The 107,355-nt window shown below is 56.4% G+C and overlaps 7 protein-coding genes and 2 long non-coding RNA genes across 11 annotated transcripts; 4 read left to right on the top strand and 5 right to left on the bottom strand.

The window, feature by feature from the left end:
• The first annotated feature begins 6,884 nt into the window (after positions 1-6,884).
• Positions 6,885-23,613, top strand: CDHR5 (cadherin related family member 5). Its single transcript, XM_054275002.1, has 16 exons — positions 6,885-6,963; positions 7,146-7,321; positions 8,279-8,329; positions 8,654-8,746; positions 8,874-8,972; positions 10,098-10,208; positions 10,559-10,741; positions 11,112-11,202; positions 12,376-12,473; positions 12,809-13,015; positions 13,529-13,645; positions 14,157-14,229; positions 16,152-16,312; positions 17,164-17,697; positions 23,035-23,127; positions 23,608-23,613. The coding sequence occupies exons 1-16, from the start codon at positions 6,885-6,887 to the stop codon at positions 23,611-23,613; spliced, it is 2,172 nt and encodes a 723-aa protein (XP_054130977.1).
• A 1,373-nt stretch (positions 23,614-24,986) lies between these two features.
• LOC128936855 (uncharacterized) lies at positions 24,987-28,981 on the top strand. The gene is made up of 3 exons (XR_008483010.1): positions 24,987-25,119; positions 26,347-26,413; positions 28,828-28,981. It is a non-coding gene; the product is annotated as an uncharacterized LOC128936855 (long non-coding RNA).
• Positions 28,982-34,307: 5,326 nt separating this feature from the next.
• LOC128936782 (uncharacterized) lies at positions 34,308-36,881 on the bottom strand. The gene is made up of 5 exons (XR_008483002.1): positions 36,792-36,881; positions 36,359-36,519; positions 35,818-36,032; positions 35,597-35,684; positions 34,308-35,190 (listed from the first exon to the last, which is right to left on the bottom strand). It is a non-coding gene; the product is annotated as an uncharacterized LOC128936782 (long non-coding RNA).
• A 4,085-nt stretch (positions 36,882-40,966) lies between these two features.
• On the top strand, positions 40,967-43,445 carry MPEG1 (macrophage expressed 1). Its single transcript, XM_054276139.1, has one exon. The coding sequence runs from the start codon at positions 41,286-41,288 to the stop codon at positions 43,443-43,445; it is 2,160 nt and encodes a 719-aa protein (XP_054132114.1). The 5' UTR covers positions 40,967-41,285.
• A 59-nt stretch (positions 43,446-43,504) lies between these two features.
• DTX4 (deltex E3 ubiquitin ligase 4) lies at positions 43,505-52,057 on the bottom strand. The gene is made up of 9 exons (XM_054276140.1): positions 51,847-52,057; positions 48,817-49,543; positions 47,933-47,994; positions 47,639-47,800; positions 47,478-47,539; positions 47,126-47,278; positions 46,293-46,454; positions 45,929-46,018; positions 43,505-45,680 (listed from the first exon to the last, which is right to left on the bottom strand). The coding sequence occupies exons 1-9, from the start codon at positions 52,055-52,057 to the stop codon at positions 45,447-45,449; spliced, it is 1,863 nt and encodes a 620-aa protein (XP_054132115.1). The 3' UTR covers positions 43,505-45,446.
• Positions 52,058-56,084: 4,027 nt separating this feature from the next.
• On the bottom strand, positions 56,085-57,442 carry CNTF (ciliary neurotrophic factor). The gene is made up of 2 exons (XM_054276206.1): positions 57,304-57,442; positions 56,085-57,064 (listed from the first exon to the last, which is right to left on the bottom strand). The coding sequence occupies exons 1-2, from the start codon at positions 57,415-57,417 to the stop codon at positions 56,576-56,578; spliced, it is 603 nt and encodes a 200-aa protein (XP_054132181.1). The 5' UTR covers positions 57,418-57,442; the 3' UTR covers positions 56,085-56,575.
• A 988-nt stretch (positions 57,443-58,430) lies between these two features.
• Positions 58,431-73,599, bottom strand: ZFP91 (ZFP91 zinc finger protein, atypical E3 ubiquitin ligase). Its single transcript, XM_054274991.1, has 12 exons — positions 73,253-73,599; positions 72,863-73,062; positions 72,557-72,582; positions 66,443-66,701; positions 66,204-66,240; positions 65,676-65,765; positions 65,223-65,345; positions 63,649-63,699; positions 63,062-63,140; positions 62,674-62,788; positions 62,071-62,170; positions 58,431-61,750 (listed from the first exon to the last, which is right to left on the bottom strand). Exons 1-12 carry the CDS (start codon positions 73,597-73,599, stop codon positions 61,240-61,242), a joined length of 1,938 nt encoding a protein of 645 aa, XP_054130966.1. The 3' UTR covers positions 58,431-61,239.
• Positions 73,600-76,587: 2,988 nt separating this feature from the next.
• On the top strand, positions 76,588-79,925 carry LPXN (leupaxin). The gene is made up of 9 exons (XM_054276110.1): positions 76,588-76,600; positions 77,345-77,448; positions 77,561-77,616; positions 77,823-77,928; positions 78,003-78,152; positions 78,232-78,405; positions 79,155-79,236; positions 79,431-79,579; positions 79,659-79,925. Exons 1-9 carry the CDS (start codon positions 76,588-76,590, stop codon positions 79,923-79,925), a joined length of 1,101 nt encoding a protein of 366 aa, XP_054132085.1.
• A 424-nt stretch (positions 79,926-80,349) lies between these two features.
• Positions 80,350-107,145, bottom strand: CTNND1 (catenin delta 1). 3 transcript variants are annotated; one of them, XM_054275656.1, is made up of 20 exons: positions 107,064-107,145; positions 93,666-93,784; positions 92,605-92,918; positions 91,552-91,623; positions 91,144-91,302; positions 90,416-90,948; positions 87,035-87,498; positions 86,758-86,941; positions 86,382-86,499; positions 85,927-86,080; positions 85,525-85,542; positions 85,210-85,278; positions 84,478-84,605; positions 84,236-84,386; positions 83,830-84,022; positions 83,625-83,739; positions 83,022-83,109; positions 82,649-82,696; positions 82,430-82,527; positions 80,350-82,016 (listed from the first exon to the last, which is right to left on the bottom strand). In XM_054275656.1, the coding sequence occupies exons 3-20, from the start codon at positions 92,797-92,799 to the stop codon at positions 82,005-82,007; spliced, it is 2,799 nt and encodes a 932-aa protein (XP_054131631.1). In that variant the 5' UTR covers positions 92,800-92,918; positions 93,666-93,784; positions 107,064-107,145; the 3' UTR covers positions 80,350-82,004. The 3 variants fall into 3 exon arrangements, with proteins under 3 accessions (XP_054131631.1, XP_054131630.1, XP_054131632.1); XM_054275655.1 differs by having other exon boundaries at positions 80,350-82,527; XM_054275657.1 differs by lacking the exon at positions 85,525-85,542 and having other exon boundaries at positions 80,350-82,527.
• Positions 107,146-107,355: the final 210 nt, after the last annotated feature.

The following is a 107,355-nucleotide window of genomic DNA, read 5'->3' as shown; positions in this document are numbered from 1 at the left end:
CCTGTCCTAGTGCTGACCATGGCATGTCTTGATGCTCCAGGCCTGGAATGGGACCTGGAGTGACCCTGCTGTTTCCCCTGTCCCTGCTGCAGGGCTCTGGCTGCAGCCTGCACTCACAAGCCAGAGGTTCTGCTCATCAGGTCCTGGGGCATTCTTCCAAGGGAAAAAAAATGAGGAAAATCCTGTCCCTCCCAGTCCTCTAGTCATGAGGACACCCTTTGCTTTTCCAAGGAAAAAGATAAGTAGATAAGAAGTGTAATACAGCTCCCATTTCTCCAGTTGGAAGATTAAATTTTTATTATTATTATTCCTTATTCCTTCCAAGCTACTTTATACCATACAAAGAAGAGAGAAAGGGTAATCTTATTTTCTTCCTCTATTTCTGAGTCACTTTTAGCTGCAGTATTTGAGACCAGCCAAACCCCAGCAATGGCAGGGAATATATTCAGGATGTTTTCCATACATGTATAAGTATGCTGGCTTTTCAGATGCTGTGACAGAATTTGTACTGACAGACCTTTCCCAGTTGAAACCACAGTTCAAAAGATGTTGTCCTCTCATGGAAAAGTGAGCCCTGATCCTACTGATCAGGCAATGCTTGCCCTAAAAAAGTGACACCTTGTTCAACCAAATCACTGCTGCACACAGGGACTCCCTGACAGATCCTGGCAATTGCAAACAGCCCAAGCCAGGACGAAATTACAAGAAGAGAAGATTAGGCTCCTATCAAGAGGTAATTAAAGCCAGGAAATAATGATGACAATCATAGCGAATCAATTGGTACAAGGATGTTTGCCCAACAAATGTCATTATAGGCAGAAGCAGGAATTATTATCCATCAGCAGAAATATTCCATCAAATTGCTGTGAATGACCTGATCAGGTAATTAAAGGGACATTCCAACCCCGCTGCATTATTTGCTGTTAATCATGATTGCTCATATCCATATCTTTACTCAAATAATTGTTTCTGATAAGGCTGCAGATTTATAGAGGTGCCCAAGAGGAGCAGGTAGTGGAGCATCAGCTGTGAGCCCAGAGCAACCCAGGTCGGTGAGTCCTGCTGGGGTGAGTGTGCTGCATGGGCTGCCTTCCCTTCTCTCTCTCTTTTGGGTGCATTTCAGACCTCTGTGATGCCTCACTGAGCCATTGCCATGAGGCCATCCATGTCCTGAGCAGCAGTGCTGAAATATGGGGTAGTCCCTCCTCAGGGCTCCCAGGCTGGCTTGGGGTGTTGTTCTTTCAGCTAAAGGTCCCAGCTGGCCAAAGAGTTTGCAGTCATTTAAAACCAGCATCAGCGGGGAGGAAATTAAAAGCTTGGAAGAGTCCTGCTAAGGTTAAACAGCCCTTCAGTGATGACTCTGGAGATCTACCTGCTTCTTGGGGTGTGGGTAATTTTAAAAATCATTATTGATAGGAAGGAAAAGTTCCCCAACAGCTATCACTGCTCTTGGGAACTTCAGCAAGCAAATATGGTCTACCCAGGGGACACAAAATTACATCCAGAAAGAGAAAAGAGAAGTTGATCACCAGATTAGCAGCTAAAAAGGTTACGAAGAGAGGGGAAACTCTGGAGTCAGGGATGAGGTTTAAAATGGTCTCTTAAGTATGGTGTCCCAGAGAAATGCCAGCCCATGAGAGGCCAAATGCTGAGGTGAGATCTTGGGGTCAAGGGATTGTGTGACAGCTGTTGGGCAGATAGAAGGACAGGCTCAGGATTCAGGTGCCCCTTGCCCAAGAATGCTGTGGTTTTGGTGGCTGTTTTCACCTCCTCCTGCATCCCAGGACTGTGGAGTCTGCCTTGTTTGGATTCCAGTAAGATGCTGATCTTTGAAATGTCCTTCTTGCTTTACTATTCCACCCCCTCAAAGCTGGATCAGGCAGGAAAACACAACACTAAAGCTCAAAGTGTGTGTGAGATTAAGCTTATGGTTCCTTCATCCTCTCATATGTTTGCTTTGCAGCCCCCATGAAATATTTGCCCTGTGGTTTACAGTGAATAAATTTCTATACAAATCCCTCACTCTTGCCCTTTCTCCTTGTGCCTCTTCTCATCTTGCAGCACCTCCAGAGCAGCAAACAGTCCCAGAAGGGAGGGCTAGAAAATATTCTGAATTCTTGGACATTCTCTTGCATGTTCTTTGTACTGTTTAGCTTCAGAATAAAGTAAAAACCAAGTGGGAGGATTTGATTTGGGGTTAGCAAGCGCTATCTTGAGAGACTGCAGGGCAGTGATGAAGGTTTGTTTCTTTGCAGGAAGAAGATAAAAAATAAAGGAGCGTATTAGAAATTACAGGTAGAGCTGCTGTGTGATCCTTGAGGAAGGGTGAGCATCTGGGAATAAAAGGGGAAACAATGTGGGCATAAAGGGGAGAAACATGCCATGGCTTGTGATGAACAAAATGTACTTTTCTTTTTATTTCAGTGAGAAAACAAAATAGGAGGGCCTGCTGTGACTGCAAATCTGTGTTATTTCATTTTACCTTCTTGAAAGGTTAGAGGATAGGTGGATATGGGCACACACATGAGCCCTTCCTCTATATGTGAATGAATTTTACTTATCATATGTGATTTTTTTGTCTGAAAGCCCCTTGCAGGTGTTTATCTCTGCTGGCAGGAATTCCTGCTTTATTTAGTTACAGTGTTGGTGCTTCCACAGCCCTGTCTCTGTGGGGCATGTGAACTGCACCAGACACACACCAAGGCCACTTGTCCTGCTGCTCACAAAACTTCATGCTTTATTTCAGGAGAGAACATGGTTTCCATGATGACAACTCTGTGGCAAGTAATTATTCCCATGATTGTCCTGTCCCACTTCTCAGCATCTCTGCCATCCTGGGAGAGGTAAGCCTTTCTTGGGACTCTGCTTTCTTTTTCTCATGGTTTTTGTTCAAAGAGCCTGCTAGCTGAAAACCCAGCCTTTTAGCTGCCTTCTTGAACTTGCTTCTGCTTGCTTGTGGATCTTCTTCTTCCTCCCTAAACAGATTTAGTTAAATGAGTGCAAATACTGTAAATGTTTTTCTTGCATAAGGATGGGAAAGTTAATTTTATTTAATTAAAAAATTTGTGAAAGAAAAGAAGAAGAAGAAAATTTGTGACCCCAAAACAAAACACAGTTACAAGGACACTTTTGAGTCTGTTTTTCTCCTGTGCACTTACATAGCCTGATAAAGGTGAGATTTTCTGTTTCCAACAGCCTGGTCCCATGAAAACATAACCAGAAATAGCCAACCCTGTAAATTCACCAAGCTCACCAAGGGAGTCACCTGCAAGGGCTGGTCTTTGTTGCTCTTTCCTAAGTGCTCTTGAGCTTTGTGTCTCTGGGTATTTGTTTATTACTTCTTCAGCCTCTTGTCCCACTCTTTTGTGCTGAATCATCAATAACACCACATTCCCACATCCTTGTGGCAAGGTGATTACATCAGTAAAAGCAAGAACAGGTTGTTTTCCTGTGTGATGTTTAACAAAGTTATTTTTAAAACTCCCTTTTTTCCCCCTTTTTTTGTGAAACTTTGCGAAAGTGGTACGAATTCTTGCCCATGTGTGTTTGGGAGTCTCTTGCCTTGAGGCTGCAGTGTTTAATGCCTGTTCTTGCCTGTTCTTGTGTGTTTTTAAACCATTTTAAACCTTTTGACCCCCCTTTTCCCTGTTCCAACCCACAGGGTGGAACGCCACGCAGACGGGCTCTTCCACAGCGAGCTCAGCAAGATGAACGGCAATGCCTACGTGCAGCAGCTGGTCAAGCACCTGGTGGGCCTCAAGGACAGGTGAGCACCAGCCACAGCCACCCTCCTGGGGCAGGGAAGTCTCCAGCAGGATATGGGATCCCTGCCCTGAGGGGCTGCTCATGGAGCTGAGCTGTCCAGCGGCAGAGCCAGCCAGCCCTGGCTGCCCAGGATGAAGAGGGGAAGGGGAGGAGTACAGGGCCCTGTAGTGGTGGGAGGAGGGCTGTGCCTCATGGAGAGTCCCACGTGGCTGGGAGGTGCAGCTGCTGTCCCATGTTGTCCCCACACAGGTCCCTGAGGCACTCGGATGGGCTGTTCACCAGTGAGTACAGCAAGATGAGAGGCAACGCCCAGGTTCAGAAATTCATCCAAAACCTCATGGGCCGCAAGCGCAGGTGAGAGGGAACCTCGGGTGTCCCAGGCCCCACCCAGGCTCTCACTGCCACACTGGGCCAGCAGCCCCCACTGAGGCCATGTCTGTGAGCACAGCAGCAGACACAACACAAGCTGCAAGTGCTGCTCTGCAGTGGTGGTGTTACATAATTGGTGGTTTGGGGTTTTTAATTATTACTAATTTTCTTTATCTAAACCAGCTCTCCTGGCCCAGTCAACACAGACATGCAGGGGAGAGAGGGCGTAAACAAACCTGAGGAACTTTGCTTTCTCTGGTTGTACCAGAGCTTTCTGAACACCAGGTAGGTGGGAGGGATTGGTCACCTCTGTGACTCTGAGCCCCACAATACTGAAGCCAAAAGAAGGCTTTTATGAACAGCCATAGAAAAAGTCAGTTGTCAAAATAGTAAAACCCAGGGAAGCAAAATAATATCTTTTCCTAAGAGTTGTCATTCTGGTTTGAAGCAATTATTAATCTCATTAGGAAATGTGACCTAATGGTTAAAATTGAAATAAAGCCTTTGCTTTGCTACCCTGTCTGGATTCAGCTGCTGGCTGGAGCACACACCTCAGGATGGGTTGTCCCAGCACCTGGACATTGTCTTTTCCTAATGCCCAACATCTTTCCTTTAGACATCTCACTCTTAAACCACTGTAATTAGGAGGAATAAACTGGCCCTTAGTACCTCTTGTGCCACAATGGGGGAGAAACACCACTGTGCATTTGTAGAGTGCCTGGCAGCAGGCAGGCATGATCCCTCTATGGAGATCATGACCTGCTCTTTGGAGTCATCCTGGAATGTCACAAGGTGGCCTTGTCACACTTCCTGCCGTTCATGCTCCCAGAAATAATTTTTTTCTTTTTTTTCTTTTTCTTTTTTTTCTTTTTTTTGTCCCTGATTTTTCCCTTCCCACAGCCGCTCGGACAGAGATGCCAGGGAGGCTGCTGCCATTGCCAGCCAGTACATTTGTCCCTTCTCTAAGAAGCTGGTTGCAGACATGAAGGAAGATACAGATGGTTCTGAATGAAGGTTAAAAGAAAGAAACAGCTAAGGAGACAGCTTTGTACATGTATGGCCTTGAAAATAAACAGGGAAGCTCTTGCTTAGGAACGATTCTTGAGATAGGCAAATAAATAAAAATAATCCTGTAAAGCAGTCAAAAACCAATGAAACCTTTGAGATTATCCAAAGTGAAATGCATGTGGGTGTGTACTGCTGTCAGTAGATGGAGCCTGGGTGAAGCGCATCCCTTCCACTCTGTGTTGGCATCTGGCTGCCTGCTGCTGTTCCCAAATAAAAATGGTTAGCTGTGCCTGTGCCTTGGCTGCTCTTTGGGAAACTGGAATAAGGATGGTTCCATTACAAGGTCTTGGATTATTAGGAATGCAGGGGAGGAGCATTTTGCCAGGATTCCCCACATGAAGCATGATGGGACACATGGCTGGGACTGGGGAGTGCCTACAGTGCAGCTGTGCGCAGAGGTCAGAATCAGGGCTCCATGTAGCAGGAACAAAGCCAGATGTTAGGCCTTATGGCAAAGAAATGTTCTGAGAGCTACACAACAGAGATACTCACTGTAAAGGTTATTTCCTCTCCATTCTGCCCCTGGAGTTGATGGCCCAGTTTTGTCATGACCACTGAAGACAAAGCTCCACGAGGAATAATTTGTTCCCACCACTTAATGAAGTTCATGTACTGTCCCTCTGCCATACAGGCAGATTGCTCCCCTTTGATGGAACAGCCACACCAGCTTTCCTGTAAAACCAATGGATTTTGGAGAGCAGCTTTAAAATCGGGATCTTCAGCTGCAATCCTGTGCTGTGCAGCCCTGCCCAGTCCATCCTGCTCCAGCAGTTTTCAGCATCTGTGATGGACCTGACCCCTGCAAAAGGAGCTGTTCTGACTCAAATGCACACCTAAGCACCATTCCCTTACTGAGGATCTGAACAAGCCTTGGCAGTTGTTCATTTTAGTCCATAGGAAGTCTCTGCTAGGAAATATTCCCTTTGGAATACTTTTAGAAGGTGTTGACAGCCTGGATTTCAGTAAGCTGCTAATAACCACCTGGCTGAGGCACAGCATCTGAGAACTTCCTGAAATCAGAATGAATTTTAAAAGATCAGTGAGAGCAGAGGTCCCCTGAAAACTTCAGGAAGCTGCTGAGATTCAAATAGTTGAAGATCTCCTGGTGTGGAATGTCCTGGAAGGAGATTCTGGGAAGCATCTCTACAAGGAGCAGCCACCAGTAAAAGGAGATCTGTTTTCCCTACAAAGTTGCTGGGCATTCCCTGGACTGCAGGTGAGCCTTTGTTACTGCTGGGATCCACTTGCTCACCTTGTGGGATACAGATCCCACCTCTGGCACATCAGAAACCAAATTTTCCCCCTTTTCTGTGGGAGAGACTGGAGTAAAGAGGCAGTTTCCTAAGTACCAGCCCTTGTCCTGCATGCTCAGCTGGGCAAGGGCTTGGCTCTGTGTTCTGAACTGCTTCAAATATATCCTTGTTGCCACACAGAGTTTAGGATAGGAAAGATCCAGAGAAAAAAGAAGCAGCAAGGATTTATGTGTCATCGTGTTCCATGACTGGTAAATCCTTCAATAAGTCATCCAATGGGGCAAAGAGGCAAAGGTTGAGCCACAGCAATCCACAGCCAGCTGGTGTTTCTTGGTGCCATAAAGTGGCGAACGCAAACAAGGGCACAGGGCAGAACAGGGAGATCAGCTTAGCTGGAAAAAGGGATTTTTCACCAACTAGCAGCTCACCATGGCTATTCCTCACTGGCTTCTCATGTCTGCACTCTTCCTGCTGCCCCTCTTGGCACGGATTTTGGCACAGGAGCCAGGTAAGCTCTTTCACATTTCTTTGAGGAATGTCTCCCAAGGGAGGGGGTGGCCCTGTTACAGGTGGGAGGTTGCTATGCTCCAAGACCCCTTTGCTCTACAGCTTGTGACCACAGCTCTCACCCAGCTCCTTCACAATGTGAATCCTTGGGCAGTTTTGCATCTTATTTGTGTGTTTTTCCAGGATGTTCTGTCAGTAACAGCAACCCCAGTGTTCCTGAAAATAAGTGTCCTCTTGTGGTGGCTACCATCCACGTGCAGCCAGGTTTCACCCTAACAATTGATCCCAGTTACCCTGATGGCCAATTCTTCACCATTGAGGGTTCTGAGCTGCAGCTGACAAAGTGTGTGGACTATGAGGTAAGCCTTCACCTGGCAGGCTGTAAGAGTGGGATAGATAATGCTGGGATGCAATGAGTTTCAGTCTGGAGTCTTGGGCTTCCAGGGATTCTTAACCTGCTTCTAGAGGAAATAAGTTATTTCAGTTGTGTGAATTTGGGAGCCTGCAAACAAGATGGAGAGACACCATTTGAAAGGGCCTAGAATGACAGGATAAAGGGGACTGACTTTAAACTGCTAGAGGGCAGGGTTAGATGGAATACTGGGAAGAAATTCTTCCCTGTAAGGGGGCTGAGGACCTGGCACAGGTTTCCCAGAGAAGCTGTGGCTGTTCCATCCCTGGAAGTGTCCGAGACCAGGCTGGATGGGGCTAGGAGCAGCCTGGGGTAATGAAAGGTGTCCCTGCCCATGGAAGGGGTTGGAATGAGATGAGCTTTAAGTTCCTTTCCAACCCAAATCATTCTGGGATTCTATCATCTTGTGTGAAGCAGAAAGGCAGTATAAACGGTCATTGTGTTCACTTAGGTGGCTGCTACATTATTTTAGCTCCCTGGAGTGCTCTGTATACAGCCACAGGCATCCTTAAGTTCCCTTTCAATATAAGAACCCACTTTTACTTGAGTGAAGAGCAACAACCTGAGTTAACACCCTGCAGGTGCCACTGTACTTGCCGCATCGAATGTTTCTGATTTATTCAATTTTAAAAGAAATCTGTTTGAATTCACCTGAGGTGAGAGAGAATGGTAGATTAGCTCTGCCAACATCTTACAGAAATTGAAGGGAGTGTGCCTGGCAGATGGGGCTGCTTTGATATCATCATAAACAAGATCCCAGCATTAAGGAAAGAAAGGAGAAGTTAGATAAGACCTGAAAATAAGATAAAGCCCAGCAGCGTTTCTGATTCAGCAAAGCATGAATTTAGCCAGAGGTTGTACTCTTGGGCTGTTTCTACAGTGAGGGGATTTGTTTTTCATGCAGGAAGACCCCCTGCTGCTGCTGTCTCTGACCTGCCAGGACCCTGCTGGTCAGGTGAGTGCTCTCCCATGGCTGAGCCCTGGGACAAGGCACTGCAGGAAGCACCTGCTTCCCTCTGGTCTTCCTAATCCTCACACTGGGATGGGCAGATGTCCTTCTCTTTGTGGGCAGACACACTGTTCTCAGAGCCACAGAGAGCGCCAAGTGGGGAGAAGGGTGCAGCAAGCCCACAGTCCTGCCCAAGGATGTGGGCTGGCTGCAAACCCCAGCCCCATCTGGCCCCATCCTTACACCATCCCCTCTGGTCACTCTGCAAAGCAGGATCAGCCCCAACAGTCTATTTTTTGTCTTTGATTCTTTGATTTGCCCATTCTGCAGAGCGATTCCTTGCAAATCCTAGTCACCATTCTGAACGAGAACGACAACTCCCCCGTGTTTCCACAGCCAAACGTCACCAGGCAAATCCCAGAGGTAAGGGGTTTTGGGAAGGGAAGAGAGCACTGCTCGCTGAGTGCTGTGGGACTGAGGAAGGGCCAGCAGGGAGAGGACTTCAATCCATTTCACACAGACAATAACTACAACAATGTGGTTTTTTCAGGATGCAGAAGTGGACACAGTCATTGTAGCCCGTGAAGAAGTAACTGCTGCTGATGCTGACCTGGACACCATCTACTATGAACTCACCACTACAGTGCAGGTGAGCAGCTCTGGGGGCAAACAGTAGCTCTGAAGAGCCTCAGCTTTGAGGAGAAGGTCACTACATTTAACTCACTCAACCTTTACAAAACTCAGACATTGATTTGGTTAGCAGAACAGAGCCATCAATGTTGCAGGTATTGAATTCTCTTATGGCTCACACTTTTAATGCACTGTACAGATTAAACTTTCATCTAGGATGTTCAGAGCTGTAATGATTCAGGGAAGTCTTGTTGGCATGATCTGTAAACATATCAGGAGACCTTTGTACCTCAGGGAGCTCACAGTTGCACTGAGTCTGACGGGGAAAGCAGTCCTTGCCCTAGCTGCTAACAGCAGCACAGGAAATGCATTGTGCACACAGTTAAACCAATGCCGGCCTGGAGAGCAAGGGCTGGCTGTAAACTAAAATCAAGAGAAAATTCAAGAGAAAAACCAAATGTATGTTTGCATTTTTGAAAAGTGTTGTGGAGAGAGCAGACCATGCCTCTGTTACCTCTATATCCCCAGGGAATTTAAGTTTCTGTGAACAGAAACCACCAGTTTTTCAGCTCTGGGATCAGACTTTGCATTCACATTGGTGTAAATTCAGAGGGACTTAGAAATTCAGAGGCGTAAGATTAAAGGAGAACCAAAGCAAGTGCAGAAGGTTATAGAGTAAAATGCAACACATGATACTTCAACTCAGCTTTACAGTTTCTTTCAGTCCAGCTCTATTAGGCTAAGGCAGGTGATCCTGCCAGCTCTCAAAGAGCCATCTTTGACCTTTTTTGTGCATGGAAGTGAGATTGTTGGCTATTAGGGACCTAAAACCAAGGATTGTTGGCAACTTGCTAAATATAGGAAATAAATGAGGTGATAGATTTAATCCAGAAGCTGCTGAGCAGGTGGGCAATCAAAGCAGGTGTTCTGTGAGAGGAAATTCACAAGAACAAACCTTTCTGACAATCCAGGCAACTCCAGAGTGCAGTGCCAAAAATTAAGTAGATCAGACATTCCTACAGTGCCCCTCATCTAGGTCCCCAGGATTAAAGGTCCAGTTGGGATGACAAAGATAGCAATGAGCAGGATTTGGAATGTGTCTGTAATTGAGTCTGCTATAGGATTTTTCCTTTTCCCTTGCCAGAACACAGACGGTTATTTTGCCATAAGAGGAGTTAATAACCCGGAAATTTATTTACAAACAGCATTGGACTATGACAAATTTAATTCGACAACATTGCTCTTGTATGCGAGGGTAAGTGGCTTGGGAAGAGCAGAATGCCTTGTTTGCATGGTCCCTCTTACCTGAAGGAGGAGTCTGGATGGGACATCTCTGGGATAACAGCAGGGAGGGTGGAGACTGGAGGGGGGGTGCATTTGGAGCAGCCTTTCCCTTTCCATAGTTCCAGTGACAGACCTGCAGTCAACCCACTTTTGTCAGCAGAACAAGATAACCTACTCCTTTAGTTACTCTCACATAAATTTCTATTTAAACAGAATGGAGTGACAAAGGCTAAAGGGCCCCAGTCCACTGCTTTTGGCAGATGGGCCCTTGTTGTGGCAGTGAAACTTGTGTCTCACGAGTGTGCTTTGCCTTGGGGGCAGGACAGGCCCGTGACCAGCCCTGAGCCCAACGGAACCAACACGGCCACTGCAACAATAACCATCACCATCAAGCAGAGTGACACCCGGGCACCCTGGTTCCTGCCCTGCACCCAGCTCCACAACGACAGCAGCGTCTGCATCAGCAGCCCCTACTCTGGCAGGGTCAACATCTCCGAGATGTCGGTGAGCAGGAGGGCTCAGACAGTGCCCCTGGGCTCTTCCCAGAGGGAAGCACTGAACCATCTCCATGAACCTGTGGAGGTTCTGGAGATGGTTCAGTGGTCTCCAGTATAATGCAGATGATTCAGCAGGACAGGGAGCCTTCATCATCCCCCACCCCAAGCAGCACTGCTTGTCTCTGCTCCTACAGCAGAGGAGAGGCAAGAGCTGGAACACCAGCTCAAGGCTGTCTCACCTCCACCCTGTCACAGACACCTCCCAGCAATAAATCCCATTCTGTCCAGGCAGAGCCATGGGATCTGCTCTGGGCTGGGAGAGCTCCAGTTGCTGATCTGGTCCTTGTGGTGTGTGATTGTTTGCCTTGCTGTTGCAGACAGACCCGCTCGTCCTGGAGCCAGGACCCATCTATGCTGTCGACCCTGACTACACCATCAGTGACAGGATCATGTACAGGATTGTTGGGGGTGAGTAGACCTTGTCACCTTCCACAAGGAACATTGCTCATGTCTCCTGTGGTACCTGCCAAGAGAGAGGGCCTGGGATTTGCCCCTCTGTTTCTGCCACAAAAATATAACTGGAGCCACAGAATGCTGTTGATTAAGTAGAAGAAACAGACTGCACAGAGAGGAAGGAAAAAAAGAATTACAGTCCCACAAATCAATCCCAATGAAATCTGTTTCAAAAAGATTTTGGTTTTTTGTGAGATGAGACATGTTTTATGTTTAAGCTTTTAGCTGTGATTTTGTCAATCTGGTCATGCTACTTTCATTACGGTCTTTGAGCTGTACCTATAATTCCCACATTATCAGCCTAATTTCTATTAATTGCCCAGAATTATGTTTTTATTTCCCAGCACATTGTCACATTCTCATCTGCCCTGTTTTAGTCTTGATTCCAAAAGAATCAAGGCAAAGGTCATATTGGTCAAATGAAGTTCCTCTCCCTTTTACCTATTATGCCTTATGGCAGCACAGTTGTGAATGTCCTCCTGGTGCCAAATGTATTAAAGAACATTAAATTCCACTGGCACTTGGCTGGAGTGTGGCCTCCCTCCCCACAGTCAGTGACTCAGATCCCTGTCAACAAAGAGCCCACAGTGTCTCAGGGTGAGGAAGAGAACTAAAAATTCTGCTTATCTTACAACATGTATCCAGCATAGGTACTTTTATGATTCCCACACAGATGTAGGAATCTGCTTTCTACCTGTACATAAATCCAAGGTTTGTGTCTAGACTCCCTTTGTAACCAGTAGAGAGAAATAAGCATTCCCAGAGCAGACTGGGAACTGGATGGAGATTTTCAGTCCTCAAATTGCACCAGAGGCTCTGGGCATTTATCATACTTTAGACAGACAGTCTGTGGGCCTAGCTACTGGAAATGCAAAGTTTTGTTGTTCTGCCTCATTTAATTGGGTTCACACATATCTAATGTGTCCCTCTGCATGCCTGGCCATCAATCCCAGTCTTTGGAGCAGCCAGGCAGGCAAGGAAAACAGCATTTTAACTTGGGTAAATGGTATTTACCCAAGGAAAATTCCTTGAGGGTATTTTTACTAAGATGTGGAAGAATGAGTCTGTGAGCTCCAGGTCACTTTATGAAGGAATCTGATGGTTGAATTGTCTTTGCATTTTCTCTAGGGAATACAAATGAAGTGTTCTCAGTGGATGCAGACACAGGGAATCTAACCATGAACAAAATAGTGACTTCCCCAGATTCCTTTCTGTTGCAAGTTATGGTAAGTGATGACATTACAGCCACCCACCCAACACAGCTAGATTTCCAGGAAGCAGCAGCCTGGCTGTGTCAGGAGTCAGTGACCTCAAAAATAACTCAGTTACTCCCTTTCTTTTGAAGTGCCCAGTGTTTGACCTGTTGGTTGGTCCTACACCAACCCACAAGCAATTCTCCTGCAGCAGTTGAGAGTTTCCCCTCAGATGTGGGTGGTGACAGCAAGGGAAATTCACTCCGGGCACATTCTGCTGAGTTGATGAAGTCTTCAGACTGAGCCTGTCCTTTCGTGTCTCATCAGGGGCAGAAGTCTGGCATATCTCTCTCTCTCTCTCTCTCCAGGCCACCCAGGTCAGCAATGTAAGGAAATACTCTGTAGCCACTGTGGAGATCAAGGTCATCACTAAAAGCAACTTTCCACCCTACTTTGAGAAGGGGGTCTACAACGGGACAGTGTTTGTTGGGCTGCCCCAAAGAAGCTTCGTCTACCAAGCTGGAGATCCTTCCACCCCCCTGGTGATAACAGCAATGGATCAGGATTTCCCTGATGTAAGAAACTGCTCTGTGTTCTGTCTCACTGCTTCAGGCTTAAAGCAGGATCAGGAAACACGAGGGAGGGGAGGAGTGGAGAGGCAAACACATGTTGTCCTCTAGTGTTCCATGTTATATTCCCTTGGAAATTGCACAGATACCAGAACCACTTATGGTGTGATGTCATGGGAAGAAGCTGCTGGACTCCCCTCTTCCAAAGCCAGTCCCACACACATCACTTGCATAGGTGTGTTCTGCTCGGGCAAGTACTAAAATTGCCAACACAAATGGGATTAAGATTTGGGATATTTACTTTTTTTAATGTTTTTGTGATATGTTCTTGGCCTCTGAGCAACAGGGTGAATGCAGTTGAGTTCAGCCTTTCTCACCTGCTCAGCCCAGGTTTATTTGTTACTCTCCAGACCTGCTCATACCTCAGGTGTTTTGGACAGATCCTGCCTAGGGGTTGTTGGGAAGATGCATGTGAAGCACAGCTTGGTTTGATCACCCACTCTCTCTCTGGCCTTTCAGAAAGTCAACCCCAACATCGAGTACTATCTCAAAAACAGCACCGATTTCATCGCTACCAGGGATGGGCTCATCCTGACCAACAAGGTGCTGGAGTCCCCAGGAACTGTGACCATCCAGGTAGGGCACCTTTCTTGGGTATTTTGTCAGGAGTGTGGAAAGGAGGAATCCAAATCCTCTTTTTGCTTGGGTCAAAGAAGCAGTCAATAACTTTAGACTTGTAAGAAGCTGGATGTTCCCTTTGTCCACGTGGCTGCCTAAGGCTTGCCTGGCACTGTGCCATGTCCTGTGGGGCTGTCTGAACCAGCCTGGCCCCAGCATTGCTAGGTTTCACAGGCAGGCACAGAGAGGTGCCAGCGCCTGCTGCTCCTGCCCCACACTGCCTCAGAACCTGTGCTCTGCACTGTGCTGGAGCTGAACATAGAGCAGGGACATGCTTCAGCTCATCCACTCCCAGGGCAGGGAATCCTCAGAGCTCTTGTTCCCCTGTGACCAGGCTGTCCAGCCACAGTGAACAGCTGTGGTGACAACAGGGACAATGTACTTTTCCCTTAAAGGGCCCCCCACAGACCTTCAGAGTGAGCTGGAGATCTGGAAGTCCCTAAGCCATCTCTTTCCCATGTTCCCATAGGCTGTTGGAAAAGATGTGTTGAGCCTGCAGGAGGCAAGCACCATAATTGTGGTGGAGGTCATCCTTGCCACAGGTAGGCTGGGGGGTGTCTCTGTTTTTCACTCTAGGGGGTCTTTTCTATTTCTGTGGCAAATTGGCCACGGTGGGTCACCTGCTGAGGTCTGTGGGCCAGGGCTAGGCCAACCCCAACCCTACAGGAGGTTCTGCGGTGGCTTTAAGAGGGAAAACACCCCAACAACATTCTCACAGCATAGTCACCACATGCCTTGGAAAGCCTCCTGAGACTTTAGTGGTGCTGTGTATTGGAGTGTCTTTTCTTGTTGTTCTAAAGCTAAAACTGGGATTGGTTCATGCTGGGAAATAACCCAGGATGTCTTTTCATGGTACATCATTGCTCCTTTTTAACCACACAGAGAAAACTGCAATGTTCTTGCCTGTCTGAGGCAGAACAGAAGGCAGCTGGCACACCCCAAAGCCAGGCTTGCCCATGAGCCAAGGCTTTTCTACTCAGGTCAGGGTCTTTTATACCAGAATTTTATGGTCATGAGTAATAAGAGAGACATGAGGCTTCATAGATAACCCTCTGGCTACTGTTTAACCTTGTCAATGTGAAAACAGCTCACACTTCCATACTGCTGAGAAATGACTCTTACATTGGTCTTCTAAATAAATTAGGATTGAAGTTCATGAAACTTCTTATGGTCTGAGTTAAGCTGAACCAATTGCAATGAATTTTTTATCTCAGGATAGGCAGACAATGCCCAGACTCCACTGAATTCTTCACATTGATGTGTGAGTGAAGTTCTATCACTTCACCCTCTGATCACCACCATTGTGGGGTGGGAAAAACAAGTGGGTTCCTGGGTGTAAATTTGGATTCCCTAAAGGCAGTGCTGCGTCACAGCTAAAAACCACAGAGTCCCATTTAAGGGCACAGCCCAGCATAAAACTAGTCCATATGTGAGTTCACAGAGTTACAAATGCTCCAAGCATATACCAACACTTCAGAGCAACTTTGAAATTTTGCCCTTGCTGCTTAAGCCACACCAAGCAATGGTGCAGTTGAATATGCAGAATTGCACAGCTCTGAGACTCTCTGTGGGCTGCAGTTCCCCAGGAGACAGGACTAAGCAGCAAAAATTCCCTGAAGTCCTAAATCCTTGCTAAGGTGTTAATGATAAACTGAGGGCGGAATCACATGCAGAAGGAATACTCCAATTCCATTATAATAAACAGGTCAGCAGGAGAACAAAACCTTGTTTCATTAATCATTAATGAGAGTCCTTTACACTACAAAATGAAACTGGAAAATTTAAAGAATCCCACCACCAGCAAGCAAAGCTGAGAATGGTACTGTCTTTCCACTCTGGTGTCAGTCTCTGTACAAACACCTGACACTGACCAGTGGCTGGAAGCAGAAGCTGCTCCTGAGCAGACTGGGCAATATTGCCACAGCTACAAAAGGGCAAGAAAGGTTTTATTGTCCTGGGGACTTTCTAATGCTTTTGCTGTTTTTTGTTTCTTATTTTGATGTGCTCATCTGTATTGGAGAGGATGTTCCAGATGAAAGGAGGCTTTGCATTTTCACACACAGACATACATTTTTGCATTCTGGTGTAAAAGGGTGAATGGGAAAGTCAAAGAACTAAATAACTGCTCCATGTAGCATCAGCTTGCCTGATGCAGTCAGGTATTTATTAACTTAGTTAAATCACAGGGTAAAAGTCACTGTCTTGTAAATGGCTGCTATTTCCACTTCATGGAATTTATTGGAAATGACAATATTCTGTGTAATTAAGAAAGAAGCCCCCTGCTGTTAGGACAGCAAAAAAAGATTTTCTGTGGTATCAGATATATGATTGTCACATTCTGAAGCACAGGATGCTTCCTTGCCTTTCAAAAATTGACTGGAGCTTCTCCCACAGTGAAGGGTTTTGTTGGAAAATGCTGCCTGCCAGTTTTAGGCTTTGTAACACTGCTTTGTTTTCCTCACAGCTGTAACCCCCTCTGACAAGATGTACTCTGCTCAGGACATGGCCATCTTAGGGGGCACATTAGCAGCCCTGCTGTTAATTGCCTTGGTCTTCCTTGGAGTGCTGATATGGAAATCCAGTAGATGGCACAGAAAACCTTTCAAATACCTGGTGAAGGAAAAGGTAAGTGCCTTGTTTGTACCTGAACTTCTAAGAGTTAGGAAGTGGGATCTGAGGAAGCTTTGAAGTATGGATGGGCTGCCCAAGTACCACACATTTGTGTGAAGGTGGTGAATCACTCCCAAGACAGTCTGCAGAGGTAGCACCACTTTGGTGGTGTTTGCTGCTGTTCCTTCTGCCCCTGAGGCAGGAGCTGTGTGGTGGATGATGAGCAGACATGGTAAGGAGAGCACCACAGCTCCATGGAGCACAAAATCTAGGGTAAAAGTGGCACACATCAGGGGTCTCTGAAAAACCTCTGTCTGAGGTATAAACCACAGTTCATCCTCCACAGTCAAAGGAGAGGAGAGTCCCTTCATATCTGATCTCAAAGCCTGAGCTCAGACACTTGTCCGCCCCTGAGCTATTTAATTTTGGACCTCTCAGGTCTCTGGCACGTTAGTCACTGCAAGTTTAGAGTGTAGTTTGTCTGACCAGCTGTTGGTCTGTGCCAGAGGCTGGGCCTGCCAGGAGCCTAGGCCTGAGTGCAGAACACATAGCTCAGGTGGGTAACAAAAGTCCTTCACCCTGAGTGAGGGAAATCCCACTGCAGAATGGGCTGGGTACAAACCACCACGTGTGCAGTGCTGGTGCTCAGCCCTCCTGGAGAGCTTATCTGAGAAAACTCCAGAAATGGAGCCAATAAAAAATGTCTCTTCCAGGGATCTGCAGCTTTTCCTGGCTTCAAATAGGTCTAACTACAAACCAAGATGAACTCTCTTGAGCAGGAGCTCAGTCACTGCAATCACCCCTTCCCTCCTGCCTCCCATTTCTTTTCCTGTTCCTACAGTCACAATTTGTCTCTCCTCCTGTAGCCTTCCAAGGACATCCCTGAGGGTCACCAGAACAACTATTACCAGGAAGATGAACAGCCATATGTGAGCACTAAGCAGCGTGAGACATCAGAAAGCAGCAGTGTCCAGACAGAGAGTCCTGTGCCAGAGCTGCCAGCACTTGCCTCACACTTCTCCAGTGCAGAGGAAACAGAGAGTCTCCCAAAGGGCTCCATAGCTTCCACTGTCATCTTTGAAGAGGAAGAGGAAGAGGAAGAAAAAGAAGAAGAGGCTGGACAGGAGAAAGAAGTGAAGTCAATCCTCAAAACAGACAGGCATGTGGCAGATGATGGCTACAAAGCTGTGTGGTTTAAGACTGATGTGGACCCCGAGGCTGGAGAGAGGGTTGAAGTGATTGAGGACAATGCAGCAGATGATGATAATGATGATGATGACAGTGACCAAGGTGTGCAGAACAATGAGGAGGAAGAAGGTTCTGGCATAGATGGTCACCACCAAGGGCTGGGAGTGTCCTTTTCCTCAGAGAACTCGTCACTCCCAGCAGCAGAGGTGACAGTCAGCATGTCTCACACAGGTGCAGGGACAGATGACACTGAGATGTAAAGGAAATAGGGTACACACTCCCCAAAAATGGGACAATTTCAGCTCCTTCGCTGATGTGAAGCCCATCTTTCTGCTCAGGGGGAAAACTGGAATGCAGAGGGGTGAGGTTATCTGTCCTGCTTGTCTGAATGCAGCAATTAAGGCCAGAAGAGATTACAGCTAATTTAACCCTTTAGTGAGAGCTTGGAATATCACTTAGGATTTTCAGGGGAAGCAATTCATCTTTCCACCTTCCTGCCTGTTCCCCCTGGGTCCCTTGGCACAGCCTCCCCTAAACTGGCTGCGGGTTCAGCAGAGCTGAGCTGACCTGGCTTGGCAGCAGGCAGCCCAGCTCACAGGAGCAGTCAAGTTGCACAGTCCAGTGTTGTTTGGCTCTTCTCTTTAGGGTGGTGCAGCAGGGTGTCAGCAAGTCCCTCCAAGCCTGCAGGTGCTCCTGTGACTATGCAGGAGCTGACTTCAGGGCTTGGCTCTGCTCTGTTCTCCCAGCACAAACATCTGGAATGTGCCATCAGGCCCTTGTCCTGCCAGCAGGAGGTTCCACACCCAGGACCTGCTGTTTCCTTTGTCACTGGTAAACATGGACTGATCACATGAAGGACTTTGTCATCAATTTTCTATGTCATAAACCCACTAATTGTGCAGTACTTTAGCTATCTGTTATCTGTCAGCCAAAGAGCTCCTGAGATATTGTCTTCAAGTGCCAAGTCAGCACTCTGCTTCCAGTTATCAGAGGGAAGGAAATATTTGATGCTCTTGTCTAGGTTTGCATCTCCCATCAAACAATCTCTTCCCCAGCTGGCAGCCAAAAGCTGGGCTGGTTTCCACCAGCTGAGAGCATGGCTGTGTGCATTTGCATCTTCTGATCATCAGCACAAGATTTATGCTGCTCCTGGAGAAAGAAACCAAAGTGATTGCTGGGATCTGCAGGAACATCAGAGCACATGTGATTCCCAGGGAGGCTTTTATCCTCTTGGGCCATACATGTCCCTGTCCCAGTGTTTCCATGCTCACTCCTGCTCTCCTCTCTCTGAGGAATGCTGCCCTGGCCTCCTGGACACTGTGTTTGTGCTGCAGATCAAGCCCAGGACCTGGGAAGCCTCCCTACTTCCTGCAGCAAAGCTGTTTGCCCAGGAATTGCTGTGTGGTAATTGAGGGTGGGGAGTGCAGCCAGTGTTTGCCATATGAAGAATCCCTCCAGCAGTTTTGGGATATCTCTAGGAAGCATTTTCCACAGGATTATGAGAATTCTCTGGCAGCTGCTCACTGCTAACCCAACACCTCTGGCCACCAGCAAGGCTGAGGAGAATCCTGCCCCCTGTGGGAGGGTTGCTGATGTGGGGAGAAGCTGGAGTGCTTCCCCCCTGCTCCGTTTCCTTGGTGGCTGTGCTGTGTGTGGTCCATTCCTGTCAGTGCTCTGCTTCTGTCTGCATTCCCTCTGCTGCTGGGTACTCTGGATTTCTGCTGCCACACTGATGTATGAGCTCCCTACAGCTGCAATCTGTGTTCAGTTCTTGGTGCTTTCCTTCCCCTCACCAGAGTGCTTCCCATGCTCTTGGAATGGGACTGGTCCCATCAAAACAGTCTTTGTTTTCTCCCAGGGCTCATCCGTGCATACAGCCACAGGTTTTAGTGTTTTTCAGGGTTATGGGTGCTTAATTTCAAAGGAGATGATGTTTGGTAAATATTGTGTCTGTGGAAGTGGTGGTTGTTGTGAGGAGAAGAACACAATAATAAAACTTGGCAGCAGGCAGAGCTCAGCTGCTTCCAGCCATTGCCTGTCAAAGCCTCCAGATCCTGTGTTCTTGACTCCTGTCTTTTTGGAAAGAAATTAAGAAAACTGTGTAAGGAACAAGAACAAAATTTAACCTTTTAAGTTCAAGTCCATGAGAGCTTGAACTCCATCTGTATGGGTTGGTTTGTCTGCTGAGGCTGGGAAGGGTGACAGAGTTTTTGCATCCTTGTACAGCAATCATGTTCATTTATTAACATCTGCATAAGAAAGAAAAATGTACAGATAGAAATGTTTTTAGAAAATTGGATCAGCTTAAGTGGTTTTTGATGGCAAATAAATATCTACATACCTTGAAGATCTCATCCTTGCACTCCAAAGATATTAAAGTGCTTTTGCAAGTTTAACTCTACAGGTAGATATAAGAAATCTCTTTCACCCCATCCCCAGTCAAGCTCTGTTTTTATTTCTGTACCAGCTTAGAATTATACTTTTTTAATACTTGTGATGAAGAGCTATAAAAAACTGGTCAGCAAATCTGCGTGGGGAGAAAGAGCAGTTTCAGTGTGGCTGTTGTAAAAGTGGATTTGAGGTTTTACTGCTGGGAGTGGCACAGATGCCAAGGGAGAGGATGCTCACAATTGCCAGCTTTGAGCACCCTCTCCTGATGTAACACAGACCTGGCATGTGCCTGTTTCACCTTCATTTTAGCCTCTGGAAGGAAAATAAGCCTCTCAGCTGCCAGGGGAAACTCTAAAACCAAATTGAAATCAGCAGGTGCAAGCAGGGAATTGGAAAAATCGAGTAGATACGGGCATTTTACCTGCAGGAAGTAACAGAAACAGACTGAAAAATTCCTAGGTGTCTGAAAATTAATTTCTGCTCAAATCCTTATGGATTTCATCGAGTGTCATTGCATAACTGACAGCAAACGTATAATTTTGCTTTTTTTTGCTTCTGAGAGAAAAATACTTCTGGCACATGGCTTGCCAGTGTAGGGAGGACACTTGGTTTAATTTTGATGGGAAGGAAGAGAACTGGAGACCCTTCTCTTTGTATGTAGGATAGCAGAATGATCTAGCATCTATAAACTTCCAAATGACAAACAGTCAGAGATAAAAGACCTGTTTTAACTTGATTCCCCTTAAATATTAAGCAGCCTTAGCTCCAAAAGGGGTTCCTTTTCCTTCAAAAAAGAAAGTAAATTAGATTTTATTCCAGTTTGTGTGATATATTTTTTCATGAGTTGGTTGCTGAGTCCTCATGGAAATAAAGCTGACATAAGCAGTAAATGGAATTTTAAAGAAACAGGATCAACTCCATCAAACAAGTTTTAAGCAAATTATGGCCTTTCCTTTTTATAAATACATATTTTATCCAATTAACAATATCAGCAGTTCGCCATCAAATTCCAAGGAACAAATTTTGAGCTATAACAACAACTGAGGCTGCAGAAAGGACCCAGTAGCAGTACTGGGGCAGAAATTGTATTCCTTTTTGCACAGAGAGGTTGCTGTAATGAAGGACAGAGATGGGAGTGCCGGGTTTCCCCTTGGTTTGTGTACGTTGAGATAAACACTTGTATGATAAGCCTTAATGGAATAGCTGAAAGATGTAAGACACCACATTATACTTGTGTTCTGCTTGGATTTATACATCTTTATGAAGGAATTATGGGGTTTATAGTACAATAAGTGTCTTAACTGTTCAGGTGCAAAAGTAACAGATTTCATAGGGAGATACAAGGCCATGTATCCATCCCTTCTAGATCCCGCATGAGTTTCTTGCCCATGTGATGGAGAAACAACCACCCATCAACACCACGGTCCGGGGGCTCAGGGGCGGTCCCGGGCGGACCCGGCTCAGGTGCGGGGTCCCAGCGGCGCTGCGCGGGGCGGGGCCGAGGTGATTTAATCCCTGGAAATCGCCTCCAGCGCCAATTGCCCACCCGGAGGGCAGGGGGCTGCGGCCGGGCTGGGCTCTCCCGGCGGGGAGAGGGTGAGCCCCCCCCTACCCCCACCCCACCCTCCCCGTACCCCGCTGCTTTTCGCTCCTCTTTCTCCTTCCCTTATCCTCCTCCTTCGTTTCCCCCTTATCTCTGCTTTCCTACCCCTCCAGTTCCTTTCTCCCTCCCACCCTGCCCTGCCTCTCCCCCTTCGCCAGCCCTCTGCACATCCCCGACCCCCTGCCACCCCTCTCCCTACCCCACTCTCCAACCCGACTCCCCTCTCTTGCCCCTCTACCCCTCTTCTGTCCATCAGCCCGCTCCCTCACCCATCCCTATCCCCTCGTCCCCCCATCCTCCGTCCCTCTCCCTCCTTCCCCGTAGCCGGGGCTCGGTGCACCGGAGAATAAAGCCCAGAGAGCCGGAGCCGGCGCCCCCCGCTGTCCCTGGAGCCCCGCACGGGGCCGGACCCACTCATACCATGGGCTCGTGGGGGACTTGGAATAGACAACGAAAACTCTCTGGACTCTGTTGTCCCATCTCACGGCAAAGAACACGGCCAAAACTGCCTCCTCAGCCTCATGGAATGGCAGTGGCTGTGTGGAGCTCTGGCAGGAGTGCCTGGAGACCAGGTAAGAATAGAAATGAGATTGTTTCGGCTGCTGCTGGATGTGGTTTTCTCTTTTCAAGGTATTTCTCTGATTGATGTTTTCACAGTTGTTTTCTAGGTGTCATGTGAGGGTAATTCCAAAAGTTTGGAAGTGGTTGGGAAACAGTGGGGCAAAAATATGAACTTGATTTATTTCTAGTAATTCCAAACTTCTCCCACACCACCATCCTGGGGGAAAGCTGGTTAAAGGGTAAAGATACAGAGGAACAAGTGTTGTGAACCCCCCTCGCTCTCTGACAGAGCAAACCTTCCAGTAATCCAGTACCTCTCTCTCAGAGACTCTGGGATCATAAGGTCTTCCAGGAAAGCAAAACAAGCACAGAGACGAGGGAATAGGCTGCTGGTTGTTAATGATTTGATGGGTGTAGGAATGATTCTTGCATGTTTCACACTCCTTTTTTAACTCCTGGAATATTTTTAAAGTAATTTCTTTAACAAACTAAATTTGAAAGGAAATGGTGCAAAGTAAATGCATAGAGAGATCATGGAGTCCTCAAATGGTTTGACTGGGAAGGGACCTTAAGGATCATTTCCTTCCATCCACAGCCCAGGGTGCTCCAAGCCCCATCCAGCCCAGCCTTGGACGCTTCCAGGGATGGAGCAGCCAGGATGTCTCTGGGTTTATGGGCACAGGAGGGAATGTCCAGCAGGAGCTGAGGCGTTTCCTTTGCTGTGCCAGCCCCAGCAGGGCTGTGAGAGGCAGAGGCTGTGGGAGCAGGAGCTTTGCCCCTGCCCCGGGGGAGTCTCTGCTGTGCCAGCCCCAGCAGAGCAAACGTTTGTGGTTTCACATCCCGATCCAAGGAGCTGCCGGGGCAGGAACGGGGATGGGCACGGAGCAGGGACGGTGCCGGGCACAGGGTGACATCCAGAGGGTGCCACCAGCCCGTCCCTGCTGCCCAGGCTGGGCTGAGCAGGCTGGTGACTGTCCCTGTGGTTGCTCTGCAGGGTGAGGAAGCCAAGGCTGGCGAGGAGGAGGATGAGGAGGTGTGGGAGGATGGAGACAGCGGCCACCAAAGGCTGGGGAAGGCCCAGCTCCAGGTAGGAGATGCTGCCTTCCAAGGAGAGGGACTTGTCTGTCCCACTGGAATTTGGGGTGTGAGGCCAATGGAACAAAGGGTTTGATTCCATTTTCTTACGTGGGCCAGGCTGTGTTTGAAACAGCCCAAGGCAGCAGAGAGCTGGAGTCATTTCCTAGCAGGGAACTTGACTTGGAAGCTGCATTCCAAACATTGTCCACATTTATTTTATCTCCCACATGGAGATGCCTAAGGAAGGTGGGGTGTTCCTAACAAAAGAACATCCCAATTCATCTGTGGTGGAGGGCTAAAAATTAAAGTGTGAGTGGAGGTGCCATTAGGACACTTCAATTCCTTAGTATATGAATGGAATTGAAATGAAATATCGAGATCCTGACAAGCTTGTGTGAACTGCAAAGCCTCTGCAAGTGTTTTACAGCCAGGGAGGGAGACAAGAGTCTGGAGTCTCTCCCCAAAAACTGGCTGCTGTTTGTTTGAGCAGGCATAGGAATTGATTGTGGATTCCCTGGGGCTGTCCTTATGGAGAAAGGTTTATTTATGTGCCCTGGGTTTATTCAGGGTCTCTTCACAATGATGGAAACTGATTTCATTGAAATGCCAGAGGTGCCCAATGCTTTCCCCAGGCAGAGCTCAGAGCCAGCCCTGTGGGAAGGGGTTTAATGCCCATTTTCCCCATCCCTCCAGGCAGCAGCACTGGAGCACTTGAGCCAGACATGGCCAAGGTGCCCAGTGCTGGCAGGAGGCAAATCCAGGGATTGGCCAGTGGGAGTTTGCACTGCTCCTGGAATGCCAGACCTGGAGCTGTGCTTCAGAGAGCCCAGGAGATGCTGCCTCACTCAAACCTTGGTTAAAGCTCAGCAGCCTCCCTGCTCCCTTGGCATTATTGCTGCTCCCTTTGCTGCTCTTCCTCATTATTATTATTAATTATTGATGTCATTGTTACTGTTGTTACTATTGTTACTGTTATTACTATTATTGCAAACTCCCACTCCATCTCTTCCACAGCCCTTTGCTGCTCTAGGAAAGCCCCTCCAGCCTGGGAAGGAGCTCCTGGCTCCAGACACGTTCCCAGTGCCCAGGAGCAGCGGGACCTGTGCTGTTCCCAGCAGGTGAGGCAGAGGTGCCTTTCCTTCCTTCCCTGCTGCACTTTGGCTTTTTGAGGGGTCTCTGGGGGTCTGAGGGAGAAGTTCTTTGTCACTCCAGGGCAGAATTAGCCCTGGTCCCACTGAAGGCAGGAGGAATTATTTTATCCCTGGTTTTGGATACACATCTTGTGTTTTCTCTCTGCTGCTGACACCGTGTGGTGAAGCAGCAGCTCCCAAATTTTCAGTGCTGCTCCCTGGAAGTTTTCATTTGTAGAACCATGAATTCCCTGCTGGAATCCAGTCACAGCCCCCAGATCAATGTGCAGTTTAAGGTCTTACACCCTGACCAGGACAACTTCCTGTTTCTAGACATGGAAAATGGGGGAAAACTCAGACTGGAGTGGGGCCAGGATGCAGAATGGGGCAGTGAGGCAGCGTGCTCAGCCCAGGCTGGGGCTGGCACAGGGGCTGTTCCCTGCTGGATGACACCTGTGTGGAACAGATCCTTCTCTTCCTTTGTGCAAAGTCCAATGGCAAAGGATTCAGGAACTCACAAGTGGGGCCTGGAATGAAAATGGTTCTGTTAAAATTAGGCAAAGAATGTGATAAGAAAAAATGGGCATCCTTTTTATGTATTAAAATAGTAGGGAATAAAATGTTGACAAGGGGCACTTTTATTTGGTGTCACCTTTCATGTTTTATGGAGTGAGCAATCAGAAATTTTCAGAGTAGGAAAGCCAGGAGCCTTTGATTTCCAGAGTGGACCTAATTTCCATTTTCTCCTCTCTTTCAGGACAGGAAAAACCACTTAACTCATTCCATCTTTGCCCAGAGCTTTGGAGTTTGAGCAGCCAAACCCAACGGGCTCCAGCTGCACTGGAGGGTCCCTGGTCCTGCCGTGGTGTGGGGTGAGTCCCCAGCTGTCCCCAGAGTGTCACAAACCCAGAGGGATCTGCCCTGGTTTCAGGCTGTCCCTGCAGTTCCCGACCCTGAGACCCAGAGAGAGCCCTGTCCAGAGGGGCTCTGTCACCTTTGTCCCCGTGCCAGGAATGGTGGCAGCCCCGGGAGCAGCTGGGAGCTGGGGCAGTGTCTGGGGCTGATCCAGGGCAGGGCAGGGCTGACCCTGGGGGGGTTGGCCCCCCACGCTGAGCTCAGGCAGGGTCAGGGGCACAGATGCTGCATTTTGTGCACCCTGAGAGTTTCTGTCCCCCCGGGCATTTCCTGCCGGGCTGGGGCAGGCAGGGAGCAGAATTAACCCTGCAGCTGCCGTGGCCATTGCTGGCCTTGGTCTCTCTGCTGTGCCATCCCACCGTGGCCATTTGCTGCTGTCACTGCCACTGCCGCCCCCCGGGGCTGTGTCCTCCTGGCAGCCCTTCCCAGCCCCAGCAGGAGCTCCAGTGGTGCCTCTGGGCCTGTTGGGAGGGTTTGCTGGGAATGGGCCTCACCCCTGGGAGGATCCTTTTGTTCCAGAGCAGACTCCAGAGCTTTCGGGCTTCTCAGCTTCAGGGTTGGATTGGAAAAGTCCTGAAAGGAAGAATAACAATGAGGTTTGTGCAAGTGGTGCTCTCAGACCCCACCTGGCAGTCTGTGCTTTGTGTGGGAGGTTGTTGTGCACTGGCACTGCAGGGAATGAATGTCCCCTTCCCAGTTCAGCCCAGCAGATCCCAAAGGCTCTTACAGGAATATTTATCCTTTCCTTCCGTGGTGATAATTTAATCTGCACCTGCTGTGAGCCATCCCTTGAGTTCTCCTGGAGAAAACCTCACAGCAGAGGAGTTTGCAAAGAGCCCAGAGCTGTGTTTGGAGCAGAGAGAGCTGAGAGCTGCATCTGCCTGTGCTGCCCCAGCCTGGCAACATCCCCATGGAACAGCCTGGGCAGAGGGGATTGGATGGAGCCAAATCCCTTCATGCCAGAGCTTTTCTCCTGTGCAGATCAGGCATGGGCAGGCAGCGAACTTTGGAAATCAGCTGATTTCCCCAGAAAGCATCACTCCCTTAGCATGAGTGACAGGACCTGTGCCCACTGCTCAGGAGTCACCCAGCCAAAATCAAGGGCAAAGGTTGGCTTGGGTCTGAGAACTTGAAATATCTTTGAAAGAGAAGAGATCACCTTTTTCTTCTTTTCTTTCTTTCAGATGCTGGAATTGCCTCTGTGGATGTGCACTGAGCTCTCATGCAGGGAACTGCCAGGCCTTAATGGTGGTGAGTTCATGTTCTTCTCACTGGGAATTGGGAATAATTATTAATTAGTAATTGCAGAAATGTTTTCTGAAACCTTTCCCCTTTGCTGGTAGATCTTCTCTCTCTGGCTTTGAATTTACAGAATTCCCTGCTGTCCTTTGCCCTGCCCGAATTCCTTGCAGCTCCTAACAGGGAAAACCTGGGGTAACTCAGAGGGGACAGAGGTGACATTTTTAGCTGAAAACCTGGGACAGTTGAGAGGGGACACAAGAACTGTTTGTGTAGGAAAATGTGAGGATGTCAAGGGGAGCAAGGTGACATTTCTGAGGGAAAAGCTGAGGTGAAGTTTAGGGGAGAGAATGCAAATTTCAGAGTAGAAAAGAGCTAATCAATATTGTACAGAAAGGAAAATTTTGGGGGTAAAACTCGATGCAATCTGTAGGGGACAGAATGAATATATTGGAGTAAAAATGAGGTACTCAGTAGTAGACAAGGAAAATTTTGGAGGCAAAACTTGACAAAATATCAGGGGTAGAGAATGAACACACTGAGGGAAAAATGAGGTGATGAGTACTGAGCATGTAGGGACAATTTGGGGGCTAAATCTGAGATAATTTCTAGGGGAGAGCATGAACATACTGAGGTAACATGAGGGAATCAGTTGCAGGCAGATAGGGAAATTTTGAGGGGCAAAAATATTATTAAATAATCTCTAGGGCAGAGAAAGAACATTTTGAGGTAAAATGAGATCATCAATAATAGATGGAGAATTTGGGGGGGTAAATCTTGAGAGAAGCTACATAGTAGAAAATAAATATATTGAAGGAAAAATGAGGGAATCAGTAGTGGATGGGAATTTTAGGGGGTAAAACTTAAAATAATCTTAAGGTTGAGAATTACTATTTTCAGGTAAAAAAGACGTAGTAAGTTATGGACAGGTAAGGAAAATTTTGGAAGTAAAACTGGAGTAATCTCAAGGGAGAGAGTGAACACTGACATAAACTGAGGCAGTCACTGGGGGCAGGCAAGGAAATTTTGGGGGTAAAACTTGGGAAGATCTGTAGGGCAGAGAATGAACATCTTGAGGGAGAAATGATCAGTGGTCAACATTAGGTAGAATTTGGGGGGCAAACCCTGAGGTAATTATGTAGGAACAATAAGTGGTTTGGGGAAAAAATCTGACATAATTTGTAGGGGACAGAATAAACATTTTGGGGATAAGAGACATAACCCATGTGGTTTTGGTTTTAACATCTAGTTGGTTTATAGGGGGCAAAATGGATATTTTGTAATAAAATCTGAGTTAATCTGTAGAGGAATCAATGGATATTTTGAGGTGAAAAGGAGGTAATCAGTACTGGGCAGGGAGGGAAAACTGGGGGCTAAAATGTGAAATTATCTCTAGGAGAGAGCAGGAACATCCTGAGGTAAATTGAGGGAATTGTTGTGGACAGGTGGGTACATCTGGGGATAAAACTTGAGGGAATCTGCATGGTAGAAAATGAGCATTTTGAGGTAAAAATGAGGTACTCAGTGGTGGAGAGGTAGGGGAAATTTCAGGGGTAAAATCTGAGGTGATCTGTAGCAGAGAGGATGCACTGGATGGGGTAAACTGAGGTAATAATTTATGGACAGGTAGGGAAATTACTGGGGGGTAAAAACTGTAGGGTAAAGAATGAAAATGTTGAGGTGGAAATGAGGAAATAGGGAGTGCACAGGTAGAGAAGATTTTTAGGGTAAGTCTTGTGGTAATCTCCAGAGTAGAAAGAGAATGCTTTCTTGTAAAAATAAAAATTGGCTGCTGAAATTTCCCAGCCCAGGGCTTTGGCTGGCAGGGCACAGAGATTGTTCCCTATGTGGTGCCTAATTTGGGGTTCAGTATCAGCTTTGCTAGTTTAGAGGAATTATACCTATAGCCCCCCATTCCCTGCTGAATTTCTACTGGAATAACCTCCCAGTGCCTCCTGCAGCATGGATATCCATGGATATCCTCATGCAGCATGGATATTCCCACACAGAGCTGCCTATTGAACACCAGCTGTGCCAGGAGCCAGCAGAGGCTCCAGGGAAGCTCAGTGGGATCAGGACAAGGACAGGCTGATATTCCATAGCATTTGCTATTTATCACCCTTTGCTGTTTATTCATCCCCCAGCCCCACCCCTGTCCCCGGGGGCATTGACAGAGTTCCCTGGAATTCCATGGACTCCACCCCTGGGCTCGGGCTCCCGCTGATGTTTTACAGCAGCCCAGGGCAGGAGTGGCCTCTGGGAGTTCTTTTCCTTGAGGAGAGGGATGCACATCCCTGCCTTCAGGGCACCTGCAGCGTGACCCACCTGTGCAAGCTTCTCAGCAGTTCTGCAGTTCCAGCTGGCTCCCTGAAAACTCCCAACTTCATCCAAACAAAACTTCATCTAACTCTAACCTTTTGTTTTAGGGCACCTCCGAGGGCCTTGCTTGGGATGGAATTTCTGTGAGGGGAATTCCCTTGGCTTTCAGGCTGCTGCTGGAGGATGTCCCCAGGCTGGAAGGGAAGGGACTGGAGTGGCCGGGACACCCCTGGTGGCTGTGTGGGAGCTCCAGGAGGTGGCACCGGGAATTGCTGTCTGAGCTCTCTGCAAACCCGGCGTGCAGCACTCCCGGGCAATGGCAGCTGTTCCCTGGGCTGTTTTTGGGGTGTCAGGGGGCTCTGCCCGGGCTGCAGCAGCTCCGGGGCCCGTTCAGAGCAGCCCCTGGCCCAGGAGCCGCGGGCAGCCCTTGGTCCGTGCCCATCCCAGCGCTGCCCGGGCATCCCAGTGCCCGCCCCGGGCGTGCCTGGCACGCTGCCCGCACGGGCGGGACGCTGAGGCGCAGCTCCCGCCCTGCCCGCACCCAGGACAGGAGGGGCCGGTTCCCTCCCGGGGCTCGGCCTCCTCCCGCCCCGCGTTCCCGGCCGGCCGGGACACACGGAGGGAGCGCCGAGGGACGTTCCTGGCAGGCAGCGGGAGTGCCCGAGGGCTCCGGGCCTGAGAAGCAGCGCCGGGCTCAGCCCCGCCGTGATCTGGGGCTGTGAGCGCTCACCTGCAGGAAACGCCCCTCGGCAGGCGGGAGCAGCCCTGACACTGCAGGAGAGCTTCGGCCTGGGACCAAGGGAGCCCTCAGGAGTGGCCTTGCCCGTTTCTCCCTGGAAAGGAACACGGCATCAGCACCTTTACAGCCATCAGGGAAATGCTGGGAAGGGCAGGAAATCAGGATTACTTGGGAGAGTTTTGTGCTGTCACACAACAGTTCACCTGTGTTGTTCCATGATCAGGTGCTGGCTATGGAGCTGTGCCCTATGGACGCTCCAAGGGCTGGTGTGTAAAGCAGCACTGGCAAAGCAATTCCCCTGCTGGCATTTGGCATTCCTGTCTCAGGCAGGACATTGCCATTACCTGAGATTCGCTTGGTTGGAGCAGGGTGCTGAAAATGCCCAGATTGTGGATTCAATCTGCAGCTGAGCCCTTCACAGCCTGGTGCTCCTGGTGTGTCCCTTCCCACTCAGGATATCTGATGACCTGGAAATAAAGAATAAACAGTTTTCACTGGCTTTTTAAACCCAGAGGGTTTTTTGCTTTGGAGAGTGCGACCAATAGTGAAAGTGGGGGAAAGGAGGGAGAGCATCACCTCTCACCTGGCAAGTGTCAGGTGAGCAGCCCGAGCAGAACCGAGCCCGGGCAGGGCCCTGTCCCTCACCCGGCACAGTCAGAGCAAGATCGGCAGCGCCCTGCCTGGAGGGGCTCCTCCGGCCCGCGGCGATGCAGCCCCTCTCGTTCCGCGGGGACGCGGCGGGCAAGAGCCCCGGGGGTGCGGGCACCGGGTCCGGGTCCCGCTCTACGCACGGTGGCCTTGGGGGTACCGGGGCTGAGGGGGCTCCGCATCCCCGCGGGGGCCGGGCCGGGAGAGCCCCGGGGGCGCCGCGCTCGCAGCGCCGCTCCGGGCCCGCCAGGGGGCGCCCCGCGGGGCGGCGGCGCGGAGGGAGCGGCGGGGCCTGAGGGGTCCCGGAGCCGGCTCGGGCGGTCCCCGCGCCCCGCCCGATTCCAGCCGCGATCCAGCGCCTGCTCCGGGAATGCGCCGCCCTCCTGCCGGGCCCGGCACCGGCACAGCCCGGGCTCCCCACGGCAGCAGCGGGACCTGCCCGGAGCCGCAGCGAGAGCAGCCCCGCAGCTGCCGCGGTGCAAGCGGGAGCGACGGCACCGGGCTCGGTCCGTGCCTGTCCCGGAGCGGCTCTTCCCACCCACGGCGATCCCGGTCCCGCTCCCAGCCCCAATCCCGCCTCGGTTCTGCGGCCCCGCGACGGAGAAGCGGCTCAGCCCGGGACCCCCAGCAGACACCGGCAGGACCCGGACCCGAATCCCCAGGCCTGGGTCCCGTTCCCGGCCCCACCTCAGCGCCTCGAGCCCCACGGAGCACCGGGAGCAGCCTCCGGTCCGGGGCTCCGCACAGCGCTCCAGCGACGGCCCCGCCGCATCCCGGGATGAGCATCCCCCGCACAAAGCGGAGCGGGCGCGGATCCGCCGGGATTTACGGGCGCGGGCGGGGCGGGGCGGGGCCGGCTCAGGTGTGAGGGGCGGGGCCGGCTCAGGTGCGCGGGGCCCCAGCGCGGCTGCGCGGGGCGGGGCCGAGAGGATTTAAACCCCGGGAATCGCCGCTGGCGTCATTCGCCCCCTCGCCGCTCGGAGGAGAAGGTTGCGTCCGCGCGGGCTCCATATCTTTTTATTTGTTTCTTTTCTTTTACGCTTCTTTTTACTTCTTATTCTCAATACCTCCCCTCTCTCCCTCCCCTCCCCCACCCCCTACACCCTCCCCCCCCCACTCCCCCCCCCTCTCCCCCCTAGCCCTCCCCTCCCTCCCCCCCAAACCGCTCCCTCCCGGGCCGGTCCCCCCTACCCTTCCTATCCCCTGCACACCCCAACCCTGCCCTACCCCTCCTTCCTCCGCGCTTCCTTCCCTGCCCAGCCCGGCTCCCACCTGCCCCCTCATCCTCCTTCCCTTCCCCCCATTTCCTCCTTCCCCTCCTTCCTTCACCCATCCTCCTCCTCCACCTCCCCGGTTTCCTTCTTCACCTTGATCCCCCCCGCCTGTGCTCCATCCTCATCCTCCATCCTGCGCCCGTCCTGTCCCTGCCACCCCACTGCCCCCCTCCCTGCTCCCCTGCACACCCCGAGCCCCCACCTGCCCTCCATCCTTGACCCACCCCGACCACCCCCTCTGTCCCCCTGTTCCCGTCCTCTGTCCCCCTGTTCTCGTCCTCTGTCCCCTCTCCCTCTTTCCCCCGCAGCCGCGGGGCTCGGGGCGCCGCACAATAAAGCCCAGAGGGCCGGAGCGGCGCCCCCGCTGTCCCTGGAGCCCCCACACGGGGCCGGACCCGCTCGGCGGGACCCCCCATTGCAGTGCAGTGCACGGCCCGACAGCGCCGGGGTTCCGGCTGTCCCTACAGCACACTGGGGGGCACCAGGGGGGGGCTGTTGGGGGGGGGGGGCTGTTGGGGGGTGGGGGGGTGTTAGGCAGGGCACCCTCCTCAGGAGGGGGTCCCGGGGGGGAGGGGGTTTGGGGGGTAGGGTCCCCTCCGGAGGAGGGGCCCCGGGGGAGGGGGCGGGGCGGTGGGGGCACTCCCCCTTCAGGCCCCGCCCCCTCTCCTGGGACCCCTCCTCCAGACGGGGCTCGGCCCGGCCCCCTCCCCGGGACCCCCTCCTGCGGACCGGGGCCCGGGGGGAGAGAGGGGGGCGGGTGGGGTGGGGCTGAACGGGAGGGGCCGTTTGTCTGTCCGGTGATCTCTATGTGTGTTCACGCTGCAGAGTGGCGTGACCCCCTCTGCTTCCCCCCCACCCCACCCGCCCCCACTCCCTCCCCCCGGGCCCCGGTCCGCAGGAGGGGGTCCAGGGGAGGGGGCCGGGCCGAGCCCCGTCCGGAGGAGGGGGTCCCAGGGGAGGGGGCGGGGCCTGGAGGGGGGAGTGCCCCCTCCCAGGGACCCCCTCCTCCGGAGGGGGCCCTACCCCAATCCCCACCCCCCACCCCAACCTCCCTCCCCCCTCCCCCGCTGGACCCCCCCATCCCGTGGACCCCCAGTGTGCTGTAGGGACAGCCGGAACCCCGGCGCTGTCGGGCCGTGCACTGCACTGCAATGGGGGGTCCCGCCGAGCGGGTCCGGCCCCGTGTGGGGGCTCCAGGGACAGCGGGGGCGCCGCTCCGGCCCTCTGGGCTTTATTGTGCGGCGTCCCGAGCCCCGCGGCTGCGGGGGAAAGAGGGAGAGGGGACAGAGGACGGGAACAGGGGGACAGAGGACGGGAACAGGGAGACAGAGGAGGGGAATAGAGGGACAGAGGAGGGGAATAGGAGAAAAGAGGACGGGAATAGGGAGGGATGAGGTGGGGAACGGAGAGGGGCTGGGGAGAAGTGGGGGGAAGGGAAAGGCCGGGTCCGGGGACAGATGATGGACAGAGGAGCGGTACAGGGGGAAGGGAGGGGGGTCGGGCTGGGCAGAGAGTAGGGAGAGGTGTGAAAGGAACGGGGGGTCGGGGATGGGCAGGGGAACAGCGAGAGAGGGCAGGGGAGGCTGGGGAGCGGGGAGAGGGCAGGGGGGGCTGGGTGGGAGAGGGGGGATGGCGGGGGAAGGAGAAAGAAGCTGGAGAGGTAGAAAAGAGGAGATAAGGGGGAGGAAGAAGGAGGAGGATAAGGGGCAGGAAAAAGAGGGAGAAGAAAGAGAGGAATCGCCGCCGGGAGAGCCCAGCGCGGCCGCAGCCTCACCGAGCTCCGAGTGAGCAAATGGCGGCGACGGCGATTTCCGGGCATTAAATCACCTCGGCCCCGCCCCGCGCAGCCGCACTGGGGCCCCGCACACCTGAGCTGGGCTCGTCCCGCACACCTGAGCCGGGCCCGGCCCCGCCCGGGACCGCCCCTCAGCCCCGGGACCGCCCCTCAGCCCCGGGACCGCCCCTGAGCCCGGCACCGCCCCTGAGCCCCGGGGCTCCGCCCTGCCCGCGATGGCGGCGGTACCGTCGCTGCCGGCCCCTCCCCTCTCACCTGGGCCGGGCCGGGGCTGCGAGCGGCACCGGGACTGGGGCCTCGGCTCCGGGTCCCGCCGGTGTCTCTGGGGCTCCGGGCGGTGCCGCCTCTGCCCCGCCGGGCGGGCTGCGGGTCCCGGCCCCGCAGCACTGAGGGCGCTTGGGGCCGCCGCCGGCACCGGCAGGAGCCGCTCCGGGACGGGCGCTGGGGCCGGGCCCCGTTGGTCCCGGGATGCCGCGCTCAGCCCGACGCGCCGGGCCGGCCCCGCTCGCAGCCCCGAACCCCTCCCGGCCGCCCGCGCCGAGCCCCGAACGCGGCCCCGGGGCTCCGCCGCCAGCCCCGCCCGCGGCGCTCGGCCCCTGCCCCGGAGCTCCGCCGCGGCCGCGGCAGCCCGGCTTTGGGCCGTGCCCGGGGCTCGGAGCCCGGAGACACGGACTGGCCCTGGCCGAAAGAGCCGCCCGGAGCACCAAAACGCGGCCTTTGGCCTTTCGCTCGAGCCCCCGAAATGCAGCACTTCAATCTCTCTTGGTGAAGCCCAAACACTGAGTGACCCCGGTTTCAGGACCTCCCACACACAGGCCATGGTCTCTGCTCCACGCCTCTAAAATGCAGAACTTGGTATCGCTGAGATCCCAAATGCTGTCTGAGGCACCTTGGTTTCAAGCCCCTCAAACCAGTCCTCAGTGTCTCTTTCTGTACCTGGCCAAATGAGCCCAGTTTTGAGCCCCCAAATCACAGCAGTGGGTGTCTCTCTGTGAGCCCCAAAACTGCCCCAGTCCCTCTGTTTGCACCCCCAGAAGTGCCCCGGGCCAGGGGCAGACCCAGCTGGGCCCCAGCAGCAGCTCCCTCACCCCCAGTGCGATGGGGAAGAGACCAGAGACAAAAATCCAGCTCAGAACAGTTTATTAATGGAAACCAAGACAAATGTAATAATTTAATAGTCATGACAGCACATAACAGTGATAGCAACAAGAGCAGTGATAACAATAGCAATAAAAAGGAGAGAAGCCATTCCACAGCCCCCCTTTAACATTATAAATCCAAAATGTAATCCAGAGCACCACAAACTCCCAGTGTGGGAGATTTCCATACTCCTGTTATTTTCTCTGTGGTCTATCCTGGGGATTTGAGGCACTGGCTGCTCTTCTAGGCAAGGGAACAGCTCCTGTGCTATTCCCAAAAACAGAACCCCTGGAATTAGTGCCCTGGGAGCCCAGTCTGGTCCTTCCAGTCACTGGGGGTCACCCAGAGCGTCTTTACCAGAATCAAATGAAATGACATCCTGGTCCAGTGCATTCCCAGCAGGATTGGACACTCCTGGCCATGGTGACCAGTCCATGAAAATTGGACCAGTGACAATCCAAAGAGGACTTAAGGTTGGAGACTTAAAATCAGAAACTCCAATTCTTTTCAGCACCTCTTGCTTAAATGTTTCCCTGCTGGAAGAGCTCAATTAGTATTTTTGCTGACCAGATTGCCAAAGGGAGGGAAAAACAATCAGCATTCCCTGAATGCCTCCATCACTTCCACAGCCATCTGCAGCCAGTGGCCGATGGGCAGGAGCTCAAGGGGTGTTATTAATTCCATTATTCCCAAGGTTTGAATGATTCTGGCATTATCCCATGTCCCTGAGTGTGCCAGAAACCCCAGAGCTCCATGAGCTGCAGCCAGCTGCAGGCAGGCGTTCTTCCTTCTCAGCTTTTTGGGAGTGTGGGTGAAGGTCCCCTTCCAAGTGATCTTGGGCCCTCTGGAGCCAATTCATGTCACAGCCCATATCCTACAGGAAAACAGGCAAGTGCCCTGCTGGCCCCAGTTCCAGTCAGGAATGTCTCAAACAACATTGTGGGGTGTCCCTCCAGCTCTGGAAGGGAAGCTGGGGTGAGCCCAATTCCAGGCTCCCGTGGACCAGCACTTCAGTTTTTTAGGTCAGGGGCTTTTCCTGGTGCCCTGAGGCACAGGATGATCCATAGATTTGTCCCTCCCTTATTTCTCACACACTCACAGACTGAGGTCCTGCTCCTTTTGCCCTCCCTCAAGAGCTGCAATTGCCAGTGGGGTTTTCCCACTTTTCAGCAGACCAGGGATCATTCTCCAGTGTCTCCAGGAAATTTCCAGAGCTGATCCATTCCCAGGTACAGAGGTCACGTACAGAGGTGAGGAAGAACAAAGGTTTTAGCACTTACCATCTTTAATCTTCCTTTCCCACAACAACTTGCTCTGGCTCTTTCCATCTCAGAAGGTTCCCTGTCTTTGTTTCAGCCTCAAAGGATTCTGTGAGGAGATTTCACAGGCACAAATCAAGATCCCAGACCCTCAGGGTTGCCCATGAAGGCAGAGCAGTGTTGGCTCCAGTGAATTTCCTCCATGTGCAAACTTAAAAACCATTACACCACTTCATGATTACCTGGAGCTGGTGCTGTAACAATGAAAAACTGATTTTCCACGTCCAGAGGCAGGAGATTGTCCTGGTCAGGCTGTGAGACCTTAAAGTGCACATTGATCTGGGGGCTGTGACTGGATTCCAGCAGGGATGGAGCCTCCTGTGTGTGCAAACCCAGCGTGGGACTGGAAAGGTTTTCACTGAGGAAGGCTCTTCCTTTCTTCCTTGGCAGCTTTTCTCTGGAATATTAAACAAAGAGCGAGGCCTTGTCCTTAATCCAATTACCACAGGGCAGCAAATTACTGTTTCTTGTTTACCAGCTATGAACAAATCTGGGAGCAGCACTGAAAATTTGGGAGCTGCTGCTTCACCACATGGTGCCAGCAACAGAGAGAAAACACAAAATGTGTATCCAAAACCAGGAATAAAATGATTCCTCCTGCTTTTAGTGGGACCAGGGCTAATTCTGCCCTGGAGTGACAAAGAACTTCTCCCTCAGACCCCCAGAGACCCCTCAAAAAGCCAAAGTGCAGCAGGGAAGGAAGGAAAGGCACCTCTGCCTCACCTGCTGGGAACAGCACAGGTCCCGCTGCTCCTGGGCACTGGGAACGTGTCTGGAGCCAGGAGCTCCTTCCCAGGCTGGAGGGGCTTTCCTAGACCAGCACCTCTGGTTCACACCCTGCTGGCTTTGCCCTCCCTTGGGAAAGGAAGGATTTCATCCAGAGCCTGGAGAAGGAGGAAAACAAGGAGGCCCAGCCCATGGACTGTTCAGATGAGCCATGGGGGGACACAGAAGCTGTGCAGGGATTTCTGCCCCAGGGGTCACATTCTCTCAAACCCAGTGCAAACTCACTAAAATGACCTTCCCACAAATACCTCCTAAGGCACATGAGAACCTGAATAACTAAATAGAATCAAACCCTTTGTTCCACTGCCCTCACACCCCAAATTCCAGTGGGACAGACAAGTCCCTCTCCTTGGAAGGCAGCATCTCCTACCTGGAGCTGGGCCTTCCCCAGCCTTTGGTGGCCGCTGTCTCCATCCTCCCACACCTCCTCATCCTCCTCCTCCTCGCCAGCCTTGGCTTCCTCACCCTGCAGAGCAACCACAGGGACAGTCACCAGCCTGCTCAGCCCAGCCTGGGCAGCAGGGACGGGCTGGTGGCACCCTCTGGATGTCACCCTGTGCCCGGCACCGTCCCTGCTCCGTGCCCATCCCCGTTCCTGCCCCGGCAGCTCCTTGGATCGGGATGTGAAACCACAAACGTTTGCTCTGCTGGGGCTGGCACAGCAGAGACTCCCCCGGGGCAGGGGCAAAGCTCCTGCTCCCACAGCCTCTGCCTCCCACAGCCCTGCTGGGGCTGGCACAGCAAAGGAAACGCCTCAGCTCTTGCTGGACATTCCCTCCTGTGCCCATAAACCCAGGGAAATCCTGGCTGCTCCATCCCTGGAAGTGTCCAAGGCTGGGCTGGATGGGGCTTGGAGCACCCTGGGCTGTGGATGGAATGGCAGGGGATGGAATGAAATGATCCTTAAGGTCCCTTCCCACTCAAACCATTTGAGGACTCCATGATCTCTCTATGCATTTATTGTGCACCATTTCCTTTCAAATTTAGTTTGTTAAAGGAATTACTTTAAAAATATTCCAGGAGTTAAAAAAGGAGTGTGAAACATGCAAGAATCATTCCTACACCCATCAAATCATTAACAACCAGCAGCCTATTCCCTCGTCTCTGTGCTTGTTTTGCTTTCCTGGAAGACCTTATGATCCCAGAGTCTCTGAGAGAGAGGTACTGGATTACTGGAAGGTTTGCTCTGTCAGAGAGCGAGGGGGGTTCACAACACTTGTTCCTCTGTATCTTTACCCTTTAACCAGCTTTCCCTCCCCTGCCACACCGAGCCCCCCCCGGCAACTCGGATGCATTTATCGGGACACCGACTCCCCCATTTCCCCCGGTCGCTCCGGCCCGTCCCCGTCCCCCGCTCGGGGCTCTCCCCGTTCCCCGCTCACCTCCGAGCCCGCCGCAGCCGCTCCCGGTGCCCCGGCCCGGCCCCGCCGCTCCCCGGGCTCCGCCATTGCCGCTCCCGGGTCCGCGCCTGCGTTCCCGGCACAGCACCCGCGGTTCCTGCCGGGAGCGGCCCCGGCCCAGGGCCCCGCGGCATCGCACGGCCAGTCCCCGTCGTTGTCCCGGTCCCGGTCCCGGCCCAGCTCCATGTCTCGGTTCCGGCCCAGCTCCATGTCCCGGTCCCGGCGCCGGCGGAGCCGCGGGAAGCGCGCGGCGCGCTCGGAGCTGCAGTACCGGGTGTGCCCACGAGACGGCAGCACTGAGTGTGTAGCTGCCACCGCGCATGCGCAGCTGTTTTAGGGGTGCCCATAAATCCCAATTTCAGTCAATCCCAGATCCCGAATTTTGGGTGTTCCAGCGGCAGCAGGGAGAAAGAGCTCCGCGTACACAGAGCTGTTTCTAGGTCCTTCATGCAGATAATCTTCTCTAACTTTTTCAAGCGCTTTATTGTTTCATTTATATACCTAAAATATTGTATTTTTATTTTCAAGCCCTGTGGATCCATAGTCAGAATTCTTTATAGTCGTGGGAGGAATGGCGGATTTGTCTTTACAAAGAAGCTGTGAGTCTGCTGGTAGATAAAATGAGCGCTGGGAGATAAAATAAACATTGGGAAGTATTCCACTGATTGATGAATGGAAAAAAGACAATTGCTTTTACAAATAAGCCTTAGGCTTGCTGATAAACGAAATTAGACATTGAGAGATGAAAGAAACAATGGGGAAGAAAAGCCCCTAAATTCCATAAGAATTAAAAATTAAAAGGGAGGGTTATACATTAGAGGGAAATCTTTGGTATCAGTTGTATTGGGGAGTCTGTACCTCCCAAGTACCTCAGCCAATGGGGAAAGAGAGAAGAGAAATGCAGCTGGGAAATTAGGATTAAAAGGGAGGCTGTGTCCTCCAAAAATTTGAGAGATCCTAGGGGAATGCCCCATGGCCTCTGTCTTTATTCAAATAAAGCCAGAAAGGACTCCTCTGTCTCCTTTTTGAGCATAAACCTCTGGTGTTTGTGGATTAATTTTCTTAACAGTCTGAAATCCAATCTATAACACCGCAGATTTATCTTGAAATAAATAGTGGTTTTTTCTATATATAAAAAAGACTCTTTATATTTTCTACTGTTCTACATATAAATTAATTTTCAGGCATTTGGGGGCTATAACCTCCCTTTTTGGGGATATCCCACCTGTTTCCCCCTCATCCCCACTCACCAGCTCCCCCACCACAGACATTGGGGTGCCCCAAATGACACCATCACCCCACAGACTCACACACTTCTCTTTTTCCTCACCCCCAGAGAATGCACAAAACGAGTCCAAGTGCCCTGGCCAGCAGCTCAGTGCTTCCATAAGAAGCACACGGACATACCCCAAAAAAGGGGAGGGAATCGAGGGCAGGGCAGCCCCCCAAAGTGTTGGGGTCCCCCCAGCTCCTGTCCCACAGGCTGGCAGCCGCCCCATGGCGCAGGAAGTGTCCCCAAGGTGGTGTCTCATCTTCCCCCTCAGCCCCCACCTCGTTCCTCCTCCACTCCAGGCAGAGGATTCCTCATTCCAGGAGATGTCTGATCCCTTCCCTAGGCCTTCCCAGACACAGCTGGGCTGTGATGGAATCCGTGCTCCCAGAGCCACCCGGCAGCTCCAGCCCCTGCACCGCTCCTGCCCATCAGTTCTCACTTCTTCTTTCCCTTTCGTGAATTCCCCCAGCCAGGGAAGCAGAATAAAACCTAGAAATTTAAAAAGTAAACTGGGAACACAGCCCCACACCTCACTCACTTGTTGGTTAAAAGGTGTCTCTGTTTACACATACCCAGGAAAACCAGTCCCTCTGGAGAAGTCTTGGGTTTCCTTTTGCATCAATTGAGTGGCACAGCTGCCAGCTGATGCCGTTAAACTCTCCATCCCCAAAACCCCTGGTCACCCTGGGCTCTGGGGTTTGTGGTGTCACACTGCTAGCAGGGACCTCTGCCAGCTGCCCTGCCCAGGAGAGAATCCATGGTACTGATGGGAATCTCACCACTGGAAGGCAGGCAGGAATTGGTTAATTCAGAGCAGCACCTCAGAGTGCTGGGGGGAAGCTGTGACATTCCCCTGCCTCCATGGCACCGTGGGCAGGGTTTAGGTGAGGTGCCCACACAGGCTGCACATCCTCGTGCAGATGAGAATCCCTGCACAAGGGTTCTCCAGCCACTCCAGGGGCTGGAGACAGCAAGAACATCCCTGGAGGAGCAGCAGGGTGGTAGGGCAGACGGACACAAGAGATCTCTGCAGCCAGGGTGTGGAATTTGGGGTTTATTGCAAGTGCAGGGCCCTGCTGGGAGCTGCCAGCCACAGCTTGGAGCAGGCCCGAGAGAAGAGAGGGGGAGAGAGGATGAGAGAGAGAGAGAGAGAGAGGGTGAGAGAGTAAGAGGGTGAGAGAGCGAGGTTCCCGTTACAATACAATAAATCTTCTGTGTTGAATATTCTAATTCTCACTAATCCTATAGCATTTACATCCAGCCTATAAGAATCATTACATTACCATACTGTGTTACATTTAAAACCCTAAAAACTACGCTTTTAAACTCTAAAAACTCCCCTTTGGGCCCCTTCTGCCAAGCTATTGGGGTCTGCTCTGACCCTTGGACCTGCCTGCTTGCAGTGGGCATTGTTTCATCAAGAGGGGATTACCTTCAGCTGGCCACACCATTGTTTTCCAGTTGTTCAGTAACTAGGGTATCTCAAAGCTTGCTTTCATTTCAATCTCACTTAAAGTTTCTATATTCTCAAAATCTTTTGCCAGGCAATCATATTAATAAGGCTTTCTGTTTCATCTTCCCCAACACAATGCCATTCCTGTTATCTCTTCACCCCCCAGTCCTGGCATTATCCTGCCCAAAAAACACAGGCATCTACAGTCCCTGTGCCTCCATCACAGCTGTCACGCCAGCCTCCTCCCAGGCAGAAGTGTCCTGCAAAGAGGAACTCAGGAGCAAAACCAAGGGAAGTGAATCTGTCTGTATGGAAAGAGTCACCGTTTCCACAGCAGAAACTTCCTTTACTGTTTATTCCCCAAAACTTGCACCACCTGCCCTGTGCTGCTGAATCCGCAGCCCAGCCAGGCACAGCTGGGCAGAGCTGGATCCGAGCCCTCAGCACCTGTGGCTCAGCATTCCCGAGCAGGAGGTGCTGTCCCCGGCTGGTGACACTGCAGACCCTGGGGGAAGGACAGGAGTGGGGCAGAGGAGGCTGCAGAGAGTCTCTGGTGGGGCAGAGGGAGGGACAGACACCTTCCTGCTCCCCACCCCCTGGTCTCGGTTTCCCCTCTGTCATTTCTCACATGCCTCAGTTCTCACTTCTCCTTTCCCTTTCGTCAATTCCCTCAGCCAGCTTGTTCTCCCAGCTCCGGCCCCTCCGCTCCGGCTGGTGAGTGCCCAGAGCGGCTCGGCCATGGGCTGGGGGCTCGGGGGGGCCTCGCTCACCTGGGCACTGCTGGCGTGGGTGACAGGGGCTGAGCAGCCCCAGGAACTCTCGTCCTCTTCGGGCTTTGGGGTGTGCAGAAAGACCTTGAACCTCTCACGTCTGGAAGTCCTGCCGGGGGGCGGCTGGGATAACCTCAGGAATTTGGATATGGGCAGAGTCATCAACCTGGGCTACTCACAGTGCAAGACCACAGAAGATGGATCTTACCTCATCCCAGACGAGATCTTCACCATCCCCCGCAAGCAGAGCAACCTGGACGCCAACTCCGAGATCATCGAGTCCTGGAAGGATTACCAGAGCATCACCTCTGCCTCCATCAACCTGGAGCTGTCCCTCTTCTCCTCCATCAACGGCAAATTCTCCAGCGACTTCCACCGCACCAAGACCCACCAGGTGAGAGACAAGGCTGTCACCACCCGGGTGCAGGTCAGGAACCTGGTTTACACTGCCAAGATCGACCCCGAGGCGGCCCTGGACAGGGCCTTCAAGAAGCAGCTGCTGACCATCGCCAGCCACCTGGAGAACAACCAGACCCAGATGGCCGATTTCCTGGCTGAGGTGCTGGTGCTCAACTACGGCACCCACACCATCACCTCCGTGGATGCAGGAGCCACCCTGGTGCAGGAGGACCAGATCAAAGCCACCTTCCTGAAGGACAGCTGGGCCACACGGAGCTCTGTCACCGCCTCGGCCGGCGTGGCCTTCCACAGCATCGTCAATGTGGGAACCAAGGAGTCCCTGGATGTCAGCTCGGGCTTCACCAAGCAGTACCTGGACAACCGCACCAACTCCAGGGTGGAGAGCATCGGTGGGGCCCCCTTTTACCCGGGCATCACCCTGAAGACGTGGCAGGAGAGGATTCAAAACCAGCTGGTGGCCCTGGACCGCTCGGGGCTGCCCCTGTACTTTTTCATCAAGCCGAGCACGCTGCCGGAGCTGCCGGCGCCCACGGTGCGGAGGCTGGCCCGGCGCGTGGAGCTCGCCATCCGCCGCTACTACACCTTCAACACCGCCCCGGGCTGCACCGACCCCTCCTCGCCCAACTTCAACTTCCACGCCAACACCGACGACGGCTCCTGCAAGGGCACCATGGCCAACTTCACCTTCGGGGGGGTCTTCCAGGAGTGCGTGGGCCTGGGCGGTCCCGACACCGGCGCGCTGTGCCGGGCGCTGGAGCAGAGGAACCCCCTCACCGGGGCCTTCTCCTGCCCCGCTGCCTACACCCCGGTGCTGCTGGGTATGCAGGAGCGGGAGGAGGGTCACAGCCACCTGGAGTGCCACAACAAGTGCACCCTGGGCATCTTCTGCCACCGCGAGTGCCAGGACGTCTTCTGGCTCTCTCGGGTGCAGTTCACCGCCTACTGGTGCGCCGCGAGCGGGCAGGTGCCTCCGAACTCGGGGTACCTCTTTGGGGGGCTGTTCAGCACCCATGGCGCCAACCCCATCACCGGAGCCCCGTCCTGTCCCTCGGGGTTCTTCCCACTGAAGCTCTTCGGCGAGCTCAGAGTGTGCGTGAGCCAGGATTACGAGGCGGGGGCGGCGTACGCGGTGCCCTTCGGGGGCTTCTTCAGCTGCCAGGCCGGGAACCCCTTGGCCGGGCAGCCCCGGGGCACGGCTGAGGACGCCCACGCCAAGGGCTGTCCCCCGGGCTTCAGCCAGCACCTGGCACTCATCAGCGACAGCTGCCAGGTGCAGTTCTGCGTCCAGGCCGGGCTCCTCACCGGGGGCTCGCTGCCGCCCGCCCGCCTGCCCCCCTTCAGCCGGCCCCCCGCCAACCTGCCGGCCGTGGACACGCTGCTGGTGCGGGACGGGGACAGCGCCTGGGTGAGGGACGGCCAGAGCCACGTGTGGCGGCTGGCACGGCCCGAGGAGGCGCGGCACGCGGCCGACATGGTCGGGGCCCGGGGGCTGTCAGGGGGAGAGGTGGCCGGAGTCACCGTGGCCGTGCTGGCCGGGCTGGCCACCGGCCTGGGGACAGCCTGGTACGGCCACCGGCGCTACAGGGCCAGGGGGTACCGCGAGCTGGGCACGGGGGACAGCCCGGCCCCCGGCAGCCCCGAGCACAGCACGGTGCTGAGTGTGGGCGAGGGGTACCAGCAGGAGGAGATGGAAGGGACGGTGCCCTGAGTGCCCCCTCCCCTGGGGCCCAAATCCCCAAACCCACGGGAAAAGGCGGGCGCGGAGGGGCCCCGGGGAGGGCTGTCTCCCAAATCCTGCATGCTGCAAGCTGCAACCCCAATCTCCATGTATATCTATCGGGATAGATATACACACGCATGCAGAGAGGCACGGAGCAGTTTTATTTCAGCCAGCAACTCGTCGTGTAGTCAACAGAGCATTAAAAAAAGGAAAAAAAGTCACGTTGTGGAAAGACTTACTCACAGTAAGAGCCATCGGGCTGGCACCGCGGAGGTGGGGGACCCTCCCCCCTGTCGCCCAGAGGGTTTTGCATAGCTCCAGACAGGCTTTGTCTGCACTGGGGAAAACCCAGGGCGTGCAGTGGAGGAGAAATCACACGGCTGAGAGCCACCCAAACAGGGGCGTGTGCCTGGGGAAAGAGGGTTTCTCCCTTGAGGTAGAAGATAACAACCCACGCTGAGGGCGGCTGGGCACAGATGAGAGCAAAGGGAAATCAGGGGGACTCGGGGTGCCTGGCCCTGCCCACAGCGCCCCTGGCTCGCCTGGCCACACAGATGACTGACAGAAGACAACGGAGAGGCCAGGCCGTGCAGGGACCGCCAGAGTCCCCTGCCATCCGCTTTATTGACCCCCAGCCCCTCCTGGGGTGGCCGCGGGGGTGACGGACCCTCCAGGCCATGGAGAGGAAAAACAGCAACGACAACAGAACGATGCACAGCAGGATGGGCCCCCCTCCCACCAGCACAGGGGGCCAGGGAGCCCCCAGCACCCGGCACAGGTGGCTCTGAGAGGCCTCGTGAACCCTGGTTTGGGATGGAAGGGACCCCACAGACTCCCATTCCTAAGCCCTGCCCTGGGCAGGGACACCTTCCACCTGGGCTCTCCAAGGCCCAGTCACCCCAAGGGGGCTGACAGGGACCCCCGGAGCCTTGGAACACACTTCCCCCATCACCCACACTCTCCTCCCCACACCACCCTCCTGGCCCAGCCCACGCCAACCCCTCACCAAGCACCTTCCCCTGCAGACCTCCCCAAGGGCAGGAAGGGGGACACTTCTTACCCCACCTGCACCTGGCCCCATGGGGACCCACAAGTGACAGCCCTCCCGTGGGGCAGAGCCCTGTCGGGGTGGGGGGCCCTACAGCCCCTGTCCCGACCCCAAGCACCACTGTGCCCAGCCCCAGCTCGGCTGCAGCACCACGTTCTCCCAGGCTGCCTCCCCAGATGCCCCCCTATATGTACATATATACGACAAAACCCCAAAACACGAGGTATATAGAAATTCCAACGTGGGGACGCCCCCATACCAACAGTTCAAGGAACCCACTGCGGGGGGTGGCATGTCACTGTCCCCCCACACACACTTCCTACCACCCACCAGCCCCTCCCTGGCATGCAGAGGGACACGGGGACCCTGCAGGGCACAGCTCAGACACAGCCAAGAGGAGCAGGGGGCAGGGCTGGGGGCAGCTGAGGCAGCCCAGGCCTCCCAGCCTCCACAGACACAGGAGACCAGTGGAGAGGTACCGGACAGAACGAACGGACAGACAAACGTCAGAGGGACGAGGCAGAGCAAGGGGGACTCCTGCGGCCCCAGCTCCCACCCCAAGCCAGGTGCCAGCCCCAGGTGGGTGGCAGGGGTGTTGGGTCAGGCTGGGACTGGCACAGATGAGGAGAGAGAGGGGAGCCTGGCACTCCCCAAGCCCTCAGCACAGTGACAGCGAGGACAGAACACCATCCAGAGGGGCGGCCAAGCCAGCCTGAAGCCCCACAGCTGTGTATGGGGATGTTCCCGCCCTGCAGGAGTGAAGGGGACGGCCAAAAGGACCTTCTCCCACATTCCCAGCCAGCCTGGGGCACTGCGTGGCTGCCACTGGGAGCAGGGGGCTCCAGGTGTGCCCTGAAAAGCCCCCAGGCAGGTATCTCCAGCAGCTTTATCCTGGTGGGTGCCGGCACAGGCAACCCTTTCCTTGCCTCCTCGCCACAGTCTCAGTCCTTCTCCTGTGCCAGGCTCTCCTCGGTGATGCCCTGGGCTGCCAGCTCGGCCAGGACATTGTCCAGGTAGTTGATGTCGGGGTAGCCGTGGCCGGTGAGGTTGGAGCCGAACTCTGTCTTGTGGTGGATCTCGTTCCAGATCACCGTGTCCGACTCGCCCGTGGTGCTGGAGGTCCCGATGGCGAAGATCAGGCGCCTGTCCCAGGCCACCAGCAGCAACTTCAGTACCTGTGGAGGCCAGGAATGGGGCAGGCAGCAAAGCAGGCACGGCCATGTGGACAGCCCACAGGCAAGGCCTCCTGGAGCATCCCAGCACAGCCTCCTGCCCCAGCCAGAACAGAGGGACTGGGCTGCCGAGCCTGCAGGGGAAGGTCACGGGGCTCCTGCAGAGCCTGCTGGATGGGCTGTGGGCTAAGCCTCCACCCACATTCCCCTGCTTAAGCCATGTTTGCTTTTCCCACCCGGGCACGCCTCACCTTCCTGCCCTTCTCGCTGTCTGGCAGGTAGCAGTGCCGGGGGAAGCCACGGGCCGTGAAGCTCTTCCCAGGGTTTGGATGCTCTGGTCCCTGCGATGTGGAGGGGAAAAGAAAACCCTTCTGGAGCTCAAAAGCAATCTCTGGGCACAGAGCAACTCCTCAAGCCTTGGTGGGCACTGATGGCCACCATCCCCCTGCCACCAAGCAGACAGGGACAGCACTTTCATGCGGATACACCCCAGACTTCCCACAACACCCTTATGGACAAGCAGCTCCTGAGCCAAGGCACGAGCTGCAGCGGGACCTGGGGGTGACACAGCTGTGACAAGGGCCACCAGCCCCCCAGGTGGCCCCCCAGACCCACCTGCACCCCCGGGGGGATGTTGTAGATGATGCGGATGGTTTTGCAGTCGGCGTGGCCAGGCAGCGCGTGGGGGATGATGTGATATTCCATCTTCCCGGGAGGCTGTGTCCCTGTCTTCACCCCATAGATGGTTTTGCAGGTGGGACACTGCAGACTCCCATCCTGAGAGTGGGAAAAAGGGGGACATGGTGAAACCAGCATCTCCAGCACTGAGCCACGCCAAGGACTGAGTCCCTGAGCAGCACTGAATGTTGTTTTAATTGGGAAAAACATAATTTCAAAAACTCTCAGGAACCTGGGGTAGGGCTGGGAGAATACACTCTCCAACTTCAACCAAAAACCTGAGGTCTGCATTTCTCTTCCCCATCAGTTTTCCAGTCCTCATTGCTTTCCCTAGCTCTGAATTGGTGCTTTGTTTTGCTTTGTTTTTTCAAAGAGGGAAATATAAAAAATATTGAAAATCTCCAAACAATGCCTTTTCGAGGGAATGTCAAGCACGAGGGGTATTTGCAAAAACTCTCCCGTGGCTGGAGAAGCACTGCCTGGCACCAAATTCCAGGTAGCTCTGCTCAAACATGCAGGGATCAAAGTCCACCCTGGCAAAGAAAACAAGCACAAAAATCTGGGCATAGTGGGGGGAAACACACCCACACAACCCTGAGTTCTGATTTAGCAGTCCCCAAGTGCTCGCTGCTGATAAAAATTAAACTCTGAGTCAGGGTGGGAGCTCAGGAGTCCTCCAGGGCAGCCAGGCTGGAGCTCTGTCCCACGGAGAGCTCGTGGAGCTCAGCAGAGGTGGCTGAGCTGGGGTCCCTGGGGCTGCAGGCTCTCACCTTGTTGCCGTTGTTGTACATGGCCACCAGGCAGTGGAGGTGGAAGACGTGGCTGCACTTGACCAGCTTCCCCACCAGGTCAGGCTTCACGGCCGGCTGGGGCCCCTTGTAGCCAGAGGGGGCAGAGAGGCGCTCCATGCAGATGGTGCAGTCCTGTGCCAGGGGGAGGACAGGGATCAGAGGGATGGGCGCTGATGGCTGCCCTGCTCTCACCCAGGTCACCCTGCAGGGGCCATGCTCGCAACACACAGCCCCCTCTGGGGACAGGGCAGAGCCATACAGGGTGGCATTGCGTGTGTCCCCAGCCCCTCATCCCAGGGCAAAGCCCCTGGCACAGCCCTGCTGCTCGCACCTCATCGGGCGGATGCCGCACCTTCTGCAGGTATTTCTTCAGCACCTCCTCCGGGGTTTTACCTGTGGGACAGCAAGGGTCAAAGGATGGGAGAAACCCACTGCCAGGGGCAGCAGAAGGGATGGGGGCACAGGAAGGGCAGGAGGGACAGTCTCTCTCACCCTTCTTGGCCTGTTTCTTGGTGGTCTTGCGGCAGGAGTGGGAGATGCCGGGGATGGACTGGATCTCGCTCTTGCTGACGGGCGGGGGGTGCAGCACCAGCTTGGGGGGCCGGGTCAGGCACACGGGCAGCCCGGCCGCGCTCATGAGGATCCCCGTGATCCCTGCGCAAGGAGGGAGCGAATGGCACTGAGGAAAACACCCTGAAACCCAGAGGCTCCCCAAAACCTGCCCCACTGGGGCTGTTCGTCCTCCCACCCTGGGGGAAGCAGCACCTGCTGCGGCCCCATCCTCACCTGCCAGTGCTGGATTGACGGGGCTGGAGCCAGTGAGGTTCTTCACAGGGACGGTGGGGACCCTGAGGGGAGCCAGCACAGACCACATCAGGACATGCAGGAGGCACCCACGTCCCCATAGGGCCCAGGGGCCACACAACAGTTGCCTGAGCAACTGCACAGGCCCTGGCTGGAAAAAGAGAATCCCCCCGACGGGGCAACGTGCCCCTCCCTGCCCCACCACCGCCTTTTCTCTGGCGCTTTAGAAACCCTGACTGCATCTCCATTCATGGCCCCTTTTTGTCACAGCTCCCCGGGCCAGTCTGTTGTTTCTTTTCCTCTTTTCTCCTACAGCCACGTCACTGCCACAGCTCTTTCCCCCTCCCCTTGGGGCTCTCTTCCATGGGAAAGTTTCCCGGCAGGTCAGGAGCAAAGGGAAGGGGGAGAATGGAGAGGGAGAGGAAAGGGGCCAGGCTGTGACAGAAGGCTGACGGCAGAGCCAGACAAAGGGGAGAAACAGGCCCATTAAATGTCCACCCCATCACAAAAAAATGTCTTTGGAGGGTGGGGGTCTGGAGGGACCCCTTCTCATGGGGCCTGAATGGCTTTTCTTTGGGCCTTTCGCAGTCCCCCACCCAACCCCTGACTCCAAGAGAAAGAGCAGCCTCAGCCTGTTCATTGAGATGCAGGAGCCACCCCATCCTTGCTCCGGTCCCCAGGCACCTGTGGGGAAGGCAAGGGGCCCAGCAGAACCCACTACCCTCCACGGGAGGATGGGCACCACCGAGGGTCTCCCACCACGCTCAGCGGTGACAGAACCCTGCAGTGAGGGCTGCAGCCTGCCTTGGGGAGGGGGAAATGCCTGTGCGGTCCCTTTCCGCAGCCCGGCACCCCGCGGGACTCACCCGGAGGCGATGAGCACTCGGGACTGGGCGATGGCGAGGCGCTGCAGGTGGCTGCGGTTCAGGGTGCCCAGGCTGGCCCGGGAGCCTTTGCCGCCGCCCGCGCCGCCGGGGGGGCTGCCCGAGGCGCCGGCCGAGCTCAGGGCGGGCGTGCTGGCCGCCTGCCGCCGGCCCCCCTGCGCCGCCAGCGGCTTCAGCGAGCCGCGCACCGCGGCCACGCCGTCCGGAGCCTTGGGCCCCGCCGCGGGCACCGCGGGCTTGGGGGCGGGCGGCGGCTTGGCGGGGGCGGCCTTGCGGGGCTGCAGCGTGGAGGCGCCGGGGCCGGCGGCGGCGGCGGCTTTGACGCTCATGACCAGCAGGCACTGGGGACACGTGCAGGCGGGCACCGGCGGGGCCGCCGCCGCCCCGGGGCTGGCCGGCCACGACTGCGACTTGGGCAGCGTGCCCGACACCAGCGGGTAGACCATGTCGAGGCGGCGGCGGACGCGGCGCTTGCGCTGGGTCTGCCGGTTGATCTGGCCCATGGTGGCGAAGTCGATGACGTAGCAGAAGCCGATGGCGCTCAGGTCCACCCAGGGGTGCTGCTTCTCGTAGGCGCGCTGGATGGTGATGCCCACGTCCATGTCGTAGGGCGTCCACGTGCCGCTGTCATTCTCCCACTCCCAGACGACGCCCTTGCCCGGTGCCGAGGACGGGTCGTAGTAGCTGCGCCGGACGGGCCGGATGGTGCCTGAGGGAGGGCGACAGATGCCATCAGACCCTGGCGCCAGCAGCCACCCGTGGGCAGGCAGCGAAACCACCCCGACCTGCCCCGCCGGTGCCATTCCACGCGGGGACAGCCGGCTTTCCGGCTCTGCTGCTGTCCCCACCCTGCCGGGGGACCCGTGTGCCTCAGTTTCCCCAGAGGGCAGGGAGCTCCTACACCCCACAGCCTGGGGGTGCACCCCAGTGCAACTGGGCTGAAGGGAAGGGCAGATTTCACTCCCACTGGCCCACAGGCCAAGCACGGAGCCACTCAGCCCCGATGGGGAAACACAGAACCACAAGTTTGGCTGCTCCAGCCTGCTCCTGGGGACCTCCTGTGGGAGCCTGATGAAACCAGGCATTAGGGCACCCGAGCCCGGCAGTGCCTGTCTCCCTCCCACCTCTGGGCTGGGACAGGTGAATGAAAGATTAGAGGGGCAGCTCTGAGCCCCAAGCAGTGACACACACAGGTCCTCACGCACGCAGGGGAGTGGGGCTCGTGCCAGCCCCACCATCTGCAGCTGCCAAACTGGCCCCAGTGAAAACCCCAACTGTGGCAACTGATTTTCCTCACAGGGAAAATCCCTGTGAGACCAAGCTAAGGAGTTTGAGTGGGGCCCTGTGCCCAACTCTCGCTGCCCCATCAGCAAACATCAGGAGTGGGACGAGAGCACAAAGCACCAAGGCTCTGTGCCTTGCATGCTTATTTTGGCTAAGCGTTTCCTTTCCCACCACTCCAAATCAACAAGGATGCATTGGAAGCATGGACACAAATTTTGGGAATTCCTACAATGAGGAGAAAGGCTTCCTCTTTGGGATGTCTCACAGCAGGGCAGGGCTGGGTGTGCATGGTACTGGGGTCCCATGCTGAGCGTGTCACTAATGCCCAGAGGTGTCTGGTAACAGGTGGGACAAGCACCACTGCCTCCAGGTCCCTCTGCAGATCCCCATGGCTCAGCCCAGCGTGAGGAACAAGAAAGCACTCAAAGAGAAGCAATAACAAGTCTGCTGCTTCGGCTTTTCACCACGTGTCCTGCAAAGCCTCCAAGAATTTCAGTCCCTTCTCACCCCCACCTCTCGGCGGAGAACAGCCGCCACCGCAGGTCCCGCAGGGACACGAGTGGGATAAGAAGGAAAAGGTGTTTATCAGCACCCTGCCAAGGGACACGGGGTGCAGCTACACCCCAGCCAAGCCAAGCCACCAGCCCTGTCCTGCCAAGGGGCACCCGGGGCAGAAAAGCCGAGGGGAGCGGGGCAGTGATTTATCCTAATCTGGCGGCGGCATGCGGCATCTGGCGGTCCCCAGGCAGCAGTGTGGGAATGCTGTGTGTTCCCCCAGCCCCTCGCCGCCAGCCGGCCTCCCATTCAACAGGGGAAGAAAGGGAACAATAGCTATTCAGGGCCTGCCAGGGTCGCGACCCCCCCAAATCAGAGCTGTTTAATGACCCAAAATACCAACATCCCCAGCAACCCAGGGAGAGACAGAACAATCTCCCTTTCAGTCCTCCACCCTGGGCAACAATAGCCCTCAGAAGCTGGCCCCCAGCCACCCTGCTCGCAGAGGTCCCTTGTCCCCACACCCACGGGCAGGGGAGGGTCGCCGCCAGCCCCCAGGGCTGCTGGGGAAAGAGGGACAAAGGAGGGTGTCTGGCGCTCTGCTGCACCCCAGGGACAAAGCACGCTGGCCATCACGGGGGTGTTGGGGATCACAACCCCCCCATTCTAACGCCCTGCCGTGGGTGCTTGCGCCCCACATCCCAGACAAGCCCAGGAGGTGGGGGACAGACAGCTGGGACCCACCCACCTGCCCGTGCCCTCCCCGAGCATCCCTGCACCTGCTCGTGTCCCTGCCCTGGGGCTGCCATCCCCCCGGGATGCAGGATCTGTCACCCAAGTGCCATCCAGCTCTCGGTCGATGGCGGCTGAGATCCAGCACAGAGGGAGCCGGGCACGGCCCTGGAAGGGTGTGCAGGAGACGAGCTCTCCTGAAGGGAGAAGGATGGGGTGGGTGCAACAGGGCCCTGCAGCAGCGAGGAGGGCGGGCAGCACGACCCCGGGGGGGACCAGGGACGCGCGGGCAGGACGGGCAGCGAGAGCAGGGCGAGGACCTGCGGATCGGGTGGGAGGACACGGGCGAGCTGGCATCGCGGCGGGATCGGGCACGGCGGGGCCCGGCAGCGCCGCTCGGTGCAGCCCCGCACGGCCCCGGAGCGGGGACACCGGGACCCCCCTCCCGCCCGCCGGGCCGGCCGTGCCGCCGCGCGGGGCCGGGCCGCGGGGCCGACTCACCGGTGTCCTGGCGGAACTGGTGCATGGACTGCAGGTCGATGATGTAGGGCGCCAGGCGGCTGTCGGCCTGGCCCAGCACCACGCTGCCGCCCGCCCGCGGCCCGGCGCGGGCCACCGCCTCGATGTGGTGGCTGACGGCCGGGCTGTAGGGCCGCCAGCGCCCGTGCTCGTTCAGCCATTCCCACACCACCACGGCCGAGGCCAGCAGCATGGCTCCGCCGCCCCGGCCGCGGCCCCGGCTGGCTGCGCCGCTGCCGCCCGCCCCGGCGGCTCTCGCATGCTCGGCGCGGCGCAGGGCTCTGCCCGCCCCCGCCCGGGGCCGGAGCCGCGCACGGCCGGGCCGCCCCTCGCTCGCCCCTGCGCGCACCCGCGGCGCCGCTCCCGGCCCGCTCCGCCCGGCCCCGCCCGCACCGAGCGCCCCGGGCCGGGGGCGGCACCGCGCCACGTCAGCGCGCCCCGCCCCGGTAGCACCGAGCGACCCGCGGGGGGCGAGGGACCCATCCCGCGTCTGTCCCGGTACCCCCATCCCGCACCCCGGCACCTCCCACTGTCCCGGTATCCCTGTGCTGCATCCCGCTTCCCCACTGTCCCCGTACCCCTGTGCTGCACCCCGGGTCCGCACTGTCCCCGTACCCCTGTGCTGCACCCCGGGTCCCCACTGTCCCAGTATCCCTGCGCTGCACCCCACTTCCCCACTGTCCCCGTATCCCTGTCCTGCATCTCGTGTCTCCACTCTCCCCATACCCCCACCCTGCTCCCCTGGGAACCCTCCCAATGTCCCTGTACCCCCACCCTGCAGGCCCCCTGTACCCCTAACCAGGTGTGCAGCCCGGGGAGCCCCTGGTGTCCCATCCTTGTGGGGACCCCGCAGTTGCTGCCTGCCAGTGAGAGACTCAGGGTGCTGGTAGGTCACAGGGAAACTGCTCCTTGTCCTGTGTCATAGAAATGTGGCCCAAGAGCTTCTTCAGGAAGTGGCCCCCTGGGCTGCTCTTGCCCATGACCCATGACACACAAAAATTGTTTCAAAGCCCAAAATTGCCTCATGTCTGAGGGCACGTGGGCTGTAACCCCAGCTCCTGCACCCCAGCTCTCCCAGCTGCCTGGCTGCCCCTGCTGTGACGTGCACAACTCTGTGCAACCCTCAGACTCAGGAGCAGCCAGTGCTGGCCCTTCCCAGCAGGCCAGAAAAACATTCCTGAGCTTGTTCTCCCACAGAGCCCCATGAGCAGCTTCCCAGGACAGCCCTGAATGGCAGGATATTGGTGACAGACTGGTCTCATCCTTTTTGTGCTCCTGTGCTCAGACACACCTAACACTGATTTCCTTGTATATGAAACACCTGGACTTTCCTGGTTCGGAAGAAATGTACAAATTGCCCCTGTGCCCCAGGTTTGGCAGCACAGGAAATCCCCCAGTCCATGGTCCACCTCAGCCTGCAGGCAGCTCATCCCCAGGCAGGTGGTGGAGCTCCTCTCTGGACAAACCTGTTTCCCAGGCACTGCCCATCCTGCTGAGTGCCTGCCAGAGGCGCTTGTGGTGAGAAACCATTAGACAAGATCCAAAAGAGAGGAAAAAACGAAGGGAAGGAAAAGGGGGAACAGGTGGGGACTGACTGCGGTGATGCCAGCTGGCGGGCGCTGTGGTGAGAGAGGATGAGGTGAACCACAAAGGTTCTCCTTTTTCCAGCTCACACTTGGATATACACATGGGGCTACGCTTCAGGCACATTTTCCTGCAAGAAGGGAGGTCTCCTGGCCCTTCCCAGAAAGCAGCACAGCCACAGAGAGCCACTCCTCTGGGTTTTCACCTGCTCCTTTGAGGCAGTCAAGTGCAGCCAAGGCTACGACGGGGGGAAACCCAGGGAAATCCTTTCCACTGACTCATACAGGAGGAAAAGGCTTTCCTGCTATTAAAAAAGGAAAGTGTTGGTGAATATCCACCCACCTCTGCTCCAGCTCAGGATCAAGAAGTCAGAAGCCAGCGCTGCAACACTGATGTGGGCCCGTGGGTGAAGCAGTGGGACCAGCACAGCGGAATCCCATCGGCCTCTGGGCAAGGAGCAAATCCATTCTCACCCAGCACCAAGGCCTGAGGTCAGGGAGCAGCCTCAGCCAGCTCGAAGCCTTTCCAACCCCACAAAGTGTGCCCAGCCACACATTAAGCCCTAAAAACATTTATTAGTTTGAAATTAAACACGTCCATGGGTTGCTTTTGGTGGCTGCATCTCTGCTGCAATTTGGGAGTGCACCCCTCCCTCCCTCCCCCTACTCCCAGTTCCCTGCTCCCACCAGCACTACAAATCCCTTCTCTCTTCCCAAAGCACAAAGCTGGGTGGTTGTGGTGGGTTCTCAGTTTGCAGGCCATTGCAGGGGTCCTCAGCAGCATCAACCACACGGGTACAGCTGTCCTCCCCTCAAGCTCCTAATTTCTGATTCCAAAATGAACAGCTTCGTTTGCCTTCAGCCACTGGGATAACTTCAATCCATGGCAGAGCAAATCCAAGGGCCTCCTGGCACCACGGGAGCTCAGCTGTCGGGCGCCCTTGTCCTCGCCAAATCACTTCACTGGTGATTCCCTCAGGGCTGCAGCTGAAAAATAGCATTAAACCCCAGCCAGCTCAGACGTCACCGCCTCTGCACGGCACGGCGGGGGCTGGCTGGCAGGGAAAGGCCCAGAGCTGGAGCCTCTAACCCAGCCAAAGCCTGGAGGTTTGGATTAATGGATTGCTTTTTCCCATTGTTTCTGGGTAGGGTGGCCATTCCTGAGCACGGTGGCTGCTCCACAATGCAGGTGCACCCAGCTGGCAAGGTAACAGGGAAGGAGTAAGGAAGGTTGCAAAAGCCCAGGGAAATCCCTGGGGCAACACCATCATCCACCTTGGGTCTCCATTGCTGCTTTCAGCCTGGAGTGCAAGTGCAGCCCCGAGCTGAGCTCTCTGCCAGCAGCTGAGGTGGGAGGATCGGGTTGCAGCCTTGGCCGGCTCCCTGGGATCTGAAGGTCACCTCGTACCCGGCCTATGCTGCCGGAGAAAAGAGGTCTGTTCCCACCTGGCTGGGTGGTGAGGTTCAAGGACACACTGCAGATGTCCCTGGCCACCCCTGGGAAGGTGAGGAGGGTGTGAGCACCCGGCCACTGCTGAGCTGGAGGGTGCAAGAGCAGAAGAGCATGGGGCTTCAAGCACACAGCAGCAGGCAAGGAAAACACTTGTCAGAAAAGAGACTTGCTTTGACTAATCCTGAAAAAAATAATGGCCATAAATTGTTATTCCCAAGTGCAGGGAAGCATAAAGATTGAAATAATCCAGTCCGAGCTGCAGGCAGCTGAGGGCAGGCAGCAAGTGGCAATGAAGAAGGTACAGGTTCTTCCTCTCAGGCACCACTAATAAAAAATCATCAAAAGACCCCATCAAACCACCCTTGCCCGAACCCTGCAGCCCTGTGGGGTCGGTGGGGTGGGCAGGATGGCACTGGGGGCTCAGCTTGGGGCTGCTTTGTCTCACAGAGGCCCCGTGCCCGTGCAGGCACTGCTGGTGCTGGGGCAGGCGCTGTGCCCGGCGCTGTCCCAACCTGCCACCACAAAGCCGCTTTGTGCAGGGCCGGCCGGGCACGTCCCCAGCCTCCTCCCTGCTCTGTGGCCCCGGGCTCCCCCCATGCTGCCTGTCCTCTCACAGGCCAGGGAAGAAGGCAGGGCCACACCAGGACAGGGCACAACCCCAGTGACCCACCATCTCCTCCTCATCCTCCCACCATCTCCTTCATCCCCAGCTCCTTCGTCTCCCCCATGACCTCCCAGTGGGTCGCATCCCCCCAAACCTCTCACCCCACAGGGATGGACCCTTCCCTGGAGTGGGAACTGGGCAGCCCAGCCTCCCTGGTGAGCTGCCCCACTTCCCCCAAGAAGTACATCACCCTGGTAGATCTCCCAGCCCTTTTATTCACACGGCAGCCATCACATCCAGTCGGCAGGAGAACCGTGGCCCAGGAAGCTGTGGAACATCCCAGCACTCCACAGGATGAACGATGTGGTTGGGGCTCTTAGGTTCTCCCATGCCATTCCCAGTCCTAAAATAAGCCCTGCAGGCACTAACCCCCTTGCAGAGAGAAGGCTTCTGAATCACAGCTAAAAGATCTCCCTTCAGTTAAAAGATCCTCTCCATTATCATGTCCAAGCAATTAAGAATTCCCCCTCCTGATTGTTCCCCCCACCCCCCAAAAAGCCCCAAGCAGTTAGAGCAGAAATTCAATGAGCAGCCAACCAAGCTGGGCAGAAGGAGAGTCCACGTGCAAGAGGCCAGGCCTTGTGCCTTGTAGCTGGGGGCAGGTCCCAAGACTCCTTTCACCCGGTGATGCTTTTCTGTCCCTTGGCTCCTGCCCTGCATCCACAAGAGCCCCAAGGCAGCATCTGCATGCCATAGCAGTGTGCAAATTCCAAAGGGAAGGGCAGTGCTGCTTCTCACGCCTCTGGGCCCTGGGGTGAGCAGCAAAGCTGCTTCCTGAGGGTAATTCAAGTGCCCAGCAGGAAGAGCCCAAGGACCTCTGCAGATCCCTGCTCCCTCCAGGGTAGTCTGCAGCCTGTGCCTCAGTTTCCCCACGGGGAGCAGCATTAAAAGCATGGGGATTAATGGCACGGTCCCTCCCCTCCACGTCCCCTCCTTCGCTCTCCGCTGCCCTCTGAGAGGGTGGGCGAGGAGCCCCAGGGGCACCCAAGCCCCCCCACCCCGTGCTCGCCCTCAGGGGCTCTCGGCCAGGCCGGGGGCTGCGCCGGTGGCCGGGCTGGGCTTGGCGAGCTGCCGCAGGTCCCGCACGGACCTCACGGCCCACTGGGCCAGCTCCCGCAGCACGCCCAGGCCCCGCAGCTTCTGCTCGAAGAGGCTGAGGCGCGGCGGGGGCGGCGGCCCGTCCTCCTCCTCCTCATCCCCCTCCTCGCCGGGGACCCCGCGGCTCTCCAGCCGCAGCAGCTCCTCGAGGTGGTAGGCGAAGGCCGAGACCTGGAGCAGGACGGCCGCCAGCGCCCGGCCCAGGCCCGCGTCGGCCTCGCCCAGCTGCTCCCGCTGCTCCTCCAGCATCTGGGCCAGCAGGGCGCGGAAGGCCCGGTAGGCCGCCAGGTTCTCCAGCAGCCGCTGCGTGCCCGTCTGCTCGTCCCAGCGCTCCACCGCCGCCAGCGGCACCCCCTCCACTGCCGCCACACTGGCCGAGGCGTCCAAGCCCTGCTGCTCCACCTGCAGGGTGAGACCCGCCGGGGATCAGCGGGGCAGGACAGATGTGGGGGGATCCCCAGCCCTGCGGGTGTCGGGGCAGTGCAAGTGCCCGAGTCCTGCCCAGGTGTGAGCAGGCCGGGATCCGGCAGGACTCCGTGCCCCATGCCTGCCGTGGGTCAGTCCTCGCACCCCAGCACAGCTCCCAGATCCCAGCAGTGCTCCCAGCCCCAGAGCAGCCAGAAGGAGCAGGGCAAACTCACGTAGGCGTCCAGGAGGTCGACGACATCCGCGCGCATCTTGCCGGCCAGGCGGATGCCGCGGCTGCAGAGGTCGCGGCGCCGGAGGGCAGCGGAGGGGCTCTCTGCGGCCGCCATGCTCCGGGCAGCTGTCACGGCCACCAGGCTCCGGGCACGGCAGCAGCCGCCCGGCCCGCCGAGGACAATCCCTTGCTGAGCTGGTGCATTCCAGCCGGGAGCTCCGCTCACACGTCCGCTGGCCTGGTTCTCCCCCTCTTCCGTGCCTGGGGCCTGGCACCGCGCTGCAAATTCCCGCCTCTGGGATCAACAGCGACAGATTATTTCCCTAATTCCCCCACGCATCGCTACTCCGAGTGCCTTGCCCAGAACTGTCTGGCGCAGCAGCAACAGGCTCCCGGCCCCGGCTGACCCACTCCTCCCTCCCAGCCACACAGCGAGATTAGCAGCACGCTAAGCCCTCGGCTCATTCCAGAGCGCGGGAAACCACTGCCGGGAAGAGGCGAGCAAAGCCTGGACATTGCTCAACACCTCAGCCCGGCAGCCGGCTGGAGCCTGAGCAGGACCAAGCAATGCTGGAGGGCAGCCCCCAGGCTGGAGATCCCGCAGCAGCCCCAAGCCAAACTGCAACCCCAGCCCTGGCAGAAGGATCCGTGCCAGATGCTTTTAACCCCCCTTCCCCCAGAGGAGTCCTGCCCTAAAGAGGGGCTGCAGATAAGGAAAGATATCCCAACCACCCCAGAACAACACCAGCCACGCCACAGGTGAGCTGCACACACCAAGACAAAAACAGCCCTTCGGGTTGGGTTGGTATTTCCTCAGTATGTTTATTTTGGTTATGCATTACCCAGATCAAGAGGGAGAAAAACCCCAGGAGTTGAAAAGCAGCTTCCCATGAATACCACAGTGTGCCTGGCTGGGGGTCCCAGGGCTGGGGTGTCCCCATATGCCCAGCAGTCCCCTTACCACCCCGTGGCTACTGCAGAAGCTGCTGAGCTTGGGGAGCCCCTGGCCACGGCAGCCCCCAGCCCCAGCCCAGTGGCCCAGGGCCTCTCAAGTGCTGCCCGTGCCGAAGGGCCTCGTGCCCCCTCCAATCCCTCCCCGGCAGGAGAAAAAAAAATAAATACAGGGGAAAAAAATACAAAAAAGTTTATTGCAAACTACTACAATAATTTATTGAAGCAAACTGCATGCGAGTGAAGGAGAGACATCGAGGGGAAGAGGAGCTGCAGGAAGGCTGTGTCAGTTTTAGGGCTTCAGAGGGCATGGGAGGGGAGCTACACATCTCTCCTGCATCAGGGGCGAGCAGGCTGTGGTTAGAGGACAGACAGGCACCTGGCCACGGCCAGAAAAAGAAAAGGGAGAGCTACAAGAGGTGTCATGGAAGGACAAGGCAGGGAGTGGCAGGGATCAGAGGTGTCCAGGCCGGGAAGCAAAGGAAATGTTTGATTTCGCATCCCAGAAGCACAGCCAGGGGCAAACCCTGCTCCACTGGGGCGGACGTGGGATGAGGCAGCCTCCCCCAGCCTGGTGCCAAGTGCTGGGTCACCAGAGGTGAGCAAGCCCTTGGCCCAAAGGCCTTTTAGTGCCATCCCTCGACCAACAAACCCCCGAGCTCTCCTTTAGTGTTCTGTGCAAGGCTCTGCCCAGCCTGCACCTCCCACAGCCACAGGGGCCAGCAGAGACACAGCTCCAGCAGCACCATGTCAGAAGGACAAAGCCAACCTGCCCCGAGGGCCACCAAGTGTCCCCAGAGTGCTGCCCCTCTCTAGCCTGCAAGGGGAGGGGACCAGCTGCCACCCGGAAAGTTTCCTGCTGGAAACCACAGTAAAGCAATCCAAGCAAGACACTGGATCATCTCAACTGAAGAAACTGATTTAGTTTAACACCATTTTACCACGGACCTGCCACCAGGTGTGCTGGGCCCTCCCGTGAGCCAGGCTGCTGCCACAGCGTGACCACGGGATGCCCATGCCCAGGGCACGGGACTGCTCAGCCTCGAGCCGCCCCTACACCAGGAAGTGCTTGACTTGCTCTGACAAAGGTATCAGTGCGAGGGGGGGGAGGAGGAGGGGAGAGAGGGAGGGGGCAAACCAGGACAAACAGCCTGAGAAAAGCCAGCATGTTTGGGCCACAGCTGCATTTCCAGGCGTCACAGGGGACAGAGTGGGTGTTCAGAGTCAGTTTCCTGTTTAATCCAATTAAATTCCACATTTTATTGCGGTTTTCCAGACCCCCAGGTACCCGATTTCAACAAGCTGCTGTGTGCTACAGACCAACTCAGCTGATCTTGTGCTCAGACAAGATACTTCAGCTCTGCTACCAACCCCAGAAACCCAACCAAAAAACAAGCAAATAAACAAAAAACAGGTTATTCTTCACCTCTTCCAAAACCGCTACGAATTCAAGGCCACTGAATCTCCACACAAAGTTTCAGAGAAGAGCAAAAAAAAATCCAAGTCTCCATAGCAGACACATCTTATCCTATGTAAACTTTTCCAAGGGCTCAAAGCTGCCCTAACTACACCAGCAGGCAACACCTGACCCGCCACGTTTCAGGGAAAGCTGGGGTGTCTGTGCAGAAAAGAGAAGCCTTCAGAACACGGCTACACAATCCCCCCTCAAAATGAGGGCAGGGAGAAAAGCTGACAGCCCATAGTCCCACATCAATCTATTGCCTTGGATAAACAAGCCTGAGAAAACCATATCCAGTCCCTGCTAACTGTGTCTTTATCTAGACCTGGAAAGGAGAGGCAGAGTTGGATGAGGAGCACCACATCCCCCAGCAGCAAGTAGCTCAGGGCTGTCCCAAAAGTCACAAGTCACAAGAACAAGTTCCTGGCTAACAACGTCCTTCCCCAAAAGGCTGGAGGCAAAACAGGCATTGAATGCAAGGAGCTCACCCGGAGCTGGGAGGGAGGGAGAGACAGCCCATCACTCACCTCATCCTCCTGCTAACACGCTGCTGCAGAGACTCCCACTGCACACAGGCTCTTCTCCAGGGGCTCTCCCTCTACTCTGCAAAAGCTGCAAGACACATCTGACTCCAGAGCGCTGCCTTCACCTCAGCTCTCCCAGCTGCTGGCACAATGGCACTGGAGCTCCCTGCACTGGAGCCTACTGGGAAACAGCCTGAACCCTTTCCACCACCGCCCCTAAGAACAGAACTAAAAAATACCGACCCTTTTTTAAACAATAAATAAGGAATCTTGTTACCACAACACAAAAACGAAGCATGTTCAAAGTGCAAATTACTGTCGTCAAACTGGGATGCTCCTCCTTGCCTCTCCCACGCAGGGCTCCTGTAGCCCCCGGGCCTCTCCAAGCAAACATGATCTACGAGCCAGGGCGTTCCCTCCCTCCACTTCCTGCCAGGGCTGGAGCAGGGGAGCGTGGTGGGAGCGGGATGTGCACTGCTGCTTCACAGCTCACCCTGCCGAGGGGCTAAAGTGCCAAACTCCCAGCCCCGGCCAGGAAGGAGGAGACTGCAAGGACCAGAGTGCAGTGGTGCATAGAAGTCGGGACCAGGGGCAGAGGGAGTCCTAAGGAACTTCTCCAGAGCACGTCCAACGCTTTTTAGTTTGCCAGTGGGGCCATGCCAAGGAGCCAGAAAGGCAACAACTGCTTTGGGGTAGAGCGAGGGGTTTCGGCAGTGCCCCCTCCCTTGGAGAAATCCGCCGCTCAATCCAACTTGCTCTGGCAATGGCAGCACGTGCCCCTTTCCACAGAGGGGCCGTGGGAGAGAGAGAAGTGGTTGGGAGAAAGAGGATGTGCTGTGATCCGCGCTGGAGGGGAGCAGACCCTTCAGTTATTTACTAGTATTGTAAGTTTTGTTTAACTTTCCTCTCTTTCAATAAGTGCCTCCTCCTTTTTTTTTTTTTTTTCCTTTTCCTTTTAAATACAGAGTCCCAACTGTCCCAGCACCCAGGTGCTCCCCTGCCACTAGGGTCCAGTGGAGTCTGAATCTTCAATGAGCACCTCCGTGCTGGCTCCCAGCATCTCTGTGTTCATGACCAGCCCCTCCGGGTTCGCGCTGCTGCCGCTGCCCACGAAGAGCTTGCCGTCAGCCACCAGGCTCACCCGCTCTGCCCCGCCACAGTAGGGCTTTGGCATCCCCTCTGGGCTCAGCAGCAGGCAATCTGCTGGGGGAGCACTGCTCAGGGGGTCGGGGAGCAGCGGGAGGCCCTGGCCATCTGTGGGTGGCACAATGGCCTCGGGATTAGTGCCCAGGATATCGGTGCTGGTGATCAGGGCACCCGCGTTGGCAGCCAGTGCTTCAGCAATGAGCACTTCGGGGTGACTCTTGGCTTTGTGGGCCACCACGCTGTCCTTCTTCTCGAATTTCTTGCCACAAATATTGCAGGAGAATTGGTAGAAGGAGTCTGCATCATGCTTCTTCATGTGCCAGTTGAGGGAAGCCTTCTGCCGGCAGGTGAATCCGCAGATCTCACACCTGGGAGGGGACAATGAGGAGGTCACAACAAAGGGACATCCACACACTTATAAGGACAATAGTAGTGAGGTGGCAGCTCAGGAGAACAGCAGGGGCTCGCTAATGTCACTGCAGCTCCAGCTCTGATTTTATTTACTGAGGGCTTACGTTCCCCAGATCCACACCAAGACACGGCCCCGAGGAGCCGGTGACACAAGTGTGTGTTCAAAGAGAGCTGGGACACCAGGAGCAGGCTCCAGGCTGACTTCAGAGCTGCTCTGAAATGGGTGTTTTGGGGCTCCCTCAGAGCAGGAGGGCGCGGCACAGGCAGAGGTACTCACTGCAAGGGCTTCTCGCCCGTGTGGATCATGCGGTGCACTGCCAAGTTGTGGGAGCTCTTGAAGGCCCGGGCGCAGTACTCACAGATGTAATCCCTTTGATCTGAAACACAACACCAGTTGCAGCACTGCTCTCCCATAGACTTGCCTTCTTTCCCAACTCTCAGGCGGTGCAGGTAAAGCTGCCCAAGAAGGAGCAGAGCTACAAGTTCTGGGAGGAGGAGGTGGTGTCCCACAACACAGCACAGCTGCTGATCTGGAGAGGCGAGGCACGATTACGACTCTCCTAAGAGCTAATTATCCACTCCAACCAAAACTGAAAGACTGGCAAATTGGGATAAAGCAGACTTTATCTGTTGAGGCTTATTCCTCTACAGAGCTCCTGAGTGATGTCTGCCAGAAGGAGAATTAAAACCTCTATAGTCTATTTCTTTCATTTGCTTAAAAGATGGTAATCCAGAAGACAGTAATACCCTGCTGCTGCTGCAAATCTATGCCACCTGACTTGGCTTCACTCTCTACAGAAGTCCCAGAGGCTTTTCCATTTTCTCCCTATCTGTTCACTGACCTGAAAAGGAGTTTGCATCTATTTCCCACCCCCTGTACCTGTGTGATGTTTGGCATGCCGCAGCAGCTGCTTCTGCAGCCGGAAGAGCCGACCACAGGAGGGATGAGGACACACGTATTTTTTCTTCAGTAAGTGCTGATATTTTATGTGATGCTGGAAAGAAAGAGTGGAAGTCTGCAGACTGTTCATGGCTGAGTGAACAGCTGAGGTTCACTCAAGTTTAGATCCCCACTGGAAAATAAAACACACATGGACACGCAGCAACCTGACAGACAGACACGCACACAGCTACTGGCCACAATGAAGCCTTCCAAAATGACAGCAGCAGGAAGGGCAGTGAGTGCCAGTGGAGGCTTAGCTGCCTGTTCCAAGCACCCCCTCCCTGCCCTCCCAGGTGCCACAGAGGGTGTGAAGATCCCCACCAACCTGCAGGTACCGCGGGTGAGCCAGGACCGTGCCGCAGCCTTCCATCTCACAGCGCACATACTGGATCGGGGGCTTCTTCCTGGGAAATCAGCAAGGAGAGGGGCAGAGTGCTTGGCTGCTTCTATGGTCAGCTGATTCTATAAAGACTCTATATATATTCTATTTAGAATCACAATTCTCTGTGTCTGTGAGGGGCTGATGTGTCTCATGCCACAAATAACAAGTGCAAGCACAGCAAAGCACCACTGCTCCAAAATCCCTGCCTGGGCTGTGACACAGCTGCTGTCCAAGAGCCACCTCTTCTCCTGCCACTACTTGAGTGCTCTCCCTAAAGCTGGGAAAACCTCAGGAGACCCAGAATTCCCAAAGCAATTCCTTATTGCCAGGCAATGCCACAGGAGGGATCAACTGAGAAATGGGCAGGGGGCTGGTTCACTTGGAAGAAATTAAAACAACACCTACAGGGGAAGGAGAAGAGGGAAGACAAGGCATGCTGCTGTTTTTGGTTTTTATTCCCTTTAAGGCAGAGAGATGGCTTTGGGAAAATCCTCGTCTGCATGTAGAACTAGGTTGAGAGGATCACTTACCTTCTCTTGGGCAGTCTTGGGCTCTTGTCATCCTTTCTCCTCCTTCCCCTCCTGTAACAGGGATACAGAAACAGAACTGAGAGAAGCTTCTTTACATTAGCAGTGGGCAGAGACTTTGAAGTGTATGCTGTATTGCCTCATTAACTGCATGGTCTAGAAAAAAAACTGACATCAAGTTGGAGACAGATTCGAAAGACGGAGAATTCCAGAGAAATAAATGCTTCACATGGTTTGCTCTCTCAGTATTTCCCATTTCCTACTGCATTTTTCATAAACATGTATTTTGCCAACACCGTCTAGAACCAACAGTGCACCCTGTTTCCTCTGCTCTGCTGGGGAACATTCCACACCATGGGAAAACATCCATCTGCCTGATCAGGAAGAACAGGATTAATGATCCAGTAGCTATTTTACAGGGCTCTGAATTAGCCACAGCAGCTTCTGTACCTGTCAAGACAAAAATCTAGGCCCTGTCTGAGCAGACCTGTGCTCACATGTAAACTGCAGCCTCCCAAGCCACAGCTCTGCCCAGCTCTGCCTGCCTGATCCCATTGCTGCAGAGACACTTGGAGCAGATTGATGGAAGTATTTTCTAGACTCTACTGAGACATCTGTATTGATGGCAAGCCAGGAACATGCTGAGCACACACTCAGCATTCAAGCCAAGCCCTCAGAAGAGCCACAGGTTTTATTACGCACAGAAAGTAATGTCTGATTCAAACAACAAAACCTCAAGCCTCAGAAAGCAGTCTCCAACAGACAAAAATGTTCTCAAAATATCAGCCTCCTCACTCCCCTCCACTGTGAATCAGCAGCAGCTCAGGAACAGCAAGAGGAATTACACCACCAGTGTGCAGCAGGTCAGCAGAGGGAGCCCGGGCTGTTCCAACCACTCAGAGAGGAGCTGAGGTACAAAACCAGCTCCTTTTTCTTTTTTCCCCTCACATTATCCCAAAGAATGGCTTTAACACAGTCACATAAACCCATCTCCCTGTGTTGCCAGGAGGAATGCTTCAGCCAGGAGTTCCAGGGACAGCACACACCAAAAGGTGTCAGCCACTGGTGACTGACTGGGTGGGAAAAGTTTGTTGTTTTACTTCTCAAAAGCAAGGGGAAAACAGCTGATTTTCCTGACCTCTGGTGAAGTCCTAACTACAAAAAGGGCAGTGACCACACACACAAGGTATTCCAGTAACAAGACATGCCAGTGTCTGCCCCCAGCACACAGCAGGAATGCTGCCCTCTCCCACTGGCTTTCGGGATCCACTTGAGGCATGACAAGGAACCCATTGTAAGGACACCCTGAAGTATTTCCCACTGTGTGGTCACACCCAGGGAGGCTGACTAACCACAGCATGATGAAAAACCCCTCCACTTAAGCGAAACTCTGATTTTTTTGTGGCTGAAGACAGGCAAGATGTGAGGGCACAGGATAAACAGTGCTGCCCCATCAGCTGTCAGGCCCAGAGGGGGAGGGGGATGGGGGAGCCAACAACAATGAAACACTGTTGTACACCAGCAAGAATGCAAAACACACAGCACACACTGGCATTGTAACTGCAGAGCTTACTTACTTCCTTGGTGGTTCTTCATCCTCCTGAAACTCATTCTCTTCTTTCACTTCCACTTTAATCTCTTTCTGCCTTTCCTTTTCCTCCTTCCCCTTGCTAGCTTTTCTCCTTTGCTTTGGTGCTTCCCTACAAAGACACAAATACAACCCATTACTCCAATACTCGTCCCACTGCCTGCTTTTTACAAAGACTTCAACAAAAACTGGACCCAAGTTTAGGACTGTCCTTCAAGTCCCACTTTCAAGCAGAAGTAAGAACCAGGCTCAGAGAAGCAGCCAGCAAGGCTCTAAAGGCTTCAGTCCCTGAGAGAAGAACAGTTCTGGCCAATGCAGGCAATGTTTAGAACCATTCCAGCAGATCAACTAGCACAGGTGCTTTGGAGCATTTAAGCTAATTCAGGTAACATGCCCATATTTTTTTGGTCTAAACCCCCAGTAAGTACATAATCCAATATACTTTTCTAGGTGGGGCTTGTAGGTCTCATCTCTGGGATCATCTTTGAAGGGAACTTCTTCCTCACTGATGAGCATCTCCTCATCATCATCGCTGTTGGGAGAAAAGGAGAAGACTTTGGCAGCAACAGCTTGGCCACTAATGCAAGAAAAATATCTGTGCACCTTTCCCCAGCATGGGAAGGACACTATTACACTGCACTTCCTCATCCAGCATGACTGGGGAAAGGTAACAGCTTGCACTGACCAAGGAGCACAGTGACAACCAGAACAGGCCAGGCAGAGCTGTGTCCTCACCCACCCACAGCAACAAAGCTACCAGGTGGAATGCCCAGATCAAATCTTACTATCCATTTCTCCACAGTATCTCCTGACATTTTTGCACACTGGAACTGCAACAGCAAGGGGCCAAAGGAGACAGAGCTACTGTCAGTCCCACAGATCATTTCACACATTTATTTTCAAGCGACTCAGGCCCACCTTGAGACACGACACCGACTAGGAAGAAACACCACAAAATAACATGTCCTACCTGACTCCATCTGGAGACTGATGCTCGTCTGTGACCACTGAAAGGAAAAGTCACCATTAGGTTTCAAAGTGTGTTCGCTGCAGTGAGCTCATCTGTCTCACGGTACCTCCGTCGACATTCAGAGCCGGGAGTGCTGGTGGCAGAAGGCACCCGTGACAAGCAGCACCACGCCAGCACAGCCACACGCCCAGAGTGACACCCGCAGCCCTGACCGTCCCCGGGCCTGGCGTGGCACGTACCGTACTCCAGCTGGTCGGCGTTGGGCTCTGACTTGCAGATGAGCTGCAGGGAGGCGGCCTTGGCCCGGGAGGCGCGGGAGCCGTCGGGGTCGCGCTGGCGGGCGGCCGCCGCGGTCCGGCTGCTGCGCCAGCTCCGGCTGGGCCGCGCCGTGCCCACGGGAGAGCCATGGCTGAGCGTGCCAGACACCTCCTCCTCCTCCTTCTCTTCTTTGGGAGCTGCAACAGCCAGTGCAGTGTGTTTCAGCAGAGCACAAAATGCCTAAATCCCCTCATTAAATCACACCTTAAATCACAGCAGCCCCTGCTGATGCCTAGAAAGGCTGATCTGGAACAGCCACTGTTGCGGTGTGCTGTAATGTCCCATTTCAGACTTCCAAGTCACCTCCCAGGTGTGCCTATACCTCTCTCCCTTCCCTCTCGCCCCTTGCTGAGTGAGTCCTGTCAATCAGGCTTAACATTCCAGTAGTGTGGTTGGTCAAGTTCAAAAGATGCCCCTATGCCCAGGGGTCATTGGCCTGTCTAGGTGTCATCCCCCCCTGAGACCCTGCCCCTCTCACCTGGTTGGTGCTCATCTGTCCCCTCCCCCTGCCCCAGGAGCTTAAAAAGGTGATCAGGCCATGTGGTCGCGATTCTGTTGGAGCAGTTGCCCACGTTCAGACCTCTGTAACCATGGAATAAACCTCTGGACATAAAACCCTCCAGCAGAATCCTCTCCTTTTTCTCTTCACCATCACCTGAAGCTTTCATCCTGAGGTAAACGGTGTTCCTAACAAGCCTGGTCTTGTTCAGTGCCCAGCTGCAACCACCAGCAAGCCAAGGTATCTCTGGGGTGATATACCACAGTTGCTGCCTTTGGCCCAGCAGCGAGGGTCAGACTGGCCCAGGCACAATATAAGTGTTAATATTGGGATTCATATTCCAATAGACACTAGACAGAGCTAAATGGACAAAAGCTTGGGCAGCACAAGAGCCTGGCCAAGGCTACACCCCGGATGAATCCAAGAATGGTTCCTGGTCATGCATTTTTACACTTTTCTAAGTTTTGGTTCATTACATATTGGGTTCAATTGTCCAGTTACAGCTCCAGGTAGTCTCACCCCCGTGGCTTGCCCCCTTCTCTTCACTGTTGTTTGTGCTTTTTGGGTAATAGTTGTCCTTGATTCTCTAGCTGGGAAGAGATTGTTTTGTCAAACTACCCTGTGAAGAGAACTTACTAACACCTAATATGAAGTTTCAGAGTTACATACCAGGTAGCAGAGAATGTGAAAAATATAAAAGCTAAAACCCAAGGTGTCACTGCCGGCTGTGGGAACCTGCTCAGCCCCCTATGCTGAGCCAGGACACTCCCCAGGCCCTCACCTCAGCAGACCTTCCCTTAAAACTCTCCTCACATTCCCTCCAAAGAAAGACACTAATATTTAAAAGCATCTTCTGTTTCCCTTGGATAAAGGCTTCTAAGACAATGATTTGCTGGCTTGCTGGCTCTAAGCACAACAAGAGACACTCATAAAGCTCAGCAAGTGCTTTATGAAAGGCCAGCTCCAAAGTTGGGCCATGAGAAAAGTCATGTTTAGAGAATTCCCCAAACATATACTTCACTGGAATTGTACACCTGGCAATATCCCTGAGGGATCTGGATGTTTCTGGTGCTGTGCTAGAGCAAAAAGCATCACAGATGCTGTTAGCCTGAGGCCTCCACACTTATTTACAGCTTGTACAGGTGGTTTCCTTTTGCCTCATGGCTGATCTCCAAACATGCTTTGGCAAGATAACAGAACTGACTGAAATGTCTTGTGAGCAAGTTAATCCCTTAAAAACTAAAATTCCCAAGTACAGTTCATTTGATCTCACTTTTTGGCACTTGCTGTGACACTGGGCCTTCATGAACTCAACGCCCTTTGAAATGTTACAGCTGGTCACAGAATGGTTCGGGTTGGAAGGGACCTTAAATCTCAGCTCATTCCAACCCCTGCCATGGGCACTAGCACTTTCCCCTAGGCTGCTCCAAGCCCTGTCCAACCTGGCCTTGGATACTTCCAGGGATGAGCAATCCACAACCTCTCTGATTCCTCCAGCCTGCAATCTCCAGTTTTGCATCAAGCCTTCTGAACCAAATGATCCTTTTTCTCCTAGCATGTAGTTTGCTCTGCATTACTCACTGTCTGATCCTTGATTAACAGGGTGGGAATGAGCAACATTTGGCTGGAAAAGCCTGACTGGAATCCCGGATGTGAGGCATCACAGTGTTGTAAACCATCAAGCTGCTGTCTTGCACGTATAAACCTCACCATCAGAGCATGAACTGCACCCTCCTGGCTCTCTTTGGCAGATCTCAAGGTGACTGCTGCATGTTCTCAGTCCTTGTGGTGAACATCTCATTTCTGAGACACTGAAACCATCCTCTACAAATTCCCCCCTCAACCACTACCGTGCTGCCAGGGATAGCACACACTGCTGCCCTGGGAGAGCTGTATTCCCTTGGAAGATCAGGCATTCAGCTGATAATACTTATCATTTTAAAAATCAGGCTTGCAGAGCTGAAGCAGACCTGCCTCAGAACACACCTGGACAGAGCACACCCCTCACCCAGCAGCTCTGCTTCCCTCCTCTCAGGTGAAGGTCTGGGATAAACCTTTTCCCAGGATTTCTCCTTTTGTTTCCTCTGCTTCAGCTGTCTAACAGATTGAGGGCATTTTTACATGCTGAGAATACCCAGGTACCTCCCAAACCCCATCCTTAGGAGATGTATCAATTATTTACCTTGCCACAGAGCTCACAGTGATACAGAGCTGGGAGCTGAAAACCTTCTGACTCCAGACCCTCCCAACATGGTCCCTGGTCCCTATCCAAGGAAACTTCTGTCTGTCAAGTGTTCAGCTGGAACAGCTGGAATCAGCCATCACCAAAGCCCTTGCCCAAAATATGGGAAGTCTTAGATTTGGAATAAGCTTTTGTCTCTTTTTCCTTCATCAAAAATAGATTAAAAATTGTGAGTGAATGCCAGTCCCTGGGAGAAGGGACAAGAAAAGGAAACTTGGAAGGACACAGTGAAGTTGTGGCTTTGTTTAGACAACCAAAAGACAAGACTCTGGGCACTGCTCTGCTTTTCAAGAGAGCTGAACTTTGATTTATAAGGCATTTGGAAGCTTCTTACTGACCCTGTAGACAATTTCAGAAAATACATGTGTGCAATTAGGTGAAAAGAAAATAAACTATTAATTGCTAAGTTAAAAAGCTGCTATAAAAATAAATGCACCACAACAAATGCACACCCCTGGGATTGAAGGAAGCAACCACACAGTGGGTAAGGCACCAAACACCTGGTTTCATAATAGCATGGACAAAAATGAAACGCAGGAAAAATATCCAAGTGCAAAGCTCCATCCAAAGGGCTCCTCCCCACCAGAGCAGTGTGGAACTGTACAGATGGGATACAGGAAAATCCTTGGAGAGTTTGGGCAGTCTGAGCTATTTAAATTCAGAGCACTTTTATAAGGTTTGGTTTTAAATAATGACATTACTTTCTCCAAACACTGACAAAGCCTTAAGGGAAAGCAATGATCCCAAAAGGAGCATGAAGCATTAAGAATGAAACTCTAATGTGAGTCCTTTCTGTGCAAACCCATTCACCATTTCCTGAGTCTCAAAGTTTTCCACCTTTTTTAAAATTTGCCAAACCTAACTGTTTTCTTAGCAAAACCCCTGGATTTGAGAATGGGCTTCCAAGGAGGTGACTCTCCTGACTAAAATGAAAATTATTCCCACAAGGATACAGAGCGCTGTGGGAAGGCAGACGTGAATTCTGCTACACAGCGACTGCAGCTACACAAATTCATTTGTAAGCTGAGATTAAACGTTCTACTTATGCATCCAATATTCCTGCAGGCACACATTGGGAAATCCTGCAACTGCATGACTAAGCAGGCAACAGGGAATAGCCAGGGAGCACAGGCTGACACTGCAGCTGCCCCGTGGTGACAGTCACACTCGGGCTGTGACACAACACAACACACACACCGTGGCTCTCATCTCCCTCCAAACTCCCTGTCAGACCTGCACAGCCAGCACTGCCCAGGGGATGCAGGAAAAGCCTGATCCCATGGCTCTGAACCATGGTTGTCTCAGGGAAAATTCCCAACTGGATACAGCAGTTGACAGTACAGGCTAATACTGCAATGCAAAAAAAAAAAAAAATCAATTCTGTATCAGGGAACACAAGCACAGAATTCCAAACCTTCCCCAGAACCACTCAGCACCTTATCCCAGCTCCATGCAGGGGGAAAGGACAAATGGGATTGTGCCTTCCAGGCTCACAGAGGGGGCTCCTGGCTACCAAAAACCCTGCTGTGCAAGGAAAGCTGCTGCTTGCTCACACTGGTCTGGCTCCTTCAAAAATCTCTGCTAAAGCCCAACAGGAGGAGGAGGAGGAGGAGGAGGAGGAGGGAGAAGCCCCTCCTGCTCCTGCACAACCTGTCCAAGGAAGGAGGAGGAAGAGGAGGAAGACTCCTCAGCCCGTTTCCAGGTCCTCCCCAAGCGGCACAAGGTGCACAAGGGCTCCATCCAGCGTGCAGCCAAGACACAGGAGAGCAGCTTCCTCACTTCTGTGCTCCTGTGGACTAAAAACAAACCAGAAACAAACAACCCCCGCCCCCCACGGCACAGATTTCCTCTGGCCCAGAATCAGCACTTCCCGGTGCCAATTTCCATGCAACTATCCCTACCATCACTTTGGCTGCAAATCTAACTGGGGAAAAAAAGAGCCCCAGAAGTTTAACAAACACTTTTCCACTCTCACCTTGAAGCACAGCTGAAGCTCTCAGAGGCCAAGTTAAAGGCTAAAATGGCTCGAGTGCAGAGAGCTCCCAAACCCAGGAATTTCAGTCTGACAACTTTCACTTCCTGGAGTAAAAATGGGAATATTCTGCCCATTTTCTACCACTGCCAATAAATATCTCTCCTTAAACCAAAAACCATGCAAGTCTTAACTCTATAAACATACAAAGCCAAACTTTTTTAGACATTTCAGCAACTGTGCTTTGACATAAAAGCCTGAAGCTCTGACATTATGCTGCCCACCCTGTACACAGTGAGGGGTAAATACACACAAGCAAGATCTGTACTCAACACACAGTGGTTAATTCTGCTCCAGACTGTAAAAACACACCTTGCCAGCTGGAACTGCGATGGATTTCCACATCCAGATGGAATAAAGACTTGCAGGAGGAAAGCTAAAGAGTTACCAAAACACGAGAATAACAGCAGCCTCCGAGACAGAGCTGCTGGCAAACAAACCCAGACAGCTCCAGCAGAAAGGGGAATTCATGGGCACAGGTGTGTGACCTCCTTTCCTCAGGGCTCCATTCTGCCACAATTCTCTGGTGCCAGATCAAAAACAACACTACACAAAGCCCTCCACTTGGATCTGTTTCAGAAGTCATCACCAGGTAAGGAGAAAAGCCCTCTAATGTTGGTTTTTTTTTTGCTTTTTGGGCTGTTTTTTTTAAACTAGAAGTTGTTAAATAAGTGCACAAAGTTCACAGTGTGCACTGGAAAACAAAAGTTCTGCTCCAGGTTGCAGATTCCCACAGCTGGGGCTTTTGTGTTCAGACTCTACTCACAGCCCCAGTTATAAATAATCTTCTCTTTCACCTCTGAAGACATCAGCCTAAAAACTCCATAATCCACTAAGCTAGAAAACAACAAGTGTGAATATCTGAATACTCTGATTTCCACACAACTATCCCAGGTCTCTTGAGGATCTACTCCTATATTTCTGAGCACAGAAGAGAACCCAGGATTTGCCAATTACTCGGGACTGCTGTGCAACAAGACCTGTCAAACCATGGAGCAGCTCAGCCTCACACTCCAACAGCCATGGAAACCTGAGTGCATTTTGGGACAGAGATTCTGCAGGTTGGGCACATGCCAACAGCAGCAGCAGCAGCTTATCACAGTTCTACAGTCTTGAGAGAGACTCAGAAAGAAACTGCACATCACGCAGCACTAAAACATTCTTTGAAAGGAAGATCCAAAAAGAGGATTGGGCTAACCCATGGGACAACCCAGACTTTCTAGATGGAACACAACACCAGGAGTGAATAATTCAACTCTTACCTTTACCAGCGACTTTATCTGCAGACCTGAAAAAAGCACAAAAGCAAGTGTAAGAGCCAGACTCGATGGGATGGGCAGCAACAAGGAACTCAATGGCGTGGAGATGAGCCCCAATTCCCCAAAGTCGCGGTGCCTCTCTATCGGATCATTGTTTTCAACCCCTCATGCCGAGGTGGATTGCTTGAGCCGCAGGAAGCTGGGGGGAACTACAGGAATATCCAGCAGCAGAGGCCCAGCCATGCCCAGGTCAGTTATGACCGATCCAGGGGGTTCTGTGCTCAGCACAGGGGAGAGCAGCAGCTGCACTTCCGAAGGCTCCGCTGTCCCGCTCAGAACCGAAGGCGCAGCGAACGCAGCCTCTGCCCCCGGGCAGGTGGATCCCACCGCCTCCCTCACCCGGCCCTTTGGCAGAGAGAGCCAGACCGCGCTGGCGCCGCGGGGCACCGGGGCAGCGGCCGCTGCCCGAGGGCGCCGCGCAGCCGGCGATTCCCGGGACACGGCCCTTCCTGGGAAGGGACCGGCGGGGCCGGCCCAGCCCGGCCGGAACAAAGGGGCGGCGGCGCGGGGCACCCCGCGGCCGGAGGCGGCCCCGGGGCCTGGGCCCGTTCGCGCGGGTCGGGCAGAGGCCGCATCCCCCCCCCTCCCGGGCCGCGACCCCCGGAAGGCGCGGGCGGAGCCAGCGCTGCAGGGACTCACCCGGCCCGGGGGGCCTTCCTGGCCGCGGGCGGCGTCTCGGCGGCGGGCTGCTCGGCGGCGGGCCGCGCCCCGGGGCTGCTCCGCCGGCGTCGGGGATACTCGGCCTTACGGCGGCGGGACGCGGCGGCGGCGGCTGCAGCTCCCCCCGCGGCCGAAGCGGCGCGGCCGCGCTCCCGGCCGCCCCTCAGCACCCGGCTGCCGCCGGACTCCTCCCCCTGATCGACGGCGGGCGGCGGCGGCGGACGGCGGCGGCCCGAAGCCGGCGGTCGGTCTGCGGCGGGCGGCGGTCCCGGGGCGGGCGGCGGCTCGGCGGCGGCGCCCCCCGGCTGCTCGGTGCCCGCCGGCATCGGGGCGGCGGCGGCGGCGGGGCCGGGACGGCCGCGCTCCACCCTCGGCCGGGCACGCCCGCCCCCGCCGCCCACGGCCAATCAGCGGCCGCCGCCCGCCTTCACGCGCGGCCCCTGCGCCCCGCCCCCTGCCCGCGACCACCAATCCGCGGGCGGGACTCGGGGGACGGCCCTGCCCCTCAGGCCCCAGTGCCCCCGCCCGCCGCGCTCACTCCTTTCCCCGCCGCTCTCGCGCCGCCTGGCCAATGGGCGACCCGATCGGGGCGGGGCCCGCCCCCCCACCGCTGAGCGACCAATCAGCGCGCTGCTCCCGCGCGCGCCCCGGACTCGCGCCGCCTCTCGCGCAGGCGCTGCCACGGCCGCTGCGCTCGCGCTCCCGCTCCCCCCCCGGCCGGCCCCGCTCGGCGCCCACTCGAGCGCGGCCCCCGCGGCCGCCGCCCCGCAGGCCCCTCCGCCCGGACCGCCCGTCCGCCGCCGAGCCGCCGCCCAGGCCCCGGCTCCGCAGGGCTCCCTACCGCCGCCGCTGCCTGCGCCCCCTCCGCCTGCCCCGGGCCCCTTTGCCCCTCGGGCGAGGCCTGGCAGGGGAAGCCGTTCGCCGCCTCGCCCCACGCGCCTGCTCCGTGCCGCGGGGCTGCGGCGCCACCCGTAGTACCGGCGGGGCCTGGCGGCCGGGCCGCTTTTTGCTACCGCTTCTCCTTTAAGAAAAAAAAAAACGCCCCGTCGGGCGGCGGGTGAAAGTCGGTGACAAAATGGTGGCCGGCGCAAGGGGGGCGGGGCACACAGCCCTGGCCCCGCCCGCTTCCGTCCCGCGGCCGCGCATGCGCGGGGCCTGCCGGGAGTTGTAGTTCCACCGGAGCTGAGGGAGCGCCCGTTCCCCGTTTCCGGCTGCGTCTCCGCCGCGAACGGCGCTGGGGCAGGAACCCCGGGAGCGGCTGTGCGGGGACACCCGCTCCCGTGGTCTCCAAGGCCCGAGTTCCCCCCCAAAAACAACTCCAGCAACGCCTGACTGTCCCACAGGAACTGCACTAACACATTGAACCCACACAAAACCCCAAAACTTCGCCCCCGCTGACGCTAAAGGCGCCACCCGGGAGCGGGTTTGCTCATGGTCGCCACTCTGTCCCCTTCCCTGCTGTCCCTTGCTCGGCTTTTGGACCGAGCAAGATGTGACACCAGGCCAGGACCTTGGGGAGCAGGACTGGGGTGTGCTCTGGAGAGGAGGGTTTGGCCGATCTTACCCAGTGCTTCATGACGGGAGAACAAAGGGTGACACTTCCCGAGAACAAGGTGCTCCTCATCCTCCCTCGGGAGACAAAAAGCAAAAATCACCGGGGTTCAAAGAGCCCGCAGTGATGAGCTGGAAAATCTTGTTTGCTGAACTGGTTCCCAGCAGTGAGAGGGCTCCGAGCGCCTGCTGCTCCCTTCTGCTTCTGCATTTCAAATCCTTTCTGCTTCTGCATTTCAAGTCCTGAGCTCTGCCATGTTCCTAGAAAACAAAAGTGTGTCCAACAATTCCTGAGAGTGTGCTAATAAACCCCCCCCTCACTGTGGAGAGCCACGTTCTCCTGACCCAGACACTGGGAAGGAGGAGAATGTCCTTGCATTAAAGAAAACCTCGGGGTCCTTGCACAGGGATTCCTCCTGTGTCCCTGCTTTTTGTCAGCCCCGTGCCAACCTGTCCCTGCCATTGTCATGACCGATTCCCCCTCTGCAGGCAAGGCTGGGGTCACTTAATTCCTGTTGGAAAGGGGAGCAGAGCTCAGGGCACGGCACACTCAGCCTCTGGCCTCTGGGTTCTGTAAGGACAAGTTTTGAATTATTCCAGCTCCAGATGCTCGTGTGCACTCGGGCTCACACATCACTAAATCACTGAGAAAGCTAAAAATAGCCCAAAACCTTCCGCAGGCAGGAAGGTTCTGTGGAGTGCAGAAAGGCAAGGCCTGGCACCAGGATCCACGGCCAGGCAGCCCCAGCAGTGACAGCAGCAGCGCCTCCTCTGGGCTTTGGGGGGCTCTCAGCATTCCTGGCCTGAAACAGCCCGGACACTGCGGGTTGGTGGCCCCGGGGCCTTTTCCTGAGGCGGGGCTGGCCTGGATGTCCCTGCTGTGAGCAGGCGACAAAATGGAGTCAGGAATGAAGTGACCCTGAGGTGGCAGCTGAGGGGCTCAGCTCCAGCCTGTCCCACCCGTGGGGGCTCAGGGGTGCCCAGGAGCGGGGCAGGGCAGGGCCAGCCTGACCTCTGTGGGTGCTGGATGGAGTCTGTGGCCCTCAGCCTTTGCTCCCGAGGTTTTTGTGGCTGGGCTAAAGAGGAGCCAAGCCAGGACCTGGTGACACCTTGTCAGGGCTGGTGGCCAAGGTGACAGAGGTGTTGTTGGTCACCCACCAGGTGCTGCCTCCTCCAAACAGCCAAACAAGAGCCCAAAGCACACACCAAGCCATGTGCACCCACCTCTGGCATTAACATCTCCCAGTCCCTTGGACCTGTTTCCACATCCACTGCCTGCTCCCAGCAGTGCCAGGAGATTTCTCTGCCAAAAAGGGATTTGCTGTTACCTGGGAATCCATGATGAGGCTCCAGAAGTGTCCCCCAAAGGCAAGGCTCTGCTGGAAGGTGACAGCACTGCTCCATCATGCTGCCACAAATCCATTTCCACCCAGCACAGGGACACCATTCCTTGTCTCGTGTGGCTGGTGGCTTCTGCACAGGGCCTGGCTCAGCAGGACATCCACGTCCTGGCTCCTGGAGCTCCTTGGGCAGCCCCTAGGCCAGTTTCTCCCCCCTGCAGCCCCAGCCTGGGCTGTTTGTGGCTGCCTGTGCCCCAGCTGTGCCCGTCACACGTGGTGTGTGCAGCCCACAGAGGAAACCCTGGGTGACAAACCCCGGCGCGGGGGGCGGAGGCGAGACCGGAACAGAGCCAGCGCAGCCTCCGCTGCCATCGCAGCACCTCGGGGGGCTGCCCCTGCCCTGGGACCCCACACCGAGGCAGGATGGAGGATTTGGGTAAGTTGGGCCTCTCCAGAGCTCATCCCGCAGCCAGGCCTGGCTTGGGGTCACATTTTTGGCAAGTCTGGGGAGCCTCTTCCTTCCTGTACCTCAGGGCCGGGAGGGGATGACGCTGAGGGGCAGCCCTGGAGCCCTGCTCCCTCCTGTGCCTCCCCCACCCCAAGGGAACGATGGGGTCGGTGGTCGAGCGAGCACTTGGCCAAAAATGGAGCCATCCTGAGAGCAGGAAATGGGCTGAGGCAGCGCCACAACCCTGGCTGCACCCAGCGGGAGCTGGGAGCCATCCCTGCCCTGGGCTGGGAGCTGGGCTCAGGGGAGCAGCCACACTGCTGGGGGCACCCCCTGTTCCCAGTGTCAGGGACAGCCAGGGCAGGGGGGTGAAAGAGGAAAGGGAAAGTGCTCGGCCCACCTTGGGGGAAGTGATGCTCTGGACACACAGGATGGGCCCAGGGTGAGCTTTTCCCTGCCAGGGCTCAATGCAGGACTGGCAGAGGTTTCTTTGCTGGCCTGGGATGGTGTGAGGAGGCAGGACTCTGCCCCACTCTCACTCCTTGGGAAGGTGGGCACATCCTGCACTGGGATGGGGGCCTCAGGGAGGTTGCTCAGGGCCCCTCAGGGCGGGCAGCTGGCCAGCAGGACCTGCTGTGACACTCCTTTTGCTCCTGAGATTTTGGGAGTGGTACAAGACCGCAGGGTGGGCAGCTGGTGGCTGTGGGGCCTGACCTGGGTGTCTCTGTGCAGATGCTTTGCTGGAAGAGCTGGAGCAGAGCTCCTGCCTGGCCTCCAAGGACCGTGCACTGCAGGGACCAAGCTCCTGCCAGGATGCCCAGCATGGTGCCCCAAAGGTAATGCCTGGGCACAGAGATCCCCCAGCTCATGATGGGGCGGTGGAGCTGGGCAGGGGAAGCTGCCAGGGGAGCACCCTGAGGGCTCTGCCACAAGGGTTTGTCCTTTCAGGTGCCACTGCCACCTCGAGCTCAGCCTCCAGGAGAAGGTTTGGATTCAGTGTACAGGTAAAAACAGCCATGGGAGGGCAAAGCCACCTGGGGCTGTCTGTTCCTTGCTGGGATCTGCCGTGCAGGGTCACCTGGGACAGACTGTATCCTGCAAACCTGCAGTGTTCCCTGTGGTGGCCTGTGGGAAAGGGCTGTGTGGGCAGGGGTGGAGGGTCCTGACTTTGGGGTGGACACACAGCATCTCCCCTCTCTGCCATGCCCAGCACCCCTGCGCCGGTCCCAAAGCCGCTGCTCCCCTCAGCCCCGCACACGGAGGCCGCTCGGCAGCTGGATGAGCTCCTGGCCGACCTGGGCCACACGCAGAGCAAGGTGAGCCTTGGCCCTGGGGCACCGGGCTGGGGCTTTGGCCCTCACCCAGACCTCACCGTGCTCCTTCCCAACAGCTGGCAGCTGCAGGGCAGGGAGCCGGGGTGCCCACGGAGTCCTCGCTGGACAACATGCTGGACAGCCTCACGCGGGACCTGCAGGAGCTGGGAATCATGGCCGCGCCCGCCGGCATCTGCGCCTCCTGCCGCAAGCCCATCGCTGGCAAGGTGAGCCCTCACTGCCAGCCTGGCACCCCCGGGCATCCCCTGGAAACGCCCTCACAGCCTCTGTGCCTCCTCCTCGCAGGTGCTCACAGCCCTGGGCAAAACCTGGCACCCCGAGCACTTCACCTGTGCCCGCTGCGGGCAGGAGCTGGACAAGGGGCCCTTCTTCGAGCAGGGCGGGCGGGCGTTCTGCGAGGAGGATTATCACCAGGCCTTCTCCCCGCGCTGCGCCTACTGCGCCGGCCCCATCCGCGAGGTGAGGGAGGGAGGGAGGGAAGGAGGGACGGAGGGACCCACCCCCAACCTGAACTGATCTCCAGCATCCCCATATGCAAGTAGAGTTTCAACCAAAACATTAGACCGTGACTCTAAAGATAGAAGTTAAACCCTTCTTACCTGCCGAGGAGAGGTAAAAGCAGCGAGAATTGCTAGCGCTTGTATCTGAGTATAAAACCTCAGTCTCCTTACTTTCAAAGGATAACAGTAATCCAATGGTTTTAGGAGCCACTCATCTTGGTGCAACTCCAAGTGAAAGTAATGGACCTCTCACTAGTCCTAAACACATTCATACTCTTAACCCTAGTAACCCTCTCCACCCCCATCCTATTTCCACTTCTATCCAACAACCTCAAGAACACCCTCAACACAATTACAAACACAGTCAAAACCTCCTTCTTAATCAGCCTAATCCCAATAACAATCTACATCCACTCCAGAACAGAAAACCTCACCTCCTTCTGAGAATGAAAATTCATTATAAACTTCAAAATCCCCATCAGTTAAAAACAGATTTCTACTCCCTTACCTTCTTCCCTATCACACTGTTCATATCATGATCTATCCTACAATTTGCAACATGATATATGGCCTCGGACCCCTACATTACAAAATTTTTCACCTACCATTCTTCCTAATCGCCATATTCATCCTAATCATTGTCAGCAATTGCCCTGTTTGTCCTGTGCCCCGCCTCCCCCCAGCCCCTCACCTCAGCTTTTCCTGCAGAAAGTCCTCACGGCCCTGGACCAGACCTGGCACCCCGAGCACTTCTTCTGCGCCCACTGTGGGAAGGTGTTTGGAGATGAGGGTATGTGCCAGGGAACAGGGGTGGGGGTCCTGCCCCCATCCCAGGTATCCCTGCTCTTGCACTTATCACCCCATCCAAGAGCTCCCCTCAGTCTTTCCCTTGCCTCCTGTCCTGGGTACCACCGTGTCCATGTCCCACTGTCCCCAGTGTGAGCCATCCCCACGTGGGTGCCCATCCCAATCCCCTCCCCGCAGGGTTCCTGGAGCGCAATGGGAAGCCGTACTGCCACCAGGACTTCCTGGCCATGTTTGCCCCCAAATGCCAGGGCTGTGAGCGCCCTGTCATTGACAACTACCTGTCAGCCCTGCAGGGTGTCTGGCACGCCGAGTGCTTCGTGTGCACGGTGAGTGGGACGGCGGGGATGGATGCAGGTACTGGGGGTGTTCGAGGGCCACGCCAGCCTTCCCCTCTCCTTCCCCCAGGAGTGCCTGACTGGCTTCACCGGCGGCTCCTTCTTCGAGCTGGAGGGGAGGCCCTACTGCGAGCTGCACTTCCACCAGCGGCAGGGCACCATCTGCCACGGCTGCGGCCGCCCCGTCAGCGGGCGCTGCATCACGGCCGCGGGGCGCAGGTACCACCCCGAGCACTTCATCTGCTCCTACTGCCTGGGCCGGCTGCACAAGGGCACCTTCTGCGAGCGCGGCGACAAGATGTACTGCCAGCCCTGCCACGACAAGCTCTTCCTCTGAGCCCCAGGTGCCCAGCACAGCCCCCCTGCCTGGATGGCCCCAACATCAACATGCCTGGCACCGTATCTGCTGACCCAAACGCACCTCACATCCCACCCATCAACATGCCTGGAGCTGGTCCCGCTCAGCCAACTGTCCCCAGCCTTGTGTCTGCCAAGCCAGGCATCATTCCTTGCCCCCCTCCCTGCAAGACATCCCTGGCACTGCTCCCTGGACCTGACGCAATAAAATACCCGGTACTGCCCTCTCTCTGCTTACTGGTGGCTTTGGGGACAAGGGTGCAAGGCAAGGTGGGAGGGCTGGAAAATACCACAGGGTTTGTCACAAAGTGACACCTCTGGGAGCCATGGAGATCAGCACCACTCCTGGAAAGAGCTGCTGGGTCCAGCAGCAAAGCCAGAAAGACCAAAGGGGCAGGCACACATCACACTTTAAAAACTTTATTTATATAAAAAAATCATTTTGTTTTAAAAGCGTTACAAGAGTGTGCACAGGAATCAGACAAGGAACGGCTTGGCGCTTCCCCCTCCCCACCTCCTTGGGCCCCCTCCCCACCAGGGCCAAGGAGGAGAGAAGGGGGATGCTGTTTTTTGGTTCATTTGGAATTAAAAATTAAAAAAGAATTAGTGTTTTACATATTTAAAGGAAAAGAGAAGAGTTAGATCCCAGAACAAATCCCAACTGAGCTGAGGTGGGGCTGGAAGCAGGGCAGGCCCAGCCGGAGCTGGGGGGAAGTGGGGCAGGGCAAGGCACCAGCTCTGCCCCTGCCACCTCCCCGTGCCCCGAGAGCCCACCCTGGGGGAGCCCCGGGCTGGGAGGGCTCCTGCTCCAGTTTGCAGCCTCCTACAGAGACTTCCAGTTGCACAGGGAGCCCCAGGGCTCCCTAAAAGATCACAGCACATGGATGTGCCCCAGCACCACAGCCAGAGGAGGAGGAGGAGGAGGAGGAGCACATCCCAACTCCCGAGGCAGCCCAGGCCAGGATGCAGATGAGCACCCCGCACCCTCTCAGCGAGGGCAGGGGGGGTGGGCTCCCCCCAAAAGAGGCTCCCAGCCCCACTGCAGACAGGTAAGGCTCCCAGCCGGGAAGGGAAGAGCTCAGCCCTGCCGGAAGGCCAGGAAACTCCCCTTTCCCAGGGAAGCAGCTGGACAGTACGATTCAAAGAGCTATTTCACAGTGGCAAAAGAAAGGCACGTGTCAAGATAAAGTCAGCGGGGCAGCGCCGCGGGATCCCGGCTCCAGGTGCCCGGCACAGTGCGCCCCGAGACGCCTGCCCTCCCCAAAACCCTGCTGGCATCTCCTCCCTCCGCGGGGACCCTGGCTCATGCCCCAGCACTGACCTCCTTCCTCACAGAAGGATCCTCCTCACACAGACACTGGGTGGGAGCCAGGGCCCCATCCAGACCCCTCTGCAGGATCCAGAGCTGGATCTCCCTTCCCATGCCCCCAAAGCCTCATCTAGAGCAAAGCAAGAGACGTTATTGCTGGTTTTCCTTCCCCTGGCCCCTGTGCCTCCAGCCCCTGGACCCTGGTCCTGCATCCCCCTCAGGGAGGAGGGATGCTCCTGCTGTCCCCATGGCGCTGGTTGAAGAGTGATCCCACACGAAAAAATATATCCTATAGGCAACAAAACCAAACCAAAAACAAGGCGGCGGCGAGTGAGGTCCCAGTCCTTGTCCCTGCAAGACGCCTCGGAGCAGGGGGAAGGCGTGGGAGAGAAGGCAGCTCCTGGTCAAGGCAGAGATCCGAGTCCTTGTGCAGCATCCACGCCGGCTGATCCGGCAGAGTCAGGCAGGAAGGTTTTACTCTCGGGAGGAAGGAGGTGGTGGAGGACGGGAGGAGGAGTTCTCAGTGGTGGTGTCCCAGAACAGGGAGGTGCAGCGGCCCGGAGGAGACCGAGTGGCCCGGGCTGCCCTGGGGACCCGGCCCAGGCGTTTGGCTGGATGGTTGGCACAGAGAGTCCAGCAAAATTCCAACAATAAGACAAGGTAAAAGTCGGTCCATTCCATCATGAAGAGTTATATATTTATATATATAATATATTATCAACCCAAATGGAACAGAGGCAGGGAGGCCAGCTAGATCTTCTGCTGTAGAGAGATAGAGAGGGACAAGTGTTAAGGCTGGAGTAGGGGTGAGGGCGGAGGCAGGATCACAGCACCAGTGATTGCAGCAGCAGCGATTGGAGCAGGATTTGGCTGGCCAAGCCCCCCTAAGAGCACAGCAGGATCTGTCACCACTGTCAGATTGGGCAGGACACCGTGGGACATACCGACACGGGGGAGGGCACAGCAGCATCTTCCTCCTCCTCCTCCTCCTCTACCTCAGGCTGCGACTCCTGCCCCTCCTCCTGCTGCAGACACATGCGGTTAGTAGGGGCCATGGCATGGGGGGTGTTAGTTGTGGGAGCCCAGCTCTCCCCTCCTCTGGCAGACAGGACAGTGATGTGGCATTTCCTGCACCCATCCATCCCACAGTTCCCGAGTTAAAGAGAGCTGCTCACCATTAACGGCGCTGCCTTCACCGGATCCATCTCCCCGAGGTCACCGGATCGGTCCAGCGTCCTGCTGTGGTCCCTCTCGTTGAGTGTGGAATAGTTGTCTGGAGCAGGAGAGGGGACACTCAGTCAGTTGTGTCACCTCCACAGGGGGCTGCACCACCCCCGCAGGAGATGCGCACTCTGCCCTGCTCCCCCCATACCGAGAGGGAGCCCCTCTCCTACCTGGTCCCATGTTGCTCATCTGGATCTCCTCCCGGGAGGATTTCTTGTCTACAAGCACAGGAAAGCACATCAGGAACAGTTCCTGCAGTCAGGAGCTGCAGAGGAACTACTCCCTGCCCCACCTGGGGGAGCCCAGGCCCAGCTGCAGCTCTGTGACCCAAGGACCTACAGTGCCAGCCCCAAGAAGCCATCTAAGGCCCAAAGTGATGGCCAGAAAAGCCACCCAAGGCCCATACTAATCATACTAATGGCCCTGTGTGAGCAGCTGAGGCTGCCAGGGAAGCCACAGCTGAAGAGCAAAGGAGAGGACAACCAGCTGCCCCACAAGGCAGAGGGATGATGGCAGGCACTGGTGCTGAAGGCAAGCACATACCTGTTTTTTGGTTCCTGTCAATGAGAGGCAAGGTGCTGTCATCAAAGGAGTTGCCTCCCTGGGTCCGAGAGGCATTGCTCAGGTTCACCTACAGCAACAGACAGTGACCACTCAGATCCTGGGCCCAGAGGTTCCTTCCTCATCAGCACATTCCAGCCCTCCAGCACCAGCACAAACCCAGGAACCCTCCCACAGCCCTTGAGTAAGGGCCCAAAGTAAGCAGAAGGTGCTGAAGCCCCCACTGCACCCCCAACAGAGTGGGGTCCTGCCTGGACTGGGGCAGTGCCTGGCCCTCCAGTTTTTGGGAAGGAAACAGCCTGGGAGAATCCTGTTCTTCAACACTGTCACAGCAGCACTCAAGAGTGATAAAATCCCTGCCTCATGCTCATGTGGGACACAGGGCACGACACTTTACAGAGTGCTCCTAGCAGAGACTTCCTGCTGGCCATTGGCTGAAAAACAGCACAGGGACACCTCTGTGGGTGCCCAGTGCCACCAGCAAGGTGAAGAGCCACAGGCCAGTACTGCCAAGCTCCAGGAACATCCCTCTCCCTACTGCAGGATCCCACCTACCACCCTGGCCACCACAGGGCATCCCCACACCTGGAAATCTGACTTCTTCCAGCCTTCCTTCTCAAGGGGCTTCCGCAGCTCCTTATAGCCCCAGACTGTCTGCAAGACGAGGGCGGCTGCCCGAACTTCTCTCTCTGAGCGGTTCCTAGAAAGAGGTGAAGGAAGAGATGTTTGGAAACCCAGAGAAAGTGAGGCCTCTTTCCACCCCTGGCATCATCTTTTGAGCAGAGCTTACCCAGATTTGTTGATCAGCACAAGCTTCTCAATCCCCTGCGTTTCCCGGAGCTTTTTGGCCGCCTCGAGGTTGTCCACAATCACTTCATTGATGGTGTTGAGGATTGACACCACTGTGTCCTCAGAGAGGTTTTTGGCAGGGCTCTGCTGGCCTCCAGGCAGGTTCTTCACTAGGTTGGGGATGGCATGTTTGCCTGGGAAGGATAAAGAGCTGGGTGTGAGCAAGCAGGGAACAGGTCTGAAGGGAAAACCACTGACAGGGGGCCCGTTTTGCTGTTCTCTCTCTGCGGAGCTCAGCAGACAGAGGCTGGGCTGATGCTGTGCCCACACACTTCCCCAGGAGCCAAGAGGAGGAGGAGGAAGCTCCTGCCCAGCCTGCATGGATACGGGGAGCATGCCATCCTCACCGATGAGCTCCTTGTTGCGCAGGTCCACGGCCAGGTTGCGCAGGGCGCCGGACGCCGCTTTCACCACGCGCTCGCTGTCGTGGGGCAGGAGGTCGGCGATGGCGGAGAGCCCCTTCTCCTGGCGCAGGGCTGAGCGGATGTACCGGCCATACTGCGGGGAGGCACGGGGCCACCGTGTCACCCGGGGCTGGGGACACCGCTGCCAGCCCCACCGTGGCGTTCCCAGCTCCCCGGGCACTCACCGTCCAGCTGCCAGCGCACAGGTTCTGGATGGCTCCTGCTGAAGCCTCCAGGATGGCGGGAGTCTTGCTTTCCTTCAGGAGGGAGATGTATATCCGCACCACTTCTGGCTGGAAGAGGAGCTCGTAGCCTGCCAGGAGGACATGGGTAGGGAGGCTTTATCCAAGGGCTCTGCTAGTGTCTGCCTAATCCAAAGGGGCACTGCTGGGCAGACGAAGCTGGAAGTTTCTACCCAGGCTCCTAGAGGGTGGGATCCTTGGCACAGAGAGAGCCAGGCTGCCCCAGGGTACCAGAAACCTCAGCCACTGCTTGGTATGGGGCTGTGATTCACACTTGTCCCCAGAGGCTTCTGGCAATGACCCTTCCTCATCCTCATGGCTGGGGAACAATTTAAAACAGAGATTTTAGCTTTAACTCATGCCTGCTCTTCATGCCCAGGAGTGAAGAGCAGGCACGAAGACAACTGTGCTGGCAGGTCTGAGACCACCACAGAGGGCTGTGTCACTGTGCTGTCCCTCAGCCCCTGGGGCAGTATTTCCCTCTGGAGCCTGTCCTGAGCCTGCTGACCTCATCCATGCACAAGATTTTCACAAGTGCTGGCAGAGCTCATGTTAACAGGGCCTTGGGCATTCCTGCTCCAAACCCTACTTCTGTCCACTGGAGAGGCTCACTTGCTCACATCCCCGGCTGCTGCCCTGACACCCAGGTTCTATATAATCACTCAAGGAGCATACCTTTGGCTGGAGTTGTTCTTTTGGGAAAATCCACTGTGTCGGCTCCAGGGTCTTCTGGGAGCTTTTTACCTTCAAAGGGCAAGTGGAGAGGTGTGAGACTCTTCCCCACCTGCCTTGGCCCAACAGCTCTTTGCCACTTGCAGGAGCAAGCCCAGAGGCGAGCTGAAGCCAAGCGACCAGCGTGTGGCAGGAGGGGACACTGGGGACATTAGCCACACTGCAGGCAGAATATGCCCAGCTGGGGAGGGGGGCAAAGAGAGCTGGAGAAAGCACCCAATTAAACCATGGAAAAAGTAAAACCAAGAGCGCACTCACCTCTGGAGAACCACTCGTCTATTGGTGAGGCGGAGAGAAGGACAGGAGAGAGGGGAGGCAGGAGGAGAGAAGCACCGACAGCGTCATGGGGCAGATCATTTGGCAAGAAAGCAAAGGGAAGGGGAAGGGGCAACACAGGAGAAAAGGGAAGGCGTGGAATTAGTGGACATGTACCCGTCACCATCCCGCCACCACAGACACCCACCACAGCTTGAGTCAAACGCTTTGGGCAAGCCAAGCAACAGCTCCCAGAGCCAGGGAAGCAGGGATCACTGCGCCTCCAGAGAAAGCTGCCCTTCAGGCTTCACATGAAATGCCCGAGTACAAGCACAAAGGCCCCAGACCACCCTCAACACCTGTCTCTGCTCCCCTCCCTCCCCTCCCTGCTGCTGGCACACGAACCTTTGCCCTTCTTGGCCCCGAAGCAGCTGGCATTGTGGGGCCCAGCGTTGTTGGCAGGGACAAGGGGCGTCTCCTGGTAGCGCTCGGCGTGAGGGATCTCACGGTGGACTTGGTAGGACAGGTTCCTCAGCAGGCACACACAGTTCTCCACCAGCTGGGGAGAGAACCAGAGTGCCTGAATCAGAGACAGGGAGCAGCACTCCAGGTCTGTGAGCGAGGGCCTGGCCCAGCCTTCAGCTCAAGGAAAATTCAAGCCAAGACCTTATCCAGGCTGATCAGGAAGCCCTGAGTCAGGTGACAGTGGCGTGGGGATGAGTGACACAATCAGGCTCCTGTTGGAGGGCCAACATTCCAACCCCAACTGCAGGCTGAGTGCCAGACACCTCCTGGTCCAAGAGTGCCAGGTGCACCCCACGCAGGCTCTCCCTTTCCCAACACCAATCCTGCTGTGGTACCTTGCTGTCCGAGTCCTTCTGGCCAATCTCAGACTGCACAATGTAGATCAGGGCGTCCACCAACCCGTCACATTCCCGCAGCTTCCGACGGGCCTCGCTCCGCTCCGAGCTCACATTCCTGGCAGGCAGAAGAGAACCCTCATGGGAGAGACAGCTGAGGGCAGGCAAGGGACAGCCCACACCCCACACAGCTCCAGAGAAAACAGCTTCTGTATGTAGCTCCCCTCACTGAGGGTAAACGCCTCCAAACTCAAGGCCTGCACCACCAGCAGCTGTCTTATGAGAGCAGCTGCTCCACAGTCCCCTGCAAGTGCCAGAACAGCCCAGAAGGAGTGTGGCAGCCCAAAGCGAGGCCAGTGCTCTGCCAGACCCATACCTAAGGCAGCCAGCGGTGTTGGTGAGCACCGACTCCCACTCTATATGGCGGGGTTTGGAATCCTCGTTGGGCTCCCGCTCCCAGCCGGAGCGGGGAATGACCACCTCATCGGTCAGGGCATGCAGCGCGTGATCCACAATGGCCATCTTGATGGAGTCGTGCGAGGACAGGTTCCACAGCGTCCCTGCAAGGCCACAAGCGGAAGGTGAGCACTCGGCCCCTGACCACAGACCCCACCCCAGATGCCAGCCTGCGCTGCCCTCCCTGGAGCCACTACCTGTGATGACCTCGGTGAGGTCCATGTCGTGGGCCTTGCGCAGCAGGCGCACCAGCGCGGGCACCCCGTCGCAGTTCTTGATGGCGATCTTGTTGTCCTGGTCCTTGCCGAAGGAGATGTTCTTGAGAGCCCCGCAGGCGCCGTAGTGCACCTCCTTCTTGGGGTGGTCCAGCAGCCCCACGAGCACGGGGATGCCCTTCAGCCGCCGCACCTCCGTCTTCACCTTGTCGTTGCGGTAGCACAGGTGCTGCAGGTAGGCGGCCGCGTTGGACTTGACGGCGTCCAGGCGGAAGCTCAGCATGGCGATGACCTCCGGCAGCTCCGGCTGGCGCCAGTTCCCCGGGGCCGGGGCCCCTTTCCGCAGGCTGTCCAGGCTGGCCAGGCTGCCCCGCTCGTGCTGCGCCAGCGGGGCCCAGTAGTACCGGTCGGGGGCCACCTCATCCACCAGCATGTCTTCATAACTCCTAGGAGAGAGGGCAGAGGGCGTCTGAGCACAGTCCTGGAGCTGGGGGAGGCAGTGCCCCTTCCAGCCCACCAGAAGGGACGAAGCTGGATCTTGGTCTCTGACTCCTGCACAGGCAAGAGCCAGCCCCATAGGCAAGGTGTGCTGCTGTCCTGGGGACAGGCTGAGTTGGGCACCAAGAGCCACACAGGCTCCAGGTATCAACCTCGTGGCTCCCAGGGCAGGCCAGGGAAGAGCCACGGTGGTCCCAGACCCTGCACAGGCCAGGAACAGCTCATCCACAGACTGGCAGCACTGGGAATGAGCCCAAACAAGCACACAGAAGTTTAAAGTGTAACTACTGGCCTGCATGCCAAAGTAACATTTCCCACCCCCAGAACATACACCTCTCAAATCCCAGATTCTCCCATTTTTGCAGTCACTGGCACTACAATACTTCCCCCACTCAGACAGAGGAATCCAGTAGATTTCCAGCAGAAAGGGATGGGAAGGGACAGCTCGGTCATCCCTGCTGTGCCAGGGCACAGAGGACATTCAAGCAAGACCCAAGGAGAGGCTTGTACCTCCACTCCAGCTCACACCTGCTGCAGGAGCTGCTCGTCCACCTCTGGAGCTCCTGGATCACACACAGGCAGCTCCTGTCCCTGAATAGCCTGACAAGGACGGTGGCAAGGTCCTGCTGCTGCCATCACTTCCCTTCCTACAGCCTCTGGTACAGGACTCACACAAGCCACCAGCTTTAGAGTCACTTCCACAGTCACACAATCCTGGGCACTGTGGCACAGCCATGGTGTGCCAGCAGGCTGCCAGGCAGGCTTCCAGAGGTCCCAGTGGGGACATGACCCATGCCTGGCTGCTCAGAGGTGCTGAGGAGCAGCAGCACGAGGCTGGAGCGAGACACAGCCACCAACACCTTCCAACACAACTGGCAGCTGATCCCACTCCTGTGCCAAGACTCGCACTCCCCAAAAGGAGCTCCCGGCCCACTGCAGTGCTGGATCCCACCCTGCAATTGTGCAGGATCCCCTCCAGGCAAGATGGGGCAGGCAGGGAATGGGAAGGACCCTCTTCCCTGCAGAGAGGGAGCTCTGACAGAGCCCCAGAGCAGGGGCTGTTGCTCTCTGCAGCCGGTGGCAGCCAGCACGCACAGCGTCCCAGGCTGGAGGCGCTCCCTGGGCTCCGCGTGCCTGGCGAGCTGCCTCCCCAGAGGAAGTCGTTAACAGCCAGGCTCCTGCTCAAGACAAACATCTCTGAGGTGGGGGGACGCTGCTCTCCCTGTTCCCATTCCTGTGAGCTGGGCAGCCAGTGTGGACAGTAACTGAGAAGGTAGAGGACAAGCCAAGTTCAACAGCACATGGATTCCACAGATTGCTGTGATCTTTATCACTGCCCGGGGAGAGGGAGAGCTGGCTCAGGGGCCCCCCAACCCATCTTTCATACTCGGAGCCATTCCTACAACTGCAACAGAGCTGACCTTCTCCCTCTCTGTGACCCACATACCCCAGTCTCCCACCTGGCTGCAGTTCCTGCACTTGACTCCTGTAACCCCCTTCCTCCAGGACATGGAGGAGCAGGAGCACAGACACCTTCCTGCGCAGCAGAGAGGGCTCATAGTCTCAAAGGCCACACAGGACACAGCCCAGAGAAGTACACAAGCCAGAGCTTCTGTCTGGACAAGCAGCCAGGGGTTACTTGTGTAACCCCTTCCGCCCAACATGCTCTCTGATGGCCATGTGCTCAAAACTGCCAACACTGGCTTGTCCTGGGCTGCCCAAGGAGGAAGAGGCCTGGAGCAGCCCTGCCTGCCCTCCTCCAGCCGGCACAAGTTGCACAAAGCGAGGAGGCCAAGCAAATCCATCTGGGTGAGCAACTGCCCCGACTGGTTCACCACAGCCCAGAGCACTTGTGCTGGCACCAGCCACAAGGACAGACAAAGCTGCTCCTTCAGTCTCTCCAGCAGCTAGCATGGGTTTATAGTATGCACCTGGATCAGGCAGATCTCCACAGGGGCTGGCAAGACCCTCCTTTCCCCAGCTCTCTCCCTGTTGCCTCTGTTTTATGTCCCAGAATATTAGGTCATCTGTGCTAAGCCTTACCTGTCTGCCTGGGCCCACTCTGGGGCACTCAGGAGGTGCTGGCACAGTCCCTTCTCCATCTCCAGGACTCTGTCTCAGCCTCTTGCTCCATGCCACCTCACCACCCCCAGCACCTGCCCAAAGCCCTGCTGACAGCCCAGCCAGAAGCCAAGCACGAAGCAGTGCTTGTACAGGGACAGCCGGCACAAGAGACCAATGGGCAGGAGTCACGGCCTCAGGCAGGTGACATCCCGAATGCCTGGCAGGGCAGGAAGGACCAACAGGACCCTGCTCTGGCCTCTGAAGGCAGCATGGCCCAGCAAGCTGGAGGAGCAGCCATCACCACAGACACACAGGAGGGAGAAGCTGCTGCTGCTGCCAAACAGGTTGAGCAACTTCTCCCGCCCTGCCCTGCAGCAGGGTCGGGCTGTGCAGGAACCAAGCCCTGCTCACCCCAGCCTGGGCTAAGCTCCCCTTCCCGGGGCTGCTCTTGGCTTAGGGAGAGCACAATCATGGGACTGCAGCTGCTCCCGACACACAACCCACACAGGCACCGTTCCCAGAGGAATGTGCCACACTGGGCACACACAGCCCTGGTGGCACAGAGGGAAGGGCCTGGAGCTACATCCAGCTGCCCACTGGAACTCCTGGCTGCAGGACACCGGCTCAATTAGCACCCAGGTCTAACCACCAATTAAGCAGACAATTAGAAGCGGATGCAAGTTTTCTCCTGTGTGAGCCTCGTCTGACTCAGCTCACAGTGCTGTGTCCATGGTCCTCCTTCCTCCAAGGATAGTAAAGTTCAAGGGACCCAAGAGCACCCCAGAGACTCCAGTCACGTACCTGAGCCGCCGCCGAGCATCAGACGGGGTGCCCGCCCTCCTGGCCGTGCCATAGTCAGACATGAGCCCGTAGTCCACATCTTCGAAGCCCACGCTGCGCTGGTCATCCTCCAGGCCGTAGGGCTCGGGGTGGAAGTGGTTGAGGTCCATGTTGCTGCCCCCGACGCGCACCTGGGGCTGGGGGCCGTAGATGTCCTGGCGGCTGGGGGCGCGGTAGGCGTCTATGGAGGGGCGGTAGCGCTCGTCGATGCGGGTGACGCGGGACAGGCTGCCGTAGCTGTGGTCGCTGCCCGGGTAGCCGTCCTCGTAGGGGCGGCCGTAGCCGTCGGGGTAGTGGTAGTTGCGAGGGAGGGTGGCCGTGCCCGCCTGGCCCAGGTAGCTGCCGGGGCCCCCGTTGCCGTTCTTGCGGAAGTTCCTGTCCATGGTCTGGACGTAGTTGCTGGTGACGGGGGACGTTTCCAAAGGCAGCCCGTCGGGCCCCACGGGCACTTGCTGCACCGTCCGGGTGGTCACGGTCTTCACCACCTTCTTCACCTGCAAGGGGTGACACACACGCAAGGCATGCTCACATCAAGAAACTCATCATGTCCCTGCGTTCCCAAATTCCCCTTCCAGCCCCGCGTTTTACTTCAGATACATTTCCCACCCTGTTTCAGCTCATGGCAGAGCACCCAGCCACCAGGGTCCCTCACCATGCCCTGTCCCTCCATGGTGTCCCCAGGCCCGTACCGTGGTCTCTGTACGCCGAGTTGTCCCATCATCTGATGTCTCCACAGACACGACCGACATGGCCCCTTCCGGGTCCTCCTCCATGGTGTACGTCTCCTCCACGATCTGGCCTGGGTCCTGCATCCTGGGGATTGTGCTGTACAAGAGGTGGCTGTGGTCCTGAGGGGAGAAAGCGACAGGCAGTCAGGCCCTGTCACCAACCTGGGCCTTCCTGGTGTCAGCTGGATGAGAGATCTTTCTTCACAGGGAGCCCTGATACCTTTTGGAAAAAGGTACCTTCAAGCCATGGTGGCCACACAAGGAGCCCAAATCACCCTCTCCCAGTTGGAATAGGGACACTGGGGCACTGTCCTGCACCTTCCCACAGCAAGCAGGCTGCCCACAGCCAGAGGGCTGAGCTCCCCCTACCTGTGGCCCGTTGAGCTTCAGATCTGAATATTTCTGCCTTTCCAGGTCAGCATCGCCCAGGAAACGTCCGTTCTGAAACACAGCAGGGCAGCAGGCCCATTACTACACTGATCTCCATCCTCACTTCTCTGCAGGGCTGAGCAGCCCATCTCATGCATCTGACAGAGACACCCACCATGCACCCCACGGGACCCCCAGAAGAGGAACAGCCTCCTCAGGGGTCTGTGCCACATGCAGCAAATCTCCTCTAGGTCAGCCTGGGCAAGAGTCGGAAGCCTGACAAACCAGCTCTCCCACACGCTCCTGATGGAATGGCCACAACCCTTCCCTGCCCCTGGCAGGGCCCTGGACACCTTCCACAGCTCCTGACACAGGAGTCACCAGTGACCCCAGAGGCCCCCACAGGCCTGAGAGAACCACACGGTGAGAGAATCTCAGGGTGTTGCTGTTTGACACTTGAACTCTGTCCACCCTGCCCCACAGATCCCTCCTGGCACCACCACCTTCCACAGCCAGAAAGGCACCTGGCTCCTGCACACCACCATGCACCAGCCCTCCGAACACCCCTCTCCAAGACTGAGCCTGAGAAAGTGAGGAGACGCCTCAAGCCAAGGAAGATGAAACCACATTTCCAGCCCTGTAGAGAAGATCTCTCCCCACCCTGGTTTGGCCATGTGGGGACAGAGAGAATCCAGGGATTTGCCCTTTGTCACACACAGAGGGAGACGCACACCCCAGCCTCAGCATCTCAGCTGCCCTCCAAGCAGCCGAGAGATGCCCTGGAACTGAACACAGCCAACCTCTGACCTTCCCAAAACCAGAGCAGAGCCGACCTGGCAGCAAGACCCTCCAGACTGGCACCTCCTCTCCTGAAACCTCTGTCTGCCAAGGGAGGTCTGCACACCCCCAGACCGACTCCAGTACACACCAGTGCCACGAGAACAGCCGGGCCCTCCTCCACCACCTCCCATATCCAAGGAGGGCTCCAGGAGGGGAGGCAGCTCCGGGGCTCCAGCAGCCTGTGCACGCCCCTGTGCCAAGGGGGTGTTTTACCTGGTGCCGCCGGGTGAGCGTGCCGTTGGCCAAGCCCGGGCCGGCGTCCTGAGGGGAGACCCGGACTCGCTCCAGCTGGGCCGAGACATGGCGCCGTTCCTCCTCCAGGGCCCGGGTCAGCTTCTCGAACTGTGCCTCCTGCTCCTTGACAGAGGCAAGGATGCTGGCGGTCGACTCCACCTCCGAGTCGTCCATGGGTGACGGGTGCCCAGGGTGGGCAGGGCGGGGGGCACGGGGAGGCACAAGCAGAGGCGGCTCGGTGTCAAGGTGAGGGTGGGAAAAATGAGCCAGAAGGGCAAGAGCCCCTCTCTTCACTGCACATGATTTTGGGGGAGGAAAGGAGGAGAGAAGAGCGGTCAGAAGAGACTGATTTCATTAAGACAGATTTTTTCAGAACAGGAAAAAAAAAAAATCTTATGGCATTAACACCCGCTCCCACCCATCACCAGAGAGCTGGCAAGAGGGTCCTGGAGCAGGACTCAGCTGCAAGCTGCCCCAGCATTAAAGCTTGGAAAAGTGGCACTGTGGGAACAGAAGGTCCCTCCAGCACAGCAAACAGCTGGGGCTGAGCCAGGTTTAGAAAAGCTGCTGTGGGCTGAGGGAACACCTCATGGGCAGGGAAAAGCTGCGGGCAGACAGTGCAGGAGAGGAGGGCATGTCCCCAGGGTGGGGCAGGGGACACTCCTGAAGAATGAGAAGTGACCCACATCCTACTGCTTCCTCCAGGGAAGGGCGGAGGGAGAGGGCCACGCTACTTATCTGCTCCCTCCTCCCTAGTACGGTAAGAGATGGGGAGACAGCCCTGGCTCCACAGCTCCTTCCCTAGCCAGGAAAGAGGATGGAATTAATCCTTTAGGGGGATCACATAAGCCCCTTTGACTGCTGCCAAAACTCACCACCCCCCAGGTATCCACCAGGGCTCTCCCTCCAAGGATCCTCAGCCCACAGACCTGGGGATGGGCTTTAGCCTGGAACCCTCCACCACCCCCGCTCAAAGGAGAACAGCAAGTGAGGCATAATCAACATTTTGGTACAGAAAAGCAATTTTCTTCCATACAGACCTGTCAGAGGAGGAAGCTCAGGTTTGATTGGCAAAGGCACGGGACAGCCAGGTCTAGACGCAGAGAGTCATGGGAGAAACAGCCCAGCCACCACAGTGAGGAAGCAGGAGGGAAGAGAGCTGCAGGGACAGCAGGAGCAGGTCAAAATCACACACAAGAAGCCCTAAACAGGAGGTAGGGCGGGCACGGAACTGGGAAACGGGCGCCTCTCTCCCACCCCCTCCCCTCTGAGGGATGGGTCTGGTCGGGCTGGTGGGGTGGCAAACACGGCACTGCTCCCACAACAGCCCCCCCAAGCTCCACGGAGACTCCAGCAGCCCTCACTGCTCCCTGTTCCCATCGACGGAGAAACGGCAGAGGCGGAGAGGAGTGGCCAGGGCTGAGCCTCCACCCCTCCCGCGCAGCCCGGCCGAGTCCCTGCAAGCCCGAGAGGTTTTCCCAAAGCTGTGCAGTCATGGCAGGCATGTGGGGACTCGCTCGAGCCGGGCAGGCAGCACAGAGGCTGCTTTCCCACGGTCTCCAGCAGCGGCTCTGCCCACTTCGCTCCCCGGTGCCACCGCCCCACAGGGCCGATAAGGACGACCCGGCGCTGAGAGCTCGCTCAGGCACCATCCCTGCTCCCACCACCTCCTGCAGCCCCTCCAGAACCATCCTGCAGCACCTGCTGGTGCACAGCAGCTCAGTAAAGTCTTCTGGTCTGTCAAACCCCTCCCCAGTCCTCCTGTGACTCTGCTCCCCAAAGCCTCCCTCGTGTCAGCCACGGTGGCACTGCCACCACAGAGCCTGGCCATGCAGGGTGGATGTTTTCCAAGTGCTTTGGAGGGCGCCCACAGCACGTTCCACCATCTGGTCACCGCCACTCTGTCATCTGCCTTCGTCAATAAAAAAATCCAGTTGCTCTACTTGTGCCCACGTGGTGCCCAGCAGGAGAAGGAGTGGTGGCACACCTGGCACACCCACCCCGGGGAGAACACAGCCCACCACTCTCCGGAGCCCAAACAAGCTTTTGGAGGCTCCCAAACATTACTCCTGGCTCATGCATGCAGCTTTCCACCCCTCCCACCTTGCAACAGGTACTCCCTGAGGTTTTTCCAACAGATCAGCTCCCCAAGCCTTGTATGGAAATGCAGGGACAGCTCTGACCCTTCCTTGCTGCTCCCCTGCCCTGTGGATTTGCAGGATTCTCCAAAGGAGAGGGTTGGTGCACCCAGAACAGTGCTGATACATCCCAACTCTCATCCACGAGTAACACTCCCTATCTCTGGTGGGCTACCACCCACTTTAAGCAGGGGCACAGATCCTCAGCCTTTCCAGGACCCACTGATGGAAAGGGAGAGGATCCTTGCCACATCCCAGTGTTGTCCAGCAGGACATAGCGCAGTCCTACCACTCCACACACCCTATGCAACTGCAGCATCCAAAATCCCAGCCAGCAGTCCCCCTGGCTTGCTGGGATTTGTTTCCAGAGTGGTATTTCAGCAAAGAAATACCCTTTAAAAGAGGGGAACTGTGGAGAAGCGATCCTCCACAACACGGCCTTGTCAAAGCAGCTGTGCTCCCTGGCCAGCCCTCAACTGTCCCAATGCAGAAGAGGCAGATTTTTAGGGGACAGGAGGGCAGAGGCTCCCTGAGTGCAAGGAGAGGCTTGGCTGGTCTGGTCTCATGAAGAGGATCTTGCCTGCAGCAAGTGCAGACCAGCAGGGTCTGGATCTGTGGGAAGCATGGACAGGATACAGGAGCCCCAGAAGATCCCCTTGGTCCCACACAGCCCACAGGGACACCCCAGCCCCAAATCCCCACCTCTGCACATTCCCTGGGAATGGGGCTGGGAAACATGGACACTAACAATGAAACTTGCAGGGCTGTTAGGGCCCCAGATAAGGGGCCAGAGCAGCTGTGAGGCTGTTTCCTTCCCGTCCCTTCCACAGGGAGTAAACACAACAGCAAGGGAAGGAACAGGACAGGTCCCGCACCCTGCAACTCCACTGGATGCTCCAGGAGGGGCCACCTGAGGGTCCCCCAGCAGGATCAGGCCATGTTAAACAGAGACTCAGTGCCAGGGGGCTGCACTCCCTACACAGCTGCCATTCCTGCCCTGAGCATGGGACACAGCTCCATGATGGGCAAGAAGTAGCAGCAGAACAGGGTCTCTCCCAGTTTTCCTCCACCACCAGGACAGACCAGCTCTCTCTAGTCTCGTTCCAGCCATTGTCTTCATCGATCTGGGATTAAAGACATAATTACAGAGAGGCAGTGCCAGGTCCAGAGAGGTCAGCAAGAGCTGTCTCCTCACACACAGCCAGCACCATCCCAGCTGGAGCACGGCCGTTCCCTGGGCTTGGCACACAAACCCCAAACTTCACCCTATATCCCCCAGCTGCGAGGAACCTGCCCCACACACAGGGATAGGGCCCCTTGACACGTCCCAATGCTGTCCTGGGCTCTCAGTGGCCATCTCTGGAATGAGACAGGGAGGGCAGGAAGGGGAGAGCCTCAGCTATGCATCCTGCTCCCTTCCAGCCAGTGAGCTACTCGTGACAGTGCAAAGCCAAGTACACAGGAACCCGCAAGGGTGAAATTCCAGGGATCGCTTTGCGCCCATTCCCCTCCTCCTCCCCTCAGCCTCTGAACATCCAACTACAGAGCATTCTTCAGAGCCAGACCCTGACCGGCTCTGAGGATGGCTCATGAAAGCCTTTTCATCATGAGAGAGGCACTTGCTGACACACCCGTTACTTAAAAACCCCAGCAAGCCAAAAATATTTCAGCTGGCTCAGTTCAGGGCAAACCAAAAAGCCCAAGGACAGAGCACACCCTGAGCAGCTTCACCCCAGGGGCAGAATCCTCTCTGTCCCCCCAGCAATCAGTAGGAGAGGATCCAGGGAACAATGCAGAGACCCAGCAAGTTTCACACCTCAATCGCCCTGGCTTTATCTCCCAACTTCCTGGCACCAACCCCACCCTGTGCTGTGCCCACAGGTCCCAAAACCAGAGCGGGTCCACTGGAGAGATGTCACAGTGTCCCCTTGCTGGCCAGGAAGCAGCTGCCAGCCCACCTACCTGTGTGCATGGAACTCCCCCACCACAATTTTCCCATCTGGATAAAGGCTTGGATACAGTCAGACAGGCACCCCAAACCCTGAGCCCTCCACAGCTCTTCTGCTGCAGCCAGCTGTGCCACAGCAGGTTCTTCCAAAACCTCTCACCCCAGCTTCTCCAGCACAAGTGCCTTCCCACAGAATAAATCCTTTGCCTGGAAAAACAAATTTCCAGGGCCAAACCACAGACATACCCACCTAGAGTTCACCTGCACCCTCCTCTGCCAGAGGATGGAGTCCAGGCCTTGAAGGCTCCCAACCAGGAGTGTTTTTGAAGGCTCCCAACCAGGAGTGTTTTTCTGGAGTCCGCCACAGAAAGATTAACCCCGGGGGCCCAGACTGAGCCAGCAGATGGGGAATTGTACTCCACAAGCCAGGGAAAATGGACAAGATCCAGCAGATAAGACCCAGACTGGAAGCTTGACAGGCAGCACCGCTGCAGCACAGGGGGATCTCCGGCACAGTCCTCTACGTGGATTTTTCCAACAATCTGCTCCAGCCCTGCCCCATGCCCTGAGTCCCTGGAGAGCTGTCACCCAAAGGTCTTGGGATCCCTGGGGCTAAGGCTGCTGCCTCAGCACAGAACACTCTGGGCAAAGTCCAACCCATGCACCTACAACGTCAGAATCTCCTCTGCCACATCATCCCCGCCCCAGCACCCTGCTAAGGGACACACCAGGTGCTCACGGCCATCATCCTGCTGCCACCAGGGAGGGGGAACAGAGCTGCATCAGCTCAGTCTGCCACATCCCAGCCCTTCACACAGCTTCACTGCTTGTCTGTGACCCCCAGACACCTGTCCAGCACATGGCAAGGTTTGTCACCATGGCCAGACACCCTTGGCAGCCCCCTACACCATGAAGCACGAGGACAGCCCTTCTCCAGCTCCAGAGTCAGGACGGACACAGCCCCTCATCCAGGCTGGCTGAGTCTCCGTGGGGCTCCTGGGCCTGACCCACCTGCCAGGCTGACAAAGAGGGATGCTCTTCCTGAGGAATTCTGCAATACAGTCCCCAGCTCCACTCCAATAACTGGCCTTTCTCTCTCAGCCTGAGGGCCTGAGGAGAGCCAGCAGGCTGCCCACTCTCGGAAAGCTCTCAGCACCAGATCCCATCCGAGAGCGAAAGAGGAAGCAACAAATTCTCCTGGTTCCAGCTGCCTATCATGATGCACTTAGGAAAAACAGAAACTCCATCAATAATTCAGGCCTGCAATTGTCCGAGCGCTTGCAGTGCACTGTCTCTGCACAGGCTCACAGCCCTGCTAATTCACTACAGGCTTCTGGTCAGTATCAATTACCTAAAAAATAAATGAGCCAGCATCCTTGGCATCTTTCCCCATGCCAAGCACAAGGTCCAGGCTCACACATCAACCCTCAGACTTCAGCCAGGCTGAAGCAGCAGGGCATGGGAGGGGAGACCACAGGCCAAGGCTCACCTGCTCCTGTGTCCAGCTCAGAACACCCACGGCCCTCAGGCCATTGGGGGAAGCAGGACAGCTGATGGTGGGCTCTAGATCTCATATCCTGGTGCAGGTGAAGGAGAGTTTTGGCTGTTTCTCTCCCAAGCCCAGAGGCAGGAAGGTGCCCACAGCCATCACCTCAGAGCAGCCCATCCTTGAGGGACCCCTGCCCAGGCTGACACATCTTTGCTGCCAGGTTGAGTGAGGCCCCTTGCTTCCACTCCCCAGGCTACCCTGGCCCTGCCAGAGCCTTCATCAGGGGAGAGGTTTCCCCACCTCCTGCCCTGGCCCCCAGGAGGGCTCTTCCTCCTGGCAGGTCACAGAGCACAGCGGACTTCGGCCAGGCTGGCATGCGGCCAGCAGCAGGTTGGACACCGCCTTGGGCGCTGCCTGCTGCGGCCCAGCCACACCTTCCCCGGGGGAGCCGTGCCCCAGGTGCCGGTCACGGCAGGAGCCCGGCGGGTGAACACCCAGCAGTGGCGCCGCGGGCAGGGACAGGCACGGAGCCGCTCCTCCTCCGCCCTTCACACCCAACTGGTTGGACTGGCAGCGGGATCGCCACCTGGCCTACCCCACCTGCCACCCCCAGTGCCAGGGATGGTGGCCACGTAGCCGGGATGGGTTGGGAAAGCCTCCCTTAGGAGAGAGGAGTCACCTGGAGATGCAAGCCGGGCGCAGATCGCACCTTATAAGGGAGCGGGCCGGCAGCCAGGGAGCAGGATGAGGAGGGAGCGATAAGGACAGGGTGGGGCTGCAGGGGAGGAAGCAGGAGCGTGGGTCGTCCCCTGAGCCAGGGCAGGGGGTTGAGAACGGAGATACCCATCGGGTCAGCAGGACGGGTCTGGACACAGCCGATGGTGGTTGTGAAACACGGGCAATCCCCTGGGGAAGGGATCTGTCCCTGGCTGCGCTGAGGTCACCGGACCGGTGCCACCCCAGCAGGGCGCAGAGTGAGGCAGCCGAGCACTGAGCAGGGCAGGGTCGGCTGTGGAGAGCCGGGATTGTTCTCCTGGAATGCCAGCAATCCTGCGGCGGGGCAGCTGTCCCTCCCAGGCACGCCGGGGGCCACTCGCCCCCCTGTGAGCACAGCCCAGGACACAGCATGCCAGGAGCTCCTTCCCTCCAGGAGGGCCGGGAAGCTGCCGACCCTCTGCACCGGCTGGATGGAGCACCATGGCGAGAGGAAGGGAGATGAGATTCCCTGGGCATTTGCAGGGAGGAGAGGGGCGCAGGAGGGCAGCCAAGCCACTGGGCTCCAGGCAGAGACTCTGTCCACCCACAGCCCCCAAGCAGGATGGCCACAGGGCCGGAGCCTTCCTGCCAGCAGCATCCTGCTGCATCCCAGTGCCCACTGACACCTCAGCAGCCCTGCTGCCACGGGGCTCTGCTGCGAGGGTCCCCACCCTGGGGACGGTAGCAATCAGGGTCCCTGCCACCTCTCAGCACCAGCCCCTCGGCTCACACCCCCAGGCCCAGGAGATTCACATGTCGGGAGCCCTGCAGCAGCACAAAGGCGGCTCTCTCCTCGCTGTGGGAATTCGCAGCTGAGCGCTCGGCAGGGACAAAGAGATTTCACAGGCACATCCCCAGCCGGCGGCCGGCCTCCCTCCCCCCGGCGTCCCCGCTTCCTGTCACAGTAGCACCAGACCTCGGGGGCGCAGCAGCAAACAAACACCCAGCGCCGGATTCTGGGAATGGGGCCAGAGCATTCCCGGGGCAGGCCACGCTCCGGCAAGCCAGCGGGCTCCTGCTTCACCCAGCGGCTCCCGGGCAGGGGGAGGCAGCAGCCCCCGGCTCTGCCACCGCGGCCCGAGGCGAGCAGGTGAGCTGAGGGTACTGCAGGGCAGCCCCTTGCTCCATCCAAGGAACAGCGGCCACCTCGACGGGGGACATGAGCTGTCCCCACGGCCACAAGGCTCAGTGGACGCTGGCGCTGAGCTGAAGGTCAATGCGGCCCCCCAGGCTCCAGCCATGCCAATGTCCCTGCCCTTCACCCGTCCCCCCACCCTCTGCCGGGCTCAACTTTCCCATTCAGCTGCCTCTCTCCCGCAGGGAAAACAAACACACCAGAGATAAGGGCCATATTGGCAGAGGCCAGGGAGCAAAGTCCCCTCAGTGAGACACGAGGCCGCCTGCCCAAGCAGGGGGCACGGCAGATGGGGGAAACTGCTCTCTCTAGCTCCCCATCCCAGGGGCACAGGAGCTACTCCAGAGCTCACAAGTGCTGCTGGCTGTGCCCAAGCAGAGAGGCCGCAGTCTAGTGGCCAGCATTCCCAGCAGGATTAGGGGCAGCCTCCCTTCATCAAGCCTTGGGCACAAGCACCTACAGCCACCTCTGCCAGCCCAGCACCCAGACACATGGATCTGGGACCTTTCTTGGGCATAGAGCCCTTCCCCACAGCCCTCTTCCCAAGGAAGTCACTTGACATCATTTCCTGTCCTGCACCTGCAGCCCCAGGAACCGGTCCTGGCTTCCAGGCCCTGCTCCAACCAGTGGACAAAGGAGCAGGGCCTGGAGGGAGGACAGGGGACTCTCACTGGCACCAGCACAGGACCTGCACCACTGGGGGCAGTCAGCACTATCTGCCTTTCCAGCAAGTCACCAAAGAACCGTGACCAGGAGTGGGGAGAAGGGTAGGAGACAGGGCCCTCCAGCCTTCCCAGCAACCCTACCGGGGATCTCCCCACCCAAAGGGTACCCGGGCACCCCCGAGGCAGACAGGGCACCCTTCCCTCCTGCAGAGGAGACACCCTCCCCTGCCCACACTGAGCAAACAGGTGAAGTAGCATTTGGTGAGGGAGTGGCCAGGAGGGAATTGCCGAGATTAAGACGAGCCGGCCGGAGGGAGCGGCCCAGGAGTGGGACCCCCTGCCCCCCCTTGCCCAGCCAGCCCGGACTCCCCGAGCAGGTAGGGCGGCCGCGGGCTGAGTCAGAGCACAAACCGCGCGGGGCTGGGCCGAACGCCCCGGCTCGGCATGACCTCATCAGGTACCAGCCCATCTCACCTGCTGGAGAGGGCTCCTCCGAGGGCCCTGCCAAGAGCTGTAATGAATGGGTGAAGGAAAGCCACTGGAGAGGCATCAGGCAGGAGCCAGGGAGTGAATCACGGCTGGAGGTGGGGACAGGGGGTGCTGCAGCAGGGTGACGGCACGTCCCCCAGAGCGCTCCAAGGCCCCACAAGGTGCACACACAGGCTAGCAGGAGCCAGCTCTCGCACAGAGCAACAAGGGACAAACAGGACAGCAGGCCAGCAGGACTCCATCCTACCCAGCCCCCTGCCCAAACTGTTTGCGCCCCCAGCTCTCACTGAGAAGCACCTTCCCAGGCTCCTGTGCGAGCCAAAGGGAAGGAAACCTGCGCTTCCTGGTCCGACGGGAGATGACATCGTGGCTTCCCTTTCCTGCAAGTTTCTAAACACGACGTCCTGCCAAGGGCCACTCCCCACTGCCCCTGGCCTGCATGCAGACGATCTGGAACCAGCTGGGAATGCCAGGCATGGGCACCACCACCGGCCCAGCCTCAGCCAGCTGGGCCAGCCAGGAGGTCAGCATGGCTCGACCATGAGACCAGATGCCTGGCCTTCCAGCTTGCTGGAGGCAGTCTGCCTCCAGGGAACACATCTGAGGGCTCCTCACGCACAGTGCTATCACATTCCTGTCCAGGGCTGGGAGCATCCTATGATGAGAGGGTGGAAGATGTTTTCCAACCCCTCGAGGCTCTGGCTGTGCCTGCCATGCCCCAGAGATGGGCTGGTTACCTGCATAGCTACGGCAGCACCAACACCACAACCCCAGCACAAGCCAGCTCTCCAGCCTCCCTCACACCCTTCATCATCTCCTTGTCTGCACAACTCCCTCAGAGCTCCCTGACACTGCAGGGCTGCCAAGGCTCCTGAAGACAGAACAGGGCACCCCGAGAAGCCAAGCATGAGTCCTTCAGAACTCTCATTGCTGCCAGAGTTTTGCTCTGCAGGCCCATCCACCTGCCCTTCACAGGGTGACTCCTCTTGCTGCCAAAAGGAGAAAGGAGAAGGGAACTGAGTGGTTTTCCACTGCAGCCAGCTGCTGGGGACAGACCCTGGGCAGAGATCAGGGGACAGCAGGTGGCTCTGCCACACCAGTGTGCTCTGGAGGTGAAAGCAGGCAAAAAAAGAGAAGAGAGAGTAAGGATGGCACAAAGCCAACCTGGAGAAGCAGGCCCCCCACATCAGAGAGGATTTCTCCCAGAAACACCCTGGGCTCTCCACCTCCTCAGACCGCAGTGAGCAGGAGGGGGACAACATCTCTCCCCCTGGAGCAAGCCGGCCTGCCCGCAGCCAAGCCAAGCATGGCAAGCAGCAGCCCTGCATGCAGCAACACGCTCGCAGGAATGTGTTACTCCACTGGGCAAGGGGCCTGCCAGCAGCATGCAAACACCCCCGGTGACCCGCCCTTCCAGGTCGGAAAAACTCGTCTTTGCAGTTCCACACACTCCCTCCCACCCACAGCAGATACCCACACGCAGCCCAGCAGCACCGCCTCCCCTTCCCACCCGGGCCCGGGAGCACCGGGAAGCAGCCGAGAGAGCCAGGGGCTCTTCTCAGAACGGACCGGCCCCAGTGCCACACGAGATGGGGCTGAGAGGAAAAGGGATTGTCTGGGGACAGCCAGACGCCTTCCTCCTCCTGCATGGGCAGGAACCAGTTCCCCACATTCATCCAGTCCAAGGCCATCCAACTCACACATGGGGCCACCTTGCTCCCTCCTCCAGGTAACCTCTCTTATGCAGGAGGTGTTTTCACAGCTGTGTGAGACCAGGAGAGAAGAGAGAGTTGCCCTCTCATTGCCCACTCTGGCTGCTCTCTCCCCACGCCCGGTGCCCACAGCCCAGCCCTCGGGCACCCAGCAGTGGCAGGAACAGCTCAGGTGTGCCCAGGAGGGCCAGTGAACTTTGAGCAGCATTTGCTGTGACCAGGGCCAACGCCCAGAGGAACAGGAGCAGTCAGGGCCAGGATGGAGGTACGGGAACAGCTCCTGCCCTCACACACACAGGAGCCCAGCACACTGCTGCCACCAACCCCAGCCCATCCAGGGGCATCTCATACAAGCCCTGGAGCTGCAGATGTTTCCAGAGCACCAGCATCCTGGCCATACGAGAGCTCTTCCCAGGGCTTGGCCCTTACCCCAATTTGCCTGAACCCTTCCCTGTTTGTGCTGGAAGCTTGGCACACCTGGGCAAGCACCCCACCAAGACTGGTACAACAGCAGAAATTCCCCATCCCATCAGCACAAATACCTGGGCACAGACCTGCTCAAATCAAACACGGGGTAAGCCTGGCTCAGGTCCTCAGGCCTGCACTGGCACAAGCACTCTTGCAGTGGGTAAGAGCTCTGCAGTGCAAAGTCACCACGAACATCCAGCGTGAGGTTAGGGACACTGGCACAAGCTCCTGGGCACCCACACTCCTATGAGCAGCCCCTGGCAGGGAAGCAGATCTCCCTCAAGGCAGCAGGAGCTGGCATGGAGGGCTGGGCAGCAGGGACCAGCTGTTCCCACCTCAGTCCAAGGTCTGTACTTGGGCCCATGGCAGACGTCCCACTGCAACCTCCGACCAGCAGCTGCTCCCAGCAGTTTCCCTCTGCTGGGAAGAGCAGAGGAAAGCAAAGGTGACTGGCACCCTGGTTAAGGGTTGGCACATCCTGGCACCACGCCTGGCAGATTGTGCTCCTTAGTCACTGGTTTGCCCCCACACCCAGCAGAGCCAACTCATCTCACCCCTCCTTGCGCAGGCCACCACAAGGAAGGAGTATTTCTCACAGGGAAAAGTTGCTTCCTCCACAGGCAAAGGAAACAGGAGGATCACACTGCACCCCAAAGCCCCCCAACAGGCTGAAGGCACACGGGAACACAACAGAGCACATTAATGCAGAGGTCAGGCTCCACAGGCAGCAGTCACTGGACAGGGCAGAGGGACAGGCACTCCTGTGCCAAACCAACACCAGCAGCCTTCCTGGAGGGAAGGAAGGCGGATTAGCAACAAGCACAAGACAGGCAGGAGCTGGACAGACTCATCAGCCTGCTGCTGGGGGTTTCCAGCACAAGAACTGGCTCTAAGAAACCATTTCCTCCCCCAAACAGCCTCCTCAGATGATATAAAGCAAAGAAAAGGTTGTGGCCACCTCAGAGAACTCGAGGACTTTGGTCAAGAGCCCGTAAATCCAACTCCTTTCTGACAGCCTAGCACTGAGGCACATTCCTGAACTCCGTGCCAGAGGACAACCTCCTCTGCTGGCCAAGCCCTGTGTCACACACAGAGGAGTGCCTGAATTGCCCAGGTTCGGCTTTTGTCATCACATCCAGGCAACACCTGCTGCCTTCTATTGCCCCAAAGCAGCTCCAGGTTCCACTTCTCCCTGTCAGCGAGGCGGGGACAGGACACAGGCACGGTGCTGCAGAGACACGAGCGTTCAGAGCCAGGAGAGCTCTGTACTTCCCTGGAGACAGCATCACCACAGTCTTGGGAAAGGGCTCTGTCCTTGCCAGCAGTAAATGAGAGACAGTTTTGAGGGGTTGTTGGGAAGGGAAACCAAGATCTTTACCCAGCACTTTCCCCCTTAGGCCACAGACACTGGTAAGCTATTTTGAGAAGCCAACAGCCTTCCAGGCATGATCCAAGCCACACTATTATTTTCTGGGTGTCCTAAAGCCACCTCCACTGCAGATACAATGGGCCAAGGTCTTATCTCCGTGCCAGAGGCTGGAGGAGGGAAGAAATGAGAGGCAATCCAGGGAGAGACGCCGGCTCCGCGGTCTGGGCTGGACCATTCATCTGACTCCCAGCCCATCTTTAGGGAAGGGATGGCCCCAAGGGCTCCTGAACCACAACGATCAGGCCCTGACCTCTGTGTCGGAAGGGAGGAGGCTCACCCCTCTGCGGCAGCCCAGGCCAGCCCAGCATGCTCCACTGAGGGAGCGCTTTCATCCTCCCACCGCTTCCAGGAAGGTTCCGCACGAGATTCCAGCAACGCTGCACACGGCAAAGGACGGTCATCTGCACACTCAAGAGTCCAGCCAAACTCAGCCAAGTGGAAGAGCAGATGCTTAAAAACTGCCTTTGTGCTGTAGCATGAGCAAACACCAGCAGGTAAAGAACCTGCCTCAAGAGAGCCCTGGGCGCAGGATGGAGCAGACAGGGTAACCCTGGAGAAGACAACTAATAATTTTCCTGCCTAGGCTCTTGCCACTGACCTGGAGGACACAGCCCCGCTCCATTGGCAGGAGCTCCAGCAGAGGCTGGAGCCTGGGAGTCACCAGCCAGCCGCTGACCCCACCTTCCCACAGCCAGGAGACAGGCATGGAAGTTGAAACTTCAAACACAAGCTGTGAGCATGGCTTACAGGAACCCAGCACGCCTGCAAAGCTGAGGACAAGCTCAATTCTCCACACCAAAAGCCTGGACAGCCAATTCCAAAAGCATCTGTGCAGCACAAGGAGGGCATCAGTGAAACTACAGGTAGCTGCAGTTCAATACCATCACAAGGCTCCACACACCCAGATGCTTCTCTCTGTCTCGCCGGGAGCTGGGTGCCACAACCCTGGGAGAGGAGCCTCCAGCTCCTGCTGGTCGCAGGACAGCCCAGGCCCCCCAGGTAATGCCCTGTGAGCCCCATTGTCACTGGCTCCCTGGAAGGGCAAGAGCACCGAGCCCTTGGAGAGAGAGGGAGGCACTCCAGGAGGTCCACCCCTCTCTCCAACAATCAGAGGAAGCTTTGTTGTCCAGGCTCCCTCACCCAAAGCCCAGGGCCATAACGGAGGTGCCCCACCTCTCTTCTGCCAGCCCGCGGATGGCTCGCAGATGCCAGCAGCCCTCATGACTGAGAGGCACCCAAACTTTCTCAGCCCAAGCTAAGTCTCCTCTCTGCAACGCTCCGAGGAGGCACAGGAATGCCCACTGTGCAGGGCAAAGCGATGCCGGGGACGGTCACCGGAGAAGGCACGAAGAGCGCTGGGTAAGGGGGAGGCAGCCGGGCTGTCGCTAAATGACAGTGTGGCCAAGGGAGACTGAGAACGAACCGGCGGCTGAGCAGACCCCCGAGGCCAGCTCCAGCACCGTCCTGCCTCCTCGGGAAGCGCGTCGGTGTCGCTTGTGAGCTCGGGCGGACGGGCCTGTCGGGCTGTTTTGAAGCTCAGAGCGATTCCATTAGGAGGAGCCGCAGCCCCACCCGCACACTTGACCCCCCCGGGCACACCGGCCCCTTCCCCGGCAGAACAAAGGCGCAGGCGAACGACACACCGGGCGAGGAGCCGCTGCGCACACCGGCAGAGCCGAACCGGGCGGCCGGACGCACAGTCGGAGAACCGGACGGTGCCCCGGCCGAGACCCCGCGGAGGGACCCAGCCCCGATCCCCGCCCGAGGGCGGGGGGGCCCGCCGGTGCCGGCCGCGGGAAGCTGGCACACGGGCCGCCTTTGTTCCGGGCAGGGCGAGCGGCGGCGGCCCCGGGCGGGGAGCGGGGCGGCCGCCCGGCCCAGCCGCCTTTGTGTCGCTCCCCGCGGGCTCCCGGGCGCCGCCAGCGCCCCCGCCAGGGCCGGGCCCCGCCGCCCCACCGGTCCCGCGGGGCGCGGCCGCGCCTGGCACGGGTTCCCGGGCAGGACGGGACTCCCGGGGCTCGGTACCGACCGGCTCCGGCAGGAGAGCGCGGCCGAGCCCCGATCCGGCCCCGCCGGGCGAGGACCGGCCCGTCCCGCCCCGCCGCCGCCGCGGGGGCGTGCGGCGCCCGGCAGGCGCCGGTCCGCACCGGCTCCGCTCCCTCCCCTCTGCCCCCTGAGCGGCGGCACGGACGCCGCGATCGAGACTCACCGTGGCCGGGCTCCTCGGCGGACGGGCGAGGGGGGGGGCGGTCCCGCCCCGCGGCGGCGGCACGGCCGCCCGGCCCGCTCCGCTCCGCGGGTCCCGCCGCGGCGGCGAGGCGAGAGGCGAGGCGGGCGCCCGGTGCGGCGGCGGCGCGGGTCAGGCCGGGTCCCGCCGGGCGGCGCGGGGCGGTGTGTGCGGAGCGCGGGATCGGTCGGGTCCCGCCGTGCGCCCGCGCCGCTCCCGCACCTAAAATGGAAGTTGGTCCGGCGGGCGGGGCGGGGCGGGAGCGGGGCCGCCC

Source organism: Melozone crissalis, unplaced genomic scaffold, assembly GCF_028551555.1.
Source record: "Melozone crissalis strain CALT ecotype California unplaced genomic scaffold, PUWL_Pcris_2 ptg000018l_1, whole genome shotgun sequence".
Taxonomy (NCBI): domain Eukaryota; kingdom Metazoa; phylum Chordata; class Aves; order Passeriformes; family Passerellidae; genus Melozone; species Melozone crissalis.
This window is presented reverse-complemented; position numbering and strand designations above follow the sequence as displayed.

Bases quoted from the DNA above. Each gene is read 5' to 3' on its own strand.
- LPXN (XM_054276110.1), top strand. The intron at 78,153-78,231 runs GTGAGCCCTCAC...TCCTCCTCGCAG, and splicing joins GCAAGCCCATCGCTGGCAAG to GTGCTCACAGCCCTGGGCAA. The intron at 79,237-79,430 runs GTATGTGCCAGG...CCCTCCCCGCAG, and splicing joins GAAGGTGTTTGGAGATGAGG to GGTTCCTGGAGCGCAATGGG.
- MPEG1 (XM_054276139.1), top strand. From the start codon at position 41,286: ATGGGCTGGGGGCTCGGGGGGGCCTCGCTCACCTGGGCACTGCTGGCG.
- ZFP91 (XM_054274991.1), bottom strand. From the start codon at position 73,599: ATGCCGGCGGGCACCGAGCAGCCGGGGGGCGCCGCCGCCGAGCCGCCG. The intron at 65,346-65,675 runs GTATATTGGATT...GTGTCTTTGTAG, and splicing joins TACAAGCCCCACCTAGAAAA to GGAAGCACCAAAGCAAAGGA. The intron at 63,700-65,222 runs GTAAGTAAGCTC...TCCCTGTTACAG, and splicing joins GATGAAGAACCACCAAGGAA to GAGGGGAAGGAGGAGAAAGG.
- CDHR5 (XM_054275002.1), top strand. From the start codon at position 6,885: ATGGCTATTCCTCACTGGCTTCTCATGTCTGCACTCTTCCTGCTGCCC. The intron at 13,016-13,528 runs GTAAGAAACTGC...CTGGCCTTTCAG, and splicing joins TGGATCAGGATTTCCCTGAT to AAAGTCAACCCCAACATCGA. The intron at 16,313-17,163 runs GTAAGTGCCTTG...CTCCTCCTGTAG, and splicing joins AATACCTGGTGAAGGAAAAG to CCTTCCAAGGACATCCCTGA.
- CTNND1 (XM_054275655.1), bottom strand. From the start codon at position 92,799: ATGGACGACTCGGAGGTGGAGTCGACCGCCAGCATCCTTGCCTCTGTC. The intron at 86,942-87,034 runs GTAGTGGCTCCA...GTGGCCTTGCAG, and splicing joins CCTCACCGAGGTCATCACAG to GGACGCTGTGGAACCTGTCC. The intron at 82,528-82,648 runs GTAGGAGAGGGG...CTCCTGCTCCAG, and splicing joins GATGAGCAACATGGGACCAG to ACAACTATTCCACACTCAAC.
- CNTF (XM_054276206.1), bottom strand. From the start codon at position 57,417: ATGGCGGCCGCAGAGAGCCCCTCCGCTGCCCTCCGGCGCCGCGACCTC. The intron at 57,065-57,303 runs GTGAGTTTGCCC...CTCACCCTGCAG, and splicing joins TCGACCTCCTGGACGCCTAC to GTGGAGCAGCAGGGCTTGGA.
- DTX4 (XM_054276140.1), bottom strand. From the start codon at position 52,057: ATGCTGCTGGCCTCGGCCGTGGTGGTGTGGGAATGGCTGAACGAGCAC. The intron at 47,540-47,638 runs GTGAGAGAGACT...GCTGTCCCACAG, and splicing joins CAAGAAACAGGCCAAGAAGG to GTAAAACCCCGGAGGAGGTG. The intron at 47,279-47,477 runs GTGCGAGCAGCA...CCCCTGGCACAG, and splicing joins TGCGGCATCCGCCCGATGAG to GACTGCACCATCTGCATGGA.